Source organism: Lepus europaeus, chromosome 7 (assembly GCF_033115175.1).
Source record: "Lepus europaeus isolate LE1 chromosome 7, mLepTim1.pri, whole genome shotgun sequence".
NCBI classification, from domain to species: domain Eukaryota; kingdom Metazoa; phylum Chordata; class Mammalia; order Lagomorpha; family Leporidae; genus Lepus; species Lepus europaeus.
In genome coordinates, this window is record NC_084833.1 from 20,266,908 (window position 1) to 20,406,811 (window position 139,904).

The following is a 139,904-nucleotide window of genomic DNA, read 5'->3' on the forward strand; positions in this document are numbered from 1 at the left end:
GAGGAGGATCGAGCGGAGCAAGAAACCTCCCGGATTTTAGGACCCTGGGCAGAGGGCGCGACGGGGCCCAGCCATACCTGCTGTGCACAGAGCTTCCTCCGAGGCCCCCTGGTTCCGCACACCTCACTGCAGCCTATGGCTTTAGTATGAACAGGTTGGCTTCCCCTACATCTGTGCAAAAGCCAGATGCTCTACAAGGGTAGGTCAAGTTCATCCTGTGGCCTCACTGCCCACCCTAACCTTGTCAGCCCACTTTCTGCACGCCTTCTGGGGTCACCTGTGCCCCAGGGCCAGAAGCAGCTGGCCGAGAGCTCTGCTCTGCACCTGTCCCAACACCCAAACAGACAAAGCCCAGGCACCGGGGCGGCAGGCGGGCCAGAGCCCGGCCCACAGTGCTCTGCGTGTAGCAGCCTGGAGGCGGCTGGTGAGAACCTGGGCCGCGGCCGCCCCTCCCCCCACTGCTCTCACCCTCTCCTCCAGGCAGCAGGTCCCCTGCATCTCAGGCTGGATTGTTACAAATCCGCTTTAATAGTCAGTCTGCAAGTCTTGAAGATGGTTAACAGAACTGTGCACTCACAGCCCCCTCCCCCACGGCCCCTCCTGGGGCGGGGGTAGGGGTGGAGCAGAGGACAGCTCTCCAAACCAACCGGGAGAAGACAGACTTCCCTCCTGCCCTGGGCGGCTCTGGGCCACGCCCCCTGAGGGCGCAGAAGCAGGCCAGGTCCCTTGGGGCCTGCCCGCACAGTGTGGCCTGGGGGAGGGGATCTGCCCCTGGGTCTCAGGTAAAGCCCACCCCCACCCCTCCCTTCAATAACAAAGTGAAAAACCAAAGGTACAAGTGTCCGAGTGGAAGCCAGGACCACTCGGCCAGTGGGCGGTCCCCTAATGGAGGGGTGGGGTGGGGGCTTCCCCACCCTCCTCCACCCTTTCCCTGGGTGACAGCCACCTCCCAGGAGCAGGTGGACATCCAGGCCGCCTGCACAGGGGCGCTGCAGGGGGCCTTTCCGCTGAGCGGCCAAGAGGACCCTGGTGGCCAGTGAGAAGAGGGACCACAGGACAGCCGGAGCCACAGCCAGCAGCTGAGGGGCGGGGGCAGAGGGCCAGGTCCCAGGCAGCCCCCAACCTCCAGCCAGGGCAGGAGAGGCCTTAGCAGTGAGGGGGGAGAGGGCTGGGGGGAGGGGGCCGGGAGAGCCCCAGGGAGTCCTGAGGGCGCTGTCCCAGCCGGGAGGTGGGGGCCCAGCCGCCTCAGTACTTGGGGACCTTGCTGTAGTCCTCGGAGTGGATGTGCCGGCACAGGCACACGGACAGCAGCATCCCCAGGAGCTGTCGGCGAGACACGGAGAATCAGCCCGGCGCCCCCGGCCGCCCACCCACCTGCCCGGCGCCCCAGAGCCCCGCCGCCCCCCAGCCTCGCACCCGGGTTCCGATCTGGATTAAACGGGTCACGACCACTGTGTGACGCAGGCAGCCGGGGGAGGCCCAGAGAGGGACAGCGCCTCATCTGAGGCCGCACAGGCCGCTCATTGGGGGTGGGGGGTGGGGTGGGGGAGCAGTGGGGGAAGGGCCGACCTCGATGACCGCGACGCCCACACACACGCCCAGGATGACGCCCAGGTTCTCCTGCAGCCACGCCTGCACCTTCTCCATGCAGCCCTGCCGGGGAGAACAGGGCCGCGTCACCCTCTCCCCGCCATGGGGCCACCCCCGCCCAGACCGACGGCGGCCCCGAACACCCTAGGGAGGAGCCCCACACGCACCTCCTGGTACACGGGCCAGTCCTCCGGGCTGTTGCCGCTCTGGGTCCTGTTGCTGTCGGCCTGGCAGAAGCCCCCTGCTGCCGGCAGCCCGTCGTCCTCGCCCCCCTTGTCCTCGCAGGAGCAGGGGTAGGTGACCTCGGTGTGGTTCATGAGCTCGGCATTGTCCGTCCAGTTGTAGAAACTGACCCAGCCGCAGCACCGCACCTGCGCAGGGCGGGGACAGGCTGCTGCGCCCTCTGCCCGCCCCAGGGCAGCCCCTCCCCGGGGGATTAGAGGGTCTAGGATTCGGGGCTCGGAGTCCACCTGCCGCCAGAGCAGCCTGGCTCGAGGCACTGGCCTCTGTTTTCTTATCTGTGCAATGACCCCGTCTGTAGCCCTTGTAATGGCCCTGCAAGCCTGAATGGGGTGAGGCAGGCAGAGCGCCTGGCACGGGCGTGTGCCACCCGCCTGTGGCACCAGCTGCTTCGCTCGGGTCCCTGGGGGAAGGGGACGGGGCGGCGCGGGGGAGCTGCCAGCCCAGGTGCCCAGCAGGGCTCCCCAGGTGGATGGCTTCCTTGCGTTACATCCCGGCCCCCAGTGGCCAGCAGGGGGCGTGCCAGGCACGTGCAGCGAGGCCAGCCCGGCGGCCAGTGGCCAGCAGGGGGCGTGCCAGGCACGCTCACGGATGCTGGGGCTCCAGGCGGTCTCAACTCTAGTTTCATTTCTCGCGCCCGGCTGTCTGGGAGGAGCTGACCGGTTTGCAGGGCGGGGCACCCACCCATCGGCTCTCTTCCACCTGAGCAAAATGAGCCAGCGCTCCTGGGCTCTTCCAGGACTCGGAGCATTGCCCCGCTTCCCTGGGGCCACACACCGAAGCGCCAGGAGCCCTGCAGCTGCCCCCTAGACGGGTCCCCGGAGCACAGGCCTGTGGTGTGGGCTGGAGGAGGGGAGCTGGCGTGGGGCACGGAGAACAGAGCCTGACTCTCACGGATGCAGGGAGCAGGGCGCCCCGCCCCACGGCCGGCGCCCGTACCTGAGCCTGCACGTAGTCCCAGGCCTCCTGCAGGCTGTCCTCACCGCTGGCGTTGTAGTTCCGGATGATCTCGGTCACGATGCCGCCCATCTCCTGCTTCAGCTGCAGCGGGGCGGCACGGGCCGGGGTCAGGGTGCCGCTCGGCTCACGCCTTCCCGCACTGCCGCGCCCTGTCCTGCCCCCTCTTGTCCGAACACAACCCCGGGGGGCAGGCTCCCAGCTTGCAAGCATCCACAGTTCGTTCTCGATCCTCCCCCTGGCACCTTCGGGGCCCCCGGCGCCCAGTGCGGGGCCTCCCTGAGCCATCAGCCCGCTGCAGAGAGCGAGGCCTGGCTCGGCTCCACCTGGCCAGCTTCATCCACCTGGATTCGGCCAGCTCTAGTGGAGCGCCTGCTGTCTGCCAGATGCTGTGGTGGGCACGGCCCCCATTGAATTCTCTGGCCCAGATGCTGAGCCCGATCCCTTGTTCCAGAGATGCAGAAAAAATACAAGCCCAGAGAGGTTTATTAATTTGTCTAAGGCCACACAGCCAACGAGGGGATGAGCTGAGGCTTGGACCCGAGCTTCTCCCCACTGTGCTGCATGGGCATTTAGAGCACATGGCTGCACCCTGAAGCAGGTCCCCCAGTTCTGCAGTGGGGCCGAGGGGAGCTAAGCAGTTTGCCCGTCATCTGGAGATCTTGGGTCTTTTCTCCTCCCAACCATCTCGGCTCCACTCCGAGCGGACAGTCCCCGGGGTGTGCCAAGGAGAGGTCCCCCGAGCAGCGGGGTGCAGAGCTGCCTCTCCCACTTCCTTCCTGCCCACCCCGCTCCCTTGCTGCCCCTGACCCAGGCTCTATTTTGGGCCGGCGTGGCTGACACCGCAACCCACACTTCCCTGTTCCCCTCCCAGGCCCCCGAAATGAGAAGGTGATGGAGGCTGGGTGGTTTCCACTGGTGGTTTCCATGGAAACCCCACATCCTCCTCATCCTCCTCCTCTGGGGCCCTGGTACCATGGCCACCGGAGCTGCTTTGGCCTGGATGGCACCGAGGCCTAGGGCGCCTGTGCTGGGGAAGCCACTGTGGGCTGGGGAGGTCACTGGTTCTATCTTTCTGAAATGGCAGCTCCTTCCATCGGTGGTCACCACCCTCCATCACCCCAGGCAACCGAGATGTCGGTTAGCACCGTCCACACCCTGGGTGCAGCGAGCGGCTCAGGGGTGGGCTGTGGCCTACCCGCTGGGAGCTGTCACCAACAGGGAGCCCCACCCAGCCCGGTGCAAAGTGAAATTCCAGGGGCCTTGTTCAAAAATGTGCGATTTCCAGAACGTCCCTGGCCGCCGCTGGTGCAGGTGCCCAGACCTCTGCCTGTGCTCTTCGCCCTACCATGGCCGATCACCCCTCTGCATGGGGCCCCCCAAAGGCAGCATCACACACCCCCATCTTCCCACGGTGCCATGGGGCCAGGCCCTGCCTCCGCCACATGCCCCCCATTCCCCTGGAGAGAAACTGGGGCTCAGAGAGCTGTCGCAGCTTCCCCAGGTCACACAGCCAGCGACGGCAGGGCCCAGGTGCCACCCGGATTGGTGCAGGTCCACCCAGCCTCCTGCTGCCTCCACCTGCCCAGAGGCTGGGCCAGGCCCCCAGGCAACTGCACTGAGCCCCACCCCAGAGCTGTGCTTTCACGCTCGGAATTAGAAGACACCTTTGCGTCTGGCGAGTCAGACTTTTCCAGGCTCTGCTTGCATGCTCCCTGCGGTAGGTAGCTCAGTACCTCACACAGCGGCACCTGGCAGGGCCAGGGGCCCTTGATACAAGGGGCTGGCTTGAAAAGGTGCCCAGGGGGCTTCTACCTTCCCGCAGGCATTTCCGTCCCCTCCCCCCACTCCACCAATCCCGGCTGGCACTGCTCAGGGCACCCCTCTCCCCAGAGAGAGCACCCAGGTGTCGGAGCCTGGGTCCCACCTCTTCCCCCAGGAGAGCCTACCAGGTGAGCCCCTCTGCTCCTGGGAATGGCATCCTGACCCCCCTGTCCCAAGAACGGGGTCCCCAGATGCCATGTGACAGATCCACGTCCTGACCTCCTCCCCCCAGGCCCTCTACAGGTGACCACGCCAAAGGTTTTGCTGGGAGACCGTGTCCCCCCTTCCTGATGGGAACCAAGGCCATGGCCACTGCCAATGGCAGGGCATGGGGTGCAGACCCCGAGTCTCTCCTGAAAGCCTGGCTGCGCCCCCCAGAGTCCCACTGTACGGCCCCCCGCAGCCCCTGCCAGGTCCCTGGGGGAGGCCTTGAGGCAGGTACTGGTCCCACAGAGCCAGTTCCCCGGCAGGAATTCCATCCCCTTCTCCCCGATCCCTTTCCAGACGGGCAGCCTGGGCACCTCCCACTCCCTTCCCACCAGGACAGAGAAAGGTCCCTTGTCCCTGTCCCAGGCTCAGCTGTCCCTCCCACGGCCCGCCCGTGGGGACCAAGCCAGCAGACCAGGGAGTTCCCGTGCAGCGAGCGGCCAGTGCACAGAACGCTTTGTCCCCGGGAGCCCGTCTCACCACCTGTGGCACGAGGCCACGCGTGCACCTGCCGCGCTGGGCTTCCTGGGTGGGAGGGGTGTGGGGAAAGGAATTCCCAGTTTTCCTGGCCGCTCGCTGGGGAGCAGGACAGCCCAGCCGCTGCCACCACCCTTCCCTCCAAGCTCCCAGCCCTAGAGCCTTCTGCTCGCACCCCAGGCAGAGGCTCATGGAGCCCCCGCCGCCTCACCTGCCCAGGTTGTTGGCAGGGTCAGCGGTACGGCTCACGTGAGGGCACCGTGCCCGTTACATCCTAGGAGACACTATCACACCTCCTTCCTCCCGCCCCTCCCGTGAAGCCAACAAGGGTGGCAATGATGCTGAACCCGCGGTGACGCTACAGACGCCTGGATGGCATCGTCCTCCCACTCAGGTCCCCTCTCGTGGCCGAAGTTCATTTTGGGCTGCACAGCATGTTGCGGGTTTCAGAAGGGCCGACGGGCGGCAGCGGCCCAGCATTTGCCAAAGCAGGACACCAAGGCCCAGGGGCCTCAGAGCAGGGGCTCCAGCGTGGCCCTCGGCCGGCAGCTCTCATCAAGCCTCTGTCCACATTTGCCCTCCCTCTTCGGTGGACAGAAGCGGAGCCAGCTCCGTGCCTCGCCCAAGGCCACCAGCATCCCCGCTTGCCCCCAGGGTGGGGTCCGGCTCAAGGGCAGCCCAGAGACCCCCTTCCGGGGAGCCCAGGAGCTCGCTCCACCCTCCCGCCCGGCAGGCCCATGGCCAAAGCCGGGCCCTTCGGCTTCCCCGGGCCGTCCCGCCTCCCAGCTGGACCTCAGCTGAGGGATAAACAGCACCCGGGGAATGTTTAGTCTTTCCGCAGGATTTACAGCGTGCTGGCGAAGACACGCTAAATCACCCAGCCCAGTGGCAGGGGGGCTTCCCCTGCACCGCCTGGAAATTTCTCCTGCTGCCCTGGAAACGGAGCAGGCCATGGTGGCTGGCTGTGGCAGGGGGAGTGAGCTGTGCAGCCTGGGGCTGGTGGGGGCTCTGTGGCTTAGCCAGGCGAAGACCTCCGTGGTCCCTGGGGCTGGGGGTGGGGTGCAGCAGCGTGGAGTAGGGACAGATTAGGATGGAAATCTCCACTCGATGCCTCCGAGCTGGTATGGCCGCAGCCAAGAGGCACTGTGTGCGGCTGGGCCTCAGTTTCTTAAATTGGCAAGTGTTGGTAAAGCTGAGAGGCACAGCAAGTTACCGGCTTGGGACCCGGCCCGCAGCCAGTGCCTGCACAGCCAGCGGCACATTCTTCGGGGCTGCGGGACAGTGAGTCACACGGGGATGGGGTGGGCGGCCAGAGGTCCCTGCCGAGGCCAGCAGCTTCTGAGTCATGGGGGCTCAGCTCCCGGGGCCGGGCCCCTCCCCTTGCAGCTGACAGGGTGCCCAAGAAGCCGTGGACAGCCATGAAGAGTGGACCCGCAACCCTCTTGCTGGAAACGAGTTTCCCTCCCTAACCGCTGGCTTCCTGTCCAATAGCCAGATGAGCGTCTTCATCTACCAAGTCCTCTACTTCCCCCTTTGCCTTGCCTGCCAGGAAGCTCAGGGCTCAATTTAAACCCTGCAGGGCCATGTGTATCTTGGGTGTAGACGATACATAAGCAAAGCAGCTTCAGACAGGTGCTAGCACAATGCTTGTTTCCTGGCCCCGCCACTGACCAGCTGTGAGAACTGGGGCGGGCTCCTTCGCCTCTCTGGGCCTCAGCTTCCATGACTGAAAATGGGTATATGAGTACTTGGAGTCGCACAGCATTGGCGGACGAATAACCACATGCATTGTGTGCTGAGTGCTGTTAGCACCAGGCCTGCTTTGTCTTGTAACGACCGTTAGGGGTCGCTGTTGATACCGTGTTCGCTTGGCTCCGTTCCAAGCAGGATCTAAGACCAAAGGCAGGAGCCCGTCTGGCCATCTGCTGTGCTCTGCTAGCCCCTTGGGTGGGCAGGCGCTGGGAGCCGGTGCTGGCAGCCGGCCCTGGATGGAGGCAGGACCCCCAAGGCTTAGCTGGGACATGGGCCGAAGTGCAGTGGATTGCGGGCAAGGGTGGGCTCCGGCCTTGGAGCCACCTGTGGGATGGAGCTTCTCCCATGGCCTGGCGGTGACCTGGGCAGGGCCAGCGGGAGGACGAAGCTGAGAGAGTGACCCACCCTGTCCCTGGCAGCTGATGGCCTGCGCGGGGCCAGCTGCCCGGAGGGTACAGGCTCCGGTTACCACTATCGACGCGCCTGTCACTCATCTCCTGGAGCAGCTGCGTCTCCACCTGGCAACACAGAACTTCACCAGCAGAGCGGTCGTGTGGATGAGACAGTGTCTCTAGAGCTTCTAGAAGATTCTATGGCATGCACAGCCACTCCGGACAAGATCACAGGGACAATCACAGCTGAGTGTGGCCCACCCAGCGGCCGTCCCCAGGGCCCCTTTCCCTCTTGTGCTCTGTCTTCACAAATAGTCACTTCCTCAGCCGCCCTTGGAAAGCCCGTCCTGGGAAGCCAGAGCAAGGGCTATTGGGTTTCTACTCCTGCAAGCCGGACAGCTCCCCTCCGACACAGGACTCACGATTTAACAGGCTCCTCCCTGGGCCCCAGCGACGCATGGGTCCCCTGGATGTGACACTTGCCAAGGTCCCTTAGCAACAGCAAGACGGACGAACATTTCCCGAACCGTTACCACACCACGCGCGCCTGTGCTAAGTGTCTCACGGAGATGGTCTCCCCAAGTGCATAGGACAATGCTGTCTCCCTTGTACTGACAGCAATGCAGGCACAGAGAGGGCAGGCAGCTTGGCCGAGGCCACACAGTGAGCAAGTGGCCGGGTACGGTGGACACGGCTCAGCCCAGCAGCGACCCTGCCCCCGGAAGCTGCCTCCTGAGGATGCGCCCCCTCCAATCCCACAGCCCCCACCATGCCCGCCTGACCACCCCAACACCCAGGGCCAATCCCTTACATGTGCGTGCTGGTCTGGGACAGTGCTGGGGGAGACGGGGGGCTTACCTTGCCCACGTTGAAGTAGAAGAGGACCCCTGCGGTCACCTGGGCAATGAGGATCAGGAGGAGGAAGGCGAAGTACTAGGGACACAGAGCAGGCCTGGCGTGAGACCAGGGGAGAAATGCCCCAGCCAGACCTTGGCTGGACGAGGGAGGCGGGCGGGCGGCGGCTGTGCAGGGGCGGGCACTCACCAGCCCCAGCAGGCAGCGGACTTCGTTGATGGCGCCAAGGCAGCCCAGGAAGCCCATGAGCATGGTGACCGCCCCCACGCCGATGAAGATGTAGGCTCCCATCTTGAGAGAGCTGGAGGACGTCTCTAAGGGAAGCAGAAGCACAGCCGCTCATTAGTAAGCCCAGAACCAGTTAGGACAGAGCCTGCAGGCCCAGCAGGTGCACAAAGACCCAGCCCAAGGCTCCGGGTCTGCTCCTCCCTCCTCCTCCTCGGCTTCAAGGTACTGGGGTCCACCACGATTGCCCCTACCAGCCTCCTGCCACCAGACTGGGAACTGGCTCCCTCGGCCCCTTGCAAGCTGCCCGCCCGCCCGCCGTGGATGTGTCCCCAGCCTTGACACACGCTGAGCGCACACCCTAGCACTTGCGGGGATCGGGTAGGACTACATTTTCTGCAGGTGAAACACCAGAGAGACAGGGGCTGCGGTTGGGTCCTGCTGAGCCCCCTGCTGGCCAAACAGTGCAAAAGCCCAGTGAGCGCCGCAAGTACTTCTAATTCAACCAACAACGGGCCTGCTAGGGCCCCCAACAGGACCACTCCCGGCTAGTGCCGGGCCACTTTCCTTCTTGTCTACATCACAATAAACATCATCACTTCCTGCCCACTCTCCGGGCCTCGGGGGCCTGACCCACCCCGTCTCCAAGTGGCGTGAGCCATGGCTATTTCACAGGCGGGGTTACCAGTGCCAAGGCTGCAGCTGGGGTTTGGAAATAAGCAGACTCCAGGGCCCTGCACTTGGCACTGCTGCACGGGCACGGATACAGGGGCGAGCCTTGTTCATGCATCTGGGCCCAAAGCCCTAACGGGGCGCTGTGCTCACGCCTGGGGCAGCAGAAGGCGGGCGGACAAGCCCTGACATCTGGCGGGGGGTGGGGGAGAGACGTGGGGACAACAAGCGAAGAACCCAAGGCACTTTAGAAAGTTCATGGAAAATGGGACTTCAAAGATAAGTTTATTTTGGTGCTTGTTTTATTTTTTTTTAATCCATGCAATTCTTTTTTATAATGTGCATTTTCCCACAAATGTTTGGAAGTATGCTCATCCGGAGTGCATTGACTGATTGCTTATATGAGAGGGAGAGAAAGACGGAAAGAGAAACAGAGAGAATGCCACAGAGGGAGCTTCCATCCTCTGGCTCACTCCCCAAATGCCAGCAACAGACAGGGCTGGGTCAGGCTGAAGGCAGGAGCCCAGAACTCAATACGAGTCTCCTGAGTGGGGGGCGGGGACCCACACTCTTGAGCCATCACGTGCTGCCTCCCAGGGGGCACGTGCACAGGAAGCTGGCATTGTGAGTGGAGCCTGCACCAGAACACAGGCTTTTGACGTGGGATGCACGGACTCCAGCGGGGTCTTCCCCGTGGCGCCCAGCGCCCATCCCTTGTTCAGATTTTCTGGCTGCATTAAGGGCCATGAAGATCTGAGGGTGGGTTACACTGGAGACAACCGCAGGGGGCTTGGCCTGAGCTAGAATGGTTGGGGGAGGTGGTCGGAGCTGGTTTCATCTGAGTCAGGCAAGTGGAGGCTGGAGATTGAGGGGAAAACGCCTTCCAGGTGGCGGCATAGCAGGTGCAGAGGCTGGAGGAGGATATAAACTCTGTGTGTTGGAAGAGGGGCAAGAAGGCAAGAAAGCCTGGTCCAGAGAGGAGCAGTGGCATTCGGGGGTCAGAGCGAGGGGCCCAGCCGCAAGAAATTCTCTCCAGGCTGCTGGTGGGCGGGGACAGAAGTCCCGTGCCTGGCTCCTCCCCGGAAGCCCGGTGGACCCCCAAGCTCAGGCCAGTCTGCAGCCCATTGGCTGCCGTGGGCCATACCCCAAGGTGTGCAGCCCCTAGAATGCCACAGGGAACACCCTTCCACGTCTTGGCTCAGCCAGCCACAGGTGCTCCAGGGGGCCAGGCGTGGCACCTGTGGGGAGGTGGCTGGAGAGCGATGTTCCCCAAAGGAACGCCTCGGAGGACCGTCTTAGGGACACAGCTCCAAAGACCCAGCTGAGAGAAGGCCACGGGTCTGCATTTTTAATGAGTGAGGCCAGGAGAGAGAGTGCATGCCTGGCTGACTGCGACCCCCAACCCTGATGGGGTTGAGATCCCCAGCCTGGCCACTGAAGAAGCAGCCCCACGCTGGCGGGGGTGGGCAGGCGGCCGTGCGAGCCAGCTCTACTTCCTGGTCACGGACAGAATGTTCTGCAGCTCAGAAAGAATCCCAGGGTGCCAGGGCAGGGCGCCCCCAGGAAGCCAGGGTGGAGGCCCGGCTGGGATGAATGGAGGGAGGGGAGCTCCTCACTCGGGCCCTGGCCGCCCTGGCTCTCAGCAGCCAGCGACGTGGACAGGGGGAGGCCATCGGCTCCCTTCGCCAAAACTTCCTGGGTTTGGCTTCCTGGGGACTGCTCCCAGAAACAACAAAGCTGGTACTGCCTGCACAGCCACTGGGTGCCAGCCCCGGGCCAGGCCCTTTGTCGGGCGCGTCCTGCACGGTCTAAGCACAGCCACCAGCTCTGTCTGCAAGGAGCCGGGGCTCAGAGACCCGGGGCTCAGCCCCTGACTTCAATGTCACTCTGGATCTCAGGCTTAGGGAAGGGGAGAGTGTGTGTCCTGGGTGGCCTGTCCCCTGTGCGCAGCAGAGAACCCCTGGCTCCTGCCACGCCAGCAGGGAGCAGAGAGGCAGAAGGCATGGGGCCCGGGGTTAAAGGGGCTGGGGCCCAGCTCTGCTGCCCATGCACTCTGAGTGTGGGCCACCAGGCTCCGCTCCTCTCTCTGTAGAATGGGACTAAGTCCTGCTTCCCGGGACGTGATGGCAATGATGCCAAGGGACGCAGCCTGCCGAGCGGTCCCTTCTGTCCGGCTGAACTCTGAGCGTGGACCATCTCACGATGACCCTGTGACCTTCAGCGCAGAGAGGGGAGGGACCTTGCCGAGTGAGTGTCACACAGCTGGCAGGCGGCAGAGCCCGGATGTGAGCAGGGCAGGATGCTCCATGGCCACCCCTGCACCATGCGCTGTGCCAGCGTGGGTCATGGGGTAAAGGGGTCCAGGTCACAGCTCAGGGCTGCGCCCCACGCCCCCATTCACATTCCAGCTCCCCTTTAAGTTATTGCCCTTGGGCAGCAAGCGACATCTGTGCCTCAGTTTCCTGCTCTGTAAAATTGGAACAGTAATGCCCAGGCTCGTGGATTCAGGGATTCGATGCAGGTCAGGAGCCGTGGCTCCCAGCTCGGACCCCTGCTTGCCGTGTGACTCAGCCACTCCCCCAGCCTCAGTTTACCCTTGCAAACTGTGACCACACTGTGAGTAATGTCCCTGAACCCTGCTGCTGGTGGGATCACCCCAGAAGCCCCTCCCACACAAAGGGGTCGGATCCTTGCTGGAGGGGACCCAGGTGGAAAGGCAGCCCTGGCGCCTCTGGCCAGCGTGAGGCTCCAGATCGACACAGGGAGCTCCCACACCCCCGGGGAGCCCTGGGCAGGGTATAGAGGGCAGATACGCTGCCAAGGGCGGGCTGGGCCTACAGACTTTGCCTTCTGCCCTGGGTGTGGGCCATGGCCAAGGGGGAGTCTGCAGCCAATCAGGGCTGGGGAGAGAGTGCACTGGCAGCCTGGGGCTGCACAGAGCAGGACATGGCCCTCAGCACACAGGGACTGAGAGCCCCGGGGGAGCAGGGAGAGGGTGGAGGGCGGGGCCTCCTTGCTTCCGTCTCAGAGGGGCGGCCCAGTCTCCTGGGGCCAGAGTGACAGGTGCGACCCCTCCATCATGCCATCCTTGCCCACTTCCGTTTTATTCAAATCAAGCAGCTGTCGTGGGCCAGCTGTCCTGGGGCAGCTGCTGGGAGGGGAAGTGAGCCAGCGTGCACTCAGAGAGGGAGTGACACTGCTGTGTCCTCCCCTACCTCCGCCTCCCATCTTGGGGAGAGATGGGCGTGGCAAGCCTGGAAGGCTTCTGGGAGGAAACCAAGACCAGGAGAAAGGCACTTCTCACCGTGTCAGGGCTCCAAAGGTCCTCTTTTTGAGGAGGGAGGGTAAGGGCTCCCGTGGTGTGGCCCACCCCTGCCGCATGCTGCTCTGATGGAATCACAGCTCTTGGGGTTCGAGGCCGTCACCCCCCAGCCAGAAACTCCAGCAAGAGATGGAAACTTCCCTGAGCCTCTGGTTCTTAGCCTGAGAGGCTGGGAAGGAACAGCAGTGCCTGCAGGGCTGCCGCAGGATTAGGCAAAACACACAGCCCATAATGCATCAGTGAGCGCCGCTCCTGGTACCTTCCCATCCCCGCACAGGTGCACCACCTGACAGCCTCCCACCCCTGTATTGCCCTGGGAGCTGAGGCAGAGGGACCTGACACCGAGGCTTTCCCAACCAAGGTCACGGCCTAGGGGCCAGAAAGGGAGAACCGGCCTCTCTCAGCACCCAGTGCTCAAGGGACAATAGCAGCTTTGTTTGGGGAGGGAGAGAAAATTCCTCCTGGAATCCCCTGCCAGGGACCCAGCTGGCTCAGTCCCTGAGCTGGCCTTGTCGCCCCGCCCCCCCCCCCCCATGGCGGGACGGGGTCCTGGGGGGTACAGGGGTCCTTACGCAAGACAGAGATGAAGCTGCTCCTGTCGGCCAGGATCCACACCCCGAAGCCCAGGATCACGGCGCCCAGGATCTGCAAGGAGAGGGGAGCGTAAGCAGAGGCCCAGGGGCAGCTGGGAGGCCAAGCTGTCCCCTCTGCCCAGGCCAGGCAGGGGAGGCCACGGGGACGTGCAGGGGGCTCCCTCCACCCTTCCTCTGCCCGGGTCTTCAGCCCTGCAGTGCAGACAGCAGGGCCACACGCGGGCAACCCTCCTGCCTCCCACCCCGACTGCCATGAGTGTGCCAGCTGAGTCCACCGGCCCAGCCTCCTGCCCAGGGGTGATCTTTCCGCCTCCTCCCTCTGCTCTGGTGCAGCTCAGGGCCTGGAAGCTCCCCCAACAAGCCAAGCTTTGGGGAAGACCCTCCCTGAACTTGAACATCCGTGTCCAATTGTCCTCAGATCTCAGCAACGAGGCCACCCTCCCCAGGAGCCTTCCCTGGCAGCCCCAGGCAGAGGAAGGCACCCCTATTCTGTGGCAAACCCTGTTGGGTCCTGGGGCTCACTCTGGCTCAACCTGAGCTCCCCTCCCCAGGGGGAGCCCCAGCCCTGATCCACAAGCCCCCCAAGCTGATGAAGGCTGGGCCAGGGCCTGAGGTCTGGGCAAGGCACGGGGTAGAGGTGGCCCAGTGTCACCCATGATGCTGGCCATCCCCAGGCGCCTGGACTGGGCCTGCCTGGTGGACAGCCCATCTAGTGGGTCCCATCTCAGCTGTCTTCCCATGGCCCCGGGGGCAGGGCCAAAGGAGCTCGGCCAGCCTGCTCTGCCCTGATCCGAAACCAGAGCTGGCACCAGGGTAAGGCAGGAGGCACAGGTGCAAAATGAAGCTACCAGTGGGGGCACCAGAAACCTCAGCCAGCGAGAGCAACAGTGCGTGGCGGCCATACTTCTTTTTTAAAGAGCAACATAAAAATTCCACGACAACGCATCGCACTTGGAAATAACAGCTTGAAAGGCTCCCTGTTCCGGATCCTTCCTTCGGCCTCAGGCCCCGCTATGACTCAGCGGGGTGGGCCTCCCCTGCCTCACCTTAGTCCCAGCCCCCTTACAGCCCACGGCAGGCGAGGGCCGTGGTGGTGAAGGAAGGGGTTCCACCCACACTTGACCCCATCTCTCCCCAGAGCCATCACTGCCGTCTCGTTTGTCTCTCTCCTTGTCCCCATTTTACACCTGGGGAAACTGAGGCCCCGCGGTCACCCATCAGAAGCCGGGGAGGGTGGCTGGTGAGCTACAGAGATATCCGAGACCCATCCTGAGCCCAGCCCACAGAGCTGGTCTCTGGGGACAGGAGGGCAATGGCGTGACACCGGGCAGTGGAGTCCGCTTGAGGGCGGGTTCCACTCTGTTAGCTGGGAGGAAGCGGAGTTTTCTAGAACCTGGGAGTTGGGCTCCCAGAGATTCCTGATGCCCCGGCCGCCCCCATCCACCCCAGCCCACCTCCCAGTCCAGGGTGGAACCCCTAGCCCGGCTCACCACCTGCACTGCCAGCAGGGTGGGAGGAGAAAGCTCTCCCCAAAGCAGGTTCGAGGCAGGGCAGCCCGTGTTTCCCGTGGGCAAACATAATCCCCGGACCGCCCGCTAGCGGCCCAGTGCTCCAAGGGGAACCCAGACAGGGACTCCCCAGAGCTGCCCGTTCAGCCTCACGACCGCAGGCTTATGGTTTGGTGTGGCTGGTGCAGCCGCCAAGGGATGGCCAGGGAGGAGGCGGGGCCAGGTGGCCACTCAAAACGGTCAAGGGCACCATGGCAACCTTTCCCTTTCTTGTTTCAGAAGTTTGTTTATTTGAGAGTCAGAGAGAGAGAGAGATTGAGATCTTCCATCCTCTGGTTCACTTCCCAAAGGGCCACAATAGCTAGGGCTGGGCCAGGAGCCCGGAACTCAATCCAAGTCTCCCGTGTGGATGACAGGGGCCCAAGCACTTGGCCATCGCCTGCTGCCTCCCAGGAGGCGTGAGCAGGGAGCTGGATTGTAAGGAGGGCAGCCGGGCACTCTGATATGGGACGTGGGGGTCCCCAGGGGTGGCTTCACCCGCTGCACCACAACGCCAGCCCCAGCGTACCCCCATTTTTACCAACCAAGGCTGGGGCTGAAGAGCCTGTTTCATGTGAGCCACCCCCCAGCCTGACCCACATTTCCAAATGGGGCTTGGCCAGGCATCCTCCACCCCAGAACAGCCACAGCACTGGGCGTCTCTAGGAATGTGGCTGGGGCCCTTTGGACATGTGGTCACATGGGCCGAGCCAGCACACACTCAACTGCTAGAGCTGTTCTTCTAAACTGTAAATCTCATCTGGTAACCCCTCCCCAGTGTGCAGGTCTGTGCCCTGGAGGGGCCCACAGTGCTCCTCCCCCACCCCGAGGGGCCCCTTCCCCCAGTCTTGCCAATAAGCACTCCCCCACTAGCCTTACCTGTCACTCCTAGCACCCACCACCACTGCTCCAGTCCCACCCAGCTGAGTAATTACCTGATGGAAGCCCGCTCTCCCCAGGAACATGAGCTCCATCTGCGTCCACACCAGGGCTCTTCAGCCCCCGGGGCTGGGTGGCCTCTGCACACCCCGAGGTGCCGGCCACAGATTCCCCTTCCCCGGTCCCGAGGCTGCACCGGCCCCTTCCTCCTAAGCCGGTGCCATATCTGTGATCTGCCCTCAACGTCCCCCGGGCTTTAAATCACCTCTGGGTCACCTCAAACCCTGGGGCGCTTGTTCAGTCCACGGGCATTTTGGTAACGCATGCAATCCGCAATCCCACGTGGACACTGTGGTTGTGGAGCGCTGCCCACACGCACTCGCGTGGCCCCTGCAGCCCTCGTCACCCCCTCTCAGCCCCCTGAAACCAAAGCCCCTCTTCGCAGCCCCACTCCCAACACACACTTCCAGAGGGTTCGCCCTAGGGCTCCAGCACACACATAGTTAACACCTGATCCTGAGGAGCTGGGGTGGGGGTGAGGGGCTCTGCCCAGACCCCAAACACGCTCTAGTCCCTGAAACCCCAGGAACAGAGCCCTGCACTCACCCCAACCCAGCCCTGCAGGCCCTGCCAGCTGGGCCAGGACTCAAGAGCCTGCCACCACTACAGACGGTCGGAGCTGCCCGGAAGGACCTGACCACCATACTCAGGCAGCCCCAGTGCCCAGGCCCTGGCTGGGGTGGGCTCCAGGATGGCTACCATGAGTGCAGAGCTGGAGCCACCAGGCGGCTGCAGCACAGCCCTCTGGGATGGGGCTGGGGCTGGGATGGACAGGCAGCAAGGCAGGCGGCCCCAAGGCTTCCACCTGTGTGCACATGTGTGCGTGTGTTGGGGACACACTTACATCTGTGCCTTGAGTTAAAATTAAGAGAGACTTCCAGAGGATTCTTTTCCCTGTTTTCCAACTTTCTAGAATCCTATGTCACATGTAATGTAAAAAACTCCCCCTCTTCCCACACCCAGAATTCATATCTGCTGTAGAAACCTTGGAAGATGCAGAGCAGCGAGGGGGATCCCAGCAAAATGGCCAGGAAACCCAACACTGCCATTCAAAACCATGCACGCTCTTAGGAGTCTGTGCATTGGAGAACACAAAAATCGGATCAGGACAGACGTTGGATTGCGGAATCTGATGTTTTCCCAGCACGGGGTGAACCTGTAAGATGAGAAACCACAGCCCCAGCCCTAGGCCACCGCACACCCTCCCCCTCCCCGGCATCCTGGCAGCTCCGAGCAGCCGGCAGTGGGTGCCAGGTCAGAGGGGAAATCCAGGGCTCCAGGTGTTTGCACGGAGCTGGCATCTGGGCGGCCCCAGGGGACTGTGTCCCCGATCGGAACCGGAGCTGAGTCTCCCTTGCTCTCCTTCTAGGGGCGCTCAGAGACCTGGGGCTGTAACAGGGGTGTTCTTCACCTGGAGGGGGGTGGCCAGGGCAAGATCAGAGATGCCAGGAGCTTCTCCCAGCCCCACTGAGCTCAGGGAGCCCTGGGCTGCATCTTCCCACACCCTGCAGCCTTGGCCTCCCAAGCTCTGGAGGCTCCCGGGTGGAGAAAGGCCGGGAGAAGAATCCAGTGCTTCGCCAGGAATGCCAGGAATCTCTTAGCCGCCCCCACCCGTTTCCATTGGCCAGTCTGTCCTCAGCCCCCACCACTGTCCCCTCCCGGGAGAAGAGGCTGTGGGGGCGGGCAGGGCGGCACAGGCCTGTACTTACAAAGAAGAGCAAGTTGAAGAGGAAGAGGAAGTATTTGGTGACTTTGACACAGGCTGCCCCCATGCTGCTGGTCCTGGAGCTCTCTGAGGACGAGAGAGGAGACAGGTAGGTCAGTGCAAGGCGGCCGGGGGGTGCAGCCCAGGCCGAGAGCACCTGCTGCCCAGCCCCGTCAGCTCTGCTGGCTCCCACAGTGACTGCAGGAGGTAGGGACGAACACTGTCCCCGCTTTAGGGGACACTGAGGCCCACAGAGGCACCCGCCCCACACCTAGGAAGTACGGCCCACAAGAGGCATCGGCCACCTGACGCCTGGCTGTCAGCAGGTGGCTCAGCCATTCCACTGGGGCTGTGGCTGGCGGGGAGGTTACGAGGTGAGACCCTCACTTCCACAACCTCAGCTCTGAAACTGGCCCCGATGGACTCTGGCGAAGAGCTGGGGGCTGAGGCTGGTGGCTGACTGACAGAACCCAGAGGGGAGACCCACAGAGTACCCCCAGCGCAGGGGCTGCGTGGGCTGCCAAGGCGAGCAGCTCTGGCTTCTCAAAAACCGACGGAGCGGCCCCCTCCTTGTTACGACATAGGCAATAACCATGCACCGAGGAGCGTCCAAGAGATACAGGGAATCACAAATCGTCCTCTCACCCAGACGTAAAACCACCAGCATGTTAGGAACTGTCATGTCAGAGTGTGCATATGGGTGTGTGTGTGTAAAACATGTGAGTGTGTGTATACATGTGCTGCTGTGCATGTGCATATAACATGTGTTGTGTAACACATGGGTGTGCACGTGTATAGCGTGTGCAACACATGTGTGAAACATATGAGTGTGTATGTAAATAACATGTGAACATGCATGTGGGTGTGTGACATGTATTGTGAAGCAGTAAGAGTGTATATTTAGAATGTGAGTCGCATGTTTGTAGATAATTTGTGTGCAGGTGCATATAAAACATGTGAGTGTGCATATATGTCATTGATGTGTATACAACATGTATGTGACATGTTGCATGTTTGTATATAACATGTGAGTGTACATGTGTGTATGTAACATGAGTTGTGTGTATGTGTGAATTACATGTGTGTACATAATATGTATCTGTAAAATGCATGTGTGTATGTAAATATGTGAGTTGCAGGTGTGTACAGAACATGAGAGTATGTATATATATAACATGTGTATATGTGAGTGTGCATGTTTGTGCATGTGAGTTATGTCCATAATGTGAACATGCATGTGTGTGATATGTAAAGCACATGTGAGTATATATAAAACATGTGAGTTGCGTGTGTGTATAACTTGTGAATGTGCATAAAAACATGAGTGTGCCTGTACATAATGTGTCACTGTGCATATGCATATATAACATGTATTGTGTAGCATGAGTGTGCATGTGCATAACGTGTGTATGTTACATGTGTGGATAATGTGTGAACATGCATGTGTGTAGGTAACATGTGTATGCAAAGCACATGAGTGCATATCTAGAATGTGTGAGCTGCATGTGTGTGTATAACATGTGTGAGTGCATATGTGTAGATAAAACATGAGTGTGTGTCACTGATATGCATATATAACATGCATGTGTGTAACATGTGTGTGCATTGTGTATAACGTGAGCATGCATGTGTGTATACATTTGTGCATGTAACATGAGTTATGTATATAAGTGTGAATGTGCATGTGTGTACATAATATATGTATGCATGTGAGTTATATGTGTATATGACATGCATGTAACATGTGTATATAGCATGTGTCTGTGCATGTGAGTTATGTATGTAATGTGTGAGTGGGCATGTGTGTAGATGACATGTATATGTAAAGCACATGTGAGTGTATATTGAAGGTGTGGGCTGCATGTGTGCACATAACACATGAGCGTGCATGTGTATAACAGTCTTAAACAAAGCTGGGCTCGTCCTGTATGGAGTGTTCAGCTGCTTGCCCTCTTCATTCTACTACATGCAAGTTCTGTGCGCTGATGACACGCCCCCTTGTACAGCAGAACTGTACACGGGATCCTGTCGTGTTGCACGGGACTCCAGCCTGCTGGGCAGCGTACATCAGCACCATGGAGCTTAGAGGCTCCCCAGAAAAGAGACACCCGGACGGCTTTTAACAAACACTTTCTAGGGGCTTGTGGAGCCCATAAAACCCCCTCAGCTCCCCAGTAACCATAGGTAAAAGTCCCAGGCACAAGCAGACCACGGAGCCCTCAGCCACGGCCCTAGGGCTGGACACACGGGTGATTTCCAAGGGTTCGCCGTCTCCATGGGTGACACGCAACGTGCTTCTGAAATGACACAAACTGTGCTGAGCGTGCTGTGCCCCTCCTGGACGATTCCAAGGGGCTTCAGGGAAGGAGAGAGGAGCCAGAGGGTCCTTCATTCTTTGGGCAGCTTTGCCTTCGGCTGTCCCTCCATCTGCCCTTGGGAAAGGCAGCTGTGGAGCTTGGTGCCCAGCGGTCTGCCAGAGGACAGCGCTGCACCCCTGGGGAGGCCAGCCCTCCCCAGGGCCACCTGCTCGGCACCTGTGCAGAGCCCCAACCGAGCTCCGAGTTAAGCCACCACCTGGGACGGTCAGCATCCCATACGAGCTGCAGCTCGAGCCCCAGCTGCTCCACTTCTGATCCAGCTCCCTGCTAATGTGCCTGGGAAGGCAACAGAAGATGGGCCAAGCACTTGGGCCCCTGGCACCCATGTGGAGTTCTGGGCTCCTGGATTTAGCCTGGCCCAGACCTGGCTGTTGTAGGCATTTGGGGAGTGAGCCTTCCCCTCTCTCCGCTGCTCTGCCTTTCAAACACTGAAATACATACTTTTTCATTTTTAAAGGCAAAGCTGGAGGCAGGCTGCCCATACCCCTCCCTCGAGGCCAGACAATCCCGGAGTGACAACTGCCAGCCCTCGGACCCGGTGGGGCAGAGGGAGTCAGCGCAGGGTGGCTGGGGCCAGGACAGCTGGCCAGAGACAGCTGCATGGGCAGGGCCAGCCAAGGGGGCCGGGGGCAGACACTAGGCCCAGCTGTTTCCCCGCTGCCCTGGAGAGGGGTTGCGAACAGGCCACAGAGCAGAGGGGAAACGGGGCCTGAGGCCCGAGCACCCCCTTTCTCCCTCCTGCACCGTGTGCAGGGCTGTGCTGGGTCCCCTGGCCCACTTCTGGACGTGCTAACCATCAGCCTTCCCATTACCTCCTAGGGAGAGCTCGGTTAGGGCTCTGCACAGGTGCCGAGCAGGTGGCCCTGGGGAGGGCTGGCCTCCCCAGGGGTGCAGCGCTGTCCTCTGGCAGACCGCTGGGCTGCCTTTCCCAAGGGCAGATGGAGGGACAGCCGAAGGCAAAGCTGCCCAAAGAAAGCAAAGGCTGTCTGGGCGGTGGTGAGCTCCCTGTTAGAAGAGGCACGGAAGCAGCATGTGGCTAAATCCTTCCGGGTGATTCGAGTGCTATGTTAGGGGACGAGACTGGATGGGTCTCCCAGGGCCCGAGGCCAGGGACTGGGACTCACACAGGCAGGGGTGACTCTGGAAGCCCAGCCTTGACCCCTCCTGCTGGGCCCTGCCTGAACCGCAGGAGGAGAAAACGGGGGTCCCTCAGGCCAGGGGCTGGAGGTCTGAGAAACCCACGCCAGGTCAGGTTGGAGGAAGGGCTGGGGGACACGGGGGTCTGGCCTCCAGCCCAACACTTGACACGCAGAGGGCGCCCCCTTGGACCTGCCTGAGCCAGGGCCAGTAGATTTTTCTTTCCTACCAGGGAAGCAATTGAATCGTCTTCCAGAACGAGGCACAGGCCACGTCCCAAGGGGCAGTCCCAGGCTCAGTGCCCAAGCGGCCACAGATGAGCCACACTCCCCACAGCGATTTCATCTCACCATGCGTCCCCGTGGGCAGGAGAGCATCTTGTGAATGGGCTGAGCGTGGCCAGGGCCCCTGGCAGCCCCGCGTGCAGCCCTTGCTGGTGCCCAGCCCCGGAGGGAAAGGTGGGAGAGGTTTCTCCAGCCCTGGCTCTCACAGCCTCTGCAGGGCGTCTCCAGAGCTGCCTCGCGGGTATCGGGGTGCTGGGAAAAGCCCTAGCATGAACGTGGGTGTGCCGGGGGCAGAGTCAGGTGCGGCAGCCACTCCCATGCGTCACTCTCTCTTAAAATTGTTTATGCGTCTTTGAGAGCCAGAGAGATGTAGATACGCATGCGCACATGTGCACACACACACACAAGTTCTCATGCACTTATTCATTTCCCAAATCCCCATAGTGGCTGAGACTGGGCCAGGCCAAAGCTGGGAGTAGGGGACTGAGTCTGGGTCTCTCATAGGAGTGGCAAGGACCCCGCCATTGGAACCATCACCTGCTGTCGGCCAGTTTGGGCATTAGCAGGAAACTGGAATTGGGTGTGGCACCGAGACGGAAACCCAGGCATCCCAATGCAGTCATCTTAACAGCATCTCCATGGCCAGGCCCAGTGCTTTACCCCCCGCCTCCTCCTCCACACTCACCCCAGCCCGTAGGCAGCTGCTCCTGTGCCCAGGGAAGCCGGGGCTCGCACATGCCCAAGTCTCACAGATCATGAGCTGTGTGCCGGGTGTCAGAGCCCCACATCTTTCCACTGCCAAGTGCCCGCCTCCCAGGGAGAAGCCAGGGCTCCACAGGGCTGTCTGGGCTGCTCTGTCCAGGTGGGAGCTGGGTTCAAGGTTGGGGCTCGAAGGGGCTCAGCTCGGCCAGCAAGCAGGAGCCCGGGGGCCCTCACTGCCACCTGCCGAGGTGGTCTTCCCACTAGTCTAGACTGGGGTACCCGCTGCCCCCAGCTGGGCTCTTGTCACTCACACAAGGGCCCAAGGACCAGCTCACAGGCCAATTTCTCCTACAGCTGTGAGCTAAGAACACATTTTACCTTTTTAAATAGTAGGGAAAAATAAGATTTTTGTCATGGATGAAAATTATGTGGAATTCAAACATCTGTGTCTGTAAATTAAGTTGCGTTATTGGCATGAGGCCATGCCCCTGGCCGACAACTGTGGAGACGGGCGGGCCCTTTGAGGCAGAAGGGGTCAAGGGGTGTATGGACAAGCGTCTGTAAGATGCAGTGAGGGTCAGACCCACCCTGGCATGTGAGCCTGCTGGGTCGAAAGTTGTGATCGGAGCAGTAGGAACCAACACTACTTAGCGAGAGGATTCCTGGACAAGTGCTGGAACTTCTTGTTCTGCCAACAGGTGGCCACGGGGAAGGGACCTCTTAGGCCTCATTCTCTTCCCTGTGAGGATGCACCTGCTGTGGTCCCAAGAAGGTGAGGTCAGAGCCTGGCACAGTCAGGGCTCAGCAAGCCGGACCTGGGGTTAGCATCTTTTAAAATATACATATTATATACATATATATATATATAATTACTTTTTTCACTCTTGTCTATGTATTTTCATTTTATTTGAAAGGGAGAGAGACAGACAGAGAGAGAGAATGTCCTCAAATGTCCCCAATAGCCAGGGCTAGGTCAAGGCCAAGGTCAGGGGCCGGGATCTCCATCTGGGTCTCCCATGTGTACTTGAGCCACATCAGCAGCTCCCAGGGTGTGCACTAGCAGGGAGCAGAGGATCTGGGGCTCCAACTGGGCTGTGGGCAACTTAGCTGCTGTGCCAGACACCCGGCCCCAGGGTTAGCGGCTTCCCACCTTTGCCATTAGTCTGTCGGGCACTTGAAGAAGTGAGGGGCGGCTGTGGCAGGTGCATCTAGCAGCCCCAGAGCAGCCCCAGAGCTACGCTCTCTTGTACACACTTCCTGCAAACATGGAGCGGCTGCCCACAGCCCCCTGCTTGGCGAGTTAGAGAAGTTGGCCACACAGGGGCAGAGAGGCAGGTGGGACCCCAGGCAGAGCTCCCAAGGAGCCCTGGGGCACTGTGTGGGCTGAAGACGGAGTTGCTGAGTGTGCCCTGTGCTCTGTGACAGGTGCATTCGCAGTTTCTAAACAGCTACAGCTCAACTTGATCAGATGGATCATTTTGTACCCAGTCCACCTGCACACTGAGATGATTACACTAATGTTTAGGAGCCGCCACTCATTTTTCGAGAATCACCTCCGACAACACCTCTCCCAAGAAACCTCCTGGCCATGTCGACTCTGCCCTCCTTGGCCCCCGAGACACCTGCTGGTTGGGGCACTCCTGCCACCACAGGATAGCGGAGCAGCTCCCCACACTGGCACCAGACTGCCTGGGTTTTCATCGCTTCCTTGCTCTATGACCTTGGACTTGACCTCTCTGAGCTTCACTGTGCTCAGCTGCTAAATGAGGAAGACAGAATGTATTTGACAGGTTCGTCCTGAGAGTCAGCTGGATAGTGTGGGGGAAAGGCCCGGCAAGTGGTAGGATGTCGACCTGTGGCGGCTACTATAACTCAGCACAACCCACACCAGGGCTGTGCCCCCTGGCCCACTGCCCTGTGGCTTGCGATACAAGAGAGAGCTTCCTACTCATGAGATCAAAGTAGACCCCCAACGAACATCGCCAATGAAAGACTAGCTGGCTAAAAGGGTGAATGGATGTGGGCGTGGGTGGATGAGTGGGCTGTTGGATGGGTGGCATAGCTGGGTGGAAGGATGGATGGATGGATGGGTGGATGGATGGATGGATGGTCATGTGGGGAGAAGGCAGTATGCATGAGTGGATGGCTATGTGGGTGGATGGGTAGATGGAAGGATGTGTGGGCAGATGGCTGGGTGGGTAGGTGGCTTGGCAGGTGGACAGATGGATGGATGGAGAGAGGAGGGAGTGGGACTGCCACTAAGGATGCTGGGACTTTGAGCGCTCAGCCACCTGCAGGAGTCTACCATCTACAGCCCCTGAGACACTTCAGTCTATGTTCAGGTCTCTTCTGAGGGTGATGGTGGCAGATGTGTGGGGTGAGCACCCTGAGCCAGCTCACAATGCCAGGATGGCCACCGAGCTTCCCTCCCCTCCCCTCCCCTCCCCTGGAGCTGCTGGGCACAGGAAGCAGAAGTGGGGAGAGGACACGCCTCCACAAGAACCCCTTCTCTGCACGGGGCCCCCTGTGAGCCTGCATCTGAGGATGGCCCGGAGCCTTCTGGCCTGACTTGAGGACCCAGATGCTCCTCCTCAGCCTAGGGGGGCCCGAGTGGTGCAGGGGCCACAGCACCTCCAGGCTCCAGAGTCAGGTGCAGGCTCAACCCCTGCTTGGATAGGACACGTGGTAGGTGACGTCACACAGGGGCCCGCCCCCTGGACCCACCTCCTCACCTGTCCTCTGGCAGACTTGGCGCAGAGCAGTGTTTTCCGGAGCAGCTTCTCAGAGGACGGTCCTGGAAGACAGACGCATTGTTTAGAACAAAGATTCTGCTGTCCCAGCTGGGGGAGCGCCGGGCCTCCGTCCCGAGAGACGCTGGATGACACCACGCCGTCCACGGCCCCGAGACAGCCAGCAGTGAACACCAACCCGGAGTCCTCCACAGGCTCCCAGGAGACCGCCCTCACGTGGAACATGCTGGAGGGGACCCCAAGGCAGAGAAGGGGAGTCAGCGGCCCCTCCACCCACCTCGGGGCTCAGGGCAGACACCTAAGAGCCGTGCCTGGGTCTCTCCTCCAATCCAGCACTCCTCCTGGCTCCACCCCTGCTCCCACGGAGCCCAGCACACCTTCCTGCCCACACCAAACTCCTCCTCCACACAGCAGAGGGGGCACCTTGAAACAGCTCAGGTCACTCCTCCACGCACCTGCCTGTGCCCTGCCCAGGTTGGACTTGTGCTAAAATCCTAACTCTGCACAGGCTGGCAGGGCTCTGCCCTCCTCCATCTTCTGCACTCATTGTCTTTCGCCCCTGTCATGTGATCACTTTCTTCGCTGCTGTCCTGGCACACTCAGCCCTCAGCCACCTCAGGGCCTTTGCACATGTGGTTTCTCTGCCAGAAGTGCTTTTCTCTCTAAGACCTCGGCTTGGCAAGCTGACATCCCTCCACCCAGAGGCCTTCCCTGATTGAAACTGGAATTCTCAACTCCAGCTGCGCAGCAGAGTCAGGACATGACAAAGCCCAGTGCCCTGGCCCTGCCCAAGTCCTCAGAATCTCCAGGGGTGTGGCCTGGTCCCCAGGGGACGCTGCAGCACAGCCAGGTTTGACCTCTGGGTCTGTCACGTGGTCCCACTGCAGTGACCTGGCCTGCTCACTGACGTGCCTGGGCCCCCTCCTAGATGTGGGTGCCTTAAGGCAGGGGCCCTGCCTGGTTCACTGACCCCGGCACAGCGCCTGGTGTGCAGTGCACACTGCGTGTATGCGTGTAGGAACAAGGAAAGGAAATGGAGTCTGGAGACGGCAGGAAGGGTTTCCGAGAGGAGACAAAGACAGACTGACTTTGATCCTGCAGCTGAAAAGTTCTGGTCCTTAGAAATGAACTCACTGGCTAGAAATGGCATCACTGGCTAGTAATGATGTCACTGGGTAGCAATGATGTAACTGGGTAGTGATGACATCATGGGGCAGTAAATGACGTCACTGGGTAGGAATGACATCACTGGTCAGTAATGATGCCATTGGTAAATAATGATGTCGCTGGGTAGTGATGACATCATTGGCTAGTAATGACGCCACTGGCTGGCAGAAGGGCTGGGACTGTGGTGTCCCCCAAAATGGTGTCCCCCAAAGACTGGATTTGAATCCCCTTGAGCCAGAGAAGTGGATCGGAGCCGTGGATGCCCTCCCTGGAAAGACGCTCACAGAGCGGCAGGCAGGTGCTTCCCTCCTATCTTAGGGACCACAGATGCCAGCAAGTCCACTGGGGGGCCCAGGTCCCCTGCTTCCAAATGCCCTAGAGCGTGGTCCCCACACTCACTGGAAAGGGGTCAGATCCCTGTTGCCAGAGATCCTGGGAGCTGCTCCAGGTGCAGCCTGGGAATCAGGGCCTTTTCAGCTCCCCAGGGGGCTCTCAGGAGACTTGGTGCTTCTACTCCTGAGTGGGGTACGCGCAGGCCTGGGTGTCCCGGCGCAGAAGTGCCTGGCACCTGTGCATGGAGCTCCCTGCACCGCTGTCCCAGCACTGCTCCTTGGGGGTCAGTGACCCCAGAGCAATAGCCCAGTGCACGTGACCTTGCGGAGAGATCCCCGAGTTCTCTCAGCGGAGCTCGGAGCCTGCAGGTGCACAGCAAGCTCAGGCCGAGCACAGGCTGGAGGGCAGGGAGACTCCCTGCTGGAGCCCCTCTCTCTCCACCTGCAGCCCCACCCTGTCTGCCCGGCCTCCCATGTGGTGGAGTGGGGTAAAGTACCCTGGACTCAGAGCTGCACAGCCAGCTCCCCCTGGCTCTGCCGTGGCCCTGACCCAGGGCATCTTCCTCAGCAGGTAATGGGGACGCTGACCCTGCTCACCACACCCATGTGACATGAACTGCCACCGGGCTGGCATACCGTAGGGCTCAGTCCCTGCTGATGGCCTGGCCCTCTCCTCCCACTCTCTCCACCTGAAGATACCTTGTCTGCCACATCCTGCCAGTGATGTGGCCTCAGACAATCATTTCGCCTCTGAACCTCAGTTTTCCCACCTGTAAAATGGACTTAATAACGGGTTATGGTGAGGTTTAAAGGAGTTGGTGCCCGTGACGGGCCTGGACCCAGTAAGCGCCAAATAAATGTCGATGATGATGATGGTGGCGATGATGATCGTCCGGAAGCTGTCAATTTCCTGACCACAACCTTCACGGAGCCGCCATCTGAGGCCTTGATCCGGCCTCCAGCTGTGGAATGACCACTGCTGCTCCGGGGCAGCCTAAGGCGGGGCGGGGGGAAGTGGCGGGGGGCGGGGGGCAGGCTCTGCCCTCTGCGCGGGTGGAGCCGCACTGGCCTGCCTCAGGCTCGGCACTCCAGCCTGTTGGGTGAGTCTGCAACCGATCCCGTGGGAGCCCTGCCCGCCCACTCAGGCAGAAAGTGGAGGAGAAAGCCTGGCGCGGCCGTCCCGCCCTGGGAGGCAGCGGCACGCAGGCACTGCACCTGCAGGCTGGCCGCTGGCCTCCTGGACTTTGTCCGGCTCGCCCAGGGAAAGAGGTGGGGCCCAGGCGGCTGTGTTTGTTTGCATGTTTGACAGGTGATATGTTTCCTGAGCAGCCAGCTGACTCTGGGGGCCTGGCTTTCTGACCTCTCCCTAATCTTATTTTTTAATCTCTGCTCTTAACTTCTTGTTGTTGCTGTTAAAACCAGAGTTGGGGTGAGGGTGAAGGGGGGGCAGACAAAGCTGTAACTGGGAATCTACAAAGCAGGACTAGGAACTCCAGTGTCCCCAAAGACCCAGCTCTGCCTTCCTTCTTGCTGTGTGACTTTGAGCAAGGGAGCCACTCAACCTCCCTGTGCTTCCACATCCTCACCTTGAACTTGGAGCTGCTGGCGGGACCCCCATCTCATAGGACTGTCCAAGGAGAGAGCTTTGGGGTCCTGGCTGCGGCTCACACCCACATCAGTCTTTCCCAGGGATCACGGGGTGTGACAGCCCTCGCCCTGTGTGTCCTACAGATGTGGGGCTCCAAGGCTCATTGAGGACCCGGGTGATGGGCTCCCACTCTCCTGCGGGTCTTGCATTCTGGAGCTGAGACTGACCCCCTGCTAGGGGGAAGGAGACCATGGGTACAAGCGCGAGACAGGCTGGAGGCCAACTCCAGCTCGTAGCCTCGGCATCACACCACGGCCCCCTGCTCATTTAGTCTCTGTGACCCTCCTCAGACAGACGATCACCCCCATCTGACACACGCACGCACGGATCCCCAGTGGCTCGGGGGCTTGCCTAGGGCCACGTACATAAGTGGCTGAGCCGCGCTTAACATTCAGTTCCGACTGAAACCTGCCGAGGCCTTCCTCCTCATCTGTTGCCCGGGTGAGCGAGGCGGGCAGTGCAGCCCACCCTCCCCGGCCTCCCCCACCCCAGCCTGCCCCAGCCCCCTGAGGCCTGACGCCTGGCTTCCTGTTAGGAAGGAAAACACCAGCTCCACCAATCCTGGCCGGGATGTCCCTTGTTTGGCTGATGAGGTTGACAGATGTGGCCCTCCCCAGGGGAGCTTCCGAGCCCAAGCAAAGAGACTGCAGGGGCCTGCCCACGGAGGAGGGGGCTGCTCCGACGGGAGGGTGCAGAACACAGAAGAGCAGGCACCTGGGCTTTCCTACCCGGCCCCACGCAGCCAAACCCTCAAGCTGAGGCTGAGCTATAGCTTCTGACCTCCCGCTCTCCGTGGCTCTCTGTTTTGGTGGCTTCTGGCCTTCGCAGCAGGCTGCTTGGTCCCCATTCAGCCCCGTGCCGGGCTCTGAGGTTCACATACTCAGACACCCATGGTGCCCAAAAGGCCTTTGACATCCCCTAGTTCAGTCCGCATTTCTCAGATGAAGGCGCTGTAGCTTAAGAGCCCACGGCTGCCTACGCTCCTGGGGAATCTGTAGGTTCAGTGTGCAGGACGGGAGGGGTCACCATTTCCTCACCTGTTTCCCATCGTGATGCCTGCAGGCTGGGGTGGACAGGACTCAGCCTGCCCGAAGAGACCAGTAAGGGCTCCGTCCCTGAGGGCCGAGGAGGTTAACTTGCGACTCATTTGGCGCGTGGGCTGGGAAGCATTACGTTACAGGGGCATCGAGCAGCTTTCTAGAAGATTCTGGACTCTAACGATAGGACCCAGATCCCCAGGTGGGCTCTCAGGAATCAGTTACCTTCCAGGGCCCATGGCTGGAGGCAGAACACGGTGCTGATCATTCGCTGGACTTTGACTTGGGAGACCTAAATCCCAACCCCATTTCTCAGCGCGGTGTGACCTTCACCGAGTCACCTACCCACCCCAAGCCTCAGTGTCCTCGTGTGTAAAATGGGCCATCAGGGCCAGGGGTTGCTGCAAGCAGGTTAAGCTGATGCTTGGGATTCCCACACCCCGTATTGTAGGGCAGCTTCAAGTTCTGTCCACCGCTTCCAATCCAGCTTCCTTCGAATGCATCTTGGGAGGGAGGCAGCGGCAATGACCCAAGTGCTTGGGCTTCTGCCGCCCACATAGAGACCTGGATGTAGTTTTGGGCTCCTAGCTTCAGCCTGGCCCAGCCCTCCTGGCTGTTGTGGGCATTTGAGAAGTGAGCCAGGAGATGGAAGATTTCTGTCTCTCTCTCTCTCTCTCTCTCTCTCTCTCTCTCTCTCCCTCCCTCCCTCCCTCCCTCCCTCTCCCCCTCTCCCCCTCTCTCTTACCATTCTGAATTTTTTTCCCCAGGAAAAGAGCAGAATCAGCTTGCCAAGCTCTGGAATGTGAGCAAGACTCGGGCCAAGGGGACTATGGGAAGAGCTCGTCCTGTGCCAGTAATCAAGGAGCCCGACCTCACATGGCAGGAGGGCCCACATGAAGGTATCCCCCGAGATGTGTGGCAGATGCAGGGTTCCTACAGCCTGCCCCTGGAGGGCTACCGCCACCAAGAACGTAGGCTAGGGGTCTGGCAGAGAGGGCACCTGCCCTGCTCACACGGGGGACCGCGGCACAGCTCAGCTGCACACTCAGGACCCTGACTATGGAGGCAATGCCCCACCTTCTGGGTCACTGCTCCCTGCCCACCCAGCGTCCTCCCAGGTGGCAGGGGGCACTGGAGCCAGGTAGGAACCAGGTGGTTCCCAAGCTCATGGATCAGAGGCCCGGGGCGGGCGGGGGGGGGGGGGGGGCGGGGGGCAGGCACCTGCAGCTTTAACACACACACTAATATCTCAGCTCTCCTATCCAGATGGCCAGGCTGGAACAGCAGGACACCAGCCGAGGCCTCAAAGAGGACAATACCTCTTCCTCCCAGGAAGGAAGAGCCCTCGTGTCCAGGGGGAGTCTGAGGGGCCACCCACCCCGGGGGGGCTCCCACCTGGCCATTCCCTGCTGAGTTTCCATCCTCAGCTGCTGCCCACTGCACTTCACAGAATCCCACTCCAGGCTGGCCCCGAGTGGGACACAGGAAGTGGATGCGTCAAACCTGTCCCGTCCACAGGGAGAGCGCCCCCCCCCCGTCTGGCGGGGTACATACCTGGAAGGGGGCAGTGACGCACCACTCTCGGCCTAAGGCGGCTGGGTGACTGTACTCCGCCCTGGCTCCGCCCCCAGGGACCAGCCCCGCCCGTGCCACGTGGACTTCGCAAGGGCAGCTCACAGCTCTGCAGTCATTGCCTGCCCAGGGCCGTGCTAAGTACCTCCCATAGCTCTGGCTATCCCACCCATGATCCTAGGACATGAGCACTGCTCCTAACCCCATTATACAGGTCAACACATCAAGGCTCAGGGTGGCAAAAGGACTTGCCCGATTCTGTGTGGATTTGGGAGGTGACGCCAAGCCCCCGCGTCACTGTCACATCTCACTGCCTGCAGAAACACAGTTATAAATGGCAGAGAGCAAATGAACCCCACCAAGGCCCAAGCTAGAATAGGGGGGCTTGCAGCCCGGCCTCTGAACCCCACCAAGAGAAGGCACTCACACGTGTGTCCCAGAGCCTGGGCGGCTGGGGACAGGTGGCTAACAAAAGGTTAAATTCTAGGCCAGGGCTCCTCCCAGCAGAGAAGCTGGGTGTGGGCCCTGAGCAGCAGTGATTAGAGAAGGAGGAGTCTAATCAAGGACCCCACATGGCAACGGCAGTGGGCAGGCCCTCAGTCACATCACACACACCCCAGGCTCTGTGCTGGAAGGAAGAATTGGGGAAGCTGAAATGCCTCCTCCTTCAGGCAGCCTTCCCAGAACACTCCTGCACAGACCCTTGGTGCATCTAGGGTACACAGAGCAACCTCACAGGGCGGCACAGGCCCCAGCTCCAAGTTTCCCAGCCTTCGGCCGGGCAGGCAGCCCAACCCAGGGAGGAAAAACCATTTCCATAGTCATCTACAGCGATCTGGGCCTTGTGCCTCCCGCCCAGAGGGCCCCCGGCTCCCAGGCAGGGAGGTAGCTGTTGAATCAGTGCAGGCACTTGGCAGACAGGGTAGGAAAGTGGTAACAGAGGAAGCTGGTGCGGCCGCCAGGGCCCCCTCCCCGGGCCGCGTGGGCTTCTCCAGGATTGCAGTGGATCCACAGCCTGGACAGCCTCCACCAGGGAGGCCCCAGGCCGCAGCACTGCCCAGGCCTTGGGAGATGCCCTAGATTCAAGGGCTACCTGGGGAGGAGGCAGAGGGATCACTGACGGGGATGGGTGGGCGTGGGGAGCAGACGGGGCAAAAAGAGGCAGAGGAAGGTGTGGAGCGGAGAGGGAGAGGCAAAGACACAAAAGGGATGGAACGACGGGGAGAGGGACAGACGGACGGACCCCTCTGCACTCAGGGTGCCAACCCCACAGCTCAGGCCCTCTCTGGGACCCCTGCAGTGGGGTGGGGGCTGAGGCAAAAGTGGCCCTGGGGGTGCAGGGACCCAGCCGGGAGCCAGTCCAGCAACTGCCCCACGCACTCACCCCGTCACCCCTCATTGTGCTTTGTGGCCTCTGGAAGTACCTGGCCACCCTTGGGCCCTGTGCCACCTCTGTCCCTCTCCAAGGAGCCATCAGTAACAGCCGCTTCCAAGCCTCAGCTGCCCCCAGACCCCAGGAGAGGTGGGGCAGTGCCTGGAAGGACCCCCATCCTCCCCGCACCAAGATTCCTGAGCGGGGTACTAGGGGCTGGGGTGCTCCAGGCCCAGCCACTCATAGCCCCAAAAAGCAGCAGCAGCAGCGAGGAGAGACGGGGACCTCAGCCAGCAGTGGCCAAGCCTCAGTGTGCACCCAGAATTCCCTGCACCTGAGCCCTCAGGGCCGCGGGGAAGAAGGGAAGAGAGAGGGAGGCAGCCCAGCCAGCTCTCCCCCCTCACCAAGCACCCGCTTCCCCAGGGTAGTGGGGGCAGTCCCTACTCCAGCTTCTGAAGCCGGGTGGGAACCTGGGACCCCCCCAGCATGCCTCCTTTCTCCCTGTCACTTCCCACTCCTGCCGTGAGGGGCGTGGCCAAGGACTGGGGGTGGGCAGGCAGAGGTGTGAGGGTGGAGGGAAAAATGTCCCCAGCACAATCAGGGGAAGTGTGGCGATGATTATCACTGTGAGAAGGTTCTGGAACACGGGGCGCTGGGAGCCGGGTATGGACAGACGGAAATGAGACGGGAAGGTGCTGGGTGAGTTAGGAAGGGGTCTGTGCCCCCAGCAGACCCCGGGTGTCAGGCAAGGGATGAGAGGTGGCCACCCTGGTCTAACAGAGTCAGGCAGGGCCTCACACCCTCCCATCCCTTACCCCCTGCTCAGAGGAAGAAAGGAGCTCAGAGAGAAGCTGCTACCCTGGAGCAGCCCAGCAAACCAAGCCCAGAACCATGGGCAAAACTGGCCTAGGGAGCTTCCAGGTGTCCACAGGGAAGAGGGACTATCGGCCGGTGGGAAGGAAAAGGGATATGCAAATGAGCAGCCCCCGGAGGAGCCCTTGGACCACCTGGCTTCCCACCCCACCCCATCCATCCAAGCTCCCTGCTTCTGACCAGGACACAGGCATCCCCCCACTCCACAGACTGGGAAACTGAGGCTCAGAAGCATCACCGCCAAGCCCCCATCAGGAACCCGCCGTTTGTATTCTCAGGCAGAGATAACAGTCGCTCAAGGTTGCCAGCAGGACAGTCACACAGCTGAGGCTGGCCCACCCACAGCGAGCACAGACCCAGGCACCCTCAGCTCTGCCGGACCTTGTGGGGGCCCAGACTCACATCTAGCACCGCCCCTGCTCCTGGGCTGAGCCCAGGGGTCAGCGAACCTGGTTAGCCAGTCCACCCACTGCACAGAACCGAGAGAGAGACAGACAGAGAGGGAGGGAGAGAGGGCCCCGAGTCGGCTTGGCCAGAGGCCGAGGCTCGGCTGAGGGAGCGTAGGGGCTGGAGCCAGGCTGTGTGCACGAGGAAGACCCGGTCAGGAGCCTGGCACGGGTGATGCCTTCACTGAGCCACAGGGCCCGCGAGATGGAAAAAGCTGCCTGGTGCATTTGGGAAGCAGGCACAGTCCCACACGTCGGGGGCTGAGGTGGGGGCTGCCACCATCACCAGGGACCTCAGCCCCCAGGGCCCCAGGCAGGAGCCTGCGCCCACCCTATCTTACAGGCTTCCAGCCCACAGCAATGATCCCAGTGCAGCCTCCCCTGGGAGCCTGGGACGCAGCCCCGGTGGTGGGCCAGGCCCAGGACGGGGAGCGAAGCCAGCCCAGTGGGCGGACCCACCCCCCCTGCCTGCCGCACAGGGCGCTGGCCAGCACGGGGGGGACAAGGACGTGGGAAAGTGTCCCTGCCAGTACCATAAAGCACAAGGGATCATTACGGGAAACGGGGACCCAGAAGTCCCACGAGGGGGTGCGACCTGCCAAGGTCTCACAGCCAGGCAGTGGTGGAGCAGGACTTGATCCAGGTTTCCCAAGGCCCTGACTCCCAAGAATTGCTCTGTGTGTGTGTTGCTAGGGGCGGGAGAGGTGGGGGGCGAAGACCCACAGCCACCCCAGACCCTGCCAAGCCTGGGGATTTGGGGTTGGCCTTGGGCAAGTGGCTTCAGGTCCCAGACTCTCAGTTTTCTCATCTGTAAAATGGGGAGACTGGGTGGGGGTGGGGGCTGATACCACAGCTGCCATCAAACAGCTCAGAGCAGGGCCTGCACGCACTGGCCGCTCGGCACGGGAGGGCTCCCTCCTCCGCCTTGCAGCCTGCCAGGGAGAGCTCAGGTTTGGCAGAATAAAGTTTCCGGCTTCCCGGAAAACCTGCCAGGGCAGTAACTGGGAACGCAAACTGCTGGGAAACTGGAGACCGTGGAAGATGATCACGTCGCTGGGGGGGGGGGGGGGGGGGAGTGGCAAAACAGAGCGAGACTGGGCCCAAGTTGGGGTGGGAGAGCCCAGGGCGGGCTCAGTGAGTGGGCAGACCGGCCTGGAGAAAGTCAGCCAGGGCCTTGGATGAATCAGGCCAGCTGTTGGAGCCTCAGTCTTCCTCTCTGTGAAATGGGGCTAGCGCTATCTTGTCTTCCCGCACTGGAGGCAAGCACACAAACAGGGGTGATGCGGTGGGGCGGGGAGCCCCGGGGAGCTCCCAGGACAGGGCTGTCGGCAGCACCGGGAACCGACATGCGCCACCAAGCGCTCCCTGGGCCCCCGTCCCACTGCGACAGCATCGCCAGCAAGTGTGTGTCCACAATGCAGGTTCTCAGGCCACACCCCTGCCCAACAGAACCAGAAACTGCGGGGGTGGGGCCTGTGCCCTGCACCCTGCCAGACGCTCCTGCAAGGCGGCCAGCATTTCAGAACCCCCGCCTCACCCCCAGGGAAACCACCTCCCCGCCCTCTGCGCTCTCAGGACTTGGCTCTCCAGGCCTGGCTTGTCAGAGGCTGCTGGGAGGGAGGAGTCGCTGTGGGCCAGGCCATTAAATAGTAAAGAGATCGCATGATTAGTTAATGATGCCACACAGCTCCCAGAGAGGAGAAAGGTCAGAAGTCAGACTAGAAATGAAAAGAAAAAGCTGCGCGCTTCTGTGTGTCTCAGACACACACACACACAGGCACACACACAAGCCCGGCCCTGTCCCTCTGTGGGTTTGCCAAGGAGCACAAGGGACAGACAGCTCCAAGGTCCCCTGCCCTTGGAGCTGAGTGGGGGGCTTGTCCCAGTGGTTATCTGGGAACCTGGTCCTCAGACTGAGTGTACAGACCACCTCCCCAGGCCCCGCGAGCTCAGTAGCACACATGGAGGGACAAGGCGGTCCCTACAGCAATGGGGACCCCAGGGAAAAAGGCAGCAGCCTCGGCGTGCGACAGCAGACAGCAGGCGGCCACTTAACCAGGTCACGGCGGGCTCCCGTGGCGCGACACCGCGGAGCTGGGAAGCACGTTGAATCACGCGGAAAATCCTGCCTCCACGACCCGCACGTCAAAAGCGGCAGCACAGGAAGTGGCTCAGAGGGCACGAGCCCCATCGTGTGTGTGTGTGTGTGTGCGCTTGTTTTTCCCCTTAGGAAAAAAAAAAAAGGTCAAAACACTCAACTGCTCACCATGGTTATCTCCAAGTGGCGACTTCCTCCCGCGTGCGGGCTCTTTACCCTCCCAATTGTTCTATGAAAACTCTTTCTTCATTCATTGCAAAGCTGTGTGTGTGGGTGGCTGTGTGTGCATGGGTGTGCGCATGCGTGTGTGGCCCATAGCTCAAACGGCCATGGAAGAAGAGCCGACAGAGCCATCTGTGCCTCGAGTCAGAGTGGCTAGGCTGGGGTCCTTCAGCTGTGCACATTCCACGTGCTGCCAACAAGCTGGATGCTCAGGCAGGGTGGCTTTGCCCAAGTTCAAGACCATGTTTCTGAGAGCCAGGTCTGCCCAGAGCTCTCCAGCCTGGAGGTGTGTGGCAGAGCCTGGGCGCTGTCGATGGGATCACACTGGGTAGCCGGGTTGATGCCATGAAGTTCACAGCTGCTCGCAACACCAAGATGCGTGACTTGCGTGGGTGGGATACATGTGGCCCACAGGCCGTATAAGGCCACGAAATCACTGGGTCTGGCCCTGCTGGGGCAACTCCAGGCAGAATTCAAAAATCCAATGAAGGCCGACGCCGTGGCTCACTATGCTAATCCTCTGCCTGCGGCGCCGGCACCCCGGGTTCTAGTCCCGGTTGAGGCACCGGATTCTGTCCTGGTCGCTCCTCTTCCAGGCCAGCTCTCTGCTGTGGCCCGGGAATGCAGTGGAGGATGGCCCAAGTGCTTGGGCCCTGCACCCGCATGGGAGACCAGGAGACGCACCTGGCTCCTGGCTTTGGATCGGCACAGTGCACTGGCCACAACACACTGGCCGTAGCAGCCACTTAGGGGGTGAACCAACAGAAAAAGGAAGACCTTTCTCTCTGTCTCTCACTGTCTAACTGCCTGTCAAAAAAAAAAAAAATCCAATGAATCGACAGCAAACTGATCGTTAGGTTGATCAGTTTGCATGGCCCGGGAATGATGTTATAGATATCCAGATAGACGGCCCTTGGCGGAATGAAGGCTCCCCCACCCCTGCCAGAGTCTAGACACAAGCGCCCAACGTGGCCTTCAACTCTCGCCAAGAGCATCCAGGCCCAGGCTGGACTGTCTGACTGGGGACGAAGACCAGAGAGGCCTAAGGCCCCTCCTGACTCCCGGAGCTCCAAGCAGCTCTGGAAAGTTCCAGAGCTCTGGATCAAGGCTCCCTGCCATTTCCCCCAAGGAATGGCAGGCAGCTTTTGGAAAGAAAGAAATTATGTATTGTTATTGGAAAGTCAGAGTAAGAGGGAGAAGGAGAGAGAGAGAGAAGCATTCACTGGTTCGCTCTCCAAATGCCCACAACAGCCAGGGCTGGGCCCGGCCAAAGCCAGGAGCCAGGAACTCCATCTGGGTGTCCTGTGTGGGTGGCAGGGATGCAAGGACTGGCGCCCTCACCTGGGTAGGGCTCTCAGGATGCACACTAGCAGAAAGCTGGAACTGGAAGTGGAGCCGGGACTCCAACCCAGGTACCCTGACGTGCGGTGCGGGCCTCCCAGCGGTGGCTTCCCTGCTGTTCCCCCAGCAGCCTTTGCTCCTCAGCATCACCCTATCATCCCCTGGCTTCCACGAAGGGGCGCACTCCCCCCTGGGCTGGCCGCTCAGCCTCCTACCAACATTATCTCATTTAGATGTCATGGTAGCCAAGGCACTGAGATATGGAGAGAGTTGCCTGCAGGGGAGCCAATTCCGCAAGGGCTGGCTGGCCCATCCCGAGGTCCACGCAGACGCCTGAGACGCGGGACAAAGACCACGCCACGGGCACACCCCCGCTGCTTCCCTACCTGCCATCTGCACCAAGTGTGGACCCAGGTGCCACCCTGCATAAGGGATCTGCAAAACACTCACAGAAATGCTCAGTATGACAGAAGGTAGGCATGGGTTTGCCACAAAGCGAATTTAAGTCCACTTTTTCCATACACGTTTTGAGGTGGCCTTGTGCTGACTCCTGGCTAAGGAGGAGCCTGTTGCTGGACCCTGCCAGGAGACGGCGTGGGGCAGAGAGGAGGCTGCGGAGGGGCTCCAGCAGAGACTAAGGGTCCTCCCCAGCCCACTGACTCCACTGCTGTGCTTTCTGAGAGGCGGGGGCCAAGGAGGCGGGCTTGCTGCATGACCACAGGTGACCCGAGGCGGCCCCAGGCCTGGATACCCACTCACTTGCTCAAGACCTCAGACCAGGGGCTAGCACTGTCCTGTAGCAGGTGAGGCCGCCGCCTGCAGTGCCGGCATCCCATATGGGCACTGGTTCGAGTCCCGGCTGCTCCATTTCTGATCTATGGCCTGGGAAAGCAGTAGAGGATGGCCCAAGTCCTTGGGCCCCTACACCCACGCGGGAGACCCAGAAGAAGCTCCTGGCTCCTGGCTTCAGACCGGTCCAGCTCTGGCCACTGTGGCCATCTGGGGAGTGAACCAGCAGATGGAAGACATCTCTCTTTCTCTCTTCTCTCTCTCTCTCTCTCTGCTTCTGCCTCTCTGTAACTCTGCCTTTCAAATAAATAAATAAATCTTTAAAAAAAAAAAAAAAAAAGACCTCAGAGCAGTTCCTCCCCTCCCCTAGCCTGCATTTCCTGTGTACACCACACACCACCCAGGGCCCGGCAGCAGCGCTCCGAGATGCCACCTCCCAGGACAGAGTGGTTGATGATTTTCCATCTGCGCTAGCGGCATTACTAATTGTGGTTGTTATCAGCTACGACAAATGAGTGTTTATCAAGAGCTTGCTGCTTACCAGACAGCACTGAGTCCTGTGTAGGTCACTTATGAGTGGGAACACATATTCCTCTCTCCATTTGTTTCCTCATTGAGGGACATCTACTGGGGAAACACCTCCTGCCTTGTTCCTCCCACTTCTGCACTCCCCGCCCCCAACTCCAGAGTAGGCTTATCGGATTGGTTCCTCCGGGAGCCACTCGGGGCAGGAAGCCTGGCTCCTGTCCAATGCTGCCTGGACAGCACTGGTAACCCTGCTGGTCCCAGGGCAGACAGCAGGACCCCTGGGTTCTGGGTTTAAAAGCGCATTCTCCTAATGGTGCTTGCATTCGGAGCTCCATCTTCCACTGGGTTTAGCCCACGGAACCTCCCAGCAGCCTGGGAGCTGAGTTCAGTTATCCCTGCTCTTCACATAAGGCTATTAATGCCGGTTGGTTTCAAGTGCTGCTCGAAGCCTTCCGAAGCCACCCAGCCCTCGGGGGCGTCCACAGAGAGAAGTCGGATTTCCTCCCATCTGTACCCAGCTCTGGTCTCCCAGGCAGCAAGGCCATGGCCAAGACGCTCTGAGGTCTGACAAATGGCAACGCACTGCAAATCAACATCTCACAGCTGCTTTGAAAAACACGATCCATTAACAACAAAAACTTCAACAGGAGCCCACGTTGACACAATACATTGTCTAAATATATGTAGTAAGGTTGGTGGGTTTTTTTTTTTTTACAGTTTTATTTTGTGAGTGTATTCTTTTTGGGGGGCATAAAATAATAAGGGCTCCATGAAGAAGTGGCACAAAAGAGGGAAAAGTAAAAAGATTAAAAAGTTTTGTAATTGAATCTATATTATTATATATTTTTTAAAAATTTTTATTTATTTGATGGGCAGAGAGAGAGAAGGACAGACAGACAGAGCTCCTACCCACTGGTCACTCCCTACATGCTCCCCCAGTGGCTGGGGCCGGCCCGAGGCCACAGCCAGGAGCTAAGACCTCCATCCAGCTCTCCCACAGCAGGGGCGGAGTCCAAGTCCGTGAGACAGCGTGGCTACCTCCCAGGGTCTGCAGGAGCCGCAGTCGGGAGCTGCAGCCGGGGATAGAACCTTCTTCACCTTCACCACTGGGTCGAATGCCCGCCCCTATAACTGCACATCGTGATCTGGGTGTGCACGTGAAGGCCTTGCAGCACGGCGTCCCAGGGGAACGGCTCTGCCATTCTGTGCCCGCAGTGCCCCCATAGCATTGGCTGGAGGCTGCCCCCTCACAGTCCTCCTCCCCAGGAGCAAGGGCCGGGCACCCAGAAGTCCTTTCCCTGGACAAACCCCTGCGCCACACACCCCCGCCCCGGGCGGCACAGGTGCCTCCCCTACCAAGTGCAGTAATCACAGGGCAACCATGACAGCTTCGTAGTCCAGGAGGGGGGTTTCCCCAAAGTCAAGGAAGCAGCGAGCTGAGATCAGGACCCAGGTCCCTTGGTCCCCCGATGCGAGCCGTTCACCAGCCCCACACTGAAATCCCGTGTCCCAGTAATAACACCACCCAAGCCAGCAGGTCCACGTGTAGCCTTCACTAACTGTACCCAGACAGTAGCTCATGTATCATCGGCAAACAACCCTAGGAGGTCAGTCCAGCCATCCCTGGCCCTCTGTGCCCGAGGGGGGTTCATTCCAGGACCCTCTGTGGATACAAAACTCCGCAGCTGCTCAAACGCCCTACATAAAGGGGCAGTATCTGGCCACGGTGACTCCTCAATGCCAGGGCCTGAATGTGGCCTCCTAACCCCCAGGCTCCATCGCTCTGCCTGCTTTTCCACATTGGCCCCCGAGGCCCACCTGACCAGCTCCTGTGCTGGGTCACCCCTCCACACAGCTGTGAAAGTTGGGTTGGGAACCCAAGACAGGACACAGGCCTGCCTGCCCAGCGGTCTGCCCCGATGGCCTCTGGGATGGGCACACTTCTATTCTCGGTTCCCTCCCATGGATAACTGCTGACACCGACTCAGGGGTCACCCAAGGCCAGAGGCCCCTCACTGGACTCGGGCTGGCGGAAGCGGGGCTGTTCCCCTCCCAGGAAGGGACAGGCCAGGCATCACAGGGAAGCAGAAGCCCCGACTGAAGCAACCCCAGGCTAGACCACCCATAGCCACCATGCTACACCTGGCTTCCAGGTGTGGAGAAGCCTGAGGGGCAAGACGGGGACCCCCAGACCTCGCTTCCGGGCACCAGCACTGCTAAGGAGTCCCCAGCTATCGGGCGCCGAGCTGAGCCCTGTCCCCCTCCCCGCCCCCACGCACACACAGGAGAGTCACTCATCCAGCCATGGTTTCTCAAGTGCCTGCCCTGCGCCAGGCCCTGTGCCAGGAACCCAGCCAACAGAAACCCAGGAGCTTCGCTTTGTAGATGGCAAAACAGCAGACCAAAGCGGAAGACGCCCGGTGTAGACAAGCACAGAGCAGACAGTGGCAAGGGAAGGCAGGCGGCCTGGGAAAGTCTGCCACTGTGTTCATGCCGACTGCCCCTCAAGAAGCTGACAGCCACCCCGGGGAGCCCTGGGCATCCCCGGGAAGAGCTGGGGGGCACCACACAGCTGGGGACAACCAGCGTCCCGGGGCGTGGACGCACACACGTTAGAGAGGCACAGCTGGCACACACAACACACAGGTGCTCCAGGTCCTGTCCATCTGGGCACACACCTGTCTCAGGCGCTCTGGGGGGTGTCGTGAGACACCTGTCTTAGGCTAGAAGGGACAGGCCAGGCATGGAACATGACAACAGCTCTGGTGTCCCAAGCATTCACTGTGCACCAGGTACAAAAGTGCCAAGTGTTCCACGTGCACTCTGTCATCCCTGTGACGCCCTATGAGAAAGCTGTCATTGCTATCCCCAACTTACAGGTTCAGAAACTGAGGCTCGGGTAAGAGAGATGGCGGGAGCCTGGCAGAGTTGAGATCCCCCACCACTCTCCCATCTCCCTAATCCATGGATACACAGAAGAGGGGTCAGGGCATGGGGGATCGAGGTAAGAAGAGGAGGTGGGACCTGGTGCCTTTGGGCTGGGGGCTGTCTAGCTTCATGCTGTGGTGAGAATATGGTGTGTGTGTGTGTGCATGTACAGGGAAGTGTTCACACATGCGCCCTACTTTGTAAAGGATACACCCAAAGTCTCAGCACCTCCCGAGAGCCAAGCAAGGAATGGGCCATGAGTAGGCAGGGGAGTGAGCCCAGAGAGGAGAAGACACTTTTCTAAGGTCACACAGCGTGCAAACAGCAGAGCTGGAACTGACCTGGCCCCGTTCCTCCCCTCCGCTGCTTCTCCATGTCAACACAGAGTGAATCAGGCCTGGCAGAAAACCGCCGCCTAAGGGGAACCCCACGGGTGAGTCAGGGGCAAGCCAGCCCCCAGGGGACACCAACCGGGCCTGTCACCGAGGCCCGAGTCTGGTGACCTCCGTGTGGCGGGAACTCAGCACTCTCTGTCCCTCTCTGTCCGTGTTTACCTCTGGGCTTCCCCTCCTGGCCCTCAGCTAAGGCTCAGAGCAGGGGAAGCAGGTGGGCAGGGCAGTTCCTGCTGAGATGAAACAGGGCCCCCTGCCCTTGGCCCGTCCTGTCCCACAGAGGGCCCCCCCCCCCCCCCCCCCCGCCAAGCCGGCCAAGCCGGCCTGGCCCTTCCCGCCTCTCACGGAGCCAACTTCTGGCTGTTTGATGCTCCTGATTAAATCATAACCACCCCCTGAGCTTCCCGTGGGGCGGAGGAAGTGGGTCTAACGGTTTGGAGCAGAGGCCAAGGCCAAAGCCAAACAGGGGCGTGGGGGAGGAGGGGTAGCCAGCTGGCACCAGATGGGCTTGGGTGTGCCCAGCCCGTGTGCGGGAAAGGGGTATCTGGCCCTCGGGCACTCAGACTGGGGTCCCCAGAGGGAGCTTCCAGGCAGTCTGAGGCCTCCAGAGACAGAGGGGCTTCCCGTGCAGGGCAGAAAATCCAGAGGAGCCCCAGGAGACCCAAATCCCCCTGCTTGCCCCGTGGTCGACATTCACCAAAGCCTTTATCCCTTGACCGCTGGGTCCAGCACCCCGGCACACCTGGCACAGATGGCTTTTCCTAGAACATCACTTGATGACGGCACCCCCAGCTCAGAACCCTCAGGGCCTCCCACTTCGTACAGATCACACCCAAGTTCTCACCTCGGCAGCCCAGAGCCTGCACGAGTGGATGCCGCCTCCCATTCCCACACGGCATCCCCAGACTCCAGGAATTCCCTGGGCAAGCCAGCCTCCCTGCCTGGTGTGTGGGAACTGCCTGGGCACCTGCCCTGTCCGAGACACCACCTCTGTCCTGGCTGCCGAAACTCTCCAGTCCTTAAGGCCTTTCTGTCACTCATCCGGGCCAGTGCACGCGGGCGAGCCCTGTGTCCTGGCCACACTCGTCGCATAGGAGGGGGTCGGGCACGTTCCTGTGGATGCGCACTGGTGCCACCAGAGCCGCCACCTTGCACACATGCGAGCTCCCCAAAGCCACTTCTGTGCCTGGACACAGAGCGTCTGTGGCCCTACATCGGCAGGCAGAGAGTTCTTTCCCAGCCCCGCCCCCTCACCTCCTGCCCTGGTTTCTCAAGAATCTCACTTCTTCTGAACACCTGCCCTGGCCCTACACACACACTGGCACGCACGCACATACACGCACGCACATACACAAGTCTCCTCCTCCTAGCCCAGCCCTCAAGCAGACTCTGCTCCCACAGAACTCCCCAGCTGCTTCCACAACGCATGGCTCATCTCCCTGGAACATGCAGGAGCCAACACACAGCACCCTCAATGTCCTCCAGGGCCCGGCCCTGCTCGGACAGCAGGTGCCCCCACGGCCCCATGTGGGGGCCTCCACCCCAAGCCCAGGGTGCAGTGGGGTAGGTGGATTCCAACCACAGGGTCAGTAGAGACACGCGAAAATCCCAGCTGGCCCCAGGCCCTGGCCGGGAGAGGCCCTCCCCAGCAGGAACGCGGAGGGGCTGGGAGCCCTTGCTGTTGGCAGCTTGGAGGAAGGCAGAGGCGGGCCTGGCTGGCTCACCTCTGCACACTCCGCCCAGCATACAGTAGGTGCTCAGTAAACCTGTTGTTGACTGTTGAGGCTGCGGCCTCAACAGTATTAGAGAAAACTCAGTGGTCCTTTCGGCCTGGAGACACACACTCCCCGACCTCCCTACAGAGTCACATTGGTGGCACGTGGCAGTGTCTGGCTCTCACAGGTCAGGAGGAGCCTCTAGCCCTCAAAAAGGAGGGGGGGGGGCTCGCTCTCCACAGCCTGAAGCCAGTCAACACAGCTCACTCACAGCAGAGGAACTGCCCCGGAGTGAGGCCTCACTGGGTGCCTGGTGCCTTGCCAAGCACTGTAAGGCTTTGCTCTCTGCAGTCCTCACTCCTGCTGTCGGGTTCTGTCACTGTCCCCATTTCACAGATGAAGAATCTGGAGCTTGGAGGGGGAACTGGCATCCAAAGTCGGCTTGGTCCCAAACCCAAGCCCCCGACCACCGATCTAGGCTGCCCAGCTCTGTGGCCCAGCGCAAGGCCCCTGCCACCCCTATAGACAGAACCTTCCAGCCCAAGAAACTAACCCAGGGCATGTCGCAAGAGCCCTGGGGCCCTGAGCTTGACTCTGGCCTAAGATCTGGTGGAGTTTTCATTTCTCTCCCCCGCTCACCTAGATAAGACCTGTTCCTTCCACTCCTCCTGGCTTGCTCACCGGGAGAAGCCCGGGTTTCTGGCTGGAGGCTGGGGAAGCCTGGCTAGTTGAACTCTCGGTTAAGGGAGACTAGGGGAGAGCCGAAACGCTCCTGCTTTGGGCTGTGCCTCCCCAGGGCTCGCGCGTTCGAACCCTATCCGGGGATCCGTTTGACCTTTAAAAGCGCTGGTTCGGTCGGCTGAGTCCCATTTCGCAAGGAGAAGCTGTACGGGGGCAGCGCGAGCGCGCACCTGCGGCTGACCTGCAGCGCGCCCTCACCTGCCAGCTCCTGCCTCTCCGGGTTCCGGCGAGCAAGTGCGATCGGAGCGCGGCGCTCACCTGCTCCAACTTCCTCCTGCTGGAACCCGAGAGGTGCGGCGCCGGGGCCACGCAGCCGGAGCCCCCGGAGGTTCTCAGCACGCCGAGGCAAAGCTCCCTCTCACCCCCCAGCCCCAGCTGCCCCGACCTGTCACTTGTTCCCGGAGAGCTGCCCGAGCCGGCTGGGGAAGCGCGGCCAAAAACAAACTTGGCTGCCGCTGCTCGTGCCGCCGGTCTCCCGCGGCCCCTTGCTCACCTGCTGGCTCTGCTTTCTCCTGCCCCGCTGCAAGCCCGGAGAACCCGCTCGCGCCCCAGTCAGCCGCCGACTGCGTAGCGCTCGGCTCGGCGACTCCGCGGTCCCCCCTCTCCCGGTAGCGGTCGGGGAACTCAACGGCCTCGCCAGGCCCCGCCCCCAGAGGCCCCGCCCCGGACACGCCCCCTCGGCGGCTTCGCTACGCGAGCCCGCCAGCCCCGCCCCCCGGCCGGGCCCGGCTCCGCCTACCGTGGACTCTACCCGGGCCAGTCCCGCTCCGGGGCCCCGCTGGCGGGGAGGCCACGCCCCCTTCCCGCTCGGCCTTAGCCTCCTCGTCGCCGCCGTCCAGGTCGCGCCGCGGCCGAGGCCCGCCCCTGGGCCCGCCTCCTCGGCCCAGTGCCCTGCACCCTTGCCGGCCCGTCCCCTAGCTCTGCCCACTCGGAGCCCCCCACCGGCCCCGCTTGTCCTCCCCGGCCCCTCCCACCTGCCAGTCCAGCCGGCTGCGCCCGCCCGCCTCCGACCCTCCCGGGTGGGAACCGCCCCGCACACTCTCCTGGCCGGGATCTCGGCGCCTTCCCAGCCCTGTTCGGGCCCCGCGGCCCCAGCTCGGGGCGGGCGGGCTAGGCCCCCACGTTGGCATGCTAGGGCGGTGCATCCGGGTGCAACCGGGAAGCGGCGTGGGAGCGGTTCGTGTTCCAAGTGGAGGCCTCTATCAGGAGGCGGCCAGGCGCTCTCTGAGAATACTGACAGCTGCCACTGATTGACCTCTTGCCAGGGGCCGGGCTCCGTGCCAAGCGCTGGGAATGCCCACAACCTGTGGGGTGCTCCTCTTGCACCCACTTTGCTGGTGGGCAAGCTGAGGCTTAGAGAGGGGAAGCGCCCGGCTCTGAGTCTCTCACTGGAGGCGGTGGTGAGCAGCTTTCAGCCCCAGGCGCTGAACCACAAGTCTCACTCTGCCCCAGCCTGCCCTGACGCGTCCCTGGGGAAGTAGCCCAGGCTGGCCGGCTGCTGGGGAGCCGACTGCTGCTGGGGGTGGCGGGGGAGGGGGCGTCTTGGGCATCCCACCGTCTGCGCTCCCCCGCTCCAAGGAGCCAGCCTCAGGCAGGTTCCCCAGCTAATGACCAGGCCGTCCACCTAGGCCGCTGACACAGCGCTCTCCTGCCCATTATCTCACTGGCATCTCACAACAACACCATTGTGCGGAGGTTTGTCTGGGTGGAGCAGGGAGCGGAGCTGGACCCCAGCCCAGCGCATGTTCTCAGAGCCTGGTGCTGGGACCGGCATCCGCACAGCCGGCCTGGGAACTCCTTAGGAATGTGTTTTCGGGGGACCCGTCCCCTCCTTCCCAACCTGTGGAATAAAAACTCGGGAGCAATGTGTTCCAACAAGGTCTCTGGGAGATTCCGAGTCAGAGCGCATGGTGGAGAAGGTGGGGTGGTCTGAGACTCCCCGAGTCCTGGGCGGCTCGAGCGAGGCAGGGCCCTTGACTCCCCTGGGATTCTGAGTCCCTAACATGGGAAAAGCAGCAGCAGCGGTCCTGCGGGCGGCTGTGGAAGGTGACATGTGGTGGCATTCACGGAGGCTGTGGCCCGCTGCGTGGACGCTGGCCCTGTGCAGAGGCGCTCTCCCTTCAGTAAAGTCTTCTGTCTAGAATTTCCACACCAGGCCAGGGAAAAGCTGGAAGCCCAGCACGAAGGGATGCCATCTGTCCTGCGAGATCCTAGGTGATTTGGGATGCCCCTGACCCAGGAAGCACACTTTTGAGAAACACGGTGCGGTCTGTCTCGGGCTGGTTCCAACTCCCATCCCTACCCAAGCCACACACCAAAAGCATACAATACCTTGCTTGGTGCCTCTGTTCCCGTCTCCTGTCCTCCAGCTGCAGGTGCAGGTGTTTGCCCCGTTCCCCCCATCCCCCACCCTGACCCCCCAACCCCCAGCCCCAGACAAACATTGCCTCCCATCAGTCCCACCTGCTACCCACTCCTGTCTCTGCCACTCCAGGGTGGAGATGAAGGCAGCTCTGTCGTGGAAGACAGCCCTCAGGCAGCTCCCAGCATCTCTGCCTTTGCAGCACCATCCTCTGCAGCCGGCTGCAGCAGCTCCTGGCTGGGGCACCAGGCCTTTGGTGCGGGCCCCGCTCTAACTTAGGACACCCAAGCTGGGTGTGCAGTTGTATCAAACACTTCTCTTTCCTGCTACCTGGCCAATATGCTTTATAATGACTAAGGCCGAGTTCGAATACAGAAAGCTTGGACTCTGTGGGGTTCCCTGTGGGACGATGGCAGTAGGGCTGGAACAGTCACTCTGCTCCCAGCACCTTCCGTATACCCTCCCTGCTTCTCTTCCTGTCCCTATCTCTGTCCTGTGTCACAAGTGGCCTGGGGCTCATGCATGTGAACCTCCCAGGTCACACGTGTTCAGACTGCACACACAGCCTGCTTACAGTCACTGCTTGGTTCCCCTCCCCCAAGGCGTGCACCTGCCACGGGCAGGATACACCCTCTGGGCGAGGAATCTGGGCAGGACCCTTGTCTCAGCCTTGAAACTGGGCTTGGGCCAGTTAGGCAGAGATTTCCAGGTTTCTGGATCCCTGAAACCTGACTGAGGTGGGGTGTTGGGCTCTTGGTGGACACAGGTACCACTGCCGTCCAGGTCCATGGAGGGCGCTGCCATCAGCCTCATTTCCCCGCTCTGCTCCAGCTGGAGCCAGGCTTTGCCAGGACCTGGCCGGGGACATTTTGCCAAGCAGAGCGGAGACAGTGTCTGGGGCTTGAGAGATGCCGTCTTTTGTGAAATTCATTCCAGAGGTGGAGTGAGGATGGGGAAGCCGATGAGACAGCGACCAGGCAGCCTGCAGGTGGTGTGATGGTGGTGTGGGCGGACCTAGGAGGAGGATGGCCGTGGGATTCCCCGCCCCACAACGGCAGCGGAGCAGGAGACCTGAAGGTCCTTATTGGCAAGGACATGGGTGTCAGAGTCTTGTTGGTGCCTGGACCTAGGTAAGGTGCGCAGTTCTGGGGTGTGTGTGTGTGTGCAGGGCTCCTTAACACCTCCCCCAAATCATGTAGCCCCGAAGCCAGCTGTGGGGATGGGCTCCATGGCGAAGCTTATCCCAGCTCCATGCAGTGTCCTTTGGCTCAATCGGGTTTCAGAAGATCCTTTCTCAAGATGGCGTGTGCGCACGCACACACACACACACATACAATGAGCGAGCTGGTGCCAGCCATTGGCTGTGAGCTCTGTTCTTCTCCATGAAGCCTCTCCACCAGTTGCCTGGGCCTTCCTGCCATGCTGCCGGATTTGTGGGGCCATCGGGGACCAAGGTAGAGGTACAGAGCACTTCGTGACTTGGGCGTCACAGTCACTGCCCATCACTTCCTTGGCAGCCTGGTAGGGGAGGCGGTCTCAGCGGTCACCAAGGGAGCCGACATGGGCTCCAATCTTGTTGCGGGGCTGGGAAAGCTCTGGGTGAGCCCGGCGCACAGGAGCCACCCTGGCAGGGGTCTCTGCACAGCACAGGCTGCCCCCGGGGGTCCTCAGGATGGTGGGGAGTAGATGTCCGAATCGAATCCACTTAAAGCAAAAGGCATATCATATTCCTATCACAGGCATTTCTGCTCAAATGGATACGAAGTTCAGCAACAGTTAGTTTTGAGTGCTTCGGTTATTGAAAACTTTTTTAAAGAAAAAAGATTTTATTTATTTATTTGAGAGGCAGAGTTACAGACAGTGAGAGGGAGAGACAGAGATCTTCCACCCACTGGTTCACTCCCCAAATGGCCGCAAAGCAGGGACCCAAGCACTTGGGTCATCTTCTACTGCTTTCCCAGGCATGTTTGCAGGGAACTGGATCAGAAGAGGAGCAGCTTGGACTTGAACCGGTGACCATACGGGATGCTGGTGTCGCAGGCAGAGGCTTAGCCTGCTACGCCACAACGCTGGGCCCTGAAAACCTTTTTAAGATGGTTTTCAGACTAGGGGTAGGCGTTCGGCATAGCAGTTAGGTTGCTGCTTGGAACACCTACAGACTACACTCAGGAGGACCAAGATGTGATTCTGAGCCGGTGCACTGTGGGAGGCAGGGAGCAGGTGATGGTCCAAGGACCTGGGTCCCAGCTACCCAGGTCAGAGACCCAAAGCGAGGTCCCAGCTCCTGACTCTGGCCTGACCCAGTGCAGGGTGGAGCAGGCATCTGGGGACGATCAGCAGATAGAAGACCTCTCCCACCTGTCTCTGTCGCTCTACTTCTCAAAAAAAAAAAATGAAAATAAGGAAATAAAAATTAAAAAGAAAACTCATGGAGAAATTGAATTCACAGCTAAGTTTATTGGAGGTGGTGGTGGTGGACAAAGTCCTCAGAATAGACTTCGCACTGCGCTAGTTCCTTCAAGTTATAAACTTAGATGGTACTCGCTTCATCCGCCTAGGGATGACCCAGCCAACGAGCTACACCCTGCTATGCTGCCCATTTCTCAGATGTGCAAGTGGAGGCACCGAGAAGTTCAGAACTTGCCCAAAGTCGCCAGCTAATGCGACAGAGAAACGAGAAAGGAGCTTTCGCAGCAAGCTCAACCTGCAGTTGTGGGAACTGGGCTACAGGGAAGGGTCCAAGCTGGGCGGTCCTCGGGTCCGAGTGCCCCACGGGCCACCTCCAAGCTCACGTGGGTGACAGAGCTGAGCCCCGAAGGGTCCCTCTTCCTACTGGAGTGGCACAAAGAAGGCTGCAGCACGCTGCCCTCTGCCTGTGCCCTCTCGCCAGGCCAGGCAATGGTTAATGGCAGTTTCTCAAGCAAGCTCATTCCTTAGCAAGGTAATTCTCGCATTTGAATGGGCTCAGCGGGGGCCCCTGACCTGTTATTTTCTTCTCTATAGGACTTAATGGGAGCTGAACTCTAAGCTCCTTAGAGCTGGGTGGGGCCCAGATTCCCAAACCAAATCTCTACTGAGAGCAGCTAGACCCCTGCCCAGATCCGGATCTGCCCCCTGCTTTCTCTCCCAGAGGGGCACCTGCAGGGCAGCGCGGACAGGGGTGGGCAGTTGGCACAGGGCTTAAGTTGTGGCTAGGGATGCTGGAGTCTCATACTGCAGTCGTGAGTTCAAGTTCAGGGTCTGCTTCCCACCCAGCTGCCTGCTAGTGTGCACCTCAGGAAGCAACAGGTGATGGCTCCAGCCATTCCTTCCCTGCCAGCCACGCGGAACCCAGACTCCTGGCTTGGGCCTGGCCCAGCCACACCTGTGTTCAGGGCATTTGGGGAGTGAACCAGCAAATGGAAGATCTCTTCTCTCTCTGTCTCTCACTCTGTCTCCCACCCCTCTCCACCTCTCTGCCTTACAAACCAAAGTGAAACAAACAAACAAAAAGCAAACAAACAACAAACAAGGAAAAGAGGCATAATGGCAGCCAGGATTCTGGAGCAAGCCCAGCTGTCTCGAGGTGACTGGTTTCACCGTATGTAACTAATTTGATGACTGCTACTTGTTCAGCTCTTTGTAAATTAGCAGCTTCTTTATTTCCACGGCAGCATGTGGGTATCTGAAACCTGACACCCTCTTACACCTGTTCTGTCCCACATCCCACACTGTGGAAGGGGCAGGACACCCCAAACGGTCCTGAGCCTGCACCCCCCATGTATGTGAGTTAATTTATTTATAATTGATATTCGTGTTCTGTTTTACTAGTTATATTGCACATTTTGAACAATACACAAAAACTAGCTTTAAAAAAGATGAAGATTAAAATGATCGTCACAAATATTCAAGGGGCTGGCATTGTGGCGCTGCACATCGGGCCGCCGGCTGAGACCCTGGCATCCCATATGGGCTCTGGTTCAAGTCCTGGATTCTCCACTTCCAATCCAGCTCCCTCCTAATGCACCTGAGCCAGCAGTGGAGGACGGTGTGAGTGCTTGAGCCCCTGTCATCCATGTGGGAGACCCTGATGGAGTTCCAGGCTCTCGGCTTCAGCCTGGCCCAGCCCTGGCTGCTGTGGCCATTTGTGGAGGGAACCAGCAGATGGAAGATCTTTTTCTCTCTCTCGCTATCTGTCATTCTGCCTTTCAAATAAATAAGTAAGTAGGTAAATACATCTTTTAAAAAACTTTTAGTATCGGGATGGACATTGTGGCACAGTGGGTTAGAATGTCCGCATTCCATACTGGAGTGCTGGTTTGAGTCTTGTCTACTTCACTTCTGATCCAGTTTCCTGCTGGTGCCTCTGGGAAGAAGCAGGTGTTTATTCAAATACTTAAAATCCTGCCTCCCACATGGAAGACCCGGATGGAGTTCCTGGCTCCTGGCTTTTTTTTTTAAGGTCAGTTTTTTATTTCTTTTTTAGATTTATTTATTCATTTGAAAGTCAAAGTTACAGAGGGAAAGAGAGAGAGAGATCTTCCATCCTCTGTTTCACTCCCTAGATGGTAGCAACAGCCAGGGCTAGGCTGGTCTGAAGCTAGTGCAAGGGGCCGGGAGCCAGGAGCCAGGAGTTTCATCCGAGTCTCCCTCATGGGTGCAGGGTCCCAAGCATTTGGGCCATCTTTTTCCCAGGCCATTAGCTGGGAGCTAAATCAGAAGTGGAGCTGCCTGGACACAACCCAGTGCTCATATGGGATGCCGGCGTCCCAGGCAGCTCCAGGCTCCTGGCTTTGACCTGGCCCAGCCCTGGCTGTGGCAGGCACTTGGGGAGTGAATCAGCAGACAGGAGACTTCTGTTTCTCTCTGTCACTCTGCCTTTCGAATAAATGAAAACGATTCAATAAACACTTAAGGGACCAGCATTGCCCGGATCTCACATGCAGCGGAGGACTGCCCAAGTGCTCAGGAGCCTGCGACCCATGGGAGTTCCAGAGGAGTTCCAGGCTCCTGGCTTTGGCCTAGCCCAGCCCTGGCCATTGCAGCCATTTGGAGAGTAAATCAACAATAGAAGATCTCTCGCTCGCTCACTCTTGCTCTCGCTGTCTCGCTGTCTCGCTCTCTCGCTCTGGCTCTGGCTCTTGCTCTCTTTTCTGCTGGTAAAAGACACCACGTGGCTGGCGCTGCGGCTCACTAGGCTAATCCTCCGCCTGCAGCGCCAGCACACCGGGTTCTAGTCCTGGTCGGGGCGCCAGATTCTGTCCCGGTTGCCCCCCTTCCAGGCCAGCTCTCTGCTGTGACCTGGGAAGGCAGTGGAGGATGGCCCAAGTGCTTGGGCCCTGCACCCCATGGGAGACCAGGAGAAGCACCTGGCTCCTGGCTTCGGATCAGCACAATGTGCCGGCCGCGGCGGCCATTGGAGGGTGAACCAAGGGCAAAAGGAAGACCTTTCTCTCTGTCTCTCTCTCTCTCTCCCTGTCCACTCTGCCTGTCAAAAAAAAAAAAAAAAAAAAAAAAAAAAAAAGACACCACTTGAACACAATGCTGACCCATATGATAGCCCCCAAGTAGGAAACACTGGATGTGAAATGCCCACAGCTTACGGGTGATGAAACAAACCCAGACAGGTAAAGGGTCACATCCAAAGGTGAAAGGTCACATCAAAAAGTGAAGGGTCACATCCAAAGGTGAAGGGTCATGTCCAAAGTCACATAGCTGAAAAAAACAGAGAGGGCCTTTAGCCTAAGCCGTGCCTCCCAGAGCAGAGCCCTGCACACACACACAACACTGTGGCTTTCATGGTGGGGGCATGGGAGGAGGGGAAGAAGAGACAGCCGTGCCCTGCGGCTGCTCGGGACGCCAGTGGCCTGAGTGTCGATTCTGTCTGCCGCTGTTGAGCCTGGCAAACTCAGCTGCCCGCAGAAGACAGGTGCCTCTCAGAAATGAGGGAAGCAGGGCTGGGTGAGCAATAGGGAGCAGTGGGGCCTGTGGCCAACCGCAGGGTGCATACTGCGTCTGCAGGGGGCCACGGGGACTCAGGTCAGCCAGCTGGCGCTGTGCCAAGACCTCAGCTCCCATCCCTCCAGGGGAGCTACACAGCTTATGAATGGCGTTGTGAAAAACCTCCATTTTTAAGTGCTGGCAACTGATTCAAAACATTGCCAACTCAACTTTGTTTACGGCATTCTTAATTATACAATGGCTTCTTGGCCACACGAGGTTTTTGTTTTGTTTTTAAGATTTATTTATTTGAAAGGCAGAGTTGCACAGAGAGGGAGACAGACAGACAGACAGACAGACACACACACACACACAGCTTCCTTCTGCCGGTTCACGCCCCAAATAGCTACAACAGCCGGGACTGAGCCAGGCCAAAGCCAAGAGCCTGGAGCACCATCTGGGTCTCCCAGGTGGGTGGCAGGGGCCCAGGCACTTGGACCATCTCTTGCTGCTTTTCCAGGCACATTAGCAGGGAGCTGGATGGGACACAGATCAGCCAGGACTTGAACTGCTGCTCAGATGCGACACCAGTGCAGCAGGTGGCGGCTTAACCCGCTGCGCCACAATGCCTGGCCCCACGGGAGTGTTCTTTCTCACCTTGAACTTGAGTCAGGCAGAATGGCCCGCTGACTTTGTGCAGCTCTGGCCCACGGCAGGTGGGAGCATTCCTTTTCTGCAGCGAGCCTCGGCATCCGGGGCAGATGGGAAATGTTTCAGAAACGCTACACTGTGGCTGATGTGCCCTGTGTGGTGAGGCCGACAACGGTTAGGCCTGCACTGAACATGTACAGACTTTACATTCTTGTCATTACTTCCCCAACAACGGCATAAAAAACTGTTTACCTGGCACATTCTGTGTTAGGTACCAGGAGCAATCCAGAGTTGCAAAGCGCTCACCTCTCCAAAGTGAGCATTTATTGCCCCCTGGTGTCCACAGCGCTCAATGCAGCCAGTCAAGATTGGCCTGGACAGAACTCAGACAAAAGATCTGAGAGAAGAGTCGTCCCCGCCCCTTAGGGTCCCAGGTTAGTGCCCCTGGGCAGAAGGCCAGAGGAGTGCTGATACGGGACCAGATTTCCAGACCCAACCCCGCAGGCAGCTGAGACAAGGAGCTTGAGACGCGGCAGGGACAGGCCATGGCTAGCCGGTCCAGATCCCCTGGGGGCCCGGAGGACCTGACTGTTCGTCATTTAATAATGGTGACAAAAGCATAGTAAGCTTATTTCCATGACAGGATCCAGTTCAGAAGGCTCTTGGAAAGCCCCTGGATTGCTGAGCGAGGAGTGTGGAGTTGGTGGAACAGTTAGACTCTAGCTGTTTGCAGAAATATGACCTCAAACCACCCTGCAGCCCTTGTGTGGCGAGGCACCTGTCACCATGGCTCCCCCAAGTCAACGTTGCGAGTCCTGGGAATCCACCACCAGGGGGCTGCCTTGGCCACACCCGCAAAGCAGGGGACCCCCGGGGCCGAGCCTGCTTCTTCCCAGGGCTCCCCTCACAGCCTGGGAAGCCCAGCCCTCCTGGGATGGGTGTGAACACTCGGAGGAGCCCAGGCCATGTGTCTGCGGGCTGACGTGGGAGGCAGGGGTCGGAGTTCAAAACCTATTTCTGACTGGAATGGCGTGGGGCAGCTCCGGCTCTGCTGAGGCAGGGAGGGGCTGACCTGTGTCTCATAGCCACACACTGGCCCACCTTCTGAAGTGGGGATGATGAGCAGGCCCATTTCACAGAGAAGGCAACTGAGGCACAGTGGGTTGAAACCATCTGATTGAGTGCGGCAACGCGGGGGACAAACCAGGATGGCCCAGTCTCAGAACCCCAACCCCAGGCTGCATACTGCACGTGCGGGGTGAGAAGCATGTTCTAGTGCCTCCCCAAGGTGCCCTGCCCACGGCTCCTGCCCCATCACTGAGATGAGCCAGGAAGTCTGAAACAAGGGGTCAGCGGGGCTCCAAGAGGCGCCCCCAGCCCTGCTCTGCCGCCGGGGCGCCCCTCGCCCAGGATCCCCCAGCTTCTGCGAGGCTGCTCCAATCCCCCAAACCTCACAAAGGTGCCCATTCTTCCTCACTGCCAGCAAAGGACCACAGAAGGCAGCCATGGACGTGCCGTGCCATTCCGTGATCGCAGGTGGAATGGTCGGCCGTATTTGGGGCGGGCTCTTCTCGTGGGACAAGTCATGCGGCAGAGGGTGGCGCTCCACTCACATGACAGCAGGCCGGCCTGCCTCACCCTCCCGTGCGCACAGGAAGGGAGTCACAGCCATGGGAGAGCTCTACTCCGGGGAGTAGAGCCACCCTGTGTCCCAGTGACCAAGCCACTGAATGTATCCAGGCACGCTTTATGCCAACCCGCGTGTCTAATGCCCGTCTTCCCACAGATACGGACTGAGAGTCTGCGGTGGACTGGACCGTATGCCAGCCCCGGAGACCCGGCAGTAAACAGCCATCAAGGCCCTCTCGGAGCCGGCCTTCCCGGGAGGGAGAGCCGATGGCTGACAGTGTGGTGGCCGGGGGGAATGCACGGGGCAGACGGAGGTGGGCCAAATGGCAGGCTGCCTCTGATGGGCTGGGAAGAGGGAAGCTGCTCTGTGTAGTGGAGCAGAGAAAGCTGGCTCAGGAGATGCCTTGGGAGAGAGAGCTTGAGGCGGTCTGGAGGAAGAGCACCCCAGGCACAGGGACTGCCTGTGCAAAGGTCCTGAGGCTGGACTAGAGGGGGGGAGGGGCAAGTCAGAGGAAAGGAGAGCTGCAGGGGTGGGGCGAGGAGGGGACCACAAGCGCCTTGTAAGTTGAAGGGCATCTGTGAGTGTGTGTCCATGACTCAAAAAACGGTTAACCCAAAGGGCGCTCTCTGCCTAGTGACAGAAGGCCAGCTCCAATGACTGGGCACAAACCCTGGCAGGGAGAAATTCCGCGCTACAAGAACCTGGTTCACGATGCAAATATCACCTGTCAAAAATGCATTTGAGGCCGGCGCTGTGGTGCAGTGGGTAAAGCTGCCACTTGCAATGCCGGCATCCCATATGAGCATTGGTTCAACTGCTGGCTGCTCCACTTCCAATCCAGCCCCCTGCTAATGGCCCGGAAAAGACATGGAAGAGAGCCTAAGTGCTTGGGCCCCTGCCACTCATGTGGGAGACCCTGATGGAGACATGCACTCCCTAAGTGGGAAGATGCTCCAGTGAGAAGATGCCAGGCGGCAGCCTGGCTCCCACCACACCCAGGTGCACGGCCACGCTCAGCTGCCCTGACCGTTCTCCATGGAAGGCAGAGAGACCGCTTGTGCAGAAGGTAGGAGGACCGGGTGAACCAGAACACGGAACCACTTGTAGGAAAGTTACATCAAGAGAGAAGCGCACAGGTGAGGCCGACCTTCGGCCCTTCGGGGGCCTCCATTGGCCCATTTCCCAAGCCCCGCGTGGAAGTCCTGAGAGTCCCAGAGATGGCACGGTGCATCCACAGCACCGTCTGCCCAGGGCATGCAGTCCACACCGTGAGGGCCCAGCCGGCAAGGTGACCCCCCAAGGACCACACTGGGGTCGCAGCAGCAGGCAGGGGGTGCTGGTGGAGGGGCACCTGCGTTTCCATGGCTTTGGGGGAAGCTGGTTGGGTTTGGGGGTGGGTTTGATGATCACAGAGTGTTCGTGTCCCACTGAAGTCAGCGTGTTGAAGCCCTGACCCCCAGGTGGCTGCAGATGGTGACGGAGCCCCTGCCCCCTAGTGGCTGAGACCGCGTGAGGTCCTGCCAGGCTTCCAGTGCTTTCTCTGTGCACTGCGTGAGCACACAGCCAGAGGGCGGCCATCCACGGATGGAGGCGAGAGCCTCACCTCACACCCGTGCTGCTGACACCCTGGTCTTACACTTCCAGGCTGCAGAACAATGGAAAAATCCGTTTCTGTTGTTTAAACCTCCTGGTCTGTGCTCTTTGTTATAGCACCTTGAGCAAACAGACACAGTTGGAAATGCATTTTCCTTTTTTTTCTTTTAAAGATTTTATTTATTTATTTATTTGAGAGGCCGAGTTACAGAGAGAGAGAGAGAAAGAGGGAGGGAGGGAGGGAGGGAGGGAGAGAGAGAGAGATCTTTCATCTTCTGGTTTACTCCCCAAATGGCCACAACAGCCGGAGCTGGGCTGATCCAAAGCCAGGAGCCAGGAGTTTCTTCCAGGTCTCCCACGTGAGTGCAGGGGTCCAAGGACTTGGGCCATCCTCTGCTGCTTTCCCAGGCCATAACCGGCTCCTCCAGCCCCTTTCCACCTCACTGAAACCTACGCGATGGGGATTAACACACAACCATGGTACCAGAATCTCAAACAAATAGTATTGCCTGTTAATGCCAGCCTGGGTTTGGAGGCAGAAGCCACATATGTTGTTGGCCTGGACGTCTCCCTTCCATCCTGTGGGAAACCTATCCTATTCCCTATCAGAACCCTCAATCTGTGGTTCCAATATTGGACCCCCACTTGGCCCCCACCATCTCTGGTGCAGCCAAGAAGCTGGCTCCTTGCTGCCCCCTAGTGGAAGAAGGGCCTCTGATTCACCCAGTGGTTGAAGGGGCTCTGACCTGAAGTCCTCTCAGCCTTACCCCGAGAGAGGGGCGAGGAAAGGCAGGTGCATCCTCCCCCGGGCAAGGGTGGCCCAAGCAGCCCTCCACAGAGGCTGTGGGGACAGTGGGCCTAACCTCCCTGCAGTGATTTTCTCCTGCGTGGCGGACAGTGATGAAAAGAGCAGCAGCGTCAGCCTCACGAGGCTGGCCGTGGTGCGTGGGCAGCTCACGCAAGCAAGCCAGCAGATTTTGGTACTGCGATGGTCAGCCGTGGTGGAAGGCAGAGTCTTGTCTTGATGGGCAGAGAGCCCTCTCTCTGGTCGGTACGGCTGAGCGGATGTGCTGTCTGCCACTTCCTGGTCACACCCCGGAAGGAGGCGGAGAAGGAAGGCTCTTCCCCTCTTTTCTCCATCACTGTTTCCTGGAATGTGGGTGCAACAGTGGGAACTGGGCAGCTTTCTTGGGCCATGAGTGGAAAGTGCCTGCTGCAGATGATGGAAAGCCTTGGCAGGGAAGCCGGGGTCTCCACCACCACTGAGTGTCCGCGCCGGCCTGGCCCAAGAGAGACTTTCCCATCTTGCTGAAGCCGTGGGATTCGAGGTCTTGTGCTGACACCACATGGCACCCTGTCTTTGCAGTTTTCCTTGGTTTTATTTGGTGTATGTGGATGAGGAGGGTGACTTCCCCCAAGCACATCTTCACATGTCAGGGTCCCTGAGTCTGGTCCTGGTTGCCTGAACCACAAAGTCCATTGCTTAATGCCTGCTGCTGTGGTTTCGTTCTGAGAGGAGGAGCGTGGTGGGGGCAAGAGGCGCGGAGTCACCACACAGACCCCAGGAGCCAGGTGAAAGTGGGCCAGAGGTGAGCAGCTGCAGACTCATTTATTTCAGTTGGTACAGCAGCTTATATAGCCAAGGCAGCCAATCCAGTCAAGGGGCGGTCTATGCCCTAACCAATCACAGCCTGTTGCCAGGCAGTATCTGAATCCATCCAATCACAGCCTGTTGCCAGGCAGGCTCCGTTGCCAGGTGGGTTTCAAAGCCATTCCTGAGTAACTGATGCTGGCTTGCCAGTGGCCATCTTGGCATGGCCTTCTCATTCCACATTTCCCCCTTTTTGTTTATTTTTGAGCAACAGGAGGCATGATTCTTGACCATACCATTGTTGACCCCTTTTCCATGTGGTCTCCGTATGCGGCTGTGCCTGTCTTAGGTTGTCCCCCAGGGGATCTTACCCATCATTGACTAACCAGCGCTCAAAATGGGGGACCACAGGAGTGCTTGCACAGATGGGGGTAGGAATGAGGAACAATGGTAATCAGGAATGGCATGACTGCACACAGGCTGTGAGCCATTTGAGTGGCTGACAAGAGCTAGTGGGGTATAAAGCAGTAATGGATGTGGCTATGGGCAGTTCCTCAGGGTAGAATAATAGGGCAGGTGCATCCGCTAACAAGGCGGGCTCTCAGTCTTGTTCAGCTGGTTCTGGTTGGCTGTCAGTTGCAGGCTTGATGTTTCTGGCTGGTACCCAAATGGGCTGTTCTGCATTCTCTGGAAAGACACAAGCATATCCTCGACTCTCGGTTAGCAGAGGGTGTTTCCCTCCCATTCTCCTGTCAGGGGGTCTTTCCACCTAACCATAGGGGCTGGGGCTGGGATGGAAAGGATCCCCAGTGTTTAGAAGCTAGGATGATCCCCTTGGGAATCAAAAGTAAGAAAATTGATAGTGAAAAGGACCTCAGTCAAAGCAAGCTGTGGGTCTGGGGGCATATGATTGTTCTTCTGTCTTTGTAAGAGATCTTTAATCATCCTATGAGTTCTTTCAATGATGGCCTGCCCCTGTGAGTTGTATGGGATACCTGTGGCAGACTGTGTGTTCCAGGACCTCAGGAAGGAATTAAATTCCTGTGATGTATACACTGGCCCGTTATCAGTCTTTATGGTCCAGGGGACACCAAGGACCAGCGTGGCTGACTTAATCGCCTTTATCACATTACTAGCCTTTTCTCCGGATTGGGCTGTTGCACATACAGCCTTTGAATAAGAATCTCCCACCACATGGACAAACTTATGTTTACCAAAGGAGTTAATGTGGGTGACATCCACTTGCCAGAACTTATTAGGAGCAAGGCCTCGCGGGTTCACTCCTTCTTGTTGCAGTGGACCTAAAGGGGTGAGGGGGGTGAGGGGGCACAATTCTTTTTTTTTTTTTTTGGACAGGCAGGGTTAGACAGTGAGAGAGACAGAGAGAAAGGTCTTCCTTCCGTTGGCTCACCTCCTAAATGGCCACCACAGCCATCATGCTGCGCCGATCCAAATCCGGGAGCCAGCAGCTTCCTCCTGGTCTCCCATGCAGGTGCAGGGCTCAAGCACTTGGGCCATCCTCCACTGCCTTCCCAGGCCACAGCAGAGAGCTGGACAGGAAGAGGAGCAACCGGGGCAGAACCGGCACCACATCCGGGACTGGAACCCGGGGTACCCATGCCGCAGACAGAGGATTAGCCTAGTGAACCGTGGCACCGGCCCAAGGGTGCACAATTCTTGCAAGAGTGCACTAGGTGTTTGCATTGGCTCATTGTTAGCTCCAGGAAAAGCGATTCTATGTTGCTTGCTGACATATGAAATTTTTGGTGTAGAATGCGGGCTTGTTCTAGGTGTCCAATGGAAGCCGTGCTGCAGGAGATAAGATGATCAACCTTTTTGTTGCCTTGGAAAATAAAGCCAGGTAACCCAGTATGTGATCTTACATGTGAGATATACCATGGGTGTTTTCTGTTCTCAGTTAGCTCTTTAAGTGTTGTGAACATCTGGTCAATTGGCTTATAGGTTAGGTTAAAGACTGCAAAGGGATCGTCTTTGCTACCTGTACTGAGTATTTGCTGTCTGAAAATATATTTACTGGTCCATCTTGGCTAAGGAGTAGAACCTTGACTATTGCCCTTATTTCTCCCAACTGTACTGATCCCCCGTGGGGTTCTACATGGATCTTATCTTTTCCTGTTGAGAATTTGATCACTAGTCCAGACAGTGACTTGTTGGCATTTGTAAGCACACATGGTGCCACGGGTATAGGTTGATTAGCAGGGAAAGCATGTTTTGGATAGTCTTTTTCTAAGGTTTGTAACGTCTGGAGTAGCCTGTCCACTGGCAGGTGATTGTGAACCTGTCTTGGGAAATTTATCATTAAAGTTTGAAAGAGCATGCTATTCTGCTTCAATGTGGACAGTTCTAATTGTGATAGGGGTAGGACCACTATATCTTGCTCTGTGTTAAATATCTTATTGGCATAATATCTTAATTTAAGTCCCATCATTTTACAACACTCGCTCCAGGCTATGTGCACCCAAAAAAGTGGTCCATGTTGTTGCCAAATAACTCCTAAGGGGGCCTTGAGGGTAGACATGGTTATGGCAAATAGAGGCACCTGAGGGTCATATCTAAAGGTTTTTAAATTTGACAAATAGGCATTGATCTTTTCTATAGTGGATTTGGCTGCTGGCGTCAATGTGATTTTTGAGGAAGGGCTGTTCCCCTTAGTCAGTAAATCGTAGAGCGGTCTAAGCTCTGCAGGTGTTAGGGGAAGGAAGGGCTTCAGCCAATTGATTTGGGCACATAGTTGCTGAAGTTCATCGAGTATTTACGTATTGATGCTTGACTTTCAGGTTTGGGTCCAGTGGAGATATATGGGAGGAGATTTGATAACCCAAGAATTGAAAGGGAGGAAAATGTTGTACCTTTTCTGTGGCAATAGACACACCAGGAATTGTAAATTTCTTACTGTCTCACTTAGACCTTCAGAGTTGCTGCATTCTCATGAGCAAGTAAGATATCATCCACATAAGGTATGACCGAGCACTGATCTTTAAGTGTGCTGGTTGCATGGGAAACGTATGTTTGGCAAATGGCAGGGCTATTTTTCATGCCTTGTGGGAGTACTGTCCACTGAAATCTTTTTGCAGGGAGCTGGAAATTGGGCTCCCATACTGTAAAGGCGAAGTCGGCTTTATTCTGCTCCGCGATGGGAATGGAAAAGAAGCAATCTTTGATATCAATGGTGACTATGTGGTATCCGTTAGGAATGGCCCCAGATGGGGAATGCCAGCCTGGAATGTTCCCATCTCTTATGATTTTGTTGATGGCTCTCAAATCCTGTAGAAGACTATTTTCCCCTGTTTCTTTGGTATCACAAAAAGGGGTGTGTTGTGAGGGCTGGTGGAGGGCTCTGTGTGTCCCTTTTCCAATGTTCCTGTACCAATTCTCTAAGGATGCCAAGTCTGGGTTGTAATATTGGCCACTGCTCTACCCAGATGTTTCCTGTTTTTCCCATTCAATGGGGATTGGGCCTGACTTTTGTATGAGGTGAGCAGTGGCCCCTAGAACTGGGGGTGAATCTTACTTGTAGGTTCTCCATTAACGCTGTTGGCTCGTGGAGATTTGTGACCCGTAGTAAGGACCGCTTGCATTTGTGAGAGCACATCTCTCCCCCATAAGGTCATGGAAACCTCAGCAATTAGTGGAAAGATGGTTCCTGTATCTCCATTGTCATCTCGCCATGTTACAGGCGTGATGACCTGATCAGCCAATTTTAATCCTCCAACGCCTTGGAGGTCAGGCCCAGGCGCTGTCTTCCAATGTTGCATTTTTCTTATGTCCCTAGCTTTTAAGACAGTGGCATCTGCCCCCGCATCAATTAAACCCACAAAGGCAATGTCATCTAAGTATAGCGTCAATTTCAGCCTCAGAGTGAAGTTGGCATTGACAAGTTAATGGTGGTGGGACTCCCTCTTACTTGCTGGGCTGAGGGCCGCCCCGCTGGGAGTTTAAAGGCATGGTCTTGCAATCTTTTGCCCAATGAAAGCCTTTTTTACACCTGGGACACAGCGTTTCGGGCTTGCCCCGTCTGTCAGCATTTGGGCAGTTTCGCCGTAGGTGTCCCGTTTCCTGGCATCCCCAAGAAACTGGAGGGTCATTAGACTTCCTTGTGTTCAGTTTGCTAATGGCTGCAGTTAGGGCTTGTATGGGTATGTCAGCAGGGTATACCTCCTTTGTGGCTCGTATCCCTGTAGAAACGTCTTCATTACAGACTGGGGCGACTGCAGCTTCTGCCTCTTTGGTAGCACCTTCCCAAGCTAGTTGTTTCACCAGATTGTCTTAATCAGGGCCAAGCAGCAATCTTTTCTCTACTGCCTCCAAGACTCTGGCAAGGAAATCGGGGAACCATTCGCCTGGGCCTTGAACAAGGCTTCTAAAGAGCTGACTATAATCAGGAGGATTTGTATTTTTTAAGGCTTTAAGTGCCAAATCTCTGACCTGATCAAAATAGGCAAATACTCCAATGCGGGCCTGTTCCTGAGGGTATGTGTAGGTGCCGCGGCCTGTAAGCACATCAAAGGTCACTGCTAGTCCATAGGCAGCATTATTCCTCGCCACGGTTTCAGCCTCTTCCTCCTAGGAGGCTTTCCACTGTAAGAACTGTGGTCTCGACAAACATGCTTCGAGCAGTGTAACCCAGTCAAAATGAGTTTGAAGGTTCGCTGCCCATGATGTGAGCACGTGTTCAAAGTAGGGAGAGTCAGGGTCTGACTCTTGAGAAGCCTTTTTTTAGCATAGTAAGGTCATTTACGGGCGTTGGAATCCAGGGCCTGAATTCTGTATCCGCTCCTACATTAATGGCAAACGTGCGGGTGGGATGGGGTCTAGAGGCTTCCCTGAGAGCCTGGGGTGCCCGAGTACTGCTACAAATGTGGGGATCCTCACTGGGTGCGGATGGGATGACCTCGCATGGGTTATTTTGTCCAGGTCGTCTAAGTTCATCCCACGGGTATGTGGGGGGTGGCTGATCAGGCATTGCTACATTGTTTGCTGCATTGTCATTTTCACTATGAGAGCTCTCTCTCCCTAATTCATCAACTGTTGCCTGTGAGGCAGAGGCCTGGAGTGACAGGCTCTGATCACTCACAGATTCATTGTGTTTGGTAATCTGTGTGGGTTTCTGAGAGGGGGGTATCTTTCCCAAGTCTGAGCGCTTAAGAGCGGCACGGCACGCCAACTCTAGCCAAAGGAAAGACACGCACAGCACTGCTGCCATAACAAAGCAAATTCCTAGCACCTCAGCGGCTGATGGCATTCTGCAGGGGGTTCCCTATGTTAGACAAACAGATAGTGGTGTATCAGATCATATGTATGTCCTGTGCTTAGTGGGGGACTTCCTTGATTCGTTAGGTCAAGGCTGTATGCCCACGCAGTGTCTCTGGAGCGTCACCTCTCTCGAGTGAGGGAAGATGACTTGGTTCTGAATTCTGGGATGATCAGTCCCTTATGTGAATTCGCTGGGCGAACCAAAAGTAAAAGGAGGAGCTGAGAAGTGACGTACGCTTCTGGGTAGTGTGTGCTAACCTGGGGTCTCTTAGACCGAGGACAAGGACAAGGAAAGGGGCATAGGAGGGGGTTCTGTGCTTACCCTCACAGAACCGAACAGCATACAAAACACCGAGGGGCCTACTTGCCGAAATCCAGGGGGGACCTGGCTGAGTCTGACACACTGTCTCTCAGTCACGTTGGGCGCCAGATGTTGCTGTGGATTTGTTCTGAGAGGAGGAGCATGGTGGGGGCAAGAGGCGCGGAGTCACCACACAGACCCTGGGAGTTGGGTGAAAGTGGGCCAGAGGCCAGCAGCCTGCAGACTCGGTTATTTCACTTGGTACAGCAGCTTAAATAGCCAAGGCAGCCAATCCGGTCAAGGGGTGGTGTATGCCCTAACCAATCACAGCCTGTTGCCAGGCAGTATCTGAAGCCATCCAATCACAGCCTATTGCCAGGCAGGCTCCATTGCCAGGTGGGTTCCTAAGTCATTCCCGAGTAACTGATGCTGGCTTGCCAGTGGCCATCTTGGCATGGCCTTCTCATTCCACCACAAACACCGTGGCTGCTTCTGAACCAGGCGTGCCCATCTCCCAGTCTTTCCTCCAGGAGTAATTAGAAGAGTGAGCCCAACATCACTGAGGGGCGGGGCCGATGAGGGAGGTCACGGGTCACTGGCCCAGCTGATGATGGAGGGGTGAGAGCTAGGATGATGGAGGTGGTGGTGACGGGGATGGCAGTGATGAGTGCTGATGGTGGCTGTGGCGGTTATCATGGTGATGGTGACAGCAATGGCTCCAGGGGGACCATGGGGCCGTGACGGTGAAGAGCATGGTGGGAGTGGCAGTGGACTCTGTTGGTGCTGGTGCTGCCGACGGTGAAGTGAGGTGGCCCCTTGTTCCACCAACGGAGTCATCCTTGTGTCTGGGTGTCTTCTCCAGCACCTAACGAGATGACACCCAGACTTCTAACGCCAGATCTGTTAGAAAGTTCTTAGACACACGAATCCACTTGTGGACGGCTGGTCTCCCCTTGTACAGCCGCCCCTGGAAAGTGTGGTCTCCTTGGCCTCTTGGAGCAGGCCCGTGCTCCTGACAGGTCTCCCTCTCAGTAAATCCCAGCACCGTTCACCCTCTGGCCAAAGTCCAGGCCACGCCCTGACCCCTCCCTCTGCCACGCCACGCCCTCCGCTGGCCGGGACACCAGTACCTTCAAACGCCCTGAATCCTTTCCTGGCTTGTGTTTCCATCTCTGTCTCCCCCACCTTCTTGCCAGGCACCATTGCCTCTCTCCTGGGATGAACACAGCGGTCTCCTAACTGGACCCCTCTGCTTCCACGCCGGCCGTCATCCTCCCCGACTCCACTGGCAGGGACAGGCGCGTGGCACGTGGTTAAGGTTCCACTGAATGGGTGGAGCTACTCTGCTCCCCCGCCCCAGCTTCCTGCTAACTGCACCTTGGGAGGCGGCAGGCGATGGCTCTGGTACTTGGGTCCCTGCCACCCCTGTGAGGGGCCGGATTGAGCTCCTGGTTCCTGGCTTCAGCCAGCCTCAGCCCCAGCTCTTGTGGGAACCAGAGATGGAATATCTTTCTCTCTCTCTCTGTCTCTGGTGAGGGGACCCCGTTTGGGGGGTTCTCCAGCAACTCCTCCAGCCAGTGTCAGAGTGTGTGAGAGCAACAGTGGGTATCCTATAGATAGCCATGGATGTATGGGTGGACTCCTGAAACAGACTGAAACCACCTTCTGCCCACCAGTTATCCCCCCCTTTAAAAAAAAAGATTTATTTTGTTTTATTTTATTTATTTGAAAGGCAGAGAGAGAGAGAGAGAGAGAGAGAGAGATCTTCCATTTAAATTGCCCCAAAGCCAGGAGCCTGGAACTCCATCCAGTCTCCCACATGGGTGCAGAGGCCCAAGCACTTGGGCCATCCTCTGCTGCTTTCCCAGGTGCATTAGCAGGGAGCTGGATCAGAAGCGGAGCAGCCAGGATTCGGACTGGAGCCCATGTGGGATGCAGGAGCTGCAGCCTGCACCACTACGCTGGCCCCGGGGGGGCTGCAGCTTCTGTGGGCTCCTCAGGCTCCCAGAGCAAGCACAGGGGATGGGCTGAGCAGGTGTGGTTCCTCTCCCCCATTCTGCGCCTTCCGGCAGGACCAGGCACACCTGCACCAGCTGTGCACTGGGGCAGCAGCTGCGAGTTGAGGGCCGTGGCTCGAGAAGCAGTCTGCACACTTGTAAATCCTGCCTCTGCGGCTGGGGCACCTGCCAGCTCACCCATCACAGCCGGGACATGGAAGGTAGCACCTGCCTCCTAGGGGCTATCGCAGGAGGATTGGCCGAGGCCTGAGTGAATTTAGGCGCAGCACTTACGACCCTGCTCTGCACACAGTCAGTGCTCAGTGAGCTCTGGCTATTGTAGCAAATCACATTTGCGTACAGGAGTTCATTTCACGGGCAAGTCTTTGGCTCAGTGGTTAAGACACTGCTTGGGACACCTGTATCCCATGTCTGAGTGCCTGGGTTTGAGTTCTGGCTCTGCCCTGACCCCAGCTTCCAGCTAATGGGCACCCTGGGAGACAGCAGGTGACAACTCAGTATTTGGGTCCTTGTCGCACATATGGGAAGACCAGGATGGAGCTCCTGGCTCCTGGCTCCTGGTTTCAGCCCTTACCAGCCCTGGCTGCATTTGGGGAGTGAACCAGCATCTCTCTCTCTCTCTCTCTCTCTCTCTCTCTCTCTCTACCTATCTATCTCTCAGTGTGTGGGGAGTGCATGCGTGTGTGTGTGTCTGTGTGTGTCTGCCTTTAACATAAGTAAAAGAAAAAATAAATTCACTTCTAATTAAAAAGCAAAAAAAAAAAAGAGTGAAAACTGTGGATTTGCATACTCAAAAAGCTCATGGAAAACTGGACTAGAAGATAAATTCATTTTGGTGGAAATTTTTTTTAGATCCATTCATAGTTTGTTTCATAACACAGGTTTTCTTCCACCCAGTTGGACGCACCCTGTTCATGGTGATCGCTGTTCTGTGCCTTCTCCCCTTGGCTGGAAGCTTCGTGATGGACAAGACCAGGTTCAGTTCTGTGTCCCTGGCACTTCTGACCAGCCTGGCACATAGTAGGCCCTCAACACACGGGCACTGAGAGAGGAAGGAAGCGAGGGAGTGACGAGCTTGGTACCAAAGAGCAAAATGCAGCTGCTTGTCCTGCTCACACGTCTCCACCAGGTGTCGCCCTTGTCTCTGAGACCGGACCCAGGCCCTGGGCGGTGCCTAAGGGCACCAGAATCCTATACGGGGGTGGGTTCAAGTCCCAGCTGCTCCTTTTCCGATCCAGCTCTCTGCTATGGCCTGGGAAAGCAGAAGATGACCCAAGTCTTTGGGCCCCTGCACCCACGTGGGAGACATAGAGGAGTCTTCTGGCTCCTGGCTTTGGACTGGCCCAGCTCCAGCCATTGTGGCCATTTGGGGAGTTAACCAGCGGATGGAAGACCTCTCTCTCTTAACTCTACCTCTCAAACAAATAAATAAAATCTTTATTTATCCCAGACCCTCCTCCCCCAACATGGCTGATCCTGGGTCTCCAAGGGGACATGTAATGGGAAGTTGCCCTCCCAGGATTCTAAGAAGGGAGCAGCAGTGACGTCAATGGGACTGCGCCAGGGAAGACGCTGGGAGAGCCCACGGCTCCCTGCACCTGCGTGTGCCCATCCCGGGCAGACAGAGACCCAGCTGTCCCGAGAGGCAGCCCCTCCCCCGCCCCCCCCCGGGGGGCTGTGTGTCTCAGGCGGTTCCCTGCCCCTCTCTGGGCCTTGGGGAGTGGACAGACCCTGCCCCGTGTGGACGCTGGAGCCGGAGGCTGACGGAGCCGGGCTGTGCCTCTGCATGCACCCTGCCCCTGCAGTGACCCTGCTGCCTTGGGCCAGCTCTCCGGGGAACCCAGCCTCTTGGGATGTCTCCCCATCTGGGCCTTTCCCCATGCTCGCATGCCCAGGAAATGCAAGGCTTGGCCAGGAGCCCATGGCCCAGGCCTCCGCTTCACCCAGCACCTTCCCAGAGCGCGGACAGGGGTCCAGATGCACCCGGGGCCTGCTCCATGTCCCCTGGTGCCTGGGGCAGGGCTGGGTCCCCTCCCGCCAGGGTGCACTCCACTGAGCGCCACACGGAGCCGGCCTCCAGCCCTGTGCGCCAGCGGGCAGATGACGCCAGCCAGCCCACCCCTCAGGGTCACCGCCCTTCCAGGAGCTAATTAACTCCAGGCCAGGCCTGCCGGAGCTCCCAGGACACTGGGACCCTGCTGAGGCCCCTCTGCTGCTCCTGGGGATGCCCTGGCTGGCCAGTCGGCAGCTCCCCGTTAAGTCCACAGAGAAGGGGTGGGGCGTGGAGGCACAGCCCAGCCAGACCTGCCCCAGGCCTCAGCCCAGCACCCACCCTGCCCACCTGAGACGGCAGCTGGAGGCAGGGCTGAGCTCCCACTTCTGCCTCCACCACCTCCTTGCTGTGTGACTTGGAGAAAATCGATTCCCCTCTTGGCCCCCGGGAGACAGTAACAGCTGTTGACTGTCCCGACTACTGGGCACATGCTCCTGGCTGGCTCGTGCCTTTGCTTAGACCCCTTTATTATCATTGTGTCTCCAGGGGCTCCCAGGGGGAACAAACGGACATTCCTCTGGCCGGCATTCAAGGCTCTCCAGGTGGGCCCCAGCCCCTCTGCATCACCCTCCTCTCCTAACCCTCTCCCCAGGGTGCAGGACCCTCACTGGACCTCTTCCCAGTCGGTGCCCCTTGGGAGGCTCCCTCCTTCTCTCTGCTTGTCCCTTGTCCTCAGCCACATGCATGGCCCCACGAGATGTCTCAGGCCATCCCCGACCCCGGGCTCCCCACACTCACCCAGCTGGGCTTGAACTTCCTGCAAGGGCTGAGTCTCCCCAGGGACCCAGGACTCCCTCCTGCAGGTTCACAGTGCACAACCCAGGCGCAGTCCAGGTCTGACGTCCAGGTCCCCGCCTGGCCACCCCACCTCTCATCCTTCTTGAGCCAAGCTCCCCACCCCCCACAGTGTCCCTACAGCCCACCAGCCCCGGAGCACTGTTCCTCGCCCCTCCCCCACCCACCCACCCATTTTATAGCCCGGGAGACTAAGGCGCAGGGAAACCGCGGATCTGGCGTCCCTGGGGAGGGTAGGCGGTGCAGCCAGGCCGGCTCCAGAGTCTGGGCTTAGAAGCAGGCCTTTCGGCTAAAAGAGTGCGTGTTGGGGGGTTTTACATCAGATGCAGGGCGCCCCCCCACCCCATTCCTGGTCAGTACCGCCGGGCAGACCCGAACTGGGGGCTCCCGACCAGGCTGGGCACTGCACCACCCCACAAGGCATCTTTCACCTGGGCCGTGGTGGGACAGCGCCCTCTGGAGCCGGACATCCTGTTAGCCCAGTCCCCGGCTCTCCCTGGGCTGCAGGCTTCTGTGTGTGTCTGCTGTAGTCGCTGGAATTCTGCCATCTGGCGGCCGCTGTGGGAATGGCCCGCACTCTGGCTCGCAGGTGCCTGCGGCACCTCCCGCCAGCCCCGGCCTCCATCGCGGACCCAGAACACTCAGCCCTGCAGTCGAGGCGCTCAGGCCCCGGAAATCACCGCCCAGCACCCTTCCTCCAGGAGAGGAGAGCCTCAAGACCCTCTCCAGCCGCTGCACGGGGCCACCCCAGGCAGCGAGGGTCCCTTGCTTGCTCCAGCACTCCTCCCTGGCTGCCTGTGCCCAGCCAGCCTGTGGAGCCACCTGCTGGAAGCCAAGACACCCCGCTGCTGTCGCCTGTCCGAGGCTTTGCCGGGCTCACCTGTATGCCCTGGCTGGCCTCTGTTCTCCTTGGCCCCCATCCCACACCCCTCCCCGTCCTCTCCCTCACTCTCACATGCATCAGATTTGTACCCCAGGACCCCTGAACTGTCAGGTCACCTAGGGTCAGCTTCTCAAAGGGCATCTCTAAGAAGCTCCAGCTGGGCCTGCCAGTCTTGCATCACAAGGTCTTTCCTTCGCTGCTCCTGGCATCTAAAACCATGCGGCTCTGTGTCCCTCACCCACCCACCAGAATGCAGGCTCCCTGCCTGTGAGTTGTGACTGCTTCCTTCTGCTGGCCATGGACTTAGAATAGTTCCTGCCTTTGGAAATATTTTTGATTAATTTGATTGATTGGATGGATGGATGAGTGGGTGGATGGGTAGATGGGTGGATGGGTGGGTGGGTGGATGGATGGATGGGTAGATGGATGGATGGGTGGCTGGCAGGCTGGCTGGGTGGGTAGATGGGTGGTGGATGGCATTTTTCTCCACTGTGGGGTACATAACCTCAAAGACAATCAGAGCCGGAAAGCTCTAAGAAGCCAACAGACCTGGCAACCCATGGGACACCAAATATAGAAGTCTGTGCGCCTGTGTCCTGAGGTCCTGGCTCAGCTGGACCAGCGTGGGGCCCGAGGTCCGAGGGCTCCTCTGCTCCACCTCTGTACCTGTGCCCCATGATTCTGCAGCTCTGGCCGGGTCATCTGGGTCAACGTCCCACTCTCACACGTGGGGAAACTGAGGCCCAGAGACAGGGGAGCCTCTGGCCCCTGCTGCATGGAGCAGGGGTGCGGGGAGGGGGGCTCACCAAAGCATGGGCTTGGCCAGCTGTGGAGGCCTCCTGGATTCTGTGCCCCGGCGCTCGGCTAGCCGCACGCGGGTCCCAGCCCCTGGAAGCCCCCCATCCCCGCTCCCCCACTCCCGCAGCGGGACCCTTCTGAAAGGGAGGTGGGGGCCGTCTCCCTTCTTTGTGGGCTCAGGATTTGATTCCTGATTCTCCGGGCTCAGTTCCCGCCCCTCACCACCCTGCAGCCCCTCCTCCAACCCTGACAATGCCACATTTGCCCACGCCTGCCCTTGGCACTGTCCCCAGGCACTGAGTCCAGCCCCAGCATGGAGCCCTGCACCCAGGAGTCGCTCTGTGAGCGTTTACCAGAGGAATGAGAAGAGACACAGGCGCTGGGACCGCAGTCTTTGGCAGGGCGAAGTTTCCAGGGAGGTTAATCACATTATTTCTTCGTGCCATTTATTTTTCTGGATCCCTTGTATTTCTTATGGCAGATAGTCAGATTTTTTTCATTCGCAGGAGTGATATAAAGTTTCCTCTTAAAATAAATTTATTTAATTGGAAAAAGTACATTTATTTAAAGAATTATGCACCATTAATAGACAGTCGCAGGTGCTCCGTGGACGTGGCAGCGGTGGGCAAAGTGGGTCAAGGGCGACCCCAGTGACTGTGGGAGGCCAGGCCTCCCACGTGACAGGTGGGGGACAGCAGCAGGCCCCTAGCGGCAAACGTGGCTCTCCTGGGAGCCCAGCGGAGGGGAGCAGTGGGGTAGAAAACATCGCAGGGGCGCTCTCTGGGGTGGGCGGGGGTAGGTGCAGACCCCAGGGGCCCCACTGGGATCTAGGGAGCTGCCGAGAGTGGGGAGTTTGCTTTTCCCAGGGACCCAGGCCCCTGAGGCTCCCGGCTGTGGCTCCTCCTTTGTCCAAGAGCTGAGGCTGGGACAGCCCGAGGACACCCCCCCACACCCCCGCAAGCCCCATCACTGACAGCAGGATCAGCGTACAAAGAGTGGTTGGAAAATGCAAATGGATGGTCTTTTAGAGAAAGGATCAAGTTCAAGGACAGGTTAAGGGCACCGGGGGTCTGGTCTGCACATTTCTTGGTATCCATTTTTTTTTTTTTTTTTTTGAGAAGTCCGTGACATTGAAAGATGCTGTTTTTTTGGATGGGGGGCTGGGGAGCTGAACCAGGACGCTGGAGTGAGCCCCGGGGAGAGGTGGAAACAGCCTGCGCGGGGGGGTGGGGTGGGGTGGTGGTCAACGCCGTTGCCATGGCTACGGCACTGGTGGGGGCAGAGTTGCGACTGGCAGCCAAGAGTGTGGCCTCCAGTCTGGAGAATTAGAAGTGACCTTGCACTGGCCAGGCCCTAGAGACCTGACAGCTCCTCCTGGCACGGCTGAGCTAGGCCTGGACGACCCTGGACTTGAACCTGAGTCTCAGTTTACCCTTCTGCAGAATGGGGAGCTGGTAGCACCCAGCCCAGCCCGCTTTGGGCTTCCTCCCTATTCATCTTCCTCCACTTGTTCCCACCTGTCTGCTCTCTCAGCTGCCGGTTCCGCCCATGGAGGTGGGGGGACAGCAGAGGACTGAGCAGAGGTCCCCGCCCACCTGGAGACTCCCAGCACAGGGTCTCAGAGGCCAGGAGTCTGCGCACTGCCCAGGCACCCGGAGCTCTTTCCCAGGGTCCGCCACAGGAGGATTTGTGGATTGGCCGGCAATGCCACTATGATGGGTACCAATCCGGGGTGGCAGGCCAGGCGCGGGAGGGGGAACAGGGGGCGCTGGAGGCCCAGCTGCCGGCTGGGGCTGGGCTGCTCCAGGTGACCATCGGGAGTCCCCCAGGGGCCTCCTCCCCACGTCCTTGGGCTCCCCCGGGCCACGCTGTCCCCTCCCCGTGAGGCGCAGCCATGCCGCCCTCGCTGTGGACTGGGGAGGAGGGGCACCTTCACTGTCCAGATGGGGAAATCGAGGCACGGGGACGGGGATGGATCTGCGTGCATCTGAGTAGCGGCCACTGGTGGGCAGCTCTGAGGACAAGGCCGGCCTGTTAACTCTTGCACCGGGCATGACTGGGCATGCGGACGGGTGGCTGGGGCCGCTACGCATAGCTGCTGAACCAGGTTGGCCAGAAGCCACGCCCAGACACCCTGCCCAAGGTCACAGGCTGTGGGCCAGCCCTCAGGGTGTGTGTGTGTGTGGAGGGGTAGCTCCACAGTGACCCTGACTGCGTGGCCCTTGGAGGCGCTGGCAGGGTTATAGAGAACAAAGCTGGGGTGCCTGTGTGCAGACACTTAGGGTGTGTCCCATCCGAGGCCATGGATGAGCTCCATGGTACTCCGAGGGACACTCACGTGACACAGCGGCACAGCGAAGGGCTTGGCCCTCTTGCTCTTCAGGTAGCGGAGACAGGGTACAGACAGGGCACGTCACTCATGCTCGGAGCCCAGCCATTGGTGGTCTCACGCAGCAAATGGGCACAGCCCCCTGGAGTCTGTTCTTGATTGGCTGGCATGAAGGAAGGCGGTGCCGAGTGCAAGATCCACCGCCACGTTTAGCTATCACGAGACTCCCCAGGTGCTGGCTCTCTGGTTCGCACGTCTCACTGAGGCTCAAAGTGACCTGGACACAGCCTCCCTCTCTACGCAGCCAATCTCGGAAGACGCCCAGGCGGCAGTGCCCAGGAGTGGGCTATGGCTCCCCTGGCTTTAGGCCCAAGCCGAAAGCTACCCTGCAGCCAGGTGAGCCACGTGGTCCCGGCCGTCACTGCTCCGATGGCTGTGCTGGGCGAGTCGGGGACGAAGCTCTGTGGCGAGCCAGGCGGGGCGAGCTCCCCACTGGGAGACGTCCGTCCCAGAGTCGGCCTCGGCAAGCGGGCATCGCGCCTTCCCCGTCTGGGTTTGCCCGTCTGGGTTTGCACAGCCGCTACCGGAAGCGCGGGCTGTTGGCTGGGGTCCCTGGTAGTGCGTTGGACCCTCTAGACGCCCCGGGGCCGTTCTCTGAATCCCCGAGGCCTCTGCTGGAATCCATGGCCTTGCACTGCACGCATTGTGCTGGGCCAGGGCTTATTAGCCAGGCCCTACTCAGCCCAGGCCCCCGAGCACCCCAGGGAGGAGGGGGGCGTCTCCTAGTTTTGTCAATGAGGAAAGCTAAGGGCTGGAGCAGTGACTGGCTTGTCCGGTGACAGACAGCCAGAAGGGAGCAGGGTCGGGATGGGGTCCCGGCGCTCGGACCCCAACCCCTCACTGATGCAAGGGGAGGGGCCCGGGACTCTGTCAGACAAAGGGGCCCCTCTGGCCCAGCACCCCCCCACCACCTTCTGAGTCGAGTTGGAGCCAACTTAGTGCTAACTCACGCGTGCAGTCTTTCCTTCAACAGATACTTTGGGAGAATCTTCTAGAAGCCAAGACTTGTGCTAGTGTTGAGAAGGAATAATAAACAAAAACCACACGCGGGAAAGGTGGGAGGCAGGTTCCCCAGCCTCACGGATTTTTTAGGGACCCCCTCGTTGGAGAAGGGGCAGCTGTGGGCCTGCTCTGATCCGCCCCAGATTCTCCTCCACCCGCCAGGAAAAGCCCCCCTGAGCCTTGGCTGGTACCCCTCACTCCCTCCCTGAACCCAGCCCTGGCCTCTGCCTGGGACAGGCCCAGGGGCAGGGGAGCCCCCAGGGAGCCTGGCTCGGCTCCGCGGAGGGGGCGGGGCGGGGCGCGGGGCACTCGGAGGTGTGTTTTGAAATCTGCTTCCTTTTGGCCACGCTTGAACTTCCAAGCCTCTGGCTTTGACTGACAGGCGGGGAAGGGAGCGCCGACTCCCCGCGGAGCCGCGGGCAGAGATGGAGGGGGCTCCGCAGGGGCTCGGGCTCCCCGGGGCTGCGGGCTCTCAGCCGCCTTCCCCGCTCTGCTTTCAGACAGGGAGGCCGTGGGGTGGGGCGGGAGCCTGCCTCTGGAAGGCCCGGGTGTGCGTGCGGATCTTGGGGTCCCAATCAGAAAACCCCCAGAATCACAGCCGATGTGAGCCCTTGGAGCCTGTCAGACAACGCAACGACAGCGGGGGTCGCGTCTTCTATCAAACTCTGCTTACTAAGGGAGTTGATCTTTGTAGAGCGCTTCGAACAGTGCCCGTGCCCAGCGATGCGGTATCCGCCCGTGTAAACGGACAGAGGAGGAGTGCCCTGGGCCTGGCGTCTGTCTGTCACCCTCAGATCTGTCCACGGCTCTTTCTGGGCCCCACTCCATGAGCCCAGGGCCACTTCTGCCAAACTACATGTCCCAGGCTCCCTTGCCAACCAGCTTCCTGTTAGCAGTGGCCAATGGGAAGAACTGGTTGGAGATTGGCAGGCAGGAGGAAGGGAGGGGCCAGGGGAGTTGCCCTGCTCCCCCCCCCCCCCCACCTGCTCTGATGGCATTCTTGGGCAGGGGCCCGGGCACCTCCGTGGTTCCCACCCTACCCGTTCTGGCTCTTGGGCACTGGGATACAGCGCCTCCTCGGTGCCCTGCAGCCCGGCACTGCCCTAGCTTCCGTCTGTTGCGGGGTCGTCTCTCCACCCTGGGCGTCTTTGGGCTCAGCCACGCTCTTCTGAGCCAGCTCCTCGTGTTAAATTCCTTCTGTTGAGAGACCTGGCCTGCGTTGCGGTTTCCTCAGTGCGTCTGGACTCACAGGGGATGCAGGCTGTGCCAGGCGCAGTGTCCGGCCTCCAAGGAGCAGGTGGACTCCTTATAGCAGCCAGGGCGTGCAGGAGGGCCTGGGCTCAGGCAGGTGCCGGGGCAGTGTGTGCTTCCCGGGCGCTGGGGTAAATGCTTTGCGTCCACCGTTTCTCAACCGCATGGCAGTTCTGCAAAGGTGAGGGTGAAAGTCTGGCACGGGGCAGCCGTCCGTGAGCCGCACAGGCCCCGGAGCCTGGACTTGACTGGGACGGGGTCGTCCTGCTGTCTGGGAGGGAGCCGGCCTCGGGAGGGACAGTGCCTCCCCCAGGGCCATCAAACCAGAAGGGCCTGGTCCCTGTGTGGATCTCTGGTCCCCCTCTGCCCTGTAGAATCTCGAGTTTCCACATCGATGCTCAGCTGCAAACTCAGTAGCTCCCCGCCCCCTCCCCAGCTTCCCCCCAGCTCCAGGACCGAGGCAGCAGCAGGGACCACAGTTCTGGGCCCACTGCCAGAGCCTGCCCCTCAGCGACCCCCTTCCCATGGCCTGAGCGGCTGCAACTCGCTCTTTATCTGTGTGTGTGTGTGCGCGCACGCTCTCCTGGGACACTTCTCCCCTGTGCTGTGGGGTGAGGGGCAAGAAGTGCCCTCTCTAAGGTTAGGGGAGCCCCCAGGGTACACTGTGGGTCAGTCCCCCTGAAGCTCAGTGCAGGGCTGGGCGGGAGTTGGGGGTGCTTAGGCTAGTGGGGAGGCAGGGAGGGGCCAGTGGCCATCTGGCTGGGAGCCGGCCGAGAGAGAGCAGGGAGGCAGGACTCCAGGACATCTGGGCTGGGGGAAGGTGCGAAATATTGGAGCAGGAGGTGAAGGCCTGGATGTGCAGGGCCCCCGGGGCCTCCAGCAGGAAGTCAAAGCCGCAGGGAACAGGGAGCTTGGCTGGGAACGGCTGGGGGAGGGAGCCTCGGCCGCGAGAGGCACTGGCTGACGTCTCCCGGAGCACATGGGGACACTGAGGCTGTTCCAGAAGAGGCTGGGAGTGACCTGGCGCCCACTCTGTCCTGCCCCCTCCCTGCCCTCCCACCCGATCCGCGGTCAGCCAGGAGTGGCTTCTCGAACATCCCACGGGGCAGGAGGCATGCCTGCGCTGCAGTGGCTGACCCCAACGGTGCTCCTGCTGCGGCGCGGGCTCCAGGCTCAGACACTCACAGCTGTGGGTCCCTGTGTCCTCGCGGGAACCCCACATGGTGGATGCTCCATTTGCACCCATTTTACAGATGAGAAGGTGCGGGTCAGGGAGGTTAAGCACCTTGCCCCAGAGTAGATCCAGGCTTGAAGGCCCAGGGCCTCTTTCAGTGGCTTCCTGGGCTGGCGGGGAGAGGATCCCCGGTGTGCCTCGAGGCAGCTGTGACCTTATCAGATTTTAACATCTGGGCTCTGCACAGGCTGCAGTTCCTCTGCCTGGAATGCTCTTCCTGCCCGTGTCCCGTGTCCTGGCCCCGTCTGGGGCTGGGCTGAGCTCAGTGCTGCCTTGAGTCTCCCCTCAGATCCTCTCAAAGCCCCAGCGTCTCCTTTGTTTCTCTCCCTGGCTCTCTCTTTTCTCCTCCCAGCTGTGGTTCCTGAGAACCTGCAGGAAGCTCTCCAGGTGCCGGGAACCGAGCTCAACGTGGCTCCCGCGCCCAGCTTGGCGGGGCTTCCCTCCTGGGGAGAAGGGAGGTTCTTGTGCACCCGCAAAGACACAGGCGTGCGCTCATGCTGCTGCTAAAAGGGAGACCAGGAGCCGGCCTAGAGATTGACAGGGTACATCTGAGTCGCGGGCGCCCATGGAGGCCCGGTGGGGGCAGAGAGGGGGCAGAGCGGTCGCAGCGTGCCTGGGTCAAGGCCTCTCTGCTGCTCTGGCGAATGTCCACCTTTCCTGCGGAGATACTTGCCTGTCTTGTTCAGGATTGCATTCCGGTGCCTTGAGCACGGCAGGGGGGTGAATGAATGAATGAATGAATGATGGCGGCAGAGGTTCTAACCATGGCGCTGCCGCAGAGGGACCGCGGCCGGGTCAGTGGCCTCCTCACAGCTTTCCTTTTCCCCTCCGTGAGGAAGGAATGGCGAGCCCGGCTGCTATTCCGGGACCCATGTCGAGAATCCCAGCTTTTGAGACAGCTGGGCTCCCAGGGGCCTGCAGGCAGCAGGGCTGCAGGGGCGGGGGGCTCAGGGCCCGGCCCGCACTCACTCCTCCCTAGACAACCCGCCAGCGAGGCTGAGGCAGTGGGAGAAGGCTGCTTCCCACCATCTGTGCTGACTCTGGAGCTGTGCGCCTGGGCCGGAAGAAGGGATGTGGCAGGCGCCCCCATCCCAGCCCAGAGGGACGGAACTGGGCAGCGGGTCAGAGGGACTTGGCTCAGGGCGGCCCAGGCTGGCTGAGGCCCAGGACTCCATTCTAGCCAAGGCAAGGACCCCCCTGGAATGCGGGGTGTTCGTGAGGAGGTAGCTCTGGGGAGGCATGAGGACAAGAGGGAAGGGTTGCGTGTGTGCCTGCAAAGCCTCAGAACCCCCCGGCCACCCTCCTGGGTGGAGACGGAGGAGGTGAGGGGCAGAGTTGCAGGGCAGTGGGGGACGACGGGACATCCCAGAGCCTGGTTCCGCCACACTCTCACCACAGCCCTCTCAGGGCATGGGCTGTCCTCGGGCCTCAGTTTTCCCAGGCTGTAAAATGGGGGTGATCGTCATCATGCTGACCTCACAGGACTGCCATGGACTCAAGAGGAAGGACATAGGCGAAGCCACATCCTTGTGCAAGCGCAGAGCAAGGGTGGGTCTCGGCAGCAGGCTCGGGTGGAGCAGTGGAAGAAAAGGACGAAACTGCGTCTGTGTTGGCTGACTTCGCCCGCAGGCTGGCGCTTAGCTGAAGAGCCTAGCACTTTCGCATTCTGAAGTCACCCAGACTTTGCATGAACCCCAGCTGATGATGCTCGGAGCCTCAGTTTCCATGTTTGTGAAGTGGAAACGCACCAGGCAAGCACCTGGCCGGTGGTTAAAGATGCTGCTTGGGGTATTCGCATCCCCCCCGCCCCCGCCCGGGAGTGCCCGGATCCGAGTGCTTGGCTTCGGATTCCAGCTTCCTGCTACTGCACACCTAGGAGGCAGCGGGTGAGAGCTGCAGTGCTGGGTTGCTGCTGCCCACGTGGGAGGCCTGGCTTGGGTTCCCTCTCTGGGCTTCTGCCTGGTGCAGGCCCAGTTGTTGCAGGCATCTGGGGAACGAACCAGCTCATGGGAGATCTCTCTCTCTCTCTCTCTCTCTCTCAAATTAAATAAATAATTGTTTTTAGAAAATGGGTGAGCACAATAAGGCACAGTAAATAGTAAGCTATTAATACACTGAGCGCAGCCCCTGGCCCGGAGTGGGACTCACTCAACACCTTAGCTCCTGTCAGTCAAGTCTGGGGCTGGCAAGAGGGGGAAAGACGGGCTCCCGTCTCCAGGGACCTCAAGTCCCTCATCATCTGGGGACAAATGTCACCCGACTGGGGACCGGGGAAGAGGTGGGAGGGGACCCAGCCCAGATGGCCTTGCTGAAGTGGCGGTCCCCACTCTGAGGTGTGGGGGCTCCCCTGGGCACCCCAGCTCCAGGCAGAGGGACCTACCTGCACAGGCCAAGCCCAAGCAGCCGGCCAAGGCATGTGGAGCTGGGTATGCACCTGAATCGGATGCTGGCTTGGATGGGAGCGAGGTGGGGAGTGATCTGGGGGCCCCCAGCCCCCTCCTCTCAGAAGTCCTCGGGAGCCAGGCCTCTCGCCCCTCGGTGCCTGACCCCGAGTCGCCGCCGCCCCGCGGGGCCTGGCGGAAATCCAGTAGGGGCAGCCGGGCGGACATCAAACCCTCCCACTGCAGGCTGGGCCTCAGCCTTTAACAAAGCCATAAATCCCGGGGCAGGGCTGCAGGAGGGGCGGCGGCCGCGCACATGTCCCGGAGGCCGGCATCTCGGGCTGGCGGTGACTGTGCGCCCCGACACCCCATCACTCATCCGCCGCGCCCGGCCGCCCCCGCCGGGGCAGCAGCCCATCCATCTCGGCTGCGGACTTTCAAGTCCTGCCCGAGGCCCCTCTGCTTAGTGTTAAGATGAGCCCGGCTCACGCGGATGGCTCGTATTTATCTTCAGGTTGGGCCCCCTGCGGCCATCACTCTGCGCCAGGACAGGCCCAGAATGCCAGCCTCTCTGGCTTCCTCTCCCACCCCCAACCTGGCAGGGCACAGAGGCGAGCCGCGGCTGGAGGGAGGGCACTTGTCAAGGCTGGAGCCTCTGCCATCTCCTGGCAGCTTTGCACTGGCCCTTTGAAGCGGTGGAAACTGAGGCACAGGGGTGGGTGGCGCTCAGCTAGGGCTCCCCAAACTGCCTGGCTCCAACGAAGGTAGCAGGGCCCCGGGCGCCCTTTGCCTGGCTGCCCCACAGGTTTCCTCAAATGGGTCTGCCTCCGCCAGACCCGGAAGTCCTCCAGGGCAAGGTCCCAAGGGAGCAGAAAGTGCAGGTGCCGGATGGGATCGGGGCTGGGGTTTAGTGAGTACGAAGGACTCGAGTTTGAGTTCTCCCGAAATCCTGTGGTGAAGCCCTAACCCCAGTGCAGCGGTGTTTGGAGGTGGTTACGTCTAGATGAGGCCATGAGGATGCCCCCCATAAGTGGGTCAGTGCCCTGTAAGTAAAGGAAGAAACACCCCAGCCTGTGCTCTTGGCAAGCCAGAAAGACAGCCCCCACCAGGAACCCCATCTGCTGACCCCTTGGTCTGCGCTCCCCAGCTTCTAGAACCGTGAGAGCTACACGGCTGTTGGCTCAGCCACAGTCGATGGTGTTTCAATATGGCGGCCTCCAGCTGACCAGGACAGACACAGCTCTTGCCACCTCCTCGCCCATGACCTTGGGTGGGGGGGGAGTCGCTGCGGTCTTTGAGTCTCTGTGTTCCATGGAAGGAGAAGGAAGGCTGCAGCACCAAGGTAGCCCCCAGGGACTCCCTGGAGCACCACAGGGTGCAGGCAGTCAACTGGGTCAAAACTGATGGCTGTGTTATTGTCACTGTCGCCTCCTGTGGGCTCTTGACCCGGCACCCGCAGGGGGCTGCCGGTGTGGGTGTGGACCCCATCATCCCGGCCCTCCATCTTGAAGGTGACTGGAATTCAGCGTAGAAACAAAGAAATCCATGGGTGGCCAGGGAAACAACTCATTCATCCCTTAAAACAAGCTTCTAGGAGATACCGTCCTTCCAAACACAGAATCCAAGATGCCAGCTTCCTGGGGCGGGGCAGGGGGGAGCTGGGGCGCCAGCCCCGAGCGCTACACCCCCGCCTGCGTGCCCTCTGAGGACTGGCACCCGCTCCGCAGGGCACTGAGGGCGGCGGAGGAGGCTCGCTGACTCACAGCACTGTTAGAGGCCAGAGGCAGAGGCCGCACAGGGGCAGCGGTGGGCCTGGCTTTGGAGTCAGGGGACCTGCGTCCCCACCTGGCTCCGCCCCCTGCTGCCGCAGGTTCTGAGAAGAGCACCTGTCCTCCTCTGGCCGTGGGCGGGACCTCCTCGGGCCAGGTAAAGGGCTGTGCTCTAGGCAGTGAGGCTCTGGGGTGCGTTGTCAGAGATGGGGCTCCTCCGAGTCCAGCAGCCGGGGTCCCCTGCTCTCATACCCGCCATCAGCAGTGGCCGACACGGGCTGTAGGGGCCATGAACCACAGGTCTGGTCACCAGGTGGGTGGACCTTCCTAGAACGGGGTCTTCTATCTCTGGCTGCTGTCCAGATTTGGAAATACCCTCTACTGCAGGGGGCGAGCCAGAAAGAGGCTCTGGTTAGAAACCCTTTTGATCTTGGGATGATGAAAAGAAAGAAGAACTGGCTGGTCCATGGCCAGCAGCACGGAGATCAGACCTCTGTTTCCAGTCCTGTGTAATGGGCGCACGGGAGCTTGCTTAGCCGGTTGGGCCCCTGCAGGCCGAGGGCTCAGTGTACACTCCCTGAGGCTGGCACGTGGCAGCCCCCAGGACGTTGGCCAACAGAGACACGTGACCATAGGAGGCACAGAGAAGGAAAGGGACTCACCCGAGGCCACACAGGATGCGTATGGCAACGCTGCATCCCGTGGGTGGGCAGCCAGGCTGTTGACTGAGTGAAAGGTCATGGTCAAGCTCCAGTCTCCTCCCTCCTCCTCTCCTCCCTCCTCTGCCTCCCTGTCCTCCCCCCCCCACACACACACCCTGCATGTCTGCTCCAGGCCAGGCTCTGAACGGGAATACCAGGCCCCCGAGGCGGGCTGTCCCCACTCCCGTCCTCTAGTGGACAAATGGGCAAGGTCCTTTCGAAGCCCGTGACCCCGGCTGGCCCCTGGAGTCCCGCTGTCCACCTCGGCTGGTCCCTGCACACCACGCCCAGGATGTGAAGGGGTTAAGAAACACCGCAAGACAGGCCCAGCTCGGGCCCAGGCCACTGGGGGTGGGGGGTGCTATGTTTCTTTTTCTCTTCCTCTCCTCCTCCTCCTTCTTCTTCGTCTTCTTCTTCTTTTTTTTTTTTTTTTAAGAAACATGTGTCACTCGCCATAACTCATGTGCTTGTTATAATCATGACCATATGCTTAATGGGATGTAATAAAACCACTGCTAACCTGGATTGCAAATCTCCCCCACCCCTCCCACTCGGCCAGGCCCTGAGCTACCTCAGCATTTGTTGAGGGCGAGGCTGGCGGGAGCCAAGGCAGCGGGAACTTGGTCATTCACGTTTGGTGCGCTCAGTCATCCAGTCATCCATCCAGTCCCTATTGGTTGGATGCCAACTGTGGGCTGTACACTGCCGCGGCCACGGAGAATGGGGCCAAGGGTCACGGTCCCTGTCCTCACAGAGCTGGGGGAAGGGCAGCTGTCCTGTAACCAGGACACAGGACACAAGGCACTGGCGTATAACGCCGCTGAAGTGGGGCCAGCGGGGACAGGGAAGAAAACAGAGTGGGGTTTCCTCCGGTGCTTTATCCACAGATGGCCACGCGCGTGAGCTTTGTGAATCACCGATACAGACACAGAAGGAATGTGCCCCACGTTTTGACTGCTGGGGCGGGGCGCGGGACCAGAAGACTTGGGAGGCCCCTCGTCTTGGTCTGCCCCAGCAGACACCGCAGCCTGAATGGCTCACACGATAGACATTTACTTCTCACGGTTCTGGGGATGAGAAATCCAAGGTCAAGGTGGCAGCCAATTTGGTTTCTGGTGAGGGCTCCCTTCTCAGCTTGCAGACGGTGGCCTTGTCACTGTGTCCTCACGTGGCCTTTTCAGAGAGAAGTCCCCTCCCCCTTGCACCGGAACTCCATCCTTGGGACCTCATTCGCCCTAGTCCCCTCACCCCCATGTCCTGAGTCTAAGAACGATCACCCTGGGCGAGGGTCTCAGCACAGCCTGTTTGGGGGACACATGCTTGCTTTAAGGCTGCAAGATCGAGGTGAGGTTCCGGGTGAAGGGTGGAGAGGCCACATTCTAGAAGCAGTGGCCACTTCCAAGGCCCTGAGATAAGAGTGAGCTAGGGGAGTAGAAGAAGCAGTGTGTTTTGTTCTCCGGTCGCAGGGAAGTGTTTTTAACATCTGGCCAGCTTGATGCCGGCAGGAACCTGATACCTTTTGCTGTGCGGGCGGATGCGGCAAGAAGAGGCTCCGTGTCCACGGTGATTCCTGGCTGGCTGGAGGCAATGACAACAGAAAAATGTCGTGTAGAGGTCGTGTCCCTGGCCTGCCCCATGCTAACTCCCACGGCCTGAAGCCCGCTGCGGAGTCTCCCAGTGCCAAGAATTCCCACCCACTCCTTCCTCTCCAGTCTCTCCTTGCTCCAGCATCTCCTGCTTGGCTTGTCCAACGTCCACTCAGGGCCTGCGTGGTCTAACCTCTCAGAACACATCCAGGGTCCTTACCATGGACTTTGGCCATGGCTCCAACCAACTCCTCTGTTTTCACTCCTGTTCTGCCCTGCGCTTGCCACTTGGGCCATCTGGTACATGCTTGTATACAGCTTATCCTCTCCTACCTCAGGGCCTTTGCACTTGCCACGATCCCTTTACCCCCATTGCCCACTCCCTCACTCCACTCTGCTCTACCCAAATGACACCTCCTCCAGGCAGCCTCCTTGGGTAACCCCATCCATAAGAGCTCCCTTATTCCAGTCTTTTTTAGAACAGCACTGACTACCATTTGAGACTTTTAAGAAGCTGGTGGAGAATGGACTTGGAAGATAATGCACGTTTTCCGTGACCTTTAGAAGTCCCCTAGTGTTGCACATGTTGTTCAGCTGCACTGTGGCCTCCTCTCTAATGTATAAGCTTCAGAAGGGTTGAGATTTTGTCTGTGTCTTCCCTACTGTTGCCAAGGGCCTTCAAAGGGCCTGGCACCTAGTGGGTGCTCCTTAACTATGTGCTGGATGAATGGCAAGTGTCTTTAGGGGTTACTGATCAAAAGGGGAGCTAAGCCAGGTGAGGTGGGAGAGGGAGGCAGGAGGCTGATGGAGGGGCTGGGAGACCCTGATCGGAAGTTTAGGTTTTGTGCTAAGTGCAGTGGGGAGCCCTTGAACATTTAACCTGATTGGATTGATTTTGGAAATCACTCCTCTAGGGGCTGGTATTGTAGCCTGCAAGCTGAGCCACTTCCCTGCTCAGAGAGCTGCTTGGCTTCTGGACCTGCTCCCTGTGAACGCACCTGGGAAAGCAGCAGAGCGTGGACCCAGCACTTGGCCTCCAGCACCCACGTGGGACACCTGGAGCCAAATTCTGGCTCCTGGCTTCAGTCTGACCCAGCCAGGGCTGTTGTGGCCATATGGGGAGCGAGTCAGTGGGTGGAAGATCTCTGTCTCTCTGTCTCTGTCTCTCTCTGTTTTTCTCTCTCTGTCTCTTTATCTCTGTCTCTCTCTCTGCACGTGTGTGTGTCTCCCTCTCTTGCTCTTTCAAATAAATCAGTAAGTAAATCTTAAAAAAAAAAAAAAAACTCTCTTAGTGGGCGAGGGCTGAATAACGGGGTGGGGGGATGTTTTTGACTGGAGTTGGGGAAAATGAGGCACTTTGGTCTTCCCAGCATCCTCTCTGCCTCTTCCCCTCCCAAGGATCCCGCTCAGCCCTTTCCTCAGGTGAAACCCCGCCAGGGACCACAGGCAGGGGTGGGAGAGGCTGTGGGGGTGCCAGGCCCGCGCCTGCGTGTCCGGTCCTCTGTGCGTTTTCTATCTGTTCCCTGCGTGTCTTCCCCATTCCCGGGTGTGCGAGAAGAGGGCCCAGCTCTGATTTATGCTGCTGACAGGACATCTAATGAATGGAAGACATAAAAGCATAACCTGTGCCCCCGCGGGAGGCATCCATCCTGGATGCGGGCCTCTGAGAGGGGCGCGTGGCTGCGCTGACAGTGCGCGGTCCGTGATGGATGCGGCCCTGGACGCCGCCGCGCCAGGGGGCACAGCGCAGCCTGCGGGGGGTGGCGGCCAGAGCCGTGGCTCCCCTAGCCCTGTAGCAAAAGGAGCTTAAGGCAAATCCGAAGCGGAGATGCGGAGCACGTGCGGGGGCAGGCGGGGGTATGGGGGGGGGCAAGGACGCATGGGGAGCATGAGGCGGAAGGCAGAGCTGAGCGCGGGCCTGGCGCGGCCACCAACCTCCACCTTGCACAGACCCAACCCTGGGGGGGCTCTCTCTGTCCAGATGTAAAATAACGGTTCCGACTGCCCTGGGACCAATGACTGGTGCTGATGGGAGTGCGCGTGAGAGGAGCCAGCCGCCAAGGAGCTGTGACAAAGTGGAGAGCCTCGGCCCGGTTTGTGGGACTGGAGCCGATGGGAGCGCACACCTTGGTGCCAGGAAGGGCCCGAGGGCAGCTTTTGTGCGTTGAGAGAGCACCAGGACGTCAGGGCCACTCCTCCAGGCATTTCCTCCTTTCTAACATGCTGACACTTAGTTGCCAGAGCCTTTTAAAAAATATTTATTTTTGTTTCTTTGGAAGGCAGAATTGTGGTGGGGGGAGATAGAGATAGAGATCTTCCATCTGCTGGTTCACTCCCCAGATGGCCACAACAGCCAGTTGGGCCAGGTGGAAGCCAGGAGCCGGAAGCTTCTTCCAGGTCTCCCACATGGGTGCAGGGGCCCAAGGACCTGGGTCGTCCTCCACTGCCTTCCCAGGCATGCAGGGAGCTGGGTCAGAAGTGAAGCAGCCAGGACACAAATTGGCACCCATCTGGGATGCTGGCATCGCAGGTGGCAACTTAACCCATCATGCCACAGCACCAGCCCTGCCATAGCATTTATTTAAAATGAATTTATTTGGTTGAAAGGCAGAGTTAGAGAGAGAGTGAGAGACAAAGAGAGGAATGAGAGAGAGAGAGATCTTCCATCCACTGGTTCACTCCCTAGATGACAGCAACAGCTGGGGCTGGGCCAGGCTGAAGCCAGGAGCCTGGAACTTCATCCGGGCCTCCCCTGTGGGTGCAGGGGCCTGAGCACTTGGCCCATCTTCCTCTGTGTTCCCAGACACATTAGCAGGGAGCCCGATCAGAAGCAGAGCAGCCGGATCGGACTTCAGGGAATGCCGGCAGCGCAGGCAGCAGCCTAAGTAGCTGTCCCCCCCACGCCTACCCTGCCATAAACACCTTTAAGCAATGCTCTCTCACTGCAGCCTGTGGGCTTCCTGTTTGAGAGCCCCGCCTCGTATGACCGCTCTGGGTCACATGTAAGTTTAATTAGCAACCGTTTTCTGAGATTTCCATGCGTGTACCAGGCACTGGGCTGCACGCTAGGGATGCCACAGAACATATCATGGGGTTCAACATGCAGTGCTGGTGCGAACCGGGAGCTGCCCGGCTGAATAAAGGCTCGGAGGCCTGAAGACCAACTGCACCTTTAGAGGGGGGCCCAGGGAGCACGGTGACTTCAGCCTGTGCTGCAGACAGGCAGCTTCAAGGTCCCGGTGGCACACTAGGAAGCTCAGGGTGCAAGGGACGGAGTTCCGTGTTCGCACGCGCCCTCTGCTGGCTGTGCGGACAATGGATACAGGGGCCCCCGGGAGTCACCCACACAGTGGTCTCAATAATCAGAGAGGCCTGATGTGGCCTTGAACCCAGAAGGGGGCAGAGGGGAAGGAGAAGACGCCACCTTTCAGGGCCTGGTGTATTTCTGCCCTCATCTGCCGGCCGACTCCAACCCCGCAGAGCTCCCGGTAGCAAGTGAGAGCGCGATTGTGGCTCCTTCAAGCGGACAAGATCTAGAACCAAGAGCAGGCTGGGAAACAATGAGGGGAGCAACGGTGCCCTCGCATGTGCCGTAGCCTGGGCCAGAGCCAATGCCACCGCCGTCCCTGAGGGGACACTGCTGGGGCACCACCCTGCTTTAGTGGCCGCGGTGGCCAGCTGTGGCCCTGAGCTGTGCACACAGTGGGGCTAAGGGTCCTGGCTTCAGCGGGAGGCTGTGAGCATCAGGATCGGTGGCACCTGTGGGCTGCTGGGCACAGTGCCCTGGAGCCTGGTGCGTGACCACTCTCCAGCGCCGCCTCTACCTTCATCCCAGCCACGTGGCTGGACCTCCCGCCCCCTCCCCCGCCAGCACTAGCGTGCCCATTTCAGGGGCTCCCCACTGGTCTCAGTACCTGTGAGGAGAGACCTGGGAAGGAAGGTTTATTCCAGCTCACGGTCCTGGGCCGGGTGGCCCCGGGGTCTGGGCTCTGAGGAGGGTCCCGCGGGGAGGGAGGGTTGCGTGGGGAGCCAGGAGCAGGGACCTGGGGGGCGTGTCCCTCCTCCGGGAGCCCCCATGGTTCTGCCCTAGGCTCTCCGCCCTGACACCCTCACCCAGTTCCACTTTGCCAGGTTCTGCCTTCAGGCCCCATAAACGGACCCATTGCCCTCCCCAGTCCACTAGCGGCAGATTCCGGGATCACGCTGTTGACATTCGGCCACGAAGGGACACCTGGACTCTTCTCCAAACCCTAACAGCACCCTAAAGGGTCACCCAAGTGTGGCAGGACAGCTCTGCTGAATAACTGGGTGGACAGGCAGATGGGTGGGCTGCCGAGTACGAGCAGGACGGATGGACAAAGCAAGCTGTGTAACACGTGCACGCTCCCGTCTGTGGGCTCACTCCGCAAATGCCTGCAAAGGCCAGGAGGAAGCCAGGAGTCAGGAGCTCCATCCAGGACGCCCATGCAGCCCAGATGCGCGCCAGGGACCCAACCAGGTGCTACTTCCCCAGGTGCGCATCAGCAGGAAGCTGGAGTCGGCCGCAAAGCCAGGACTTGAACCCAGGCCAAACACCCACCCCGCGAGTCAAGGACCTCGAAAGTTTGCTCTTTGCTTGCAGGCCCCACCTCCTTTTAAGTTCATTTTGACCAGGCCGAAGATACCGGGAGGACAGACGTCCCCTGAGTCACCACAGTTGCCTGGCAACAGGGGAGGGGGGGCTCCATATGGCTTTGAGGCTCCAGATGCTCGGCTGAAGGAGGTGGGTGTGGAGGAGAAGTTGGGGTGTCTGGCTGTCAGCAGGATCGTGAGTGTGGGAGGGAGCCCGGCCCCAGGCCCCAGGCCCGCACTGAGCAGCTAGGCGAGGCCGGGATGTGTTGCAGCAGATGCTCCTGCGGGTCTCCCGCCCCTGCGTGGTGCCGCGGAGGCTGTCAGAGGCGGCCGGCCCTCACCACCTGTACCAGTGCGCCATCTGCCCCACCCGCAGCCTGTGCTGCCCACGCCGCTCCACGCAGCGGATCCCCAAGCCGGGAGACCCATTCCTGCAGAGAGGCCTGACCGGATGGGCTCGCTGGGCTCGGGGCATCTGAGCAGCTGCCGCCCTAGCTCCCGGCAGCCTCACTGCCCCTCCCACCCCCCTCAAGCGCGCTGCAGTCCTGTGACCCTCGCCGGAAGCCCTGCTCTGTCCCACCAGCTCTTTGGGAAACTCCTGGGGCCTCTTGGCCGGGCCATGCAGTTTATGGCACCGGGACTGGCCCCTATGTGGAGTGCCACCATTAACACCTGTTTCTCACCTCCCCGGGGTGGGCATCTCCTGCGGGGGCTAGCCCAGGGCTGTGGGTGCAGAGCTAGTCAGCAAAGTCAAACATGTCCACTGAGCCAGCATCTACGGGGCACCCCCTCATGCCAGGGACCAGGAACCATCTGTGAACAAGATAGAGCTGATGTTCTTGTGGTTGCCGTGAAATAATCAGTGTAGTACACTGTGTCAAGTGCCAGATGGGACATGTGCAGGGGCGTGTGGGAGCCAGTGAGCTCGTCTGGGATCAAGGAAAGTCCTTGGAAATAGGATTTAGTCAGGTGAAGGGTGGGGGGTGGGGGGGCTCTCCTGGCACATGCAAAGGCCCTGGGGTGGGATGGAGCTTGGAGTGGTTGATGGCTTGGAAGAAGGCTGGTGTGGCAGAAGGGGAGAGATAGGAGAAAGCTGAGAGACGCAGAGCTGCTCTCCAGTGTAGAGTGTGGCCCTGTCACAGTGTGGGGACTTTTATTATTTTTTTGCCCAGAAAGTCACCAGAGGACTTCTGATAAGCTGGTGGCTTTTAGACTGGTGACGATGGCCTCTGTGCCTCCCTACAACGCTCCCTCCCCCAAACTCTGCCTTTCCAAGCACAGTAAAGGAATCCTTTCCCCAAACCGCTCAGCTTTTTGCCTAAGTCAGAGCTTTTGCTCTTTCTCCGGGATGTCCCGCACCTGACCCCAGTGACCAGGGAGAGGCCACTCAGAGTGAGAGGTGGGGGGTGTCCCGGGGCTGAGAAGTAACAGAGAAAGAGATGAGTAACAAAGTCGCTTACCAGCCTGCTGCAGTCCCGGCGCGGCGCCCACTGATGGCGTGGGCTCCCAGGCCGCAGACCCTGCCGGAGATGAGCTGGGCCACTCTGGCCGGTTTGTCGCCATGGCCGAAGCCCAGCTTCCTGGCCTCTGAAATGTGGGAGGACGGGCTCAGGTCTACCTCCGAGGACTGCAGATGGCTCTGCAGGAGCCCATGTGGAAGGGTCTCGGTCCAGAGCCCGGCCCCCTCGGGCTGGTGGCCACTGCTTGGTCACTGCTGTCCTCCCGTGGCACGTGCGTGGTATTTGGGTACTTCCGGTTAACAATGTGACGCTGGGAACTGAGGGAGGCAGTTCCGGCACAGGCGGCCCCGACTTTACTCCAGCTGCGTTGGTCTTGGGCTGTTGAACTCCTTGTTTTCCTTCCTCATTCCCTGGGAGCTGCTGTAAAGATGGACACACAAAGCCAAGTTCAAGTGGAACATTCCATGCTGACGAAGGCCCAGAGCTTGCATGCTCTCTCACTGTTTCTTTGTCTCTCTCTCTCTCTGTGTGTCTGTCTCTCTTTTATTTTTTTGAAAGATTGATTTATTTATTTGCAAGTCAGAGTTACACAGAGAGAGGAGAGGCAGAGAGAGAGAGAGAGAGGTCTTCCATCCGATGGTTCACTCCTCAACTGGCCACAACGGCCAGAGCTGCGCTGATCCAAAGCCAGGAGCCAGGAACTTCTTCTGGGTCTCCCACATGGGAGCAGGGGCCTAAGGACTTGGGCCATCTTCTACTGCTTTCGCAGGCCATAGCAGAGAGCTGGATTGGAAGAGGAGCAGCCGGGACTAGAACCGATGCCCATATGGGATGCCAGCGCTTCAGGCCAGGGCGTTAACTCTCTGTGCCACAGCGCTGGCCCCTGTCTGTCTCTCTTAATCTCTAGTGGCCGTGTAACGTGCTCCAAGGGCACAGTGGCCACGTTGCGTGTGCTTGTGGGGTGTCCCTGTGGATTCCTCATTTTGGAAAGCTGCAGCTTGAACCCTGGGAAAGCATTTTGGGGGCACATGAAGCCTCGGGGCCCCTCCCCCTCGCCGGAGCTCTGCCCGTTTCACAGATGTGAGCAGCGTGTGGCCCAGCATCTCAGAGCCGCCGCAGCATGGTGGCCGGGGCTGCGAGTTCTGGATCCTGGCAGACACAAGTTCAAGTCCCGTTTCTGCTGAGGGTGGTGCTGGAGGCTCTAGGGGGTGTTACTGCATTGACCTCAGCCTTAGTTTCCCCTCTGATAAATGAAGATCATCTTGACAACTATTGTTTTTAAAAAGTATCTTTTATGCCCTTTTTTAAAAAAATATTTACTACAAAGGCAGAGTGACAGAGAGAGAGAAAGAGAGAGAGAGAGAAACAGAGACAAGAGACAGAGAGAAATCTTCCACCCATTGGCTCACTCCCCAATTAATGGCAGCAGCCAGGATGGACCAGGCTGAAGCCAGGAGCACTTTCAGGTCTCCCACACGGGTGCAGGGCCCCAAGCTCTTTGGCCAGCTTCTGCTGCTGTCCCAGGCGCATTAGCGGGGAGCTGGATCGGAAGTGGAGCAGCTGGGACTCGAACCTGCCTAATCTGAGGCTTTACCCACTGTGCCACACCTCCACCGCATAAGGCATCTATTGTTGAGACAACACTTATGTCACACCAATTTGGGGAGAATTAAATGAAGTTGGCATTCATCCATTTTACAAGTGGGCAAACTAAGAGCCGGGCGTCTGGCACAGTGGTTCAGTCCCCGCATGGGGCACCCACAGCCCATATCGGAGTGCCTTGTTCAAGTCCCAGCTCCTCCACTTCCAGGACAGCTTCCTGCTGAAGCACACCCTGGGGGGCAGCAGGTGACTGCTCAAGTGCTCGGGTCCCTGCTACTCACGTGGGAGACCTGGGTGAGTTCCTGGCTCCTGGCTTCAACCTGACCCAACCCTGGCTGTTGCAGCCATTTGGAGAGTGAGCCAGCAGGTGAAAGGGGTGTGTGTGTGTGTGTGTGTGTGTGTGACTGTGCCTTTCAAGTAAAATAGAAATGAGTAAAAATGGATAACAAATGACAGACCAAGGCTCATCTCACATTCCAGAGACTCATCTGGGGACACACAGGTCCCTAGAGAAGCACGGGGGGGGGGCACCCCTGCAGAGCCCCCTCGGTTTCTTGTCTTGGCTCTTCCTCCAACCCTTCCTGCTCACTGTCCCAGTCCCTGAGGTCCGTGACATCCGTGGAGGGGCGGAGACTCAGAGGAGGGCAGAGGGTACCTCCTGTGCGAAGGCGCTTGGCTGGCAGGAGCCCGGTACACTCAGTGCTGACCTGGCGGCTGGGGGAGGCAGGGAGTGCAGGGTGAGGGAAAAAGAGGGAGAAAGGAGGGACCTGGGTTGTCCAGGTTGGGCAGGGCCACGCTGAACTGTGACAGAATTCTAAGCAGGGGCATGTCACGGTCCAAATGTCCGTTGGAACACATTAGTCTTCAGTGGGGTATAACACACATGGACAGGTATGTGGGGGATGGGTGGGAGTGGAGGCACAGAATGGGGGCGGGGGAGGGTGTGCCCCCACCAAACACCACTGCCCAGGTGCCTTCACCAGTAGCAATCTATTGTCTCTCGGTTCTGGAGGAGAAGTGGCCGACAAGACGCAGGTGGGAGACTCCGTCCCCCACCCCCCACGCTGCACCCCAGGCTTCTTGCTTTCCTGATGCTCAATGGTGCTCCCAGGCTCACAGCAGCATCAGCCGGAGCTCTGCCCCCGCCTGCGCACGTCCCACTCCCCACATCTGTGGCTATGTCCAGAGTTCCCCTTTAATAGGGACACCGCTCCTATTGGGTTAGGGGCTCACCTTGTTCACATAACTGCCAAATAAGGCCACATCTGGAGATACTGGGTGGTGGGGGGCTAGCACCTCAGCATACGAATCTTGGGAGGACACAGTTCCACCCCATAGCAGGAGGCCACAGCCAAGGTCCGGGTGAGAGGGAAGGTGGCCTGGACTCAGGCGACATCCACAGAGATGGACAGGGTGGATAGATTGACTGTGGGGGAGGGGTGGGGAGGGAGGACTCATTCTGACTGCAGACCCTGGCTTGATGAACGGGGCTGGGGGGCTGGGGAGGGTTGAGAAGTCAAGAGCAAGGTTTCGCAGCCAGCTGGGGCGGACACATATGGCGTTTGCCCTGGCTTACCTCGAGGGTCCACCTTGGCCCGGGCCGGAGGAAGCAGGCCCTAATGAAAGGCAGCTGTGGCCGGGCGGCGGGCTCACGTTTGTTCTGCTCTCAGCATCAAAGGCCCGAGGACCGGGTGTCCGGCCCTGAAGGCCACGGCCATCCATCTTGGAGTCCACGCTGCCAAGAAGCCAGGTCCCTGCGGCCAGCGCCCGCTCACTCGGATCCCCTCCCCCCACCCGCCCTGCCCTTTTCACAACAATTTCCCGACTTTGACCTTGGAAAGTTTCCTTCCACCAAGACCCCCATCCTGCCCCAGCCCCAGCCCTAGGGCTGGTTCAGCCCTTAGATCAGACACCGAGAAGAAAAGAAGAAAGCCAAGGAGAGGGCAGGCTCACGTGGGGGCGGAGCTGGCCCTCTCCAAAGTGACCCCCAGACCACGCCCAGGAGGGGAGGTGCAGAACAAGATGGCTGAAGTACACGCTCTGGCATTATCCTGCCCGTGTGTTAGCACAGTGCTGGCCATGTGCCAAGTCCTTTCGATAACTTCTTGTGATTACTGCTATTGCTATCATTTGATATTAAATTTTTGGATTTAAAAGGTTCACGCTGATAAAGCACCAAGGTCCCAAGCCTTTTGCACGGGTCTGGTGCCTCGGTGAGAAATGTAAGCAGCCGTGGCGTGATTCAGCTTAAGAATCAGTAACAAAGCGATTACAGTTGGCCCGGTATGTGCATAGATTCTAGGTTGAAAATGCTTTAATTGTATCTAGGAAATATATTAATACAATTAATATAATACGCATGAGGGGTGTATGGAATTCTTTATTACTACAGCATCAATTTTGTTTTGTCAATGAAAACTATTCTGAAATAAAAGGTTTAAAAAAATAAAAACTTGCCTCTGGGGTGGGCATTGTGGCACAGCAGGTGCAGCCGCTGCTTGGAATGCTGGTATCCCATATGGGAACTTGGTTCAAGTCCTGGCTCTTCCATTTCTGATCCAGCTCCCTGCTAGTGCACCCTGGGAGGTAGCAAATCACGGCTCAAGTGGCTGACACCCACGTGGGAGACCAGGATGAGGCTCCAGACTCCTGGCTTCAGCCTGGCTCCACCCTGGCTATTGTGGGCATTTGGAGAGTGAGCCAGTGGACAGAAGATACACCTCTCTCTCTTTCTCACTCACTTTTGCTGTCACTCTGCCTTTCAAGTATATGAAAATAAATATTTTAAAAAGTGTGCCTGCTGGATAGGTAGAGACATTTTTCTTGTCATTACTCCCTAAACGATACAGTGTAACAACTACTAACCTGGAATTTACACTGCATTATGTGTTACAAGTAATCTAGAGGTGGTTTCAGTGTATGTGAGGATGGGTGCAGGTTCTATGCAAATACTGCACCATTTTACCCAAGAGACTTGAGTGTCTGCACATTTTGGTATCCATGCACGGGGACCGGGGTTCCTGGAACCCATCTGCACGTCCAAGCCACGTGCCAGTACAGAGAGCCGGCCTGTGGCAGTCAGCAGTCCTGGAATTCCACTCGCCACCCTGCTTACTAGCTGTGTAACCTTAGGCAAGTTCTCGCAGCTAGCCTGAAATACGAGGGAACCGCCGGAAGTTCAAAATAGAATTAAAAGATAAGTTCATTTTGGTGCAAAAAGCTATGAAAACCATGCATACCAGGGTGGGGGTAGGGTCTCCAAAAAGTTCATGGAAAATGAAAAAAATTGTGTGGATTTCAAAAATTTTTGCAACTTTTTTTGTTTAAGATTTATTTAATTATTTGAAAGGCGGAGCAATGTGGAAGGTTGTCTTCCATTCGCTAATTCACTCCCTAAATGGTTGCAATAGCCAGGGCTGGGCCAGGCCGAAGCCAGGAGCCAGGAACTCAGTCCTGGTCCCCTATATGGGTAGCAGGGGCGCAAGCACCTGGGCCATCTCCTGAGGCTTTTCGTGAGCATTAGCAGGAAGCTGGATCGGAAGCGGAGCAGCCAGAACTTGAACCATGGATGCCGGCTCTGCAAACAGCAGCTTTACCTGCTACACAGCCACGCCCATGCCCACTTGTCCTCTAATTCCATTTTCCAGGAGCTTTTGAAGGCTCCCTCCTCATATTCATGAGAATTGAAGGTGCCCCTGGCTTGCAGCACACACACAATACATGATTGTGCTGGATCCTGGCTGGTAGCGTCTCCCTCCCTAGCTCTTCACCTCTGTCTGAGTCCTTGCCCTTGTAACATAACTCCTTAGCCTCCTCCCTCTCTCACTGGGCTCAGACACACAAATGTGGAACTCGCTTTAGCCAGAAGGATGTTAGCAGAGTTGACACAGACCTGCTAGAAAAACAGGCAACTGCGTACACTTCCTCTCTCTCTCTCTCTCTCTCTCTCTCTCTCTCTTTCTCTCTCTCGCCCCTCCACACCTGCTTCGAGGAGCAGCCCAGCCTGCCCTGCCGCAGGATGAACTCAGGTCACCCCAGATCTGCTGAGAGCTGGCCAGGCCCAGCCACATGTGTGAGCCGGGCCAAGGTCGGCAGGGCTGCCAAGACGACCTCTGGCTGACAGCAGGTGTGTGAGTCCGGCCAAGGTCAGCCAAGATCAGCCCACACGAGCAGCAGCCACAGGCCTTCGGCTCAAACACGCATGTGTGGCTGTGGCCTCTGAGTCCCTGCGGTTGTCCCTCAGCGTCGCCGTGGCAGTAGACAGTGGACAGACAGTACCGTGCTGTCTCACTGATGCGTGCTGATGGAGCCCAGACTCTTCTCGATGGCTCTGTGGGGACCTGGGGCCCATAGACAGTGAGTGTCATCATGAGACTTCAACCTTGTCCGCACCTCTGAAAGATGACTTAGCTGAGAACCCAGAAACCTCAAAAGCTACACATAATAAATAAGCTTCGTTGTGTTGTTTTGTGGGAGGTAAAGAGGTGAGAATAACAATTCCAGAAGTATCCATGATGTTGGCCAGACAGAGGAAAGGAAGGGGAAGTAGGTATCTGACATGCATGTCTTCTCTTTTTATGTCTTCCCAATCTTGTAGCCACGTTGGTCTCAGCATTACAAATTCCGAACTGTGGCACAGCGGGTAAAGCCACTGCCTGCTTTGCCAGCATCCCATATGGGTGCCAGTTTGAGTCCCAGCTGCTCCACTTCTGATCCAGGTCCCTGCTAATGTGTCAGGGAAAGCCATAGAAGATGGTCAGTTGCTAGGGCCCCAACACCCACATAGGAGACCCGGAAGAAGCTCCTGGCTCCTGACTTCAGACTGGCCCAGCTCCAGGGAATGAACCAGTGGATGGAAGATCGATCTCTCTCTCTCTCTCTCTGTAACTCTGCCTTTCAAATAAATAAAATGAATATTTAAAAAAAAAAAAATTACAGGGGCCGGCACTGTGGCACAGCGGGTTAAAGCCCTGAAGCGCCAGCATCCCGTATGGCCACTGGTTCTTGTCTGGGCTGCGCCTCTTCCGATCCAGCTCTCTGCTATGGCCTGGGAAAGCAGTAGAAGATGGCCCAAGTCCTTGGGCCTTGCACTCACGTGGGAGACCTGGAAGAAGCTCCTGGCTCCTGGCTTCAGAATAGCTTAGCTCCGGCCATTGCAGCCATCTGGGGAGTGAACCAGCGGATGGAAGGCCTCTCTCTCTGTCCCTACCTCTCTCTGTAATACTGTCTTTCAAATAAATAAAATAAATCTTTAAAAAAATACAAATTAGTCCTTCTCCTGAGGAATTTCTCTGCTGATTACAGAAACCTGAGTTGAAAGCACCTTAATTTGATGGCTTTAGCCAAGTCCTGTTTTCACTGTTGGAATTACAATTTCCTTGGGGGTCTGCAATCCTGCTGTCTCGTACCACCCTACAAAGGAGGGGGTCCACACTAGGCTGAGAGCACGGCTGGCGCTGGGCACCCGTGCGGGAATCCCAGCTCCCCCTCTGCAGCTGTGCACGCTTGAGCGAACGTGGAAGCTCCCCGAGGCTTTGCAGAAACTCCTCCGGACAGCTGAGGCTCCTCTTTGGCCTTTGTGTCAGTTTTATTTCCCGGGAAGGTCTGCGTGTGATGGAATCACTGGCAAGTCCAGGGGTTGAGGTGAGGTTAGTCGGCGTTAGGGATCCAAGCTCTGAGTGGGTGAACACAATGGAAGTTTCCTTCTCCGTCACACGAAGTCTGAATGGCAGGGGAGGAGCAGTGAGAAGCCCAGAGACAGGGACCTGGGCTGGCAGAGGCTCGGTCTTGTTCACCTTCAGGCTTCCAAGGTTGCCCTTGGCATCTACATTCACTCTGTTGCTAGGGAATGGGAGCGGATGTGGATGGAGGCCCAGGGGAGGTATGGGATTGGCCCAGACTGGGAGTGGCTCATCGCTTCTGCTCTGGTTCCCTTGGCCACAGCCAGTCACACGACCACACGCAGATGCAAGGCGGCTGGGAAACGGAGTCCCTGGCTGGGCTGATGGTGGTCAACGAAAATTCTGCACTCTGGGAGGGGGGCCACTCGGAGGGAGCCATCCTATCATCCCCCTTTTCCAGCTGAGGATGAGGCCCTGAGAGGTCACTCCTGCTGCAGAAGCAGGGGTTTCTCCTGTGTGCTGTTGATGGTGCTGGCGAGGTCTCTGGGGTTGAATCCGGGACTCTTCTTCAGACCAGTGCTGCTGCTGCTGTCTCCAGGGCCACAGGGATGCAGGCAGTGTCTGCATGGTCGGCACTCCCTCCCCCACCTGTGCGGATGCTGGCGTCACCAAGTGTCAGCTCTCGCCAAGCTGTTCTACAGCTTCCGCCTTAGAAGTGGCCTCACCCTGCTCTCCCTCCTAGCCAAGGTCAGGATGACCAGCTCACAAAGCTGCAAAACTCAAAGTGATGCAAGGTGATCTGGACGGACCCAGTGTAGTCCTGAGGTCGCCGTAGAGGACGGGAGAAGGTGAGTGTCAGGAAGGAGAAGCAGAGGTTAGAGTGATGCGCTTTGGAGAGGAAAGGTGGGGCTGCACCTCCTTCACTCCAGATCAGGCCCCTTGGTCCTGACAGTGGTCTGGAGGGTCTTGCATGGAGGGATAGCTGCGTGGATAGACCTCGGGTGGTGGTACTGGCTGGAGCCCTGTGGGCAGAAGAGCTGAGCTTGTCCCTTGCAGTCGGGATACATCTCTGCTCATCCCAGGCGGAAGGGACCCAGTGCCGTCCCTTGCCGTCCAGTGGCCCTTTGGTCTCCTCAAGACCAGAGCAGGGGCTCCACACCGATCTCCCTGCTGGCAGGTTCACTATTTAGCAGTGGTGATCACTAGGTCAGCCCTAGTGAGTGAGATCCCCTCAGGCCCAGCCTCTGTTCCCTGTCACCATGGCAACTCCAGGCAAGTGTCAGTTACAGGGGCGCTGGGGTGACTGACAACAGGGATTGGTCCACATCGCATGATCAGGCTGCGTCATTCCGTCTGCCTGGCTGCTCGGTCCCCCTCTGCGGGCGCTTTAATGGGAAGATTGTCACGCTTTACATCCATTCTCTTAAATCCCTCCACGTGCTTCTTCCCAGACCTCCTGGTTCCCAATTATCCAAATTTCCTTTTTCAAGTTGCTCACCACTGCCCATGAGTCTGTGTGTGTTCTCACCTCAGGATGCTTCTTCTTTTTTTAAAGATTATTTATTTATTTATTTATTTGAAATTCAGAGTTACACAGAGAAAGAAGGGGAGGCAGAGAGAGAGATCTTCCGTCATCCGCTGGTTCACTCCCCACCTGGCCACAATGGCTGGAGCTGCACCGATCTGAAGCCAGGAGCTTCTGCCGGGTCTCCCACGTGGGTGCAGGGGCCCAAGGACTATGGGCCATCCTCCACTGCTCTCCCAGGCCATAGCAGAGAGCTGGATCGAAAATGGAGCAGCCGGGGCAGTTGAACCGGCGCCCATATGAGATGCCAGCACGGCAGGCGGTGGCTTTACCCACCATGCCACAGCGTCGGCCCCAGGAGGCTTCTCTTTCTGCACTTAGTGCCCAAAGCTCTACCTGTGGGAGAAGCTCCCCTCCCTGCTGTGTCCCAAGACTGACTCTGGGGCAGTGTGCAGCTTGGCTCACGTAGCGAGATAACACATTTGTGAACTGGTCTCCCTCGCTGCTGGTTGGTTACAAGATCCCTAGAGTACAGCGGGGGGAGAGTTGTCAGGGGAGCTGTGGCAGAGGAAGTGGGGGTCTATCTGGTTTGTTGCACAGTTGCACCCTCTGGCCTCGCTAGACCTACCCAAACTCAGCAGCGCCCAGCTGAGAGCGGCAGCGCTGGCCACAGGGGACACCTGGTGGCCCACAGTCCAGTTCTCCATGTCCATCAGGACACAGCATCATTCCAGGAGCTGGTGTTGGACGGGGCATCGTTTCCCACTGTGGAGGGCCCGGCCTTGCCTCGTAACTTCCGAGGACCTCCCTGAGACACTGGTGCTGAGACCAGCCATGAAGTCCATGAGCACGCTCCCACCATGGAGAGCTCCGAGACCGTGGGCTCTGTTGGGATGTGTGGCCCAAGAAGCAGGGCTTTTGGCCCTACAGCCCAGAGCTGCTGGATTCGCCTTCCCCGCCCAGGTGCCTGCTCAAAGCCGGCAGCTCCTCACGTCTCTTGACGTAGGTGTTGGAGCAGAGCTGAACTGCGCTGATTCTGCAGCCTAAAGAAATTTCCTAAGCATTGCACTTAACTCCCGGTAGTGAGGGGTAGAGTTGCAACTATTTGTTTTTCCTTTAGAAAGAATGTGCTGGAATGTACTAGAATAGGACTAGACTGGACTCTAAGACCTCACTAGTGTAACACTTGATTCCTCCAGGATTAGCCCCCACCTCCGGAGCGTACGCTGATCCCTTGCTTCCAATGGATTTGCTACCTGTGACTCTTCTGTGAGGAGACGCTACCATCCATATCGTAGACTTCTGCAGGATGTCCAGACGTCTCAGTGTCTTTGGACAGTATCCTGACAGGGTGGGAGGGTTAGCATAGCCCTGGGGGCAAGGCAGTAGATATACACCCTTTCTTCTTCCACGCGAATGCAAACTCTTCCCAATCCTCCTGATAGATGGACTATGACACATTCGCGGGACCATCGTCTAGCATCCTGGGGAGCTTGTCCAGGGGCAGTAACTGATGCTAGCCATCCCACCCTCACACACCCCTGGGATACAATGCTATTGTTCCTTTTTAAAAATATTTTTATTCTTACTTATTTGGAAGGCAGAGACGCTGAGACATACAGAAGTCTTCCATCTGCTAGTCCACTCCCCGAGGGCCTGCCACAGCCAGGGCCGGGCCAGGTCGAAGCCAGGAGCACAGAACCCTCTCCTGATCTCTCGTGTGGGCAGCGGGTCCCAAGCACTGGACGTGTCACTGCTTCTTCCCAGGGTGTGCGTAGTGGGACTCTGAAGCAGAGCTGGGAATTGAACCCAGACATTTGGATATGAGATGCAGGCACCCGAACAGCTGTGCCAAATGTCCACCCCGATGTTGTATTTGATTTGCTGTCTCAGGTGGGTCGAGGGGGCAGTTTCCAAATATTCCACTTGGTTCTTCCTCCACAGGTTAAGTAACTAACGCAGGTGTCCTGCCACCCACAAAGTATGGACTTTCCAGTGACGTATTTGGGGGCGAGGCCAGCGATCTGAGCAAGTCTAACCCACAGGAAGCTGGGCCTGGCTCCCAGAGCCTCACTCTGATGAGGCTCGTGATGGTGCTTCGAGTCCCTGAGTATCAGTCTCAACTCCTGCCCTGGGCCCAGTAGTCCTCAAAGTGCTTAAAGCTGCCCTGTTGTGGGTGCTTGGCACAGCGGTTAAGTAGCCACTTGGGATGCCCGCATTCCGTATCATAGTGCCCGGTTTGGGTCTTGGCTCTGCTGATCCTGATCTAGCTTCCTGCTAGTGCACACCCTGAGAAGCAGCTGGTGATGGCTTGCGTCCCAACCATCCGTGTGGGAGATCTAGATAGAGTCCCAGGCTCCTAGCTTTGGCCTGGCCCTGCCCAGGGCCGTTGTGGGCATTTGGGGGAATGAACCAGTAGGTGGAAGATCTTTATGTCTTTGTCTCTCTGCCTTTCAAAGAAAATGAATATAAATATGATTTTAAAAGAAACGAGTGCGCCCCTTTTCCCAGTGTACAATTACTTAAGTAAATGGTGGTAAGTCTCCTTGGTGGTGAGGCTGGGGCAGCCCTCAGCAAATACACCTGCCGTGATGTTGCAGGATCCTCCTCCTGCCACCCAGCCTCTTCTTTGTGCAAGTGCTCCTAGGTCCGGAAACTGCCTTAGGACCAAAAGCTGGCCAAGAAGTATGACTTTCTGTTGGGACCATCAGGCTCCTGACCTTGCTGTCTTGATTTCCTTGAATTGCACGGAGCGAGGAATCCCAGTGTTGGTTGCCCATCCGTCTTGCCCCTCGGGGCACCCTGTTCTCCCAACCCACTCTGGCTGGCTGGCTGTATTCCTTGAGGGTGTAGCCTCCTTCCTCCTGTGGCAGGCCCGCACGGCCTTGCCGCCAGAGCTCTGCTGTGAATGAACCTTTGTTGCCGGTCCGATGGCCAGGAGGAGCCGTAGGAAGCCGGCTGTCCCCTCTGGAAAGCAGGGGCCTCTGCATCGACCACACAATCATCAGGCCAGAAGGCCGCAGGTAGTGAGTGGCCGGATTCCCAGGGAACCAGCCCAGAGAGCCGGTCTCATCTCAGCGTCCTACGGCTTCACTACCAAGGCTCTGACCTTCCCTACAAATGCCCGTCCCAGAGCTCATCTCCTTCCCCCTGGAGAGTGTTCTACTCTCCTCCTGGGGGCAGAGAGATGGCGGAGCTGGCCCTCGGCCTTGGCTGCTATCTGGCCTTAGGAGATTACAGTCTCTCTATGAGCTCCACGCACTCTGGCTTTCACAATTAGTCTATAATTGCTGATTAAACACCCTTAGCCTTTCCGTGTCAATCTCTGAAGCATCTATGACTCCTAGCAACAGTTCCATTGACCTGAGAATTCTGCTTCCCCACCCTCCCTGGTGATGCTGTCCTAGCCATCCTTTCCCCTCTTCTCACTGGACTGGATTACAAGTTCAAGGCTAAGAAGCCCATCACGGCGGCACTCCCAGCGTGACCAGTGTCCCATGTGCTGGCAGCAATAGAGCCCTCCTGTCAAGTAGCGGGTGACCAGACCCAAAACCCAATTTGAAAAATGTGTTGACTGATTGGTTTAAAAGGGGCGGTTGGGGGGTGTGGGGGTGGAGAGAGAGGGAGAGACTGATCTTCCATCTACTGGCTCACTCCCCCAAATGCCCACACTTGCCAGGGATGGGCCAGGCTGAAGCCAGTTCAGAGTTCAATCCATGTCTCTCCCGTGAGTGGCAGGGACCAAAGTCCTTGAGCCATCGTCGCTGCATCCCACCGTGTGCATTAGTGGGAAGCTGGGATTGGAGCGGAGCTAACACTCAAAAGCCAGGCGCTCCGCCATGGATTGCGGACATCCCAAATTGTCTCTTAACTGATAGGCCAAATGCCCACCCCCCCAAGCCCCTTCTTGGATCACTCATGGCGTTGAGTGTCCCTGATCAGGTGCTCTGGAAATCAGCCCCTGAGACAGAGATTGGCTTGCAGGATGCCCTCAGCAACCAGGTCTACACTCCCCGCCTGCTGGGAGGCGCTGGGCTGCAGTGGAGACCACCAGGAAAGCCTCAGCCGATTGCCTGGAACCCCTGGAGCCGGACTAGCCCCAGAGTGTTTCCCAGATTGAGGCCAGGTGGTCGGAACTTACAGCCCTGAGCCAGCCACTCACTGGACGAGACCTGTCCCAGGACGTGGGCACGCCTTGGGACAAGATGCTCCAGTTTGGCCAAGAGCAATCCCCGGGATGGCTGAGTGGCTGCGGCAGCTGTCTTGGCAACGGGAGGAGGGTCCCAGTGATACCCTGTCCCGCAGCACCCACTGTATCACGGTTATTCTCCTGTGGAAACGTGTGCGAGAGTCCAAAAGGACACAGAGAAACACATTATTGCACCTGTAAAATGCGCACGTCCCTTGCCAAATGTCTCTCCCAAGAGCTTGAGCCCATTGGTCCTTCTACCGGCTGTGTGGGAAAATGCCTGGTCCTTTTCAGCCTCTATTTTACACTGAGTATTCGGTCTTGGGAAAGTGTCTCGATGTGATGGGGGAGACATGCGTTTCCTTGCTGGCATTGTCACTGCCGGAGCGGCTGATCGTCACCTTGAGTGTGATTCTAGTTCTACCCTGTTTTCCCCTCAGTGGTTACTAAGAGCTCTTTCTATCTCCAGATAGAAAACGTAGCCCTCTTCCAATTTTCCCACTGGAAGCTGCCTTTCAACTTTATCTGCAATGTATTTTACTAGAAAATCTGTAAAACCTCAAACCGCCTCTCTTTCCATCACGGCTTCTGGGCGTCGTTTGCCACTTATCAAGGCTTTAGCCTCATAAAATATTCTTCCATGGTTTTCTTTTTTTCCTAATATTCTTATGGTTTTGGCTTTTGCATTTACATTTCATTCCATCTGGAATTTATTTTGGTGAGAGAAACATGAATTCGTCTGTAATTTATTTCCAAATGGCCAGCCCGGTGCTCCACACCATTTATGAAATCATGCATTTCTCCGACGTGATTGAGAGCGCCTGCTCCAGGGTACGGGCGCTCGTGTGAACTGGGCCGTCCCCGGAGCTGTCTGCCCATGCTTCCACGGTGCCCCGTCTGCAGCGTGAGCCGGGAGCCACCACTGCAGCTCCTCTGGTTTGCCTGTCTTACCCCAGCTACTCCTCCTCGCCTGGTTCTTCTTCCAGAGAAAACTTAGAGCCACACACTCCAGAAAGAACCACCGTGGAATTCCGGTTGGGATTAGGTTGAATTTTTCCATACTTTTTCGGAAAACTGACATTTGTACAGCGTTGAGTCCTTCTACCCAAGAAGCTACATGGCCATTCATTCACTTCAGGGGAGATCAATGGCTTCTTTCATGGTCATCTGCACATTTCTTATCAACTTCATTCCTAGATATTTATTTTGTTACTATGGTGATGGACTATTTCCGTTACCATGCTACTGTTGCAATATAAGAACGCTACTGATTTTTGTACATCTAGCTTACAAGTGGACATTACACCAAGCCATCTTATTGTTTACAACAGTTTTTCATTTTCTTGGTCATTCCAGATAGAGGCAAATAACCTCCTCTCCTCCCGGACTGGGTTTTAGAAGGATTTATTCTCCAGGAAAGATTAGGGCCGGAGAACTTAGAGGCTGGAGCCCTGAACTACCATTCCAAGGGTATTTTCTGTCTTGTCATCTATGTTAGGACTGAACACTTCCAGGCGAATTGACAAGAATCCAGAGTATTGGTTTCTGCAATTTAAGAAAAAGGTTATTTATTTCAGAGACAGACAGACAGACAGACAGAGCTCCCCCATCCACTGTTTAACTCTCGAGATGCCTGTAGCATTCTGAATCCAGGAGCCAGGACCCCAGTCCAGGCTTCCCACGTGGATGGCAGGGACCCAAGGACTGGAGCCATCACACCAGCAGGAAGCCCAAGCCTGGCCCCAAACACGAGCGTGGCAGTGCGAGCCGTGGGTGTTCCAAGTGGTACGTTAGCCACCAGGCTAGACGCCTCATCTCCCCCCCCCCCCCCCCCCAGCCTTGCTTTCCAAGTTGGCGATGAGGTGGAACGAGCCTTCAGTTCCCTGAGATGTAATATGGTCGCGATTTACTCTCCGGCGTTGTGTTATGGGCAACTGAGCCGTGTGGATAAAGGGTTGAAAGCAAAGCTGAGCCTGAGCAGCCCTGGCTGTGTGTGGCCTTGGTCCTGAGTGTTGGCACACGTTCTCGGATTTCACACTCGAGGCGTTCCTCTGAGGTCAGACCCACCACCATCTCCACTTGACAGAGGCAGAAACTAAGGCACGACGCGGTTGGGCCACTTGCCCAAGGCTTTGTGGCTTTTAGCTGGCAGGGTCAGGATTAGAACCCAGTGCTCCAGAGTTCATGTGCAGAGCCATTGGGCGCAGGGGGCTGTTCAGCAGAATCCTGCTCTTGACCCAAAGCTGCAGGGGCCCCAGTCCAGACAGGTCCCCGGCTTTGCCTTTCCTTCTCATACCTCCTTCGACTTGGCCACTTCCAGAGAGCGGGGACTCCCACTTTTCCAGGCCGTTGGGGGACACTGGACCAGCAGGGACGAGTCCTCCGTGCTGGGTGGAAGACGGGTTCCGCGGCTGTCAGTGGCCTTATGCTGCCGCGGGTGACCAGGCCCTGGAGGAGGGCTGGATTCAAGATGCGCATTCTCACTGAGTGGCCCTCGCACCCACAGGGGTCAATGGTTGGTGCATTTTTCCCTCATTTGAAAATTGCTTCCAGCCGGTGCCGTGGCTCAACAGGCTAATCCTCCGCCTTGCGGCGCCGGCACACCGGGTTCTAGTCCCGGTCGGGGCACCGGATTCTGTCCCGGTTGCCCCTCTTCCAGGCCAGCTCTCTGCTGTGGCCAGGGAGTGCAGTGGAGGATGGCCCAAGTGCTTGGGCCCTGCACCCCATGGGAGACCAGGAGAAGCACCTGGCTCCTGGCTTGGGATCAGCGTGGTGTGCCGGCCGCAGAGCGCCGGCCGCGGTGGCCATTGGAGGGTGATCCAACGGCAAAGGAAGACCTTTCTCTCTCTCTCTCTCTCTCACTGTCCACTCTGCCTGTCAAAAAAAAAAAAAATTGCTTCTAGGTCTGTGCCCTGACATCCTGGACCATCCGCTACCCCACGGTGTGGCGTGGAGGCTCCTGCTGTGCGCCAACCTCTTCCTGAGTAGGGTTTCCAGGCCACTGCAGTGACAGGGCTGCACCGTCACTCAGAGAAACTCCACAGCGTCTCTCGGTGGCCCTGGGCCAACTTCCCTTAAACCAGTTCTGGGGTCCTGGAGAAGGGGGAGGGGCACAGCTTCGAGGGCGGGGGCCACCCGGGCTGCTCTGAAGGCTGCACGGTAGCTTTCGAGTGAAAACTTTGCGAAGGTTGATGCTCCCTCCCCTTCCCCACAAGGGACAGGAAACCTAGGTGGGACAGACTGTGTCCAGTTCTCTCCATGGTACCCTGGTCTTAGCTCGGAGCTGGTGCGGAACAGGAAGCCAGTAACTGGCACGTGGATGCGCCGTGGCCCCTTGGCAACCTCGCACTGCTCTGCTCTCGCTGTGAGTCCTTAGGGCAGATGGCCACAGACACACAGCCCCCTGGACCCTCCTCTGTGGGAGCGCCACGCAGGTTTCCTCCTGGAAGAATCTCCCTTGCAAGGCACCTGCTGTCCAGTCTCCAAGAGAGCCAAGATGGGCGTCAGGGCAGGTAGATACAGGCAGGGGAGCGGAAGGCCCTCTGGCTGAGCTGCCGTGGGGCAGGATTGTGGCTCTCGGTGTGGTGTGCAGCCAGCGGGCCCTGGCCAGCTCCGGGTACAGCGCTCAGCGGCCCTGCTGGGTCAGGACGCAGCCTGCCCTAGGGAGAATCCTGAATGGAGCAGAGGTGTCGGCTCCTTCCCAAGGCACGAGCTGGTACTCAGTGCACAGAGCAGCCCCGCACTCCACACATTTGTGAACGGAGCTGTGCTCCCCGGCAAAGCCGAGCCAGATGCCACCGCCCTCCGCTGGAGTGGAGGCCATGCTGTGGCCCCAAGCTACAGGCTGGAGGCCGAGGGGCCAGCTGCTGCTGGGTGCTCGGATGGAGGCTGGGCACAGGTGGCCACATCGGGTCCTGGGAAGCTGGGTGCTGGTAAGATCCAGTGATGAGCCGGAAGAGGCGGGGCCTGTGTGGCCCTGCTGTCTGGGCTCCCAGCCTCTGCTGAGGCCAGGCACATGGCAGGGTCCCAGTGGACCCTCCTCAAAGGCTGTTGGCTAGTTCCTGTCCCAGCTGGCCCGTCTGTGTGACGGCGATGCTAAGGCACCTGTCTCCCAGGGTGGCTGGAGGTTCCCGGAGCACGTGCGAGTAGGGCCAGTCCCACCCTTGGCCCATGCTGGCTCTTGGCAAGTGCTCCCTCTTAGTAAACTGCCAGCAAGGACGCGCTGGCCAAGCGGCTGGGGACATTGGCAGACGGGAGACACTGCTTCTGGGGACTGGGCACCCATGCAGACATTGTGGGTACAGGCCAACCCCAGGGCAAGTGCAAACAGCAGAGCCCCAGATGGCAGGGATCACAGCTACAGGATAGACTTCGGGCTCCAGGTTCAGAGAAATGCAGTGGCCAGGAGCCTAACAATTTTTAGGCTCGCTCCTATACAGTTTCTGAAAAAGAAAATTACGTGTGGGGTGGCGGGATAGAGGGACACCAGAGCCAGGCTGTACAGGGCCTGGACTAGCTGTGGGCCCAGAAGTCTGGCTGCGTGGTTCACGTTCGTCACCTCTCTGTGCCTCTCATCTGTCAATGGTGGTGAGAGACGCACTGGTGTCAGGGAGCTGCGGTAGGTGTCTGATGACGAATGCCATCGATGCCCACAGCGCTGCCTCGCCTTGTCGCTCTATTTCTTGATGGTGGCTTGAAGAGGGCCAGCGTGGCATGCTGGGAAGTGATCGGGGTGAGTTTCAGATCGGAGTTCAAATCCCACTGCCTCTTTTTCCAGTTGAGTAATCTCAGACAAGTTACTGAGCCTCCAACCTGCTTGGTAAAGCGGGAGTGAGGACAGCGGTGCTGACGGTGGCGATGGTAGTGGTGACAGCTATGGTGATGGCAATGATGATGGCGATGACGATGATGGTGGAGACAATGAGGGTGAGGATGGTGGTGGTGGTGATGGTGGTGATGGTGATGGTGGTGGTGGTGGTGCTGGTGATGGTGAGGGTGGTGGTGACGGTGATGGTGAGGGTGGTGGTAACAGTGATGGTGATGATGGTGGTGGTGAGGGTGGTGGTGATGGTGGTGGTGGTGGTGCTGGTGATGGTGAGGGTGGTGGTGACGGTGATGGTGAGGGTGGTGGTAACAGTGATGGTGATGATGGTGATGGTGAGGGTGGTGGTGATGGTGATGGTGGTGGCAATGGTGATATGGTGATGATTATGATAGTGATGGTGGTGGTGGTGGTAGTGGTGGTGATCATGGTGATGATGGTGGTGGTGATGATGATGGTGGTGATGGTGATGATGGCAGTGGTGATAGTGTTCATGTGGTGGTGATGGTGATGATAGTGGTGATGGTGATGATGGTGATAGTGGTGATGGTGGTGGTGGTGATGGCAATGATGGTGGTAGTGATGATGATGGTAGTAAACTATTTCACCTGATTACCCTGCACTGACAATCTTCTGGAATGGGAAGTCTTACTGGTCAAGAAAAACTGACCCAACCCTGGGACACAAGAGTCTTGTATTTGTTGATAATGACAAGTATTCCCAGTGCCAGACACTACGCTGGTGAGAAATGAAAGAGGAGGGCCTGGCTCGTGGTGCAGCAGGTTTAAGCGTCTGCCTGCATCCCACGTGAGTGCTAGTTGGAGTCCCAGCTTCTCCAGTTCCAGTCCAGCTCCCTGCTGATGCCCCTGGGAAAGCAGCAGGAAGATGGCCCAAGCGTTTCGGCCCCTGTTACGCATGTGGGAGACCTGGATGGAGCTCCTGGCTCCTGACTTCAGCCTGGCCCAGCCCCGGCTGTTGTGGCCATTTGGGGAGTGACCCAGTGGGCAGAAGATCTCTTTTGATCCCTCTGCCTTTCAAATAAATAAATCTTCTTTAACAAAGGAGAAAGGCGGAGTCCTCAGCACGTTTCTTTGAGCTGGAAGTTCATGGACAAGGACACCCTTGGGCCCCGGGCCGATGGAAGCAGGGACTGACCCTGCCCTGGGCCTGCTCACTCTGAGAAGCCGGGGCAGAGGCAGCAGAAGGCAGGCGAGCCCCTGGGTGAAGCTCTCCAGGCAGTGAGGTTGTGAGAGTCTCAGGCTACCCACCGTCGCAGGGTACCACGGACTGGGGGCTTGTAAACTACCGAGAGGTAAGCTTCGCAGTGTGGGGCTGAGGTCACGGCGCCAGCACGCTCAGTGTCAGGTGCAGGCCTCCTGGCTAACCAACGGCAGCTTCACGCTGCGCCCTCCTCACATGGTGGGCGGGGCAAGCTGTGTCTCCGGGCTCTCTCCTCTGAAGTCACTCGTGGAGGTGCTGCCCGTGTGGCCTGGTCACCTAGCAAGGCCTCCCTTCCCAACACCATCGCGGTGTGGGTGAGTCCGACATGTGAACCCTAGGGGCACAAGCAGATGTCCAGATGCACACAGGCTGTGCCCTACCCACAAGGGCCTTCGCGGAGGAGAAGCACTGTGTACGGAGAAACGCCTGAAGTCCCAGCTGGAATTCTTCTCCAGACCCGGGGCCTCAGTCTCCACATCTGGAAGTGAGCCCAAGGGCCTCATAGCCTTCAAGGTGACCGCTGGCCTGGAAGCTCAGAAGGCACCCAGGCCAAGGGACCAGGCTGCAAGCAGGGGACATGGCCTTGACCGTGGAGACTCCTGGGGCAAAGCCGTGTTAGGGGCAGCTGGGTGGGTGGATGAGAGAGGGGAGGAGCCTTTACTGTTTGGGGGGTTCCAGAAGAACGAAGCTTTTCTTGGGCTACCAAACTTTTCTATTAATTTTTTTAAAAAGATTTATTCATTTATTTGAAAGTCGGAGTTACACAGAGAGAGAAGGAGAGGCAGTGAGAGAGAGAGAGGTCTTCCATCCACTGGTTTACTCCCCAATTGGCCACAATGGCCAGAGCTGGAAGAATCCTAAGCCAGGAGCCAGGAGCTTCTTCTAGGTCTCCCACCAGGTGCAGGAGCCCAAGCACTTAGGCCATCTTCCACTGCTTTCCCAGGTGCATTAGCAGGGAGCAGCAGCCAGGACTCAAACCGACGGCCACAGGGGATGCTGGTGCCGCAGGAGGAGGCTTACCCCACCACGCCACAGCGCCAGCCCCAGATGCTGGTGTCTTAGTGGCATATTAATCACTGGACAAAATGCCCGCCCCATGTGTGATACAAATCTGGAACTGTGATTATGGTGTTTTCCAGAGTCCGGTGAGTCTTTCTAGAAAACTCTCAAACCAGCTGGAATCCCTGGGAATCTCCAAACTTGTTGCCAGCCGGTCTGAAGCAGTGAGCCCAGAGGGTCCCCACGTTAGTGCTATCTGAAGTGAGAGCGACCTCGTAGAGGAGACGTGGCCCAGGTCAGCCCATGCGGAGCAGACACAGCATTGTGGAAATGCACACACGCAGAGGGGCTCTCCCCACAAACCCTGTATTGTAAAATCGTCTTTCACTGGCCTGTCATTGCTGATGTCTTTGTAAGGCTTTGACCCGAAGTGGAGGTTACGCCTGTCACCCAGCCAGGATTCTAGGCCTTTAAGCACTTGACCCACTTTGGGGCAGACGGGCTGGCCCAGCCCCCGCCTCTTACCCTTACCTGCTCCCAATCCCACACCTCGCCCTCGTCTCTGCCATCACTCACAGCGGGGTTAGCAGGGCTCAGGCGGGGAGAGGCCCAGGCTGGTGGCGAACTCCTGGAGCGGGGAGTGGCTGGCCGGGTGTGGCCAGAGCTGTGCCATAGGCAGAGATGGGAACAGACCAGGAGACCAAGAGGGCTGAAGGACCTGCCCCCCTGGCTGGGCTGCAGTCCACATGGCCTTTTGGATTGGGGGCCAGGCCCAGGCAGCACAGGGACAGGAGCCCCACCCTGAGGTCACAGCACTGGGCCCTGGCGCCTCCCCACTGCAGCCTCTGGTCCAGCCCCAGCCCCGTGTCGTGGTTTCTCCTTGGCATCGCGAGCTTGGGTGGAGTGAGGGGTGGGAAGGCAGGAGAGAGAGTGCCCACCGACCTTCCTGTCGCACGCAGCCTGAAGCTGACCTTAAATGCCCCCATGATTCTCAGAGGCTGCCGCCTGTCCGCTCACGTGGGTGGTCTATTTAGAAGGCTGAGTCCCAGGCAGCACCCTCCAGAGAGGTGCGTCCTATAGGGCTGGGCTGCAGTCAACGCATGCGCAGGAGGCCCCTCCTCCCTGTGTTCTTGAGGCTCAGAGAGGGCAAGCGCCATTTCAACATCACACAGCTCATGCAGGGTCAGAACTTTGTGAGAACCCAGCTCAGAGCAGGTCAATGAGTGTGGGACAAAGGACAAGTTTTAGAGTCCCAGGGAGAGCTACCACCACGTGTAGAAATCCCATTAGACATCCGTCCCTTTGGGCCGTGAACATGTTTGATCTTTCCAGAGTCCCCTCTGAGACAGCTTCCCCAAGTATTGCAATGGGCGTAATGAGGACAGCTGGCTTCCCAGCGCCTCCAACAGGAAGAGGCCTGGTGCCCGGCCAGGCATTAGGGTTTCTCACTGGGGCTGTGCTCTCTGGAAGGGGTTGGGGGTGCAGATGGGGCCCAGGGACCATCTCAGGAGACAGAGCGCCCCGGCAGAGAGCTGGATGTCTTAGCATCAGCCTGGTCTGGGGTTCAGTCTGGACTCAACACCTGTCTCGGCAGGTAGGGACATGACATCAGCAGGTAACCCAGGGTCTGCCTGTGCGGGGGGTGGGGGTGGGGGTGGGGTGGAGGGGTGGGGGTGGGGGAGGGGCAGAGAGCCCCGCAGTTTCCTAACCACCCCACTCCCACCCCAGAGGAGGCCAGTGTGAGTGGGGCTGGGAGCGGCTGCTTTTGTCTGCCAAGGTCTGGGCCCCCAGGCATTCACGCCTTGGGTACCAAGAGGCTGCCTCATCCCAGCAGGGGTTTGCATTCTTCCCGGTGGTTGGCCTCTGGAAAACTCTTTCCTGCCCTTTCTTCTTTGCAAACAACAACAACAAAGCCAAACTGGCTCCTGGGGGATGCCTGCCTCCCCCCAACAGCCCCCTAGGAATGGCCTGGGGCGAGCCTGTCTGCTCCCTCCCCTGCTGGCGGGAGGAGTGGAGGGTGGAGGTCCCTGGGAAACCTTCCCGGAGCCGAGCCCAGGAGCCGGCAGACAGCACCCGGGGCCGTGGCGGGGCCTGGGCTCAGAATGCCAGTGGGCTCAGAATGCGGGTGGGACGGGACGCATGTGCTTGGCAGGTGAGCCACGTGCCGATCCATGTTCCCACAGCGAGGCTGGCGCCGCCCAGGCTCGGGAAGAGTGGCTGGGGTGGCAGGGATGGGGGCGGTGAGCCATGGTACTCTGGCAGCCCTGGCTGTGCCTGCGGGAAGACAGCCCCTGACCCATGTGCCGTCCCATGAAGGCAGCCAAGGGTGTCCTCTGGGAACTGGAAGGCCCTTGGCCGGCTGTTCCCGGTTCTCACGCCGAGCAGAGAGCTAATGAAACTCCTCCGGAACACTCAAGGAACAGAAGCTGAAGACAGAGCGAAAGAGAAGAACTGGCCGCGCCCGCATCAGTGGAGGTGACGCTGTGCCGCGGCTCCTTGGGAAGAGACTTCCGCAGCCATTGACCTTGCCACTGCGTCCTGTGTGTGTTTCATCGACTTGTAGTGTTACAAAGCCTCGTTGGTTTGAGAAACACTAACACAGATATGATTCACATAAAAAGTAAGATTGCGTTTAATATAAAAATGAATCGGATCTACTTTAAAAGATTTCATTAAATTTAAAACATCGTGCTCCACTCGCGTAACTCCACCTCCTGCCTGGTTGCCCGTGCCCCGCCCCCCTGTAGGCTGTCCCCCTGCTGTGCCACCGTGGGGCTCATGGCTCCCACTTCCAGCGTAGGGATGTCCCACATTTTGTTCACCAGCCCTTAACTCTGGAGATGAAGGTGGTTTTCACTCTTTAGGATAAAAAGAAATAATGGACAGTGTCCTCCTTGGTTCTTCCTGCGCATTTGGGTCAAGTACAGTTTTAGAAACTGGGGCAGGTGCCCACATGCCATATCAGAGCGCCTGGGTTCAAATCCCAACGCCACCCCCAATTCCAGCTTCCTGTCAATGCACACCCTGGGAGGTGACGGGTGATGCGCGGGAGTCAGCTCCCTGCCAGTCACATGGGAGACCCAGAAGGATTTCTTGACTCTTGGCTGCAGCCTGGCGCAGCCTAAGCTGTTTCAGGCATTTGAGAAGCGATATAGCAGATAGGAGATCTCTCTCTCCCTCTCCCCTCTCCCCCTTTTCTTTTCTTAATTTATTTGAAATGCAGAATTACTGAGAGAGAGAGAGAGTTCTTCCATCTGTTGGTTTACTCTCCAAATGGCCACAACTGCCAGGGCTGGGCTAGGCGAAAGCCAGGAGCCAGGAGCTTTATCCAGGTCTCTCATGTGGTGTACTTGGGCCATCTTCCACTGCTCTCCCAGGCACATTAGCAGAGAGCTGGGTTGGAAGTGGAGCAGCCGGGATTGGAACGGGCTCCCATATGGGATGCCAGCACTGCGGACGGCGGCTTTACCCGCTACACTACCATGCCAGCCCCTCTCTCCCCTTTTCCAAATAAGTAAAAATAAATATGGAAAATGTTAAATATCAAAACTTCAGAAGCTGAATTGCTGGGTGGAAGGATATGCACCTTGCTAGGTTGTAGACACTCAGTGCTGACACGGTGGAAAGCTGACCCGAGTCGCACATCACCGGGCAAGTTTGCGGCTGGGGCGCGTAAGGCAGGCAGGTTGTGGGGCCTCTTGGAGATCTGCAGACCGGGATCGCAGGTCCGCTTTCCAGGAGCCTCACACTCAAGACCCCTCGTGCAAATCCAGCAACACCGGGGCCAAAGGCCCAGCAGCTCCCGGTCCGAGTTCCTCGAAGCAGCTCTGGTTCTGTGCGCTGTGTGAGAGGTACCTCCCAGACGAGGGTCCGTGAGGAGATCGCCTTGGGGATGGGCGAGTTCACACTCCAAGAAGATGCCGCAGCTCCAGGACCTCTCGGAGCTCCCACTCCCAGTGACTGGGCCGGGATGGCACCAGTTCCAAGCTTGGCTGATCCCAGTCGCGCCCTGATGCTCTCTTTCATGGGGAGACCACACAATTAGGACGGCACGAGACTGCCACTCATCGGCCGCATGGAGACACCCATCTGTAGCAGAGAGGGAGAGAGCAGCCCACAGAGAGCTAGAGGTCTGATGTCTTCATTTCTGGGACCTGCTCCAAGCCTGGGTGCCCCAGCTATGTGTGCTGATAGGTTCCCCTTCAGGGCTTATGCGAGCTGTTTTTCTGCCATTGCTAAAGAATCGAAGATGCCGTTGATCCATGTAAGGAATGGAGGAGGTCCAGGAGGAGAGGTCTCTTCCAGCTGGAATGGAAGAGACGGCTTCTCAGAGGACATTAAACTTGACCCTCGCTTGGGGGAATGGAAACTCTGCAGGAAGAGGATGCCGTGAGCAAGGTGGGGGGCGTGGGAAAACCATCACTGGGGGCATAACACGGGGCAGGGGCGCGGCTGGGAAGGGAGGTTTGGGTTGCTCTGTAGAACATCGGATTTCAGTGTCACTCGGCTGACAGTGGGGAGCCACGGAGGGCGTTGGGGTACGGATGAGGAGGACAGACGAGGGATCGCAGGGTGTGACTGGGGTCCTGGGAAGACCACCCCGTGAGCAGGTGGCAGGGGGACCCTGGCAGATGAGGGGGAGTGAGGCTCCGTCCCTGGATGACCGGGAGCACAGGAGAGTAGAGAAGCAAGGAAGAGGACTCCACCAGGGGGCAGGAGGACGGACGGCACCAGGAGACACTGAAGCTCGGGCTGCACATTGGGCCCCCTGCCCCGAGTTCACACGCTGAGGCCCCAGCCCCCAGTGTGGCTGTTTGTGGACTAAGGAGGCGATCCGGTTAAATGAGGTCCTACGGGACTATTGTCCTCAGAAGCTTACTGCCTGCGCCATGTGACCGCAGAGTGAGAAAGCAGCCATCTGCAAGTCAGGAAGGGAGCCGTCCCCAGACACCCAGGCGGCTGGCACCTTGATCTTGCACTGCCCAGCCTCCAGAGCTGGGGGCAGAAGCAGCTCCTATTGTTGAAGCCATAGCCGGTGGCATTTTGCTAAGGCAGCCTGAACAGAGGGCCTCCGATGGGGACATCCAGCTGGCACGCAGAGACAGGGAAGGGAACTGGGATGAGCTCCCACGGGGCCTGCTTCTCGGGCATGTGGCTCTGCCCAGACCTGGAGCTGGGGAGCCAGAGGGTGAGGTGGCTCCTAAGGAGCCCACAGCCCCGAAGGCAGCCATCATGGAGACACGCACTGCTGGGGCAGGCTCAGCCCTCTGGGTTTGGAAGCCAGGGAGCTGAGAGTTGGGCAAGAGCGGATGCCAGCAAGGTCCGGGTACTCTCAAAGGTTCCTGGAACCCCATGGCTGGAAGGGACCCCTGTCCTGTGGGGGGCCCCTCTGCAATTGCCTGGGAAACAAGGAGGAGGGAAGACTTTTCGAGAATCCTAAGAGCGAACAGTTCTAACGTGGGCAGCCACCCGTGGCCCGTGATCACTGACAAATAAAAAGGCGTTGGCGCAACCAGAAAGTGGGAGTCGCTGCTGGGTCGGGCCCCAGTTTGACGACTGACCGCTAACTGCAGCTAGTGCCTGGGCACGATGGGCCTCGGGTTCTTAGCTGTAAAACAGGCGAGGCGAGGAGAGTGGCCCCCATGGGAGTGGGTGTATGTCTGGAGCCGCTCCCCACAGGTCTCAGCGAAGCCCCAACCCGCAGCACAGCAGTGGACGGGAGGGGAGCTGCACGGCCTGGAGGGTACATTTTCCACACGGGCATTCTCCTGCCGCAGCATGCCGGCTGGCAGCTGGACTCGGAAGGCACGGGGTTCCCCACGGCAAGCGATCTCGAAGGGGGACACGGGATGATCAGGACCGTATTCAGGGAATCAGAAGAGTGGCGGAGACCAACGCATGACTTTGCAAGGAGGACGCGCCCAACTGTTCCTTGCGGTTCCACTCCAGGCTCAGGCCTACATCTTCCTTCTCCAAGGAACAGGGCGGGGGTGGGGAGTGTTTAGCCTAAGGGGTAAGACACCTGCATCCCATAGGGAGCGCCCAGCTTCAAATCCCTGCCCCACTTCCGATTCCAGCTCCCCACAACCGCACTACTGGGAAGCCGCCGGAGGTGGTTCAGATAGTGGGATCCCTGCCAGCCATGTGGGAGACTTGGGTTGAGTTCCCGGCTCCCAGCTACATCTGGTTCAGACTTGGTTGCAGGCATCTGGGCAGTGAATCAGCAGAAAAGCTCTGTGTCAGTCTGTCTATCTATCTATCAAATAAAATAAAAACAATTTTTTTCAAAGGAAGAATGATTAGACAGGGACTCTAGAAAGAAGAGCCTGGCTCTTGTTTGTTGTCGCCCCCCCCCCCCCCCGTGTCTTCAATAGTCCAGCGTGGATGACGGATGACTATTTAGAGTCCTCCTCACTCACTGCTTTTTTTTCATGACAAGGACTCAGGCTCAGCCAACCCTCTTGTGCTAACAACCATGACCTGGAACTTAGAGCTCCACGTTCCAGAGAAAGGTGTTGTCGGTGTCTCGGGGAAGCCTACAGCTTCTGAGTTAACTCTAGCCCGACTGGCACAAGGCTTACCTCCTAGAAACGTGTGCTGTCGTAGGAAGAAAGGGGAAGTAAAAGGATGCTCCCTCCCCTGCCCACTGCTCAGGACTGTGGCTCAGGACCGGCTCAAGGTCAACTCTTAGCAGCCGCAGGCTCTGCTTGTGTTTACTTTTCCTTTGTTTCCAAATGTGCAGCTTATGCCACACGGCCTGTGAGACTTGTTCTTCCTGGAAGCCCCTGGAACTTCTCTTCCGTTCCGGGCCAGCCTCTGTGGCTGGACTTCCACCGCCTGTGGCACGTCTCTCTGCCACCACACCTCTGCCCAGTTCTTTCTCCAGCTTCCAGGCCCCTTCTTGATCTGGTCTCTTGTCAGCCTCCCAGCCCCGAGAGGAGCTCCTGCCATCAGGCCCTAATCCCCAGTGCCCTGAACCCTAACGGACTCCCCTCCTTGAACAACAGCACAGAGCATGGCCTGCTTGCCAAAGCCCCACTCTGTAGAAGCGCTCAGGTAGCTGGGAAGAAGGCAAGACCACGGGCCTCGTTCACACTTAGATGTGAATGACCACCAGAGCTCTATCATTCCAAGAAGCATTTGCCTCCCGTGAAAGAGGGTTTACTCAGTCGGATGTCCCCGACTGGGACAATTTCTGGAAATACAACACTAGAGAAAGGAATTCTGGGCACCCTGGAGTCTAGGTCCCTAAGTGGGGCTAGGTTTTCTTCTTGCTGCGTTACTTTGCTTTAACGAGTCCAGCCCTAGGTGAGAAACCAGGAGGGCCGTGGCACTGTCTGTAAACACTTCTCACCAAAAATGTCTGCGGAATCTAATCAAGCCCTCCACATCAGCCTCTCTCGTTCACAGACAATACAGGGCTGGAGGGAAAAGGTAGCCCCAGGAGGGAGCAAGCAGACCTATTTGGAAGGTAAGCTCATGCACACGCCAATCAGTCATGTACACATCAATCAATCATGTACACCTCAATCAATCATGCACTTGTCAACCCACCTTGGCCTGTGCAGTTTATAGCCAGCACACCATGGACTGAAGGGCTGACACACCACAGAGAGCCACAGCTCACGGTCGGGAGGCCGGACGCCCAGGCTCAAGGCTCTGGCAGATTTAGGGTCTGGTGAGAGCCCCCTTTCTGGTTCACGTCCCCTCTTGTGGAGGGGGTGGGGAGCTCTTTCAGGCCTCTTGGATGAGGGTGTGAATTCCAGTGAGGGGGGCCTGTCCTCACCATCCAACCAATGCCCAAGGCCCCGCCTCCCAAGTCCACCACTGCGACTGTTAGGGTTGCGGTAAAAAAAAGAAAACTAACCGAAAAGGGGCATTTTTGAGATCATTGGAAACAATTTTTTTAAGATTTTTATTTATTTATGTATTTGAGAGGTAGAGTTACAGACAGTGAGAGGGAGAGTCAGAGAGAAAGGTCTCCTTCCATTGGTTCACTCCCCAAATAGCTGCAACGGTTGGGGCTGTGCCAACATGAACCCAGGAGCCAGGAGCGTCTTCCAGGTCTCCCACACGGGTGCAGGGGCCCAAGGACTTGGGTCATTTTCCACTGCTTTCCCAGGCCACAGCAGAGAGCTGGATTGGAAGAGGAGCAGCCGGGACTAGAATCGGCACCCATATGGGACGCCGGCACCGCCGGTGGAGGATTAACCTACTGCACCATGGCATCCGCCCCTGGAAACAATTTGACTGCCAACAGTATTTAATCACATCAAGGAATTAAACTTGATTTTGTCATATGTAACAAGAGTATTACGTCATTTTAATAACATTTTTAGAGCTATATAGGGAAGTGTGTAGACATGGAATGACATTGAAATGTGCAGAATTTGCCTTTACGTAGTTGAGGGAGGAAAGGGGGGGGGGGAAGAAAAGAGAGAGACGAGGCCAGCATGGCACAAAGGCTGATCAGTGTTGAGTCTGCGAATGGGCATAGGGAAGTCGACAAGATTACTGATCGTATTTTAATTTGTTTGAAACTTCTCATAACCAAAAATTTAAATTCCATTGTTTATTTTCATTTTACTTGAAAATCAGAGAGAGAGAGAGGGAATCTCCCATCTTGCTGGGTCACTTCCCAAATGCTAACAGCCAATGCTGGGCCAGGCTGAAACCAGGAGCCTGGAGCTTCACCCAGGTCTCACGTATGGATGGCAGGGGTCCGACTACCTGAGCTGTCACCTGCCGCCCCCCCGGGGTGCCCGTTGGCAGGAAGTCGGATCAGAAGTGGAGGAGCCAGACCTTGGAGCAGGTGCTGCAGCATCTGATGCGGCTTGACCACCGCACCCAAAGCCGGCCCCTTTTCTTTTCCCAAGAAAAGTCTCCTGGAAAGGAATGGTGGGACCCCAGGTCACTCACACCCTGTGGTGTCCGAGGTGGGAGCGATGCCCGTGGTCACGCAGGGGGAATTCTGGACTGTTCCTTGATGGCCAACGTGGCCACTTGGCATCGGAGGCCCCTCCTTTGCTCACAGCCACTGCTGCAAGCCCCGGGGGAGGAGCAGGGGTTCCAGAGTGACGCTAGAGTGACAATGGCTTTTTCTCTGAGCACCCAGGAATGTGTCTGGACACTGCACCTCTATTATGGCAGCTCCCCCTCGTGGCGCCCCCGTTTTACAAAGGAGGACATGGAGGCACAGGATATCCCCTCTAGATAGACAAGGAAACATCCACCGAGGTCAAGGTCAAGGTTAAGGGCCTAGGCACTCCCCCAAGGTCACACAGCGGCAAGGACAGAGGTAGAATTGCAGCCCAGCGTTGTGGACTCCCGCAGCTGCAGCTCTTAGGCTTTCAGACTGTGGTACAATGCACATCTCATGATATTTGTCATTTCACCTGTTGGCAGGTGTCTAATTCAGTGCCATTAAACACAAGAACAGGGGCTGGTACTGTGGTGCGGCAGGCAAAGCCGACGCCTGCAGCGCTGGCATCCCATATGGGCGCTGTTTGGAGTCTCAGCAGCTCCACTTCTGATCCAGCTCTCTGCTATGGCTTGGGAAAGCAGCAGAAGATGGCCCAAGTCCTTGGGCCCCTGCACCCGTGTGGGAGACCCAGAAGAAGCTCCTGGCTCCTGGCCTCAGATGGGCCCAGCTCCGGCCATTGCAGCTATTTGGGGAGTGAATCAGTGAGTGGAAGACCTCTCTCTCTCTCTCTACCTCTGCATCTCTATAGCTCTGCCTTTCAAATAAATAAATAAATAAATAAATAAATAAATAAATAAATAAATCTTTTTGTTAAGAAAGTACAAGTGCAATGTTGTGCAACCATCACCACAACTTGTACCACAGCCTCTTCACCCTGTTGGCCAAGCCCAGTTGCTGACTCTCCCCTTTCATGGGCCCCCAACACACAGGGCAGGGGGGGGGGGGCGCGTCCATGCCATCAGCAGCCTTGTCGGCTCACCTCTCAGACGCAGCCTGCCCCTGTCCCCTCCACGGCCTAGCCATCACCCCCTCCGGCAGAACTGAATAGTCCCAGGGGTCTCCCTGCCTCCCCCACTCCCAGGCCCATCGCCCTGCCACTGCTACAGAGAGCCTTTGCCTCCCCCAGGGCCTCTGCACTTGCTTCCTGTGCTGGAGACACTCCCCCCCACCCCCAGATCTCCACATGACTGGCTGCTCCTCCCCTCCAACGACCCACTCAGACGTCACCTTCCTGGCCGCCTGACCGAAAGCCACCGCCACCCATTGCCATGCAGGTGTCTTTGTGTCACTTGCCACTGGAAGCAGCTGCTTCCTTGATTCCATCATTCATTGTCTCTCTCTCTTTTTTTAAGATTTATTTATTTATTTGAAAGTTAGAGTTACACAGAGAGAGAAGGAGAGGCAGAGAGAGAGAGAGAGAGAGGTCTTCCATCAGCTGGTTCACTCCCCAGTTGGCCACATTAGCCATCCTCCAGGTCTCCCACATGGGTGCAGGGGCCCAAGGACATGGGCTATCTTCTATTGCTTTCCCAGGCCACAGCAGAGAGCTGGATCGGAAGTGGAGTAGCTGGGACTTGAACCGGCTCCCATATGGGATGCTGGCACTGCAGGCGGCGGCTTTACTTGCTACGCCACAGCGCCGGTCTCCATCCATTGCCTCTTTTCTGCTTTCTAGAGGTCAACCAGGAAGAGGTGAACCAGATGCAAGAGCAGGGAGCGCGTCCCATTTGCCCTTCTTCCTCCCCCATTGCCAGAGCTGGCCTGACACAAGGCTCCCAGGCGCTATTTAACCAGCCAACAACTGAAGGTGCAAGGTTGTGTGATGAGGGATCAGTCTAAAAACTCTGTGTGTTTTCTGTGGTGCACAGTGGGATCTAGGCTCTGCCAACACTTTCTTGTGGCCAGGGTCTCACAAGAAAATAAAAGTGTGGACCATCGAGGGCCGGCATTGTGGCACAGCAGGTAAAGCCACCGCCTTCAAGGCCGGTAGACATCCTCATATGGGCGCCAGTTCGAGTCCTGGCTGCTCCTCTTCTGATCCAGCTCTCTGCTATGGCCTGGGAAAGCAGTAGAAGATGGCCCAAGTGCTTTTGCCCCTGTACCCATGTGGGAGACCCAGAAGAAGCTCCTGGCTGCTGGCTTCATACCAGCCCAGCTCTGGCTGTTGTGGCCATCTGTAACTCTGCTTCTCAAATAAATAAATCAATCTTGAGAAAGTGTGGACTGTCCCACGAGAGCTGCCCTCCTGTCTTTGGGATCAGCTGGGGCGCGCCTTTAAAATCACATGAGCACAGGGCCCTGGGACCCCACGAGGGCCATCAGTCTACCTGGGACTCAGGGACTCAGCTCTGCTCCCAGCAGCTCCCGGCAGCCTTTGGGGCTGCCCGGCATGTGGTCCTCTCGGCTCCCAGAGGCAGGCAGCGCCCCTCCCCGTCTTGCGGTCAGGCTGTTCTGTGCTCTGTGCGCCTGCTCCCCACTGCTGACAGCCGCCACCTCTCCCGGTGGTGCCAGGCCCTCATGCCAGGCCTCCGGAGCCCTGCTCGGTGGGTGGCGAGGGCTTCCGATCTCTCACGCCCACCTGGGCTGTGGCGGGCGCGCTGGGGGGCGCACGGAGCATGTGGCACCGGGCAGGGGGTGGGGTGGGGCTCCTCTCTGGCGTCTCCTGGCTCCACAAAAGCTTCCTGGGCAGGAGGGCGGGGACAAGAGCCCACTTCTAATTGGGGAACAAATAAAGACGGAGCCTCCGCCACCCAGGGGAGAAGCAGCCCGAGGTTTCCCAGGCTTGGAGCAGCATAGGCGGCGTGGCACGGAGGCCTCCCACCTTCCCAGAGTCTGCCTGGGGCGGCACCCTGGCCTCTACCCCCCTCCACCGGCTCCTCCAGCCTCTCCCCCTCTGCCTTCCACACTTGTGGCCTCCGACCTGCTGCCGCCTCCTCTTCTTCCTCCCACACTCAGTTTATAGCATCTGGAAGCTTCCAGACATCACAGTTGCCTTTTCCTCCTGCACGGTTTGGCCAGCTGGAAGCATTACATCACCATCTTCACCCTCATTCTGTTACCACCATGATTACTGTTCACCGCCTGGCGCCTTGTCTCCATGGTTACGATGCACCATCAGTCATCGTCATGGTTACTATGTCTCCAGCACTGTGCCAAGGCCTTCCCCCGTGGCATCTCATTTAGTCCTAGAGAAGCGGGCTCCATCCAGATCAGGGAGCTGAGCTCAGAGAGGTTGAGTCACTTGTCAGGGGTCACACAGCTGGACAGCTGGCCAAGTGACAGAGCTGGGCTGCTGGTTTGATGGCAAAGGTCTACTCAGCCCCCCACACCCCCAGTGTCATTTGGCTCCCCCTGGTGGAGGGTACGGGTCGTGAGTTCTGGAGCTGGACTGCTGGTCCTGGTCTTGCTCCCTTTGTAACTTTTTTCTCCAGTGACCTGCTCCCTCTGAGCCTCAGGGTGCTCACCTGTTGACCCGGGGGGAGATGATAGCAGCACCTGCAATTCAGAGTTGCACAGGGATCGAAGAGGTTAACCCCGGAAAGGACAAGCAGTGTTTAGAAAAGCAACTGAGACAGGAGGTGCAGGCAGACACAGCCCTGCCCCCTGGGAGGAGCTGAGTCACACCAGGGGACAGAACAGGTGACATGGAGTGTGTAGCAGCTTCCCCCAGAGGCAGGGCCCAAGCCAGCGGAGTTCCCTCTTTCCTTTTTTTTTCTTTTTTTGGACAGATAGTTAGACAGTGAGAGAGAGAGACAGAGAGAAAGGTCTTCCTTTTTCCATTGGTTCACCCCCCAAGTGGCCGCTATGGCCTGCGGGTTGCGCCGATCTGAAGCCAGGAGCCAGGTGCTTCCTCCTGGTCTCCCGTGCGGGTGCAGGGCCCAAGCACTTGGGCCATCCTCCACTGCCTTCCGGGCCATAGCAGAGAGCTGGACTGGAAGAGGAACAACCGGGACAGAATCCAGTGCCCCAACCGGGACTAGAACCCGGGGTGCTGGCACCACAGGCGGAGGATTAGCCTAGTGAGCCGTGGTGCCGGCCAAGTTCCTTATTTTCAATCAGCTTTTAAGGTGGGGGTATTTGGAATTTATGGGAAGTGCAGAGCCAGCACATTGCTTTCCCATATACTCATCCCGCAGCTTCGGCCAAGGTTAACACCCTTTGTAACCATGCAACACATGCTGAAACTAGAAATGACCAGGGACACAATATCATCCACTGAACCACGTATTCACATTTGGCTGGCATTTCCACTCCAGCATCCGATCCAGGATACTGTGTTGCATTTTGGTAGTATCATGTTTTAAAAGATTTACTTATTTATTTTGAAAGTGAGTTGTAGAGAGAGGGAGACACACACACACACACACACAGAGAGAGAGAGAGAGAGAGAACTTCCATCCACTGGTTCACTCCCCAGATGACTGCAACAGCCAACATTTGGCCACACCAAAGCCAGGAGCTTCTTCCAGGTGTCCCACGTGAGTGGCAGAGGCCCAAACACTTGGGCCACCTTCTACTGCTTTTCCCAGGCACATTAGCAGGGAACTGGATCGGAAGTGGAGCTGACAGGACATAAACCAGTGCCCACACAGGATGTCAGTGTTGTAGGCGGTGGCTTTACCTGCTATGCCACAGCGCCGGCCCTGGGGGCACGGGCACCTTGATTCAGCCCAGGCCAGCTTATTCTGGGAGTGGTTAAGACCCTAGGCCCTGGTGCTCCCAGGCCTGGGTTCGCTCCACACCCTGACCCTTCTTACTTCGTGGCCTCTCGTGACTTCACCTCGCTCTGCCTGAGTTCCCTCACCTGCAAAATGGGACTAAGAGTGAAGTTCCCTGGAGCATGGCCGTGAGCATCAGACCCACGGGGCTCTGGCCAGCGTGCTTCCTTGTAAACGAGAGGCTGCCTTTGGTTCCCTGCAGCAGAAAACGCAGCTCCCAGAGTCCCCAGCGAGGCTCGACTCCCGGGCTCAGAGAATGCCAGGGGGGGCCCTGGGCCTGGCAGTGCAGCCGCTGCATGGGGTGCCCCCATACTGCTTTGGGATGCCTGGCTCCAATGCCGGACCTGCTCTCTGGGAGGCAGCAGGCGATGCTCAGGTAGCTCAGGTACCCGGGTCCCTGCCATCCACATGGGAGACCTGGTTTGTATTGAGCGTGCCATGGAATCCACCCAGTGAGGCCCCCCAAGGGTGACCTCCAGTTATCGGGCCCCCAACACCTGCAGCAGGGCTGTGGGCCCTACTCCGCCCTGCTCCTGGGTGCAAGCACCTGATTGGCTGGCTCTCGTCACGTGTCTATGTCCTAGTTGCAAGGGCTTCTGGGAAAGCAAGCATCTGGCTTTCTCAGCTTCTTGGTGGAAGGCCGGCTCTTCCTCCTCAGCCAAAGCTTGGGGTAGGGAACCCCCTGTTGTCAAATCGGGGTTAGCCCCCACGTCAAGCTCTCCCTGGGCACCAGCCGTGAGCGCTGCCAGCGCGGGCTGTGCACCGCCGGGTGAGCCGACTTGTACTGCTTCCCTGAACCAGAGGGCCAGGCCAAGCAGCAGCTCCCGTCAGCCCTTGCCCGGACGCTCCCACGCAGGTGCCACCGATTCCTGGGTGGCCGTGGCATCCGCGGGCCCCTGCTTGGCCGCAGAGAGCGTGCTCTGACGGCCTGCGCCCGCGGCCACGGCACGGAGGCAAAGAGGAAACAAGAGCGAGAACAAGCGCGCAGCGAGGAGAAGGCGCCTGAAGATGTTTCTCATGTGCGGCCGATTATGCGGCCGAGCCAGGGCCTCTGCCCAGCTTCCCGGTTCCCGCCTGAAGACAGCTTGATGAGTTGAAGGGAGCGCGGTCAGATTGTATACCTGTCAACTGCCTCTCGGCGCCCACTGGGGCGCGGGTCTCTAATGAGGCCTGACACCTCAGGAATCCAGCAGGATACAGAACAGCCGCGGAGGGCAAGGGGGGGGGGAGCAGGCGGAGCCTCCTCCGGCCACTTGGGCTTGCCTGGAATGTGTGGGAAGGAGCCCAGGGGGCCTGGCTCCAACCTTGGCCCCCACTTGCTGGGGAGGTGGAGAGGGGCGGGACTCTGAGAAAGTCACGTGGCCAATCTGAACCTCAGTTTTCTCATCTCGTAAATGGGCTTTCATAGTCGCTCACAGGTTGGTGGGGAGCACTCAGGATTCACCGTGGCGAAACAAGAAACGATACTGGCACCGGGATGGAAGCCATCAATATCCTCATCAACCTGGCGGCGTGGTCTGCCTCGGAATCCGTCTCTCCCTGGGCTTAGAAGGCTCAGAAGGCAACCGCTCTAGCCCTCGTGGGTTTTGCTCCCTGAGAGCCTGCTGGGAGGGTTTTCAGGCTGAGAGAGATCTCAGGGATGATGGTGGCCAATCACCCACCCTGCTGTTGAAGGAGTCATCTCAGACAGGGCAGGTGCCTTACCCCAGGGGGAGCAGATGGAAGGCAAAGGCCCCTGGTGCCTGGGGAAAGGAGTCGTGGACTTGGCCATGGACTTGCAGCTGCTTCTGCGACGCTGACCCCAGGCTCCTTGGACAAACGTCCACTAGCGCTTTCTGGAGGCAGCAGCCCTCATTCTGGAAGGCGTGGCTTGAGCGCCGCCAGGGAGGTGGGGGTGCCCAGGGAGGAGATGGGGATGAAGGGGCCAGGCAGGTCCAGGCTCCTGTATCCTAGGCTTAGCAGAGGAAGTGGACCCCGAGCCAGTCCTCCAGTCCCACACTGGGAGCCGTGTGTCGTGCATGGAGAGGTGAAGCCTTCCAGGAAGGGGGTTTTTCATAGGAGGTGGCATTGAAGTTGGCCTGCAGGGGGTTCACAAGTTCTAGGAAAGGGAGTAGCAAGAATCCTGTCGGGTTCAGAGACAAGGAGGGGCCTCTCGGCGGGCGGAGGGAGCTGGGGTTTGCGGTCTGCAGTGGAGGGTCATGGGCCAGGCCCCACGGGCGGGGTGGGACGGCGCTCCTTGCAGCCACTGGTGTTTCTGCACGGGGAAGGGAGTCGCTGAGAACGCTCCAGAGAGCACCTGGGCAGAGCGTGGCACCAGCCTCGCCACTGCCCCAACCGGAACTGGAACCGGAGCAGGACAGGGGCAAACCCTAAGCCGCAGCAGGTGTCCTGGGGCAGAGCCTCCTCCCAGAGAGAGTTTGAATTCCCAGGAACCAGCGTCACCGATGATTCCTGACAGATGGGGGCAGCAGGGCCCGCCCAGGTCCCCTCTAACCCCATGTGAGGAGGGATGAGCCCTAGTCTTGGATGTACTTGTAACTCACCCATAGACACCTGTTGAGTCATTCCACAGGGAGGGGCTGGCTCTCCACAGGGAGTGAGACGTGGGGAGAAGAGACTCACGGCTGTGGGTCAGAGTCCCCTTTCTGGCGCAAAGACCTTGTGAGCAAGTGACCGAGTCCCTCTGAACCTCAGTATTCCCGGCTATGAAATGGGAATAGGGGCATCTCCGTAATGGGGTCATCGTGAGATCATAGATGGGGTGTGAGTTGAAAGACGTGAAGGTGTCCCCAGTGCCTGGCACATCCTGGGCGTTCTGCAAACACTCTCCTTCCCCCTGTCCTTCGGCAGCCTGAGCGGAGTCCTTGAGTGAGAAGCAGCACTCCAAGCATTGCGAAGGCAGAGCACGAAACCAGACAAGACCAGCACCACTTGCGTCGTGCCTCGGTGTACAGCTCAAGCCGGCCCAGCAAGTGGCTCCCCACCCATTACCAACGGGACAGGTCTTGGTAAAGCCAGGCTTATGAAAAGGAAAGGAGATGTGCTACTTTGAATAAGGTGAGCTAATTAAAGTCATTTATCAGCAGCATCTTCAGGCCGTGCCCTGGGGCTCTCCCACTGGGGACTCTTGGCGGCTCTGGTAGCTGCACTCCTGCCCACTTCACCTTGGTTCTCTCTCTGCTCTGCACCTCAGCCCCAGGCTTGCCACACAGCAAACACACATCTGCAGGCTGAGTGCTGCCTGGACACCCTCCACCCACGCTTCCGTCACATGCCTCTCCCTCCCAGGGGCTGAGGGGGTGTCTCTGGCCCCCAGACAAAAGTGCTCGCCCAGCGCTGCAGCTGGACCTAAAAGCTGTGCCTCCAGGCTGGGCATTTGGCGCAGTGGTTGGCATTGCACTCGGGACACACACATTCCCTATCAGGGTGCCTGGGTTTCAGTCCCAGCTCCGCTTCCTATTCCAGTTTCCTGCTATGTGCGCCCCGGGAGGCGGCAGGCGATGTCCAAGTACTGGGTCCCTCACACTCCCATAGGAGCCCCAAAGGGCGTTCCTGGCTCCTGGCTTCTGCCTGGCTCGGTCCTGGCTGTTGTGGGCATTTGGAGAGTGAACCAGTGAATGGAAGATTCTTTCTCTCTCTCTTCCTGCCACTGTCACTCTTTCTCTACCCCCCTCCTTTCTAAATACAAAAAAAAAAAAAAAAAAAAAAAAAAACAACCCAAAAGCCAGGCATTTGCTTCTGTGCGGAGTTTCATGGTTTCATTCCTTTGTGCAGATTTTCTCCCTGGTACATTCTCACCATGCCAGTGTGCTCCCAGCAAGCCTCTCTGGCCAGGTGACCGCCATCTCCCCTGGCGCTGGCCCACTTCAGTGCTGCCAGCCCTCCCACAACACTGCCCAGGACACCCCCGACCCCAGCTCTGCAGAAGCTCCGTTCACCGGGGCCCCTGATCACAGGTGACAGAAACACAGCCGAGGGCACTGAAGGCAGAGGGGAGGGGAGCGAGGGGACCAGCAAATAGAACCAGGAGGCATGGCTGCAGGGACAGGACCAAAGCCAGGGTCACACAACGCCACCAGTGCTTCATTTCTCGCAGCCTCTTGCTCTGGCCTGCAGATGGGTTCCTCTGCATGGTCGGGAAAAGGCCTCCCAGGATCCCTGCAGCCGCCCATCGGCCTCCCACACCCACGAAGGACTCCCATCTACCCCAGGAGGACAGCGGGACCATTGGCTGGGCTCGGAGGCTCGAGGCCGGGAGAATGGAGGTGGGGCTCAGGCTCGGTACCCAATGGGAAGAGGCATCTCCATGAGCTGGGGAGGGAGGGCCTGGTCCTACGGGGGCAGCAGGGTGTCCTTTGAGCTAGCCCAGGAGGGTTTGAAGATGTAGGGGCTGCCGCAGGCTCTAGGGGCTGGAAGGAGGGACGCAAGGAAGGACCCAGGCCCCTCAGCTGGGAGGTTCCCCAGGGCCAGAAACCACAGTGAGAAGCTGAGAGTGAGGAATCCAAGAAATGCAGAGCCACCCCCAAGCCTGGTGCCCCCCACTGCTCGGGCAGCCTAGCCCAGGCTGCCTCTGCCCCCCACTCCCAGGGGTGCTGGGAGGAGCCCTGGCCGGTCGGAGGTGGAGGAACTCATCCTGACCCGTGCAGCTGACTCAGGGCGGGACGTGGGGCCGTCCCAGCCTCAGTTTCCCCACCAGTGCAGTGAGGGGCCTGGAAGGGAAGCAGCCTCTCTCCCCATCGCCCCAGGACCCAGCAGTGTGCCGGGCTCCTCCCCGAGGACCCAGGGGGAGCTGGCGGCCCCCTCCGCCCCACCCCGGCTCTGCTCCCCGTCTCTTCCCTCCTCTGGCCGCAAAGCACATGCAGATGTGGGGCTGTCGGCCACAATCAGGGGCTCAGGTGAGGAATGCGGCCTGGCAGCCCTTGGCTTGTCCTCCTTCGCCTGAGCGCAATTTCCCCGTAATTACACTTCCGAACTTTTCAGCATCTGTGAAAGATCATCCCGTGACACGGCGGAGCCGGCGGCGAGGCCCTTCGCTCAGAATCACTCGCAGCAGGCAGAGAAAACACACTCGCTCTTTCTGCCCACCAGCCACCGCGAGCCCCCGAGGCGGGCGCAGGGCCCTCCTTGTGGTTCCAACTCATTGGGGACCCCTGGGGCCCACCACCCTCACACCCGCCCCCACCCCCACCCCCAGCCTCCTTCCCAGCTTCTCTCTCATCACCCACCTGCCCACTGGGTCGCTCACTGGGGTCACATTTCTAAAGCCCCCCGCACCATATCAGGCCACCGTCCACCTATGTCCCCTGCTGGTCACCTCATCCCCCACAGCCACACCGTCACCCACAGTGGCGCCGACTGAGGTCATTTAACTGCTTCAGCCCTGCACGGTGCCCTACGCCACACCCAACCCCACCTCCCCCAGCAGGCAAACTCATGTCCTCTTCCATGATTCAGCCCCCCACCCCGGAGTCAGCAGGTGCTCACTCAAAACAAGGGTAGGGGTGGGGGGTGGGGGCCCAGACCACCTCTGCCAGGCTGTCAGATGAAAGCCCCTTGTCACCAGCCAGGAGGCCAAGATGAGGGGCACAGGGGAACCTTAGGGACAAAGGAGCCACACGCGGCATGAGCCACGCGTGGCCTGAACCACGTGCCCAGGCACTGGGGAACAGCAGCAACTCAGAGAACAGCCATGGAGGCAGGGTGGGCCGGTGTCAGGAATGGGCGGAGGTCCCCGGGCACTCTCACCCCCTGCACCTCGGGCCAGGGCCCAATTAGGCTGCCTCAAGGGATATGGAGGTGGCGGCGGGCACTGCGGGGCAGCAGTTGCGTGGCTGCCCCAGATGCCCATGCCCTGTATAGAAGTGCTGAGCTCCAAGTCCTGGCCACTATACTTGACCCACTCATGGTGTCTAGGAGAGGGCTCTGTGGGAGGTCTTGAGGTCACTGGCCGTGAATCCCTAGGGGGTAATTAACAGCCAGCTGGGCCCAGGTGGTCTCTGCTCCCTGGCTTGCTAGCTGGCCCTTCTTCTGCACCTGTTCCCCCACCCACTGTCCTCACAGGTGCCAGGCTAAGGGGACCACCCTGGCTTGGGCTATGGACCATCAGAGCTGTCACCAGAGAGAAGAGCTGTGGAAGCCGTGGGGTTCTTGTCTTCATGCAAGAAAGAATTCAAGCACGAGACAGAGAGCAAAATGATGAGGTTTTTTTGGGGACAGGGCACCCATCAGAACAGAAGGGACAGAGAGCGCCCAGTCACTCGGACTGGAGGAGAGCGAGGTTGCATGGTTGAGTGGAGAGAATACACCTGGGCAGGCCAGGCGGGCGGCTCAGCTGAGAGCAGAGGGCTGAGCGCGCAGTTTGTTTGGACTCCCGGTTTTTAAGGGAGTCTCTACTTCTCCAGGACAAAGGATGGGGAGCCCGGTGAAAGTGTTTGCTGGGTGAAAGTTAGCAAATTCCTCCCAGGTTTGCTGGCACCGGGCAGAGCAGAGGGGCAGAGGGGCTTCCCTTAGGGCATCTGAGAAGGTTTTGTTGCCCCGTGTTATCAGGTCAGGTCACCCATTTGGTCCTGAGGAGAGGATTCTCCCGGGAACTTTCCTGGGGGAGGGCTGGGAGCACCTGGATGGTCACCAGGGTCTGGGCAGGACTTGAAGTGCAAAATGCTGGGCTTCAGGGCTTCCAAAGCAGATGCTGGGCTCTTCAGGCCCTTCTCTCACACACACGTAGGCTGATTTCTAACTCCTACCTAACAAAGCCATGAGCCCAAATAAGCCTCCATCCTTCCTCAGCGGCCTCTCCCAGGTATCTGTCATCCTGACAAAAGGCTGACTACTAGGGCTGGCGCTGTGGTGCAGTAGGCTAAGCCTCCACCTGCGGCACCGGCATCCCATATGCGCGCCAGTTCAAGTCCCGGCTGCTCCTCTTCCGATCCAGCTCTCTGCTGTGGCCTGGGAAAGCAGTAGAAGATGGCCTAAGTGCCTGGGCCCCTGCACCTGCATGGGAGGTCCAGAGGAAGCCCCTGGCTCCTGGCTTCGGATCGGTGCAGCTCCGGCTGTTGTGGCCATTAGGGGAGTGAACCAGCAGATGGAAGACCTCTCTCTGTCTCTCTCTCTGTAACTCTACCTCACAAATAAATATAATCTTAAAAAAAAATAAGGCTCACTACTGCAGCACATTCCACCAGGACTAAGAAACCCAACGGTCCTGCGCCGGCCCAGTAAACAGCGTTGGGTGGCGTGGTGTTGTGGAGCGGAAGTGATGACCCGTGGGGAGGGCTGAGAGAAGCATCTCCAAGGAGGTAACCGCGGAGATGAGGTTTTCGCAAAACCGTCTGGGACAGGGGAGGCCTAGAGGCTGGGATGTGTCCACCACCAGTCTCCATCCCACCCCAGCTACAGGAATGTGCTGTGGGGGCGCCACAGTGGGCCGATAAGAGGGACCCGCTGGAAGGAGGGTGGGCAGCAGGCCAGGCCAAGGCCAGGGACAGCTCGGTGGATCCCCGTGCTGCCCCCCCCGCCGGAGAGCCTGGGCCATGGCAGCTGCCAGCCCCCAGCAGCAGGCACTGCGTGAGCACCCACTGTGTGTTAAGCTGGGCAGGACATCAGTAGGACCGGGGTATGGAGGCCAGAATCCAAAGACATCCTCCGCTAACGGCGCCGCGTCCTCCCCCACACAACAGAACACAGGTGGCAGGGGTCTTCGGAACGGGCTGGGGAGGACTTCCTGGCACCAACAGCTTGGGGTTGCCATGGTACCCGCTCCCTGGCAACAGTCTCCCAGCCCCACTCCCGTGGTGCTTGCTGGGGACTCAGACACCTGGCGCTACTGCAGTGCTCTGCCCTGGGGTGAGCGGGGCCTGGGCCTCTGTGTTTTTAACGTGTTTTCTGCAGGTGGCCCAAGCAGCTCCATTCGGCTGCCTAGGGGGCTGCCAGTCACTGCTGGGGCTGAGGTAGAAAGAAAGAAAGAAAGAACCGTTGGGGTTCCAGGAGTCGGCTGCGTCATCTGGGACTTGTCCCGTTCTGCCACACCCCACCCAAGTAGCCCTGAGCAGGTCTCTCCTCCTCCCTGGGCCTCAGTTTACACATCAGCAAAGTGGGTGTTTGGTATTATTTGTTTTAAACATTATTAATTATTTGGCTGGCGCCGTGGCTCAATAGGCTAATCCTCCACTTGCGGTGTCGGCACCCCGGGTTCTAGTCCCGGTCGGGGCGTCGGATTCTGTCCCGGTTGCTCCTCTTCCAGCCCAGCTCTCTGCTGTGGCCTGGAGGTACAGTGAAGGATGGCCCAGGTCCTTGGGCCCTGTACCCACATGGGAGACCAGGAGGAAGCACCTGGCTCCTGGCTTCGGATTAGCTCGGTGTGCCGGCCACAGCGGCCATTGGAGGGTGAACCAACGGAAAAAGGAAGACCTTTCTCTCTGTCTCTCTCTCTCTCACAGTCCACTCTGCCTGTCAAAAAAATTATTTTATTTGTATTCACTTTCATTAAAAGTTAGAGAGAGAGAGAGAGAGAGAGAGAGAGAGAGAGATCTTCCACATACTGCTTCACTCCCCAGATACTGCAACAGCCAGCTAGGGCTGGGCCAGGCTGAAGTCAGAGGCGCATAACCCAATCCGGGTCTCCTAAGTGTGTGTTAGGGACTCGAGGACTCGAGACAGCGTGGCCTTCTGTCTCCTAGGGCGCACATGAGCTGGTACCCAGAATACAAAGCTGAGCTGAGAGGTGGATCCGGGCGCACTGATGTGGGTGCAGGTGTCCCAAGCAGCATCTAAATGGCTATGCCAAACACTCACTCCCAAGGTCCCTTCTTGTTAGGACAATTCCCAGAGACGACCACCCTCACCACTCGCCAGGAGCACAGAGGGACCCTGACACGGAAGGAGATGCACAATCCCACTCCCTGGTTCCTGCTGAGTGTGCATTCCAGCCGGCTGGGCCGGGCAGAAAACAAGAAACCGAGAGAAATAAGCTACAGGGGAGAAATTAGAGGTGATGTAACAGAGAGCCAGGCACGCGCCGGCCACCTGTGGGACCCAGCACAAGAACACCGACAGCTCTCCCTCCCTGGCTCCAGCTTGCATTCCTGGGGCCTCACGTGCACGGCCATGGACACAGAAAATTCTGTCCACCTGCCCCATCCCCAGTGCCCACCCACACCAAACAGCCACCCTCGGGCCGCCCCTGGAGCCTGGGAGAGCGCTCCCAAGCGGCACTCCTGTCTCTGGAGGACAGACCAGGGCAACAGATGCCCAGAGAGGGTGCTTCTGGGTACCAACTAGACTGAGCGTGTGTTCTCCCGCTGGGCTTCCACCTTGGCCCGTGAGCTGGTGCAGTGAGAGGTGAGCCAGCGCGGGGCCCGCTAGGTCAGGTTCAGAAACAGGCCCTCTGGGAAGCCACGGAGGTCAAGGTGCTGCTGGGGCCCGGGGAGTGAGGGAAGGCCTCCAGAGGCGGCTGAGATCTGACCCCAAGCAGCCTGGAAAGTTCTAGGGGAAGGCGCCCAGGGCGGAGGAGCCACTCAGCCAGTTCTCGGGCCAGCCCCACCTTCTGCCACGGTCGGGCTGGGAGGCGGAGGCCGCCTGGAAGCAATCTTCCCAGCCAGCTCCCGAAAGCGAAAGCCGGTGGTGGCTTTGACAGCCTCCAAATTGCCGTTCTCCACCCCCCTCACCTTGCAGGGCGGGAGGCTGCCGGGGTCTGGAAGGCAAATGTGGGGTGGGGGGACAATGAACCCAGAGCCCCGGCTTCTCCAGCGCTGCATGGGCTACAGTAGAGGCTGCGGAGCTGGCTCTGCCCACACCCCAGCCCCCGCCTGCTTCGTTGACTGAACATAGAGTCTCAGTGGACAAAGTCTGCCTCGGAGCCTGGACCTCCTCCGGGACCTGCAAAGCAGCCGTTGAGTGATGGCCGCCTTCATGCTGTCCCTGTCCTCCCGGCACCACTGCAGACTTTGCCCAGCACCCAGCTAGTGTCCAACTCAGATCCACCCTCTAGCCTTGGAGACCACACCTGCAAAGCCTCTGGCATGTCCCCCCAGGAAGAGGTGAGGCCCCTGGCCCCTCGTCTCAAATCTGGGCTCACCTTAGTACCTGTGTTGGCTAGACTATGGCGGAAGTGACCTCTGTGACTTCCAAAGGCGGGTCACAGATGGCATGACTGCCCCTGCTGGGCCGACTGGAATCTGTGCTCAAGCTCCATGGGCCACGGAGGGCATCCCTAGCCCAGCAAGGCCGCCATGCTGCAAGGAAGCTCAATGTAGCGCACTTGGAGACACCTGGCCATTTCTAGAAGAGACAGAGATACCTGGCTAGCGCTCTCACAGGTCCTCCAATACCCCTGCCCTCCTGCACACACACACACACACAGTCCAGCTGCAGCTGCCGTCGGTCTGTACCTACCCGAGAGGCCCCAGACAGGAACCAGGCTGTGACTCCCTTCCTGGATTCCTGAGTCCCGGAGACTGCAGAAGACGCCAAGCTGACAGCAGCTGTTTCGAGTGTCAGCAGTGAGGGCTGGGGCCATGGGGGTTGTGCAGGGGAACCAGCCAGGGGAACAGCAGCCCCTCCCCCCCCTGCACCTCTGCCGGGCTTCCTCTGCTTGCCCCTCCAGGTGCCCCCTCCATGCTGCTCTGGACCCCAGGAGGCTGGCGCCCCCGCCTCCCGTGTGAACTGCTCCATCGCTGCCTTGTCCTCCAGCCAACAGGGGGCACCACGAAGAGAGGGTGCCTGGGGCATTTCCTCCCTCCCTGCCGGTCACCGCGGCTCAGTCACCAAGAGGGCAGAGCCTGGAAGGGACAGAGGGAGACTGCCCTGACCCTACAGCTTTCCCGGATGCGTCAGGGGGGAACGTTTTCCCGTGCGGGAGGAGCTGCCCTCACTCAGCACGTGCCCAAGTTTCCGGCACCCGGCAGCCTTGGAAACCACGTGCACATTGGTTGAAAGAGCAAAGCAAGCCATAAAGCTCATGGCCGTTTGCATCCGTGAACTTCCACAGGGTTTTCAGAGATAGAATCCAAGCGGGTGTGGGGCTCCAACGTGGAGGAAAACAAGATGGTGGCTACAATCGATCCTCTCACCCCTCCCCCACGGTCCCCCACCTGCTCTGCTCACCTGGGGACAATGGGAGACGAGGCTAGAGGGAGGCTCTGTGCAAACAGCCCAGGATCTTTAGAAAAGAGTAGCAGTGCCCGGGGGAGACCTCTGGGGCCTGATCCCGCTTCGCTTCTCGGAAGCACAGGAGAGGTTCCCATGACTCCAGCCCCTGGCCTGCACCCGGGCTGGGCACACACAATACAGCTGCTTGTCTGAGACGCCACGGGCTGTCCCTACCCTGGGACGGACTGGAGGCAGCAAGGGAGCTGGGTCAGCTCCGCAGGCATCAGGGAGCCATTCCCAGCAAGGCTGCCTGTGGCCCCTCTCCGAGGGATGACCACCTTCTCCGTCTCTGCCCCTTCTCGCCGCCCCACCCTCGGATTCCGGTCTCAGTCTGAGGTTCCCCGTCCTAGCTCATCACGGTCGGCAGACACCAACCCCAGCACCAGCCCCATTCTGCTGACCAGGAAGATGAGCCCCGGGGAGGGGGTCGGGGTGCCCACTCTCACGTCGCTGGTCTATGAACCCCCAAAGAATCCAGGTCTCCCAGCCACGGTAGTCCTCCTGCCATTAGCCCCACCCTCACTTCACGGGGCCAGCGCAGGCCCACCCCAGCCCAGCTGTTTGCCCTGCCACCGGAAGGAGCCTCCTTTTCCCTCTCGGTCTCTGAGAGTCCTGGCTGTGCCCTGCTCTGTGGAGCGACTGTGTCCATCTCGTTCTCTTGCTATTCTTGCAGGAAAAGTTGGCCTCCTCGACACGAGTGGGATCTCCTAGAGGCCTGGGGCCCATCTGTCTTCCCTTGTCTCCATCACAATCCCTAGCAGAGGGCCAGCTACATGCCAACGACACGGTGGGTGCTTCTGGCTTGGTGAGTTCATCGATACCGGCAGCACCTCCCCCGTGGAGCTGTCTCCTCCGGACGTAGGAGGAAGTGGAGAATTCTCAAGTCAAAAGCTGGAGTCACCACTTGAAAACTGGAATGTTCTAGACCTCATCCAGTGCGCCTTGGACTGTCCCAGCATTTGGAGCGAGTGAGTGAGTGAGTGTGTGAGTGAGTCCAGAGAGGCTACTGCCTCATATGGAGAGCCCTCAGAGACTGGCTGCTGGGTGGATTCGGGGGGACCCCTAGGCCCTGGGAAGACCTGGGGTGTGTGGTGACTAAGTAAGTGCCAGCCAAGCTGAGCCCTCCTCTGCTCTCCCAGAAGAGGGGCTGTAACCCTGGCCTCTCCTGGCTGTAGCGGCCACAGGCCGGGATCTGAGGCTGTGGCTCGCCACCCCAGCCACTGCACCCCACAGGGTGTTTCCTCTGTGGTTTCCATAGTCCCATCTTGTCTCCCTTCCTTTGGCTCCCGCCCGGCTGTGTTTGCAAATGGTCAGCAGTGATGTGAGTCCAGCTTGTCCGAGCAGAGCCCCCTCTTCGGTCTTGGCTCCTTTGCCCATTCCTTGAGTGACCCATTGCCCAGCCGGCCCCGCCCGGGGGGAGGACAGACAAAGGCCCCCTCTCTGCACGGGGCCCTGACCTGTGCTGGCTGGAGCCTCTACGCATCTTTGCAATTCCTGCCTTTATCAGATTAGCTCTAATTAGACAAATGGAAATCACATGGGGCAGAGGGAGCAGGGCGCGCGGTGGCCTCCAGGAGCGCCTTTCAGTAGTGGGATGGGGGTGGGGCAGCCCGGGGGGGGGGGGGGGCGCTGGTGGCCATGTCCAGACACATGCGTGGGTGGGCGCAAGTGCCTTCTGCGGAGACGCGGCCCACCCGCACCAGCAGAGGGCGAGGACGCCAGGGTCAGCTTGGGAAGCATCTCAGGATCTTCTGTCGGGAAGGGCTGTCGCCTTTTGGGGGTCCCACTCCAGACCCCACTGGGAATCTGTTGAAGATTCCAGAACGGCCCTGTCCAATAGACACACAGCATGAGCCACAGATGGGAGTTTCCATCTTTGGAGTTATCACATCAACAAAATAAAGCGAATTCATTTAGATCACGGATTTAATTTCGGCGACAAATTTTATTTAGCCCAGTGCATCCTCAATATTCTCACTGCAACATATATGGAGATTACTCACCCACCAGCTCACTCACCTTCTTCCGTCGGCGCTGTGGTCCACTTCCACTGCCTACCTTCCGTGACAGCCCGCCCCGATCCGTTTTCATAAGCCCTGTTTCAAGGGCCCTGTAGCACCAGCAGGCTCCTGGCTGCTGTGTGTAAGGTGACAAGCTGGCTGGGTTTGCTCAGGCCTGCTCGGGTTCTAGCATGGTCACAGCCTTGCCCCTGGAAGCCCCCAGGGGATCCCAACTTGACAAGCCCCCATTTCACAGATGGAGAGAGCACGGCTTGTGCAGGGCCACACGGTGACTTTGCAACCAGAGCTGTGGCTGTGGGCGCAGCCTCCGGATTTTGGGCCTCTCTGTGGCAGCATGCGGGTGAGGCGTGGCAGAGCGGGGGCGCAGCTGTGAGTGAGGGCAGCTCTGACGGGGGGCTCTGCGGCTCTGCAGGGTCTGTGGGCGCTCTCCGCCGCTGGCAGGGCCCAGCACCAGGGCCAGTGTCTGCCCACGTGGCCTCCCACCTGGAGGCGTGGTGAGAAGGTGCAGTGACCGTGACAAAGTTGGGTGTTCGCCCCTTCTGCTTAGACCAGGACGCCTCCGCCTGGGGTTGCCATGGCTGCCATCCCCGCCAGACGCTCTTTCTGACAGACAGACCCAGATCTGCGGGAGAGGAGAAAGCATGCATACGTTCTAGGATTTTTCAGAAGGTTTTTGTTTTGTTTTGTTTTTTATTTATTTGAAAGACAGAGTTTCAGAGAGAGGTAGAGGACAGAGAGAAAGGTCTTCCATCCACTGGTTCACTCCCCAGATGGCTGCAATGACCAGAGCTATACCGATCCAAAGGCAGGAGCCAGGAGCTTCTTCTGGGTCTCCCACGTGGGTCCAGGGGCCCAAGCACTTGGGCCATCTTCTACTGCTTTCCCAGGCCATAGCAGAGAGCTGGATCGGAAGTGGAGTAGCTGGGACTAGAACCAGCACCCATATGGGATGCCGGCACTTCAGGCCGGGGCTTTAACCCACTGTGCTACAGCACCGGCCCCCAGAAGGTTTGTTTTGAAGTGACTGTACATTTGGGAGTCAACTGTTGGCTTCATGGTTAAAACACTCACTCCCCACGTTGCAGTACTTGGGTCAAATTCCTGCCCCTGACTCCTGGCCGTGCACACTCTGGGAGGCAGCAGTGGGGGCTCAAAGCACCTGGGCCCCTGACACCCACAAGGGAGACCTGGACTGAGCTCCCAGTTCATGGCTTCGGCCTGACCCAACCCTGGCAGTTGTGGGCATTTAGGGAGTGAACCAGCAGACAGAAGACTTCTCTCTCTTTCTGAATCTCTCTGGGACAATCAGTCTCTCTCTTGCTCGCTCTTTCCTCTTTCTTTCTGCCTCTGAAATATATAAATAAATGTAATAAAGAATGTGGATCCGCAGGAAGTTGCTGACAGTTCAGCGCACACCTCCCCTGGGGAGGGCACCTTGCACGGCCACAATGTCCTAGCAGAACCAGGAACTTGACCTTGGCACAATGTGAATGTAGTTTTTTGCCATTTGATTCAGTGCAGATTCTTCTTCTTCTTCTTCTTCTTCTTCTTCTTCTTCTTCTTCTTCTTCTTCTTCTTCTTTTTTAAGATTTCTTTATTTGCTTGAGAGGCAGACTTACAGAGAGGCAGAGGCAGAGAGAGAGAGGGGTCTTCCATCCGCTGGTTCACTCCCTAGACGGCCATGACTGCCAGAGCTGCACTGATCCAAAGCCAGGAGCCAGGAGCTTCTTCCAGGTCTCCCACATGGGTGCAGGGGCCCAAGGACTTGGGCCATCTCCCACTGCTTTCCCAGGCCATAGCAGAGAGCTGGATCGGAAGAGGAGCAGCCGGGACTCGAACCAGCGCCTGCAGGCGGCAGCTTTACCCGCTGATCCACAGCACCGGCCCCCTGCCTAGGTTGTAATCACGTGTTCTTGGTTTCCTGCTGTTAATTTCTGCTGCTTTCTCCTCTTCAGGCTGTCGATCTGCTCCTTGCATTTACGGTAATGGCAGCCCCCCCCCCCCCCCCCGAAAATAGACTTTAATTTCACAAGTACAAATGTTGCCTTAAATTCATGACAGCTGAGAAAAGACTATACACACTCTGATGCAAGAGGGAAGGGAAGAGTGACAGCCGCCATCAAGGGATCCTGCACAAGTCATCCCAGGAGCCCGACTTCCTGTCTCCTGGCCCCGGGCTTTCTTCCTTGCCTAGAGCGCTCTGCAGTCAGGGGTGGGCGCCTGGTCCATGCACTTGCCAGCCCCCTGGGCCTCAAGGAAGCTCTCGGGGTCCAGGCGCTGCCCCTGCCTCCTTTGCTCATGCCCATCACGACCCCGTTACTGACAAGGCTGGCCAAGGAGCAAGGCCCCTGCTGGCTAGTGGCGTCCACCCGTGCAGGTAGCTGATCTGCGCAGGGTAATGATGCGAGGAACATCCTCCATGCTCGGCTGTACACAGCCATCACACAGCTCCACCTCCTTCGTCCCCTCTTCATGTTCTAGAACATTCTGCCTTGGCATCCCTGTCTGAAGAGAGTACCGTGTATAGCCATGGAGGAGCCATCAATCAGATTCCCCGCCCCCCCCAGCAGCCTGGGCACAAACAGAGCCCAGCAGCGCCCCTGAGGGTAAATGCACGGTGACCTCAGGGCCCACTGGCGTTGGGCGCCACGTCAGTGTCCACGTGGACACATAGCTAGGCCTCGCCGCCACAGCTGGCCCGCCAGGCAGAGCCCTTCCCGGACACACACCTTCTCCTACACACTCAGCACCGCACACACCAGGTGGCCGGGCCGCCCGCGTGCCACGATTCCTCTCAAATAGATGGTTCCAAGGAAGCAAAAAGAGAGACAGATGTGAGGGCCTTTGGTCAGGTGAGCAGGGGCACAGGGATGCTCTGCAAAGCTGGTGAACGCACTGTGGGAACGACACCTGCTTCGTCCCGGGCGCCACCTAATCCTTTGAGATAAGTGGTGCTATGATCCGCGCTCTGTATGGAGGGGAATGAGACACGTTTTTGGAGTTTAACAACACCGATCTGGGCCACTTTTCTTCAGGTGAGCAGAACACCCCACCCCCCGTCGTGTCCAAAGATGTGGGCACAGGCACGCATCCCTCAGCCACCTGTTAAAACCCAGAGCCCACTTTAAAAGTCCCACACCTGTGTCCTGCGGGCGCTGTCCAACAGGGGGCTCATGACCACGGTGAAGCCAGGGCACCAGACCCCCCCGCCTAACCCTGTCAAGCCCTGCCTGGATCCAGGGAGGTGAGGCCCTGCTCTGTCCCGGTGGGGCGGGCACTGCCCTCAGGGAGCGTGGGCAGCCACAAAGGGCAAGCGAGGCCCTTGTCCTGGCACCCTGGGCCCAGGGTCTCTAGCCCCAGAGACAAGCAGATAACAAGGTCGTCCTAGTTCATCTTCTAAACCCTTTGGCCGAAAAGGGCCAAAGATGTCCCTCTCATCTGATGGAGGACCACACTGTGGCCAGAGACGGGGAGGGGAAGGGCCCAGGGTCACTCTACAAGGAGGGCAGAGGTCATGGCCAAGGGCAGCCCCACCTGTCTCAGCTCTAGGCCAGATTTCTGCAGATGTTTGTTGACTGAATACATGACAAATCTCGGTATCTCACGCGCCTCTCACTGCCTATTTTCTGTTTCTTCCCAAAGTAATAGGTGTGGGAAATTTGCCCTTATCAATGGCTGTTAATAAACACGTATTTCTTGGGCTACTCTTGGAGATTCTGAATCAGGATGTATGGAGAAGAGCTTATGAATTTGAATTTTTTAAAGTTTATTTTTATCTTATTATTTGAAAAGCAAAAAGAGAGAGCTGATTCCCTCCCCCAGCGGCCACAAAGGGCCAGCTGAAACCAGGAGCCAGGAACTCCACCTGGGTCTCCCACGTGGATGGCAGCGGCCCAAGTCCTCGCAGAGTGTACACTACCAGGAAGCAGGAATTGGAAGAGAAGGCAGGATTTGAACCCAGGAGCCCCCATGTGAAATGTGGGCATCTCATCTCAGCCATGCGCCACAAATACTGGCCTCTTCCCCTAGCCCCTGCCCCACCCCAGCGGCCAGATACACCCAGATGGCAATGCTGATGTCCAGCGAGGGGCTGACGGCGCCCCCTGGCTGAGAGTCCTGGCGTTGTTCAGAAGCCCATGGGTCCTGGCCTCCCTTGGGACCATTTAACCAGAGTGGGGTGGGCTGGAGGCTGACCTGGCTCCCCTCAGCCCCCCCCCCCCCCCCCGAGCCCAGTCCAGCAGGCTTGGCCCGGGGGAGAGTGGAGAGCGTCCATTACCGCAGCAGGCCCTGTAAAAAGGGTTATGGGGTGTTGCTGAGTTTACAAGTCTGTCCTCGTAAAGCTGCCAGGCTCGGGGTGGCCGCAGCCCCTCTGGAAGATGGAGGAGCAGGAATTTTCCCTACATGCCCTTCGCGCTCCTGGGAACTGCGGTGACCCGGCCGAGAGAGCACACGACCGTGAGTCAGAAGCTTCCCCACCGCTCAGCCTCTGCACCTCTCTGAGCCTCAGCTTGTCCATCTGTGAAGTGGGTCTGCCACTCACTTCCTGAAGGTGGTTGTCAGGATGGCTCCGGGCTGAACCTCAGCGAAACCGCCGAGGGGCCCGTGTGAGACTCGGGAGTGTCTGGGCTCCCTCTGGCAAACCTGGGGGAGATGGGTGCCCGGTTCTCACCGGCAAGGGCAGCAGGAAAGGCAGAGATCCTGGAGCAGCACCCCCCCCCCCAGCCCCAGCCTTCCTGGCACCCGGCCAGGCTGGCTTCCTGGTCGCCCTCACCCATCCTCAGGCCTGGTTTGTGTCTAGCAAGAAGCCCCAGGCTAGGCTGGCTGCTCCTCCCGCTCCCTGCCGAGCCCCCCCACCCCTGTCTGATACTTGATCCTCAGGGCTCTTCGCCCTGTGGGCCTGCAAACCTGGATTGCGTGTGTCAGGCCCATGTGCCGTGATCAAACCCAGAGCCTGCAGCCGCCGGAGAGGTCTGGGAAACGCAGGGCCAGTGGGCTGCTGCTTCCCATGGACTTCCCTGGACGTGTCCGGGGCAGGCGCCCAGATCGGGATTGGGATC

The 139,904-nt window shown here is 58.6% G+C and overlaps 1 protein-coding gene across 2 annotated transcripts; it reads right to left on the reverse strand.

Moving 5' to 3' along the window:
- Positions 1-499: 499 nt before the first annotated feature.
- CD82 (CD82 molecule) lies at positions 500-44,383 on the reverse strand. 2 transcript variants are annotated; one of them, XM_062198023.1, is made up of 10 exons: positions 44,243-44,383; positions 24,531-24,592; positions 17,302-17,384; positions 13,086-13,158; positions 8,484-8,608; positions 8,298-8,372; positions 2,770-2,871; positions 1,758-1,961; positions 1,570-1,653; positions 500-1,323 (listed from the first exon to the last, which is right to left on the reverse strand). In XM_062198023.1, the coding sequence occupies exons 3-10, from the start codon at positions 17,362-17,364 to the stop codon at positions 1,246-1,248; spliced, it is 804 nt and encodes a 267-aa protein (XP_062054007.1). In that variant the 5' UTR covers positions 17,365-17,384; positions 24,531-24,592; positions 44,243-44,383; the 3' UTR covers positions 500-1,245. The 2 variants fall into 2 exon arrangements, with proteins under 2 accessions (XP_062054007.1, XP_062054008.1); XM_062198024.1 differs by having other exon boundaries at positions 24,523-24,592.
- Between the last annotated feature and the right edge of the window lie 95,521 nt (positions 44,384-139,904).

Bases quoted from the DNA above. Each gene is read 5' to 3' on its own strand.
- CD82 (XM_062198023.1), bottom strand. From the start codon at position 17,364: ATGGGGGCAGCCTGTGTCAAAGTCACCAAATACTTCCTCTTCCTCTTC. The intron at 13,159-17,301 runs GTAAGTACAGGC...CTCTCCTTGCAG, and splicing joins TCTTCAACTTGCTCTTCTTT to ATCCTGGGCGCCGTGATCCT. The intron at 1,654-1,757 runs GTGCGTGTGGGG...TCTCCCCGGCAG, and splicing joins ACTGGCCCGTGTACCAGGAG to GGCTGCATGGAGAAGGTGCA.